At 37.3% G+C, this 121,965-nt stretch overlaps 10 protein-coding genes, 2 non-coding genes and 20 pseudogenes across 14 annotated transcripts; 10 read left to right on the top strand and 22 right to left on the bottom strand.

Annotated features, from left to right (window-relative positions):
• Positions 1-9,492: 9,492 nt before the first annotated feature.
• Positions 9,493-12,087, top strand: LOC104766290 (uncharacterized). Its single transcript, XM_010490145.3, has 9 exons — positions 9,493-10,128; positions 10,215-10,276; positions 10,358-10,517; positions 10,614-10,734; positions 10,818-10,899; positions 10,988-11,091; positions 11,404-11,482; positions 11,565-11,615; positions 11,707-12,087. The coding sequence occupies exons 1-9, from the start codon at positions 9,693-9,695 to the stop codon at positions 11,788-11,790; spliced, it is 1,179 nt and encodes a 392-aa protein (XP_010488447.2). The 5' UTR covers positions 9,493-9,692; the 3' UTR covers positions 11,791-12,087.
• A 132-nt stretch (positions 12,088-12,219) lies between these two features.
• Positions 12,220-14,847, top strand: LOC104766289 (transcription factor bHLH77). The gene is made up of 7 exons (XM_010490144.3): positions 12,220-13,280; positions 13,468-13,659; positions 13,745-13,879; positions 13,965-14,036; positions 14,122-14,274; positions 14,363-14,453; positions 14,546-14,847. The coding sequence occupies exons 1-7, from the start codon at positions 12,855-12,857 to the stop codon at positions 14,581-14,583; spliced, it is 1,107 nt and encodes a 368-aa protein (XP_010488446.2). The 5' UTR covers positions 12,220-12,854; the 3' UTR covers positions 14,584-14,847.
• Positions 14,848-16,896: 2,049 nt separating this feature from the next.
• LOC147920507 (agamous-like MADS-box protein AGL62 pseudogene) lies at positions 16,897-17,729 on the bottom strand (annotated as a pseudogene).
• An 889-nt stretch (positions 17,730-18,618) lies between these two features.
• On the bottom strand, positions 18,619-19,458 carry LOC147920506 (agamous-like MADS-box protein AGL62 pseudogene; annotated as a pseudogene).
• Positions 19,459-20,347: 889 nt separating this feature from the next.
• LOC147920505 (agamous-like MADS-box protein AGL62 pseudogene) lies at positions 20,348-21,187 on the bottom strand (annotated as a pseudogene).
• An 889-nt stretch (positions 21,188-22,076) lies between these two features.
• Positions 22,077-22,916, bottom strand: LOC104707095 (agamous-like MADS-box protein AGL62 pseudogene; annotated as a pseudogene).
• An 892-nt stretch (positions 22,917-23,808) lies between these two features.
• Positions 23,809-24,647, bottom strand: LOC147920504 (agamous-like MADS-box protein AGL62 pseudogene; annotated as a pseudogene).
• Positions 24,648-25,541: 894 nt separating this feature from the next.
• LOC104707078 (agamous-like MADS-box protein AGL62 pseudogene) lies at positions 25,542-26,380 on the bottom strand (annotated as a pseudogene).
• An 893-nt stretch (positions 26,381-27,273) lies between these two features.
• On the bottom strand, positions 27,274-28,201 carry LOC104767803 (agamous-like MADS-box protein AGL62 pseudogene; annotated as a pseudogene).
• Positions 28,202-29,001: 800 nt separating this feature from the next.
• Positions 29,002-29,821, bottom strand: LOC147920503 (agamous-like MADS-box protein AGL62 pseudogene; annotated as a pseudogene).
• A 906-nt stretch (positions 29,822-30,727) lies between these two features.
• On the bottom strand, positions 30,728-31,567 carry LOC104767804 (agamous-like MADS-box protein AGL62; annotated as a pseudogene).
• A 723-nt stretch (positions 31,568-32,290) lies between these two features.
• On the bottom strand, positions 32,291-33,274 carry LOC147920502 (agamous-like MADS-box protein AGL62). The gene is made up of 2 exons (XM_087500584.1): positions 32,975-33,274; positions 32,291-32,897 (listed from the first exon to the last, which is right to left on the bottom strand). Exons 1-2 carry the CDS (start codon positions 33,269-33,271, stop codon positions 32,469-32,471), a joined length of 726 nt encoding a protein of 241 aa, XP_087356710.1. The 5' UTR covers positions 33,272-33,274; the 3' UTR covers positions 32,291-32,468.
• Positions 33,275-34,195: 921 nt separating this feature from the next.
• LOC147920501 (agamous-like MADS-box protein AGL62 pseudogene) lies at positions 34,196-35,828 on the bottom strand (annotated as a pseudogene).
• A 92-nt stretch (positions 35,829-35,920) lies between these two features.
• Positions 35,921-36,848, bottom strand: LOC104767806 (agamous-like MADS-box protein AGL62 pseudogene; annotated as a pseudogene).
• Positions 36,849-37,646: 798 nt separating this feature from the next.
• On the bottom strand, positions 37,647-38,484 carry LOC147920500 (agamous-like MADS-box protein AGL62 pseudogene; annotated as a pseudogene).
• A 711-nt stretch (positions 38,485-39,195) lies between these two features.
• LOC147920499 (agamous-like MADS-box protein AGL62) lies at positions 39,196-40,254 on the bottom strand. Its single transcript, XM_087500431.1, has 2 exons — positions 39,889-40,254; positions 39,196-39,811 (listed from the first exon to the last, which is right to left on the bottom strand). Exons 1-2 carry the CDS (start codon positions 40,183-40,185, stop codon positions 39,383-39,385), a joined length of 726 nt encoding a protein of 241 aa, XP_087356557.1. The 5' UTR covers positions 40,186-40,254; the 3' UTR covers positions 39,196-39,382.
• A 650-nt stretch (positions 40,255-40,904) lies between these two features.
• LOC147920498 (agamous-like MADS-box protein AGL62) lies at positions 40,905-41,963 on the bottom strand. The gene is made up of 2 exons (XM_087500544.1): positions 41,618-41,963; positions 40,905-41,540 (listed from the first exon to the last, which is right to left on the bottom strand). Exons 1-2 carry the CDS (start codon positions 41,948-41,950, stop codon positions 41,112-41,114), a joined length of 762 nt encoding a protein of 253 aa, XP_087356670.1. The 5' UTR covers positions 41,951-41,963; the 3' UTR covers positions 40,905-41,111.
• Positions 41,964-42,656: 693 nt separating this feature from the next.
• On the bottom strand, positions 42,657-43,713 carry LOC147920497 (agamous-like MADS-box protein AGL62). The gene is made up of 2 exons (XM_087500413.1): positions 43,354-43,713; positions 42,657-43,276 (listed from the first exon to the last, which is right to left on the bottom strand). The coding sequence occupies exons 1-2, from the start codon at positions 43,684-43,686 to the stop codon at positions 42,848-42,850; spliced, it is 762 nt and encodes a 253-aa protein (XP_087356539.1). The 5' UTR covers positions 43,687-43,713; the 3' UTR covers positions 42,657-42,847.
• A 2,971-nt stretch (positions 43,714-46,684) lies between these two features.
• On the bottom strand, positions 46,685-46,791 carry LOC147920496 (small nucleolar RNA R71). Its single transcript, XR_015591882.1, has one exon. It is a non-coding gene; the product is annotated as a small nucleolar RNA R71 (small nucleolar RNA).
• An 11,897-nt stretch (positions 46,792-58,688) lies between these two features.
• Positions 58,689-61,588, bottom strand: LOC104707088 (agamous-like MADS-box protein AGL62 pseudogene; annotated as a pseudogene).
• Positions 61,589-62,479: 891 nt separating this feature from the next.
• LOC104767802 (agamous-like MADS-box protein AGL62 pseudogene) lies at positions 62,480-63,318 on the bottom strand (annotated as a pseudogene).
• Positions 63,319-70,227: 6,909 nt separating this feature from the next.
• On the top strand, positions 70,228-70,334 carry LOC147920495 (small nucleolar RNA R71). The gene has a single exon (XR_015591897.1). It is a non-coding gene; the product is annotated as a small nucleolar RNA R71 (small nucleolar RNA).
• Positions 70,335-72,786: 2,452 nt separating this feature from the next.
• On the bottom strand, positions 72,787-73,625 carry LOC104767801 (agamous-like MADS-box protein AGL62 pseudogene; annotated as a pseudogene).
• A 900-nt stretch (positions 73,626-74,525) lies between these two features.
• Positions 74,526-75,365, bottom strand: LOC109130835 (agamous-like MADS-box protein AGL62 pseudogene; annotated as a pseudogene).
• Positions 75,366-79,904: 4,539 nt separating this feature from the next.
• On the top strand, positions 79,905-80,492 carry LOC147920494 (uncharacterized). Its single transcript, XM_087501102.1, has one exon. The coding sequence runs from the start codon at positions 79,905-79,907 to the stop codon at positions 80,490-80,492; it is 588 nt and encodes a 195-aa protein (XP_087357228.1).
• Positions 80,493-81,905: 1,413 nt separating this feature from the next.
• Positions 81,906-82,421, top strand: LOC147920493 (uncharacterized). The gene has a single exon (XM_087501101.1). It carries the CDS (start codon positions 81,906-81,908, stop codon positions 82,419-82,421), a length of 516 nt encoding a protein of 171 aa, XP_087357227.1.
• Positions 82,422-84,148: 1,727 nt separating this feature from the next.
• LOC104767800 (F-box protein At2g38590 pseudogene) lies at positions 84,149-85,540 on the top strand (annotated as a pseudogene).
• Positions 85,541-92,185: 6,645 nt separating this feature from the next.
• LOC104767799 (putative F-box protein At5g41500) lies at positions 92,186-93,418 on the top strand (annotated as a pseudogene).
• Positions 93,419-93,877: 459 nt separating this feature from the next.
• LOC104766288 (kinesin-like protein KIN-12B) lies at positions 93,878-100,303 on the bottom strand. Its single transcript, XM_010490143.3, has 16 exons — positions 99,768-100,303; positions 99,419-99,553; positions 99,249-99,332; positions 99,028-99,153; positions 98,878-98,937; positions 98,726-98,779; positions 98,545-98,637; positions 98,124-98,219; positions 97,811-97,956; positions 97,407-97,556; positions 97,177-97,306; positions 95,833-97,101; positions 95,649-95,747; positions 95,411-95,563; positions 94,532-95,335; positions 93,878-94,422 (listed from the first exon to the last, which is right to left on the bottom strand). Exons 1-16 carry the CDS (start codon positions 100,059-100,061, stop codon positions 94,108-94,110), a joined length of 4,008 nt encoding a protein of 1,335 aa, XP_010488445.2. The 5' UTR covers positions 100,062-100,303; the 3' UTR covers positions 93,878-94,107.
• A 5,169-nt stretch (positions 100,304-105,472) lies between these two features.
• LOC109130833 (uncharacterized) lies at positions 105,473-107,140 on the top strand (annotated as a pseudogene).
• A 1,654-nt stretch (positions 107,141-108,794) lies between these two features.
• LOC104767798 (protein transport protein SEC23 E) lies at positions 108,795-113,807 on the top strand. Of its 3 annotated transcripts, XM_087501732.1 has the most exons (13): positions 108,917-109,346; positions 109,508-109,786; positions 109,880-110,053; positions 110,154-110,315; positions 110,779-110,921; positions 111,100-111,175; positions 111,298-111,467; positions 111,612-111,693; positions 112,307-112,384; positions 112,707-112,868; positions 112,958-113,221; positions 113,336-113,440; positions 113,530-113,807. In XM_087501732.1, exons 2-13 carry the CDS (start codon positions 109,595-109,597, stop codon positions 113,674-113,676), a joined length of 1,755 nt encoding a protein of 584 aa, XP_087357858.1. In that variant the 5' UTR covers positions 108,917-109,346; positions 109,508-109,594; the 3' UTR covers positions 113,677-113,807. The 3 variants fall into 3 exon arrangements, with proteins under 3 accessions (XP_087357857.1, XP_087357858.1, XP_087357859.1); XM_087501731.1 differs by having other exon boundaries at positions 108,795-109,786; XM_087501733.1 differs by lacking the exons at positions 108,917-109,346; positions 109,508-109,786; positions 109,880-110,053 and having other exon boundaries at positions 110,176-110,315; positions 110,775-110,921.
• Positions 113,808-114,200: 393 nt separating this feature from the next.
• Positions 114,201-115,595, top strand: LOC147920492 (uncharacterized; annotated as a pseudogene).
• The last annotated feature ends 6,370 nt before the right edge of the window (positions 115,596-121,965 follow it).

Genomic DNA, 121,965 nt, shown 5'->3' with positions numbered 1-121,965 from the left:
CAAAAGAAAAAGGAAAAAGAAATACCTACCAGTGGGTTGCCTCCCACTAAGCGCTTGTTTTCAGTCATTAGCTTGACTGTGTCGGATCTCAGGCATCCGGTGGATCGGAACATGGCAATGAATGCTTCCGAGAGAATTTCCTCTTCATCCAAGGTGGTGAGTAGGCAGTAGGTGCATGTGATCTGCCAAGGATGTGAGGAACCAGACCAGGGCGGGACTGAGGTATGGGTGGCTTTCCTTTAAGTCTTGCAAAATCATCAACAGAAGAAACAAGCGCTCTACGATAATCTTGTGGCTTGGTTACCTGCAAAACAGTTTTTGTACCTTTGAAATTTTTATTGATGTTAGGAGAAAGTTTAGGAGAAGGAGATGCATACCTTGGTCTTATCTGTGGATTCTGGACTTTGGAATGGTGAGATTTCAGCTTTACAACTGGTCTAGGACTTGCAGCTAAGAAAACAACTCGAGAATCATCGGTTTTGGACAAGCCTGGATGTTCTCGTGGAGGTGTGTTGATCGATGCAATAGCTGCATCGATCGATGCTGTGCCTGCAACTCGTGTCTCGTCAACGATTCTGCAACTTTCCTCAGCAATCCGTGTTTCCATTACAAAAACATCATCTACCAGCAACTTGTCATGGATCAGAATCTCATCATGGTCTCTAGTACTGATTAGATGATCTCCACTCCAATCTTCAAGCTTAACAGATTGCTTACTCACTTCCTCAACAGTCTCCATCTCTTTGACATACCCAGCAGTAATGTCTCCATGAAGCTCTAAAATAGGATCGTCATCAGATGCAATCTCCACAGAAAATGTATGACCATCAATAGTGGGAGCTCGTCTCAGCTTGTCCATCTCAAAGTTCATGACCAAATCAGCCACATTCAGAGTTATGTGTCCCTTCTTCACATCTATAATGGCACCAGCTGTAGCCAAGAAAGATCTTCCTAAGATGAGAGGATCACTAGGCTCTTTGTCATACTTCAGCACCACAAAATCAGTGGGAATCATGCAATCTCCAATCTTAATTGGAATATCCTCTAAAACACCTTCAAGAATCCTTCTGGACCAATTAACTAAGATAAGAGAGATCTTAGTTGGCTTGAAATCTGTCATTCCAAGTCTCACAGCAACAAAATGGGGCATCAAGTTAATACTAGAACCGAGATCACAAAGAGAGTGAGGGAACCTTCCTATGGAGATAAAGCAGTCAAACACAAAACTTCCAGGATCTTGTAACTTCTCTGCAACCCTACTCTGAATCATTGCACTCACTTTCTTAGAGACAACCACTTCCTGCTTCTTATCCTTCTTCCTCTGTGGAAGCTGCTTCAACAGAATTGAGCTGACATCCTTGGTTAGCAAAGCTCCTTCCTCAGGACTCAAACCATTAGTGACCATCCTCTTTACATATCGCTTAATCCTAGGAGAAAACTTGACAGCATCAATTAAGGGCATCTCAATCATTACCTTGTCCATCATAGCCTTGCATCTAGCTTCTTCAATCTCCTGTTTAGACCTCCTAGGCTTAGAAAAAGGAACCTTCAGTTTATAAGCTTGCTCTGAATCAGATGGTGGAACTTGAAGAGAAACCGAAGCTGTTTGTGGGGGGTGTCGATCGACAATGGTGGTGCATCGATCGACGCTAGATGGTGGTTGCATCGATCGATGCTGCTGTGCATCGGTCGATGCTGGTTCCACTACCGTATCATCGTCTCCATCCTTCACCAAAATGGCATTACAAGCATGCTTGGGGTTCGACTCTGTTCTTCTAGAAAGAAGTTCCTCTTGTCTTTTAACAGAGCCATCAGTCTGAATCACTTGATTCTCCAGCTTCTTGACATGAGTATTTAATGCATCGAACTTCCCAGTCAGCTCAGTGTATACAGAATCAATCTTCCCATTGAAGTCTACTGTTAACTTCTTTTGACCTTGAAGAATCTGCCCAATCATTGATTCCATCTTGCTCTCTGAATTGGGTGGAGGGAGGGGTTGGTAAGAAGAAGAACCATAGCTCCTAGTGAAGTTGTTGTTTGGATTTCCTGAGAATGAATTCTTCTGACCAAATCTCTGATTTTGATACCCAGCTCCATACACATAGTTAATATCTTCTGTAATCTCTGGCTTTGGTTCAAAAGTCTCAACATCTTCAGCAAAATGGACAGACTTCTTTCCCACAAGAAGATTGTGGACTGCATCCAACTTAGCATTCACCGTAGCAAACTGATTTGAACCATTGCCTTCATGTGCTCTTTTCCGCTCTAAGTCTGCATTCTTAGTACTGTTGCTTGAGGCTAGTCTTTCTATCAACTGTTCAGCTTCATATGGGTACCTTGTCTTGAAGTTCCCATCACTAGCTGCATCTAAAGCCATCTGATACCTCTAATTAATACCGCTGAAAAAGATGCTAATCAACTGCACTTCTGAGAACCCATGATGCGGACAATCTCTCTGGTATGCTTTGAACCTCACCTTAGCAGCTTTGTAAGATTCAGAAGGTCCTTCTCTAAAGGTGGAGAGCTTAATCCTCAACTCATCGAACATTGCATCATCATAGAAGTAGTTGAGGAATGCCACCTTGATATCATTCCAGGTCTTCAGAGATCCTGGTTTGAGTTGCCTTAGCCAATGAGATGCTTCCCCAGCAAGAGAGTAGGGGAAGAGCTTGCAATATAGATAGTCCCCTATGACTCCATTAGCCTTGATGCTTGTGACTATATCCTCAAAATGCTCAATATGGTCTAAGGGCTTCTCATGTGGCAGATTCTGGAAAGGTCTTTGTCCAACAAGAGCGAAGTAGGCAGGCTTCAGCTCAAAATCATTCCTTGGGAATGGAGGAGGGACAATTACGGAGCGGTTCTCATAGAATAAGTCTGGTCTGTTGAAGTCCGCAAGAGTCTTGACAAGCTCTCCATTGTTGTCCCGTCTAGCCTGATTGTGACCTTCCACGGCTCTGGCATTGTGTCGATCGACGCCAATGTTGCATCGGTCGACGCCTTCTTGGTTGTGTCGATCGATGCCGTCATTGTGTCGGTTGATGCAACGTGCATTCTCATCGACCACTATGAGTTCTTCCTGAATAACTTGTCCTTCAGCATCAAGTTTCTGGCCTTGCTCGTTGTACACATGACCCTCTTGATCCTTCAAAACTCCAGCCTGATCAGGTCTCAATATGAGTGTTTTGACCATCTTCACTGACTTGGCTGCTTTTGTATTTTCACGCTCTAGTTGTCCTAACTCTTGGTTTGTAAGCTTAACAACTGGGCCAGTAGGATTTTTCCTGGTGCTAGGCTTAGGCATGTACCTGAAACACACAAGAGAAAAGAAACAAAAGCGTGTGAGTAAAATAAAAAAATAAAAATTTAGACAAAACTAAAGAATTTAATCTAATGGTGAATCAAAAGAGTCCCCAGTAATGACGCCAAAATTTGATATGCTCAAATTTACCCTAGAGCTACTCTCTCAAATTAAGAGATCACTGTAGTATTTAGGGATCGTATCCACAAGGACTCTACATCACACAATAGTTTTAATAATCTTTTAATTATGCTAAACCAAAATTATAATTTAAATAGCAATGCAAAAAGAAAAAATAAAAGAGATGTAAATTCACATGGATGAAACGCTAGGCCTAGGGAAATTCTCAGGAAATCATGGAAAATCAGATCAATTAATTAAGCAAGCAGGATTCAATAATTAAGCACTGTTCTTGAACTCTAAACACAATTGTAAAATAAATCAGTTCTCACTGCAAATATTATCTAATTTTTAAAACCCGAAAATCCAAATCTCTTTGCAAAATTCAAGTTAAAAACCAGCAATAAAATCAAGTTTAGATAAGTTCACAAATTTACTAAATCAAATCTCTTTGCAAGAAGTAATTTTGCTCACCAAAGGTTTTAGTCAGAAAAATCAATTATATTCTCATATCAATTAATAATCCTAAGATCTAAATCCAGATGACTAATCAAAGATCTAGCATTAAGAATAACCTATGGTGAAGAACAAGAATGATAATGAATCCAAACAATTAATCAATCTAACAATCCATGAAATCCCTAATGAGAAACCCTAAACCTAACAAACAGATCTACTCAGACATAATTGAAAGAACACAAGTCATATTCTGAATAAATTGCATTAAGAAATTAAAAGAAGTAGAAAAGGAGTTCTGAATCTTCTCTGGAAGGAGTCTTGGTTCTTCTCTCCAAAAACTCTCTAAAATCTCTCAGGGTTTCCTCTCAAAAGTTTCAGTGAAAAATAAAGCTTAGGTCTAAACAATGACCATAAAAATCCTATAAATATATTCCTAAAACACGTCCAGGGACTAATGATGCAAATTTGGAAAACTTTGGGGCGGTTCTGTAAATCTTCATAACTTTTGGGAAAACTTCCGATTTTTCTTCTTTGGCTATGCATCGATTGACACATATGAAGCATCGATCGATGCCTTCTCTGAATTCGTCTCCCAACTTTGCAGCTTCAGCCTCAATGCTTGAATAAGCTCCAAATCTTCCTATTTAGCTCTATTATGCTCCCATCCATGCTTAATCCTGTAAAGACTCAAAAGACTCTAAAAATACCAAAAAGACTCTATAAACAAGACTTATATCATGGCTAAAAACACCTAAAAACCATGATATATCAGCAACAGTGAAGTCATTACCAATGATTGGCCAAGCAGCCTTGTAAAACTCAATAGTATAGCCGTCAGGCCCGAAGATTTGTTTGATGGCATGGAATAGAGAACCGCTTTAACCTCAGCAGCAATCACCCCCTTAATTAGCATATCATGATTAGTAGCAGAGCATTTGAAAGCCAATAAGCTTTGCAGGCTGTCAACGGACATCCCATAGTAGTCGTCTGGAGAGTGTGTAAGAAACTCTGTAGAGAACCTCACAGCCTCCTCCTTAATGTCCTTTGGTCGCTGCAAGACAACTCCATGCTGGTTGGTGATCTCCCAAATAGTATTCTGCATTTTATGTTGCTCTACAGATCGATAAAAGTAAGCATTGTTTTGATCTCCAACGTTCAACCAGAGAAGCTTCGATTTTTGTTTCATATAACCCTCCTCCAACGTAGACAAAAAATCCCATCGCTTAAAAGCCAGTTTTTCTGCTTCCATACAATCAGGTGAGGGAGTGGCTAATGTTGCTTCCTATCGACGACAGAGCTCCTCATGAGCATTCTGTGTTCGACAAGTAATATCGGCTAGAGATTCTCTCCCCAGACGACGCAATACTTGCTTGAGACCCTTTAGTTTTTTAGAGAGTCGAAACAACGCAAAAGTGGAGACAAACAACGGTGCTGAAGTTTGCCAAAAATCCTGCAAGTGAGTCTGAAACTGCGGTAATGAGGCAAGAACATTGGAAAACTTAAAAGGTCTCCGCTTCTTTGAAGGTTCAGCTCCAAGACAAAGCCGACCCCGAGAATGATCTGAACAACCCCCTGAATCAAACACACAATAAGAGTGTGGATATTGCTGCATCCAAGCTTGATTTACTAATCCCCTATCCAGCTTCTTACAGATTAAATCACCATCTCTCTTATTACACCATGTGAACTGTGAGCCATGGTGTTTGAGATCGATCAAAGAACAATACTGAACCACGTCCTGAAAATCCCGCATTCCATAACGTAACATTGGAGTATCATCATACCGCGAATGTTCCCACCGTCAAGTGTTTCGTTAAAGTCACCACTAATCAGCCATGACTTATTACGAAACATCAGGGAATCATTATGAGCTTTCATATCAGCCCAAAGCTCCTTCCTATCCTCACCCGCAAGAGCAGAGAAATTCCTCTGTCTCACCCGCAACCAGTACCCAAAACGTAACCATCTGACTGCTCTTAAACACAGGAGTTAATCGTGTAGTAGGACTCCATAAGACCCATATACGTCCCAGCCGGTGGTGTTCATAGTTCGACATAAAAGACCAATTTGGAAAAACTTTATTTACAATTTTGTGGGCATTATTCTCCTTGACTTGCGTCTCTAATAAGCACCCAAACTGCATAGACTGACTCTGTTTTGAAACTGTATTAAACCCACGAACATTCCAGAAGATCCCTGACATTAAGGTTTCTTCTTCATGTTCTTTTTATTCCAGGCTGGGACCTGGCTGTCCTTAACGGTTTGAGAGTCTGAGATAAACTTGTGAGCCAATTTAGAACAACGAGGAAGGGACGGGCGAACACTACTCTCCCCAACTACATGTCCTTTCACTGGTTGCTCTGTTTTCTCTGTGTGCTTGAATTCCTCTGTATGGCCTATTGTGCCAGAGTTTGGTAATTCACTTTCCTCCATTCCAACTGAGGGGTCCACCAGTTGCGCTGTGTCCCCCCCTCTCCCTGCTCACCTTCAACATCGAGAACTGAGAAACGCGAAGGAGAGACCGTGATGTTATTAAAAGTCTGAGCTTTCTACTCCTGACGACCACCCTTAGAAGGGGAGACTGAACACCACACACCCTCCACTCCTACTGAACTGTTGTCGGGAGAAGTATTTTCCAGAGTAACTTCCTGGCTGATAGATTCAGAACGACCAGCTCCCAACATAGAATCGACAGAAGCTAAAACAGGACCGACAGAAACAGGAGCAACCACTTGAGTTGTGGACTCATTAGCGTCCACTCGAGCTTCTGTAGATTCTGCAGATACGCCAGTAGCCGTCCCACTAGCTGCCTTACAAACCTCCTTTAGGTGACCCCATTTTGAGCAACCAGAACACATTGGTGGAAGACACGGGTAGTGAAAGTCCACCACTGCATCCACTCCGCGCTCCGATTGAAACCGAAAAAACTTAGGGAGATCTTTGGATAAATCTACCTCAACAAACACTTTTGCTTCCCCAAACTGCTTGCAAAGAACTGTGTCGGGATGTAGCCGCTTAGGATCACCCACTGCACTTGCTAGGAAACCTAAACCCTTCCATGTGAACATCTTATGGGGAACCCTCTTCATCACAACCCACATTGGTATTGTCCTAATGTCCGGCTGGGATTCCTCAATGATTGGTGACCACCGAGAAACAACCATCAGGATCTCTGCTATATTCCACATACCACGACGTAAAACACGTTCTCTAACCTCCAGATCCTTGATTCTAAACTTAACAGTTGATTCATTAACTTCAAAAACATCCATCCTCACAGACTTATCCCCTAGAGGCCAGATCTTGTTAACAATGACATGAATTTTTGCCACATGCGGTGCAATAGTGGAAAGAAACTTGCCAATAAGAAAATCCTCCCATAAAGGAGCCGCATCTTTGAAAATTTCGAATGGTATGGTTACCATCAACAACTTGGACATCGAGAGTATGTTTGGAGAGACTTTGAGAATTCTGAACCGCAGAAGAGTTGGAAACCTTTGATGGGATTACCGGGGGAGGAACCATCGGAAGGGGAGACATCGGAGACGGCAGCGGAGCCACCAGAACCCTGGAGCGTGAGTTACACGCCAAAACCCTAAATCACCTTTGAAATCGCCTTGCCACGTCACTTTGCCACGTCACCTTGCCACGACTTTCTTATCCTCGTCAAGCGCAAACTTTACCTCATCAGTAATTTGAAGATGAGGGCTCAAATCCAATGCAAATACCTTGTTCCAGGACACCGTCGCTTTGGTGGACAAAGAGGATGAAGAGAGTTTTAGGATCAATAAAAACATGATTTTGAATCAGGTATGGAGATGGAGACGTACGGGGACAGAGTTGTCACTACCAAAACACAGACGCACTTAGCTCAGACAGGGACGCACTTCAAGATACACTCTTAGACGCGGTTAACGTGCCGGGAAAACTAGCAGAAAAGTGTGACTTGTCGTGCGAAGAAAAAGAAGAGAATCTCGGGATCGATGCAAACATGGGTGCACCTGAAGCTCAACGAAGACTTCTTGTCTCAGACACGGATACACTCTCAGACAAATACAGAGACACATTCTCCGACTCACTCTCAGACACACCCTGAGAGACCAATCATGGGTCACAAAGACGAAGTTGACGTCATGACGTGTTATGCCCTGAGAATCAAAAGAGAGTTTTAGAAGACACACTCCCAAAAACATGGAAGGAACACCACTGACAATGTTGAGTGTTTTCATCGAGACAAGATCTTTTTTTTCTTTTTTTTTTTGTCGGCAATCTTTCATTTCATTAAATAAGCCTAATGGACAACATGAAAGAGAAATATAAGGTGAAAAAACGGAGCCCAACAAGTTTAAGCCCAATCATTAACCTAAATATTCTAATACAAAATACACCAAAGCACAATTAGGTTTAGAGAGAGGGACACGTAATGGACACGTGTTAAACTACGATGTTGGGGTGGAAAACGACCGAGTCGACACCGCCTTCCACCGGAGCTGTCTCTCCGATCAGATCCAAAATTTCGGCTATCAAAATCGTTTTTTCCGGCATAGGGATCCATCGATCTTCAGCTTCTTGCTCCGAATATCACCACTTTCCTTATGCATCTTCCTCCGAGTGTTAAGAAACAAAGCCTCATGAATCTTCAGATCTGTGAAGCACCGGAAAGCGTGAGATGGCTAGATGTCAGATTAGTCGCAAAACTTTGCTCTCCTAAACTGTTCTTCACCCTCACAGAATTCCTTCCATCAGGATTCACAAACTTAAGAAGAAACCATCATACGATGCCAATCACGGCCACAATTATGTGTATGAGGATTTACTCTCCTCTTGATTGGAATCGAGCATTCTAATGATCCAAAAGCTCTGTAACATCACTCGGCTTTGACCTCTTTAAACTGAAAAGAGATCTATTTGGCTCTGCAAAAGGAAAAGAAAACACAAAACTTAGCCATAAGGGCTAAGGAGAACTCGCATCTAAGCGAGAAAGATAACCGGACTTAGCCGGAAACAAAAAACGACGATAAAATTCGCCGGAATATGATACAACAGCTTTCTATCTCTAAAAGATTTAAGAGAGAGAAGAGAGAGAAAGCTTTTCGCCTTCATCGAGACAAGATCTACTCAATTATTTCATTTTATTTTGTTTTTACATGCAATATTTTTAGGTGTAAAATAAGTAAAGAAGAAAAAACAGAAACAAAATAGGGAAACTTATGTGCCTATTTCAAATAAAGATGTTTAGATTTTTAAGGTAGAATGTGATATACAACTCCTTAATAATTTATGTTTTTAGGTAAAGATTAATAATTTATGTTATTGGTTTAGAATGATGCTCTAATACATATTGAGTAAAACATGAATAAGATACGAAATGAAGGTGTTAAGAAAAGAAAGATAAAAGAAAGATTCCAAATCTTTGTAATACAGAGACATGATCTCACTCGTTCGTAATTTGAATTTGTGTATAATAAATCAAATCAAATCAAATTTTTACAAACTTAACTGATATAAAATTTTCAATATTATTTATAATTTATATCCACTATAAAATAAACTCATACTTCCAAAAATATTTTTTAGTACGTTTTATTCGACAAACTTGCAAAAACACAAACACTTATTATTAACAAAATCATCCACTTAAGCTCCTCCATGTGTACAACCGACGACTTTTCCTCTTTTAGCACCTGTGAGCTGACAAGTGCCACGTCACCTTCATCACCAGTCTCTCACTTTCTTATCCAAAATCCAATAACACCATTAAAACTCCCACCTTCAATCTCCGCGGCGTTTTTTTGTTCTGCCGCGCAACAAAATGGCGGTGTTCAGTGGCGCTACGACATTGGGTTCTGTTTCATTCTCTTCTCATCTCTTCGACCAACAATCTTGTTTCCTCTCTTGCCCACTTAGACTCCTCCCTTCTTCTTCCTTTTCTCCATCACATAGAAGCTCTCTGCTCTGTATCGTCAAATCATTATCAAGCTCCGCCACCGCAGATACAGATAGAAACTCCGATCATTCGCCCTCTTCCTCAGTTCTCTCCGCTTCCAATTCTCTTCTCGGTGATACTTACGATGATGCTTCTGCTTCAGGACCAAGCGATTGGAAAATAGCAAAGGCTTATAGTAAAAGTGGTGATACATTTGAAGGTCAAGTTGAAGGCTTTAATGGTGGTGGCTTACTTATTCGTTTTCATTCTCTTGTTGGGTTTCTTCCTTATCCACAACTAAGCCCTTCACGTTCTTGTAAAGGTAATCAAAACTCTCACAAGCTTTGTTTTTTTGAGTTGTTAAAGTATCGATTTTTATATTGATGGTTTGTGGTTTGTTCTATAAAGAGCCTCAGAAGAGTATTCATGAGATAGCTAAGACTTTGGTTGGTTCCAAACTTCCTGTGAAGGTAATAAAGTTTTCTCCTTTTGGCTTGCTTTTGTAGTCTATCTAATGTGTCTATGGTTATTGAGGTGAATCTTTATATTAGGTTGTTCAAGCTGATGAGGAAAATAGAAAGTTGATTTTATCTGAGAAGTTAGCGTTATGGCCAAAGTATTCTCAAAACGTTAATGTGGGGGATGTGTTTACTGGAAGAGTAGGTTCTGTTGAGGACTATGGTGCCTTTATCCACTTGCGTTTCGATGATGGTAGTATTTGCTTTTACTGAAATTTCTTGATTGAACTTTTTTAGTTCTGAGCTTGTGACATTGATGATGAAATATTTGGTGGGTTGGTGTGTATAGGTCTTTATCATTTAACGGGATTAGTGCATGTCTCTGAAGTCTCTTGGGATTACGTTCAAGATGTTAGGGATGTACTACGCGATGGTGATGAGGTTCGGGTTATAGTCACCAATATTGACAAGTGAGTTTCTTTCTTTTGGTTACTGAAATTTATTAGTTATGACTTATGATATAGATTTTGATCAAGAGTTGTTCCGAATGCAGAGAGAAATCAAGGATTACACTATCCATCAAACAACTGGAAGATGATCCTCTTTTAGAAACATTGGACAAAGTTATTTTGAAGGTTAGACAATGTGAATGAATGTGTTTCCGTCTCTTGTGGTTGTGGGTCTTGGTTATTTACTGCAATAGATAATTGAATATTGTTACAGGACAGCTCTACTGGATCTTCTTCGCTAAGCTCAAACAATGGGGATACAATTGAACCTCTTCCAGGGTTAGAAAAAATACTTGAAGAGCTATTAAAGGAAGATGGGTATGCAGACACTATCATTTTATAGTTTACAATACAAATTTATTTACCATTGCAGTCCTAATTAGCTCTCTGCATACCATCTGCTTATTTACAAGAGAATCGTAACTAGGATCACCTCTAGTCTACTAGATTAGTTCACTTCTCGATTTGCAATTGAATATATACATATCAATAGCTATTGCTGGCTGATACTTTTTGTGAACGCATTATTTTAGATTATATATGTTTGAGGCATAACCATCTAAAGATGGAAGAACTTTCCAATGTGTAACTACATCTTCATCAATCCTCCTTTTCATTTATACATTGCAGAATAGAAGCTGTGAAAATCAACAGGCAAGGATTTGAGAAAAGAGTAGTTTCACAAGACCTACAACTTTGGCTCTCAAATGTGAGTTCTGTTTCTCTTTAATATCCCATAAAGTATAAATTATGCTAGTGAAAATTCTGATTCTATGCGCCTGTTCACGCAGACACCGCCTTCTGATGGGAAGTTTGTTCTTCTTGCTCGTGCGGGAAGACAGGTAAATCTCAGAATCTATCTATTTGTAGCCAACTAGCCATAGATAGAGATCATCTTGGTTTGATTTTAAGAAAAATGTTAAAACACTTCAGGTGCAAGAGATACACTTAACAACGTCTCTAGAACAAGAAGGAATCAAGAAAGCACTTCAGCATGTACTAGAACGTGTCCCCTAAGAACCCTACGAAACTTTCTCTTCAGCCCAATGTCCAGCTCTATGCATCTCAACTGTTGCCAATGTAACCTCAAGTGGAGCAGACTACTTCAAAATATGCTCAAAGGCAGAAAAATGCAAATTCATTTGTATAATCATTTGTATGTCACACAAGACACAAACCAATGAAAATATATGCGTATACTCAAAAAATGTTTTGGTTTCACATTATTAACTTCATTAACATACACAACTCAGAATACAAACATCAATTTGCATCACTTGATTAATAAATAAAACAAACAATTCAAGATCTAAACCCCTTGCAAGTCAATTATTGACTTTTTGACACCATGTTTTGGTGAGTACCATCTGTTCATTTTAAAATACAGTCTGCTTAACCAAGAATAATTAAACATGATAATTAACAATCAATTTTATCCTTTTGTTTGTTTTCTCTCCCACAACTTTCCTGTCTCTGCCATGCACATGCTCTCTTCTTCTCTTCTCTCTCTCTCTTCTTCTCACTCCAATGATTACAGAGGCCAGCCTAAGCAGCCTACCCACTTTCACCATCTAATGTTCCCACCACATTAACATAAACACACGTAAGATTCTTCTCCTTTTGAACTGTAAAACTCTCTCTTTTTTAATTTCCTAAATTAATTAGAATTTTTCTTATCATTACTTTCTTTTTTTGTCATTTTCTCTTAAACCTCCTTCTTCTTCTTCTTCCTCATCTTTTTGATCAGTAAAAAAAGTCACCGCCTCTTCTTTCTCTCTTTCCTCTCTACTTTGATTGATCAATCATTCTTCTTCATTTCTAGTTCCTCTGACTCATTTCCTCATAGATCTTTCACAAAACCCCATAATTGGGGAAAAAAGCTTACATTTTTCTCAAAGGGTTCAAAGTTACAAAATTGTCACTTCACTTTGTTTGAGAAGAAACACACATAAAGTTTCTATTTTTACTTCACAATTTTAGTTGTTTCCACTTCAATCTTGCTTCCTGATTCAGATTCTGGGTCTTCTTCAGAATTCCCAGAGAAGTTGTTCTAGTCATCAAAGTTTTGGTCTTTTTAATAGATGAACATGGACAAGGAAACAGAGCAAACCCTAAATTACTTACCTTTGGGTCAGAGCGATCCCTTTGGCAACGGCAATGACGGAAGCATCGGCGATTTCCTTGGAAGATACTGCAACCCTCAAGAGATTTCACCGTTAACTCTTCAATCTTTCTCTCTGAATTCTCAGATCTCTGAGAATTTCCCAATCTCCGGTGGAATCAGATTCCCTCCGTATCCAGGCCAATTCGGATCCGATCGAGAGTTTGGGGTACTTGGGTCACAACCAACGACGCAGGAGAGTAACAAGAGCTCGTTGTTGGATCCAGATTCGGTTTCTGATCGAGTTCACACCACCAAATCTAACTCCAGGAAGAGGAAATCGATACCTACTGGTAATGGCAAGGAGTCTCCAGCTTCTTCGTCTCTTACAGCTTCCAATTCCAAGGTTTTTTAATTCGCAATCTCTCTCTCACTCTAATTCAAAGATTTAGACTTTAAGAAACTGTAGCTTTCTTGAAACCATATGTGTGTTTTGTGGAGACTTAATAGACTTTTATTAGTGTGTTTCTTGATGTTCCGGAAATGTTTTGACTCTGACCAAAAAATGGTTTGGTTTTGGAATTATGATTCAGGTTTCAGGAGAGAATGGTGGATCCAAGGCTGGGAAGAGAAGCAAGCAGGATGAAGCTGGGAGTAGTAAAAACGGAATAGAGAAGTGTGATAGTAAAGGCGACGATGCTAAGCCTCCTGAGGCGCCTAAAGATTATATTCATGTTAGAGCTAGAAGGGGTCAGGCAACAGATAGCCACAGTCTTGCTGAAAGAGTACTGAACACCTTATCTATTTTTGTCGATTTTGGGATGTTATGATGTTCACAATGTTGATGTTTTTGCGTGTGTTTGGTTTCAGGCAAGAAGAGAAAAGATTAGCGAGAGAATGACGTTGCTACAGGATCTGGTTCCTGGTTGCAACCGGATTACAGGGAAAGCGGTCATGCTTGATGAAATTATAAATTATGTGCAGTCCTTGCAGAGGCAAGTTGAGGTAAGAAATGGTATTTCATAAATGTTCTTGAAATTGGAGTTTGAATGTATCTTAGAAATCTGAAACTTGCTGTCTGTTTCTTCAGTTCTTGTCCATGAAGCTGGCTACTGTAAATCCAAGGATGGAGTTTAATGCTAACGCTTCTTTGTCCACAGAGGTAAAAATTCTGGTTTTGAAGCTGGAGTATCATGTTGCTCTGATAGAATGTTCTTTATCTATAATGTATGCATCTGTATGTGTAGATGATTCAACCGGGGGAGTCTTTAACGCAGTCTCTTTACGCAATCGCTTGCTCAGAGCAAAGACTTCCATCAGCATACTATTCCCTTGGCAAGAACATGCCCAGATTCTCAGACACACAGTTCCCCTCAAATGATGGTTTTGTTCAAGCTGAGGTAGTTTAGTAGCTAATGTTCGATTCTAGAAACTCGTTTGAGTGTAACGAAAACTCAATCCTTTTTGTGTGTTTTGATTCAATTTCAGACACCAGGATTCTGGGAAAACAATGACCTGCAAAGCATAGTTCAGATGGGTTTTGGAGATATACAGCAACAGAGCAGCAACAACAACAACTGTAAGAAAAATTAGAACCAAAGTGTTCCATTGGAAACTTTAGAACAACATGTCTTATGACTAAATGAAATCTCTTTATCTTCTATGTTTCAGGTTCTGAGCCAACGCTTCAGATGAAGCTTGAACCATAGCTCTGATGAAAGGTCTCTTTGTTATTATTATCTCTCTGTACATACAGAAAACCAAGTAGTGATGAGTACGGAGTGAAACATATGGGAAAGTTAAATGTTTACTGTCGTTTCTTCTTTGCTTGTGGCATCTGTTGATTTCTTCTGAACCTTAAACCAAAAAAAAAACAAGAAAACCTTTCATATTAAGTATGTAAAAATGACAAGAACCTTTGTGAAACATCTCTGTATTATTCACAATTGTTTATGTATTATTGTTCTTGCTCAGATTTGTAAGAAACGGGAATAAATTTGTTCACGTCTTATATTATAACATGCAAGTATACAAATCCAAATATGAGTTTTGTGTCATGGACACGTTTTGGTTTAGTGAGAGATGAAACGAGGAACCTTCAAACCTTGCCCTGATCAGGATATATAACAAGCTTTGTAGAGCGTTAAATTACATCTTTTGGTGCACTATTTGACTCATACTTACTTCATAAACGAGAGAAATAACTCTATCATGTTCATGGCAGTAGCCACAAATAGAGAGACGCATTTTGTGATAGACACGTTCCATTTAGTAGCAGGTTGCTTGAATTGCACTAAACTTGGAATATAAGAGTACACATGTGAATTACACAGTTCGTCTCCAGATTCTCCGACAAGATCCAATGTTCTAAAGTATCCAGCCTCTCCAATGATGATAATTGTATGGTATTGCAAGTCATTATCAAAACCAATGGAGAAAGGAGGTTGTGAATTTGGGTATGGTAACTTCTGAAAGAGGCTGAGTGAGCTATTATTGCTTGTACACAGCCAAGACGTTTAGCTTGTGTCTTTGTTAGATCTAACATGGCTTCTCCGCTTTTGATTCTTCTCTGCTTTTGTGCCTTTTCAGGGAACCAAGTGAATCTCATGATCAAGATACCACAGATCTCGATAAATGCGTTTTGTATATTCGTGAATCGTGAATTTGCCTCCAATCAAGAGAGTTCTAGAGTCATGCTCTTTTTTTTTTTTTATATATATATATATAACGTTTTGATCTTTTTCTTTATTTCCTCCTCGGCCAGTTCCAGATTCTTCATCGAGAAAGCTTGGCCTCACGTAAAACCCTAGGTGAACACGATGAGTGTTAAAGAAGAAAACTCTGTAAATTCAGAGGAGCACCTCCTCAAGATTGCCTTGCATGAGAACACCGCAAGCAACAAGATCAGCAACAGAACGGTAACCTCTAACACTAGAATGGCCAAAAGAAACCGCTTTCCCACCGGGTGAGAGAACACAATCATCAAAATCTTTGCACCACACAATGTGCCAAGCTCACTGACTTTCTTGAAGAGACCAAACCTTCTTTTGGAGGAAGTCACCTGAAGGTTGCTCTCATTTTTTATTTTTTTCATATCTATCTTTTGATGACCTGTGTTACTTCTCATCATTTTCTCAAAAGATTTGATTAACAAGAGATAAAACTGATGCTTAAGAGTAGAACAACTTCCTTTTATTTATACAGGCGTGTATTACACATGGAATCATTTATCATTATAAGCCAATCTAAGTACTATATTTCCTACCAACCTTTATTTTTATCGAAATTGAATTTTTCCATTTGAGGAATATTTCATACTTATCTCTAAAATTTCTCAAGGATAAAAAAATTCATGGTAGTTCATTGTATTAGTTTGACAAATGTATGCATCAACGCCCTCATAAGAGACACAATAAATTATTTACGAGCTATTTTATAAAGACTTATTCTATATATTGGGGACAAAATTATTCATTTTATTAATTAGAGCTATTTTTGGTCTTTTTTTACAGCTAATACCAGTAATATATACAGAAACAAATATTATCTATTTTTGAGACATTACAAGCATCGCCACATCATAATCAAGATAAAATATATTGTTTTAATTTTCATAATAATAGAAAATAGAGATTAAATGAAAAATGCTTAAACTTTACCAAAAAAAAATATGAAAAATGCTTAATTAATTAAATTCAAAGAAAAATGAACTAAAGGAAATTTAAAATTTCATAAGTTTTGAGTTATGGGCCCAAAATTTTCAAGATATATATGTACAATTTACTAGAGTTAATGTTCCTAATGATAGTGAATTATGTTTGTCAAAATCAACATTCATAAGATATAAATAATATTATTTCTACTCATGTATTGTAGATTTTTCTCACTATCTTTGTTCTTAAATCGACAATGAATACAAGCAGCCAACATACTGAATGTAAAGGAAAAATAAAATCAAGTCTCACGACACAAGAAAAATTAGGATGATTTCAATATCAAAGCTGCTCTTCTAGCTTCAGACACTAGTATCTCTCGTTGAAGTTGTAACTTGGCATGTAGTTCATGTTGTATCCCGGACCGATAACTCTCATCATTGTTGTATCCAAAAAATGGTGTCTGGTAAGGAAAATGGATTATAGCTGAATGTATTCACTCTTTGATCAAACAGATCAATGCCGTCAACATCAACATTACGACCACCACCAAAGACAAAACTTTCTCCCATGTAACTTTGATGAGAAACATTCAATTGAGGATAATCAGACATCTCACTCACAAAAGTCTTCTTCACATCTTGAAGAGCACATATCAGATTGTCGGTTTCATTCAGGTTGAGTTCTTTCACATCTTTTTCATACCAACTTTTTCCTCTTTCTTCTCTGGATTGTCTCACCATGTCCAATGTCATTCTATTATGTTTCGCCTTCTCCTGTCTGGCCAGCACCTGGATTAATGAGATTCAATCATTCTATGGTTTATGCATATGAACATTTTAGATAATAAAATATAATTATGTTTTACCTGAGTGAGCATCTCCTTGAGATATTGTATATTTCTATCCGGACGAGATTCAGCAAGCTGTAGATTGTAGTTTGGTTGGTGAGGAATGAGAGAATTCTGGTTAACGTTTAGAAAACGATGAATTAGTTCTCTAACACTAGGATGGCCAAAAGAAAACGCTTTCCCACCGGGAGAGAACACAATCATCAAAATCTCTGCACCACACAATGTGCAAAGCTCACTGGCTTTCTTGAAGAGACCAAACCTTCTTTTGGAGAAAGTCACCTGAAGGTTGCTCTCTTTTTTTATTTTTTTTCATCTCTATCTTTTGACGACCTTTGTTACTTCTCACCATTTTCTCAAAAGATTTGATTACCAAGAGATAAAACTGATGCTTAAGAGTAGAACAACTTCCTTTTATTTATACAGACGTGTATTACAAATGGAATCATTTATCATTATAAGCCATTCTAAGTATTATATTTCCTACCAACCTTTATTTTTATCGAAATTGAATTTTTCCATTTGAGGAATATTTCATACTTATCTCTAAAATTTCTCAAGGATAAAAAAATTCATGGTAGTTCATTGTATTAGTTTAACAAATGTATGCATCAACGCCCCCATAAGGGATACAATAAATTATTTACGAGCTATTTTATAAAGACTTATTATATTGGGGAAAAAAATTATTCATTTTATTAATTAGAGCTATTTTTGGTGTTTTTTACAGCTAATACAAGTAATATATACAGAAACAAATATTATATATTTTTGAGACATTACTAGCATCGCCACATCATAATCAAAATAAAATATACTGTTTTAATTTTCATAATAATATAAAAATAGAGATTAAATGAAAAGTGGTCAAACTTTACCAAAAAAAATATATGAAAATGCTTAATTAATTAAATTCAAAGAAAAATGAACTAAAAGAAATTGAAAATTTCATAAGTTTTGAGTTATGGGCCCAAAATTTTCAAGATATATATGTACAATTTACTAGAGTTAATGTTCCTAATGATAGTGAATTATGTTTGTCAAAATCAACATTCATAAGATATAAATAATATTATTTCTACTCAAGTATTGTAGAGTTTTCTCACTATCTTTGTTCTTAAATCGACAATGAATACAAGCAGCCAACATACTGAATGTAAAGGAAAAATAAAACCAAGTCTCACGACACAAGAAATGTTAGGATGATTTCAATATCAAAGCTGCTCTTCTAGCTTCAGACTCTAGTATCTCTCGTTGAAGTTGTAATTTGACATGTAGTTCATGTTGTATCCCAGAACGATAACTCCATCATTTTTGTATCCAAAAAATGGTGTCTGGTAAGGAAAATCCATGACTGGATTATAGCTGAATGTATTCACTCTTTGATCAAACAGATCAATGCCGTCAACATCAACATTACGACCCCCACCAAAGACAAAACTTTCTCCCATGTAACTTTGATGAGAAACATTCAATTGAGGATAATCAGACATCTCACTTACAAAAGTCTTCTTCACATCTTGAAGAGCACATATCAGATTGTCGGTTTCATTCAGGTCGAGTTCTTTCACATCTTTTTCATACCAACTTTTTCCTCTTTATTCTCTGGATTGTCTCACCATGTCCAAAGTCATTCTATTATGTTTCGCCTTCTCCTGTCTGGTCAGCACCTGGATTAATGAGATTCAATCATTATATGGTTTATGCATATGAATATTTTAGATAATAAAATATAATTATGTTTTACCTGAGTGAGCATCTCGTTGAGATATTGTATATTTCTATCCGGACGAGATTCAGCAAGCTGTAGATTGTAGTTTGGTTGGTGAGGAATGAGAGAATTGTGGTTAACGTTTAGAAAACGATGAATTAGTTCTCTAACACTAGGATGGCCAAAAGAAAACGCTTTCCCACCGAGAGAGAACACAATCATCAAAATCTCTGCACCACACAATGTGCAAAGCTCACTTGGTTTCTTGAAGAGACCAAACCTTCTTTTGGAGAAAGTCACCTGAAGGTTGCTCTCTTTTTTTATTTTTTTTCATCTCTATCTTTTGACGACCTTTGTTACTTCTCACCATTTTCTCAAAAGATTTGATTACCAAGAGATAAAACTGATGCTTAAGAGTAGAACAACTTCCTTTTATTTATACAGACGTGTATTACAAATGGAATCATTTATCATTATAAGCCATTCTAAGTATTATATTTCCTACCAACCTTTATTTTTATCGAAATTGAATTTTTCCATTTGAGGAATATTTCATACTTATCTCTAAAATTTCTCAAGGATAAAAAAATTCATGGTAGTTCATTGTATTAGTTTAACAAATGTATGCATCAACGCCCCCATAAGGGATACAATAAATTATTTACGAGCTATTTTATAAAGACTTATTATATTGGGGAAAAAAATTATTCATTTTATTAATTAGAGCTATTTTTGGTGTTTTTTACAGCTAATACAAGTAATATATACAGAAACAAATATTATATATTTTTGAGACATTACTAGCATCGCCACATCATAATCAAAATAAAATATACTGTTTTAATTTTCATAATAATATAAAAATAGAGATTAAATGAAAAGTGGTCAAACTTTACCAAAAAAAATATATGAAAATGCTTAATTAATTAAATTCAAAGAAAAATGAACTAAAAGAAATTGAAAATTTCATAAGTTTTGAGTTATGGGCCCAAAATTTTCAAGATATATATGTACAATTTACTAGAGTTAATGTTCCTAATGATAGTGAATTATGTTTGTCAAAATCAACATTCATAAGATATAAATAATATTATTTCTACTCAAGTATTGTAGAGTTTTCTCACTATCTTTGTTCTTAAATCGACAATGAATACAAGCAGCCAACATACTGAATGTAAAGGAAAAATAAAACCAAGTCTCACGACACAAGAAATGTTAGGATGATTTCAATATCAAAGCTGCTCTTCTAGCTTCAGACTCTAGTATCTCTCGTTGAAGTTGTAATTTGACATGTAGTTCATGTTGTATCCCAGAACGATAACTCCATCATTTTTGTATCCAAAAAATGGTGTCTGGTAAGGAAAATCCATGACTGGATTATAGCTGAATGTATTCACTCTTTGATCAAACAGATCAATGCCGTCAACATCAACATTACGACCCCCACCAAAGACAAAACTTTCTCCCATGTAACTTTGATGAGAAACATTCAATTGAGGATAATCAGACATCTCACTTACAAAAGTCTTCTTCACATCTTGAAGAGCACATATCAGATTGTCGGTTTCATTCAGGTCGAGTTCTTTCACATCTTTTTCATACCAACTTTTTCCTCTTTATTCTCTGGATTGTCTCACCATGTCCAAAGTCATTCTATTATGTTTCGCCTTCTCCTGTCTGGTCAGCACCTGGATTAATGAGATTCAATCATTATATGGTTTATGCATATGAATATTTTAGATAATAAAATATAATTATGTTTTACCTGAGTGAGCATCTCGTTGAGATATTGTATATTTCTATCCGGACGAGATTCAGCAAGCTGTAGATTGTAGTTTGGTTGGTGAGGAATGAGAGAATTGTGGTTAACGTTTAGAAAACGATGAATTAGTTCTCTAACACTAGGATGGCCAAAAGAAAACGCTTTCCCACCGAGAGAGAACACAATCATCAAAATCTCTGCACCACACAATGTGCAAAGCTCACTTGGTTTCTTGAAGAGACCAAACCTTCTTTTGGAGAAAGTCACCTGAAGGTTGCTCTCTTTTTTTATTTTTTTTCATCTCTATCTTTTGACGACCTTTGTTACTTCTCACCATTTTCTCAAAAGATTTGATTACCAAGAGATAAAACTGATGCTTAAGAGTAGAACAACTTCCTTTTATTTATACAGACGTGTATTACAAATGGAATCATTTATCATTATAAGCCATTCTAAGTATTATATTTCCTACCAACCTTTATTTTTATCGAAATTGAATTTTTCCATTTGAGGAATATTTCATACTTATCTCTAAAATTTCTCAAGGATAAAAAAATTCATGGTAGTTCATTGTATTAGTTTAACAAATGTATGCATCAACGCCCCCATAAGGGATACAATAAATTATTTACGAGCTATTTTATAAAGACTTATTATATTGGGGAAAAAAATTATTCATTTTATTAATTAGAGCTATTTTTGGTGTTTTTTACAGCTAATACAAGTAATATATACAGAAACAAATATTATATATTTTTGAGACATTACTAGCATCGCCACATCATAATCAAAATAAAATATACTGTTTTAATTTTCATAATAATATAAAAATAGAGATTAAATGAAAAGTGGTCAAACTTTACCAAAAAAAATATATGAAAATGCTTAATTAATTAAATTCAAAGAAAAATGAACTAAAAGAAATTGAAAATTTCATAAGTTTTGAGTTATGGGCCCAAAATTTTCAAGATATATATGTACAATTTACTAGAGTTAATGTTCCTAATGATAGTGAATTATGTTTGTCAAAATCAACAATCATAAGATATAAATAATATTATTTCTACTCAAGTATTGTAGAGTTTTCTCACTATCTTTGTTCTTAAATCGACAATGAATACAAGCAGCCAACATACTGAATGTAAAGGAAAAATAAAACCAAGTCTCACGACACAAGAAATGTTAGGATGATTTCAATATCAAAGCTGCTCTTCTAGCTTCAGACTCTAGTATCTCTCGTTGAAGTTGTAATTTGACATGTAGTTCATGTTGTATCCCAGAACGATAACTCCATCATTTTTGTATCCAAAAAATGGTGTCTGGTAAGGAAAATCCATGACTGGATTATAGCTGAATGTATTCACTCTTTGATCAAACAGATCAATGCCGTCAACATCAACATTACGACCCCCACCAAAGACAAAACTTTCTCCCATGTAACTTTGATGAGAAACATTCAATTGAGGATAATCAGACATCTCACTTACAAATGTCTTCTTCACATCTTGAAGAGCACATATCAGATTGTCGGTTTCATTCAGGTCGAGTTCTTTCACATCTTTTTCATACCAACTTTTTCCTCTTTATTCTCTGGATTGTCTCACCATGTCCAAAGTCATTCTATTATGTTTCGCCTTCTCCTGTCTGGTCAGCACCTGGATTAATGAGATTCAATCATTATATGGTTTATGCATATGAATATTTTAGATAATAAAATATAATTATGTTTTACCTGAGTGAGCATCTCGTTGAGATATTGTATATTTCTATCCGGACGAGATTCAGCAAGCTGTAGATTGTAGTTTGGTTGGTGAGGAATGAGAGAATTGTGGTTAACGTTTAGAAAACGATGAATTAGTTCTCTAACACTAGGATGGCCAAAAGAAAACGCTTTCCCACCGAGAGAGAACACAATCATCAAAATCTCTGCACCACACAATGTGCAAAGCTCACTTGGTTTCTTGAAGAGACCAAACCTTCTTTTGGAGAAAGTCACCTGAAGGTTGCTCTCTTTTTTTATTTTTTTTCATCTCTATCTTTTGACGACCTTTGTTACTTCTCACCATTTTCTCAAAAGATTTGATTACCAAGAGATAAAACTAATGCTTAAGAGTAGAACAGCTTCCTTTTATTTATACAGACGTGTATTACAAATGGAATCATTTATCATTATAAGCCATTCTAAGTACTATATTTCCTACCAACCTTTATTTTTATCGAAATTGAATTTGTCCATTTGAGGAATATTTCATACTTATCTCTAAAACTTCTCAAGGATAAAAAATTCATGGTAGTTCATTGTATTAGTTTGACAAATGTATGCATCAACGCCCTCATAAGAGACACAATAAATTATTTACGAGCTATTTAATAAAGACTTATTCTATATATTGGGGACAAAATTATTCATTTTATTAATTAGAGCTATTTTTGGTCTTTTTTTACAGCTAATACCAGTAATATATACAGAAACAAATATTATCTATTTTTGAGACATTACAAGCATCACCACATCATAATCAAGATAAAATATATTGTTTTAATTTTCATAATAATATAAAAATAGAGATTAAATGAAAAATGCTTAAACTTTACCAAAACAAAATATGAAAAATGCTTAATTAATTAAATTCAAAGAAAAATGAACTAAAGGAAATTTAAAATTTCATAAGTTTGGAGTTATGGGCCCAAAATTTTCAAGATATATATGTACAATTTACTAGAGTTAATGTTCCTAATGATAGTGAATTATGTTTGTCAAAATCAACATTCATAAGATATAAATAATATTATTTCTACTCAAGTATTGTAGATTTTTCTCACTATCTTTGTTCTTAAATCGACAATGAATACAAGCAGCCAACATACTGAATGTAAAGGAAAAATAAAATCAAGTCTCACGACACAAGAACTGTTAGGATGATTTCAATATCAAAGCTGCTCTTCTAGCTTCAGACTCTAGTATCTCTCGTTGAAGTTGTAACTTGACATGTAGTTCATGTTGTATCCCGGACCGATAACTCCATCATTGTTGTATCCAAAAAATGGTGTCTGGTAAGGAAAATCCATGACTGGATTATAGCTTAATGTATTCACTCTTTGATCAAACAGATCAATGCCGTCAACATCAACATTATGACCACCACCAAAGACAAAACTTTGTCCCATGTAACTCTGATGAGAAACATTCAATTGAGGATAATCAGACATCTCACTTACAAACGTCTTCTTCACATCATGAAGAGCACATATCAGATTGTCGGTTTCATTCAGGTCGAGTTCTTTCACATCTTTTTCATACCAACTTTTTCCTCTTTCTTGTCTGGATTGTCTCACCATGTCCAATGTCATTCTATTATGTTTCGCCTTCTCCTGTCTGGCCAGCACCTGGATTAATGAGATTCAATCATTCTATGGTTTATGCATATGAACATTTTAGATAATAAAATATAATTATGTTTTACCTGAGTGAGCATCTCCTTGAGATATTGTATATTTCTATCCGGACGAGATTCAGCAAGCTGTAGATTGTAGTTTGGTTGGTGAGGAATTATAGAATTGTGGTTAACGTTTAGAAAACGATGAATTAGTTATCTAACACTAGGATGGCCAAAAGAAAACGCTTTCCCACCGGGAGAGAAAACAATCATCAAAATCTCTGCACCACACAATGTGCAAAGCTCACTGGCTTTCTTGAAGAGACCAAACCTTCTTTTGGAGAAAGTCACCTGAAGGTTGCTCTCGTTTTTTATTTTTTTCATCTCTATCTTTTGAAGACCTTTGTTACTTCTCACCATTTTCTCAAAAGATTTGATTACCAAGAGATAAAACTGATGCTTAAGAGTAGAACAACTTCCTTTTATTTATACAGGCGTGTATTACAAATGGAATCATTTATCATTATAAGCCATTCTAACTACTATATTTCCTACCAACCTTTATTTTTATCGAAATTGAATTTTTCCATTGGAGGAATATTTCATACTTATCTCTAAAATTTCTTAAGGATACAAAAATTCATGGTAGTTCATTGTAATAGTTTGACAAATGTATGCATCAGCGCCCCCATAAGAGATACAATAAATTATTTACGAGCTATTTTATAAAAACTTATTCTATATATTGGGGAAATAATTATTCATTTTATTAATTAGAGCTATTTTTGGTCTTTTTTACAGCTAATACAAGTAATATATACAGAAACAAATATTATATATTTTTGAGACATTACTAGCATCGCCACATCATAATCAAGATAAAATATACTGTTTTAATTTTCATAATAATATAAAAATAGAGATTAAATGAAAAGTGGTCAAACTTTACCAAAACAAATATATGAAAATGCTTAATTAATTAAATTCAAAGAAAAATGAACTAAAAGAAATTGAAAATTTCATAAGTTTTGAGTTATGGGCCCAAAATTTTCAAGATATATATGTACATTTTACTAGAGTTAATGTTCCTAATGATAGTGAATTATGTTTGTCAAAATCAACATTCATAAGATATAAATAATATTATTTCTACTCAAGTATTGTAGATTTTTCTCACTATCTTTGTTCTTAAATCGACAATGAATACAAGCAGCCAACATACTGAATGTGTAAAGGAAAAATAAAATCAAGTCTCACGACACAAGAAATGTTAGGATGATTTCAATATCAAAGCTGCTCTTCTAGCTTCAGACTCTAGTATCTCTCGTTGAAGTTGTAATTTGACATGTAGTTCATGTTGTATCCCGGAACGATAACTCCATCATTGTTGTATCCAAAAAATGGTGTCTGGTAAGGAAAATCCATGACTGGATTATAGCTGAATGTATTCACTCTTTGATCAAACAGATCAATGCCGCCAACATCAACATTATGACCACCACCAAAGACAATACTTTCTCCCACGTAACTCTGATGAGAAACATTCAATTGAGGAGAATCAGACATCTCACTTACAAACGTCTTCTTCACATCTTGAAGAGAACATATCAGATTGTCGGTTTCATTCAGGTCGAGTTCTTTCACATCTTTTTCATACAAACTTTTTCCTCTTTCTTCTCTGGATTGTCTCACCATGTCCAATGTCATTTTATTATGTTTCGCCTTCTCCTGTCTGGCCAGCACCTGGATTAATGAGATTCAATCATTATACGGTTTATGCATATGAACATTTTAGATAATAAAATATACTTATGTTTTACCTGAGTGAGCATCACGTTGAGATATTGTATATTTCTATCCGGACGAGATTCAGCAAGCTGTAGATTGTAGTTTGGTTGGTGAGGAATGAGCTAATTGTGGTTAACGTTTAGAAAACGATGAATTAGTTCTCTAACACTAGGATGGCCAAAAGAAAACGCTTTCCCACGGGGAGAGAACACAATCATCAAAATCTCTGCACCACACAATGTGCAAAGCTCACTGGCTTTCTTGAAGAGACCAAACCTTCTTTTGGAGAAAGTCACCTGAAGGTTGCTCTCGTTTTTTATTTTTTTCATCTCTATCTTTTGACGATCTTTGTTACTTCTCACCATTTTCCCAAAAGATTTGATTACCAAGAGATAAATCTGATGCTTAAGAGTAGAACAACTTCCTTTTATTTATACAGGCGTGTATTACAAATGGAATCATTTATCATTATAAGCCATTCTAAGTACTATATTTCCTACCAACCTTTATTTTTATCGAAATTGAATTTTTCCATTTGAGGAATATTTCATACTTATCTCTAAAATTTCTCAAGGATAAAAAAATTCATGGTAGTTCATTGTATTAGTTTGACAAATGTATGCTTCAACGCCCCCATAAGAGATACAATAAATTATTTACGAGCTATTTTATAAAGACTTATTCTATATATTGGGGAAACAAATTATTCATTTTATTAATTAGAGCTATTTTTGGTCTTTTTTTACAGCTAATACAAGTAATATATACAGAAACAAATATTATATATTTTTGAGACATTACTAGCATCGCCACATCATAATCAAGATAAAATATACTGTTTTAATTTTCATAATAATATAAATATAGAGATTAAATGAAAAATGGTGAAACTTTACCAAAAAAAATATGAAAAATGCTTAATTAATTAAATTCAAAGAAAAATGAACTAAAGGAAATTTAAAATTTCATAAGTTTTGAGTTATGGGCCCAAAATTTTCAAGATATATATGTACAATTTACTAGAGTTAATGTTCCTAATGATAGTGAATTATGTTTGTCAAAATCAACATTCATAAGATATAAATAATATTATTTCTACTCAAGTATTTTAGATATTTCTCACTATCTTTGTTCTTAAATCGACAATGAATACAAGCAGCCAACATACTGAATGTAAAGGAAAAATAAAATCAAGTCTCACGACACAAGAAATGTTTGGATGATTTCAATATCAAAGCTGCTCTTCTAGCTTCAGACTCTAGTATCTCTCGTTGAAGTTGTAATTTGACATGTAGTTCATGTTGTATCCCGGAACGATAACTCCAACATTGTTGTATCCAAAAAATGGTGTCTGGTAAGGAAAATCCATGACTGGATTATAGCTGAATGTATTCACTCTTTGATCAAACAGCTCAATGCCGCCAACATCAACATTACGACCACCACCAAAGACAAAACTTTCTCCCATGTAACTCTGATGAGAAACATTCAATTGAGGATAATCAGACATCTCACTTACAAACGTCTTCTTCCCATCTTGAAGAGCACATTTCAGATTGTCGGTTTCATTCAGGTCGAGTTCTTTCACATCTTTTTCATACCAACTTTTTCCTCTTTCTTCTCTGGATTGTCTCACCATGTCCAATGTCATTCTATTTGTTTCGCCTTCTCCTGTCTGGCCAGCACCTGGATTAATGAGATTCAATCATTATATGGTTTATGCATATGAACATTTTAGATGATAAAATATAATTATGTTTTACCTGAGTGAGCATCTCGTTGAGATATTGTATATTTCTATCCGGATGAGATTCAGCAAGCTGTAGATTGTAGTTTGGTTGGTGAGGAATGAGAGAATTGTGGTTAACGTTTAGAAAACGATGAATTAGTTCTCTAACACTAGGATGGCCAAAAGAAAACGCTTTCCCACCGGGAGAGAACACAATCATCAAAATCTCTGCACCACACAATGTGCAAAGCTCACTGGCTTTCTTGAAGAGACCAAACCTTCTTTTGGCGAAAGTCACCTGAAGGTTGCTCTCGTTTTTTATTTTTTTCATCTCTATCTTTTGACGACCTTTGTCACCATTTTCTCAAAAGATTTGATTACCAAGATATAAAACTGATGCTTAAGAGTAGAACAGCTTCCTTTTATTTATACAGACGTGTATTACAAATGGAATCATTTATCATTATAAGCCATTCCAAGTATTATATTTCCTACCAACCTTTATTTTTATCGAAATTGAATTTTTTCCATTTGAGGAATATTTCATACTTATCTCTAAATTTTCTCAAGGATAAAAAAATTCATGGTAGTTCATTGTATTAGTTTGACAAATGTATGCATCAACGCCCCCATAAGAGATACAATAAATTATTTACGAGCTACTTTTATAACGACTTATTCTATATATTGGGGAAAAAAAATATTCATTTTATTAATTAGAGCTATTTTTGGTCTTTTTTACAGCTAATACAAGTAATATATACAGAAACAAATATTATATATTTTTGAGACATTACTAGCATCGCCACATCATAATCAAGATAAAATATACTGTTTTATTTTTCATAATAATATAAAAATAGAGATTAAATGAAAAATGGTCAAACTTTACCTAAAAAATATATGAAAAATGCTTAATTAATTAAATTCAAAGAAAAATGAACTAAAAGAAATTTAAAATTTCATAAGTTTTGAGTTATGGGCCCAAAATTTTCAAGATATATATGTACAATTTACTAGAGTTAATGTTCCTAATGATAGTGAATTATGTTTGTCAAAATCAACATTCATAAGATATAAATAATATTATTTCTACTCAAGTATTGTAGATTTTTCTCACTATCTTTGTTCTTAAATCGACAATGAATACAAGCAGCCAACATAATGAATGTAAAGGAAAAATAAAATCAAGTCTCACGACACAAGAACTGTTAGGATATGATTTCAATATCAAAGCTGCTCTTCTAGCTTCAGACTCTAGTATCTCTCGTTGAAGTTGTAATTTGACATGTAGTTCATGTTGTATCCCGGAACGATAACTCCAACATTGTTGTATCCAAAAAATGGTGTCTGGTAAGGAAAATCCATGACTGGATTATAGCTGAATGTATTCACTCTTTGATCAAACAGCTCAATGCCGCCAACATCAACATTACAACCACCACCAAAGACAAAACTTTCTCCCATGTAACTCTGATGAGAAACATTCAATTGAGGATAATCAGACATCTCACTTACAAACGTCTTCTTCCCATCTTGAAGAGCACATATCAGATTGTCGGTTTCATTCAGGTCGAGTTCTTTCACATCTTTTTCATACCAACTTTTTCCTCTTTCTTCTCTGGATTGTCTCACCATGTCCAATGTCATTCTATTTGTTTCGCCTTCTCCTGTCTGGCCAGCACCTGGATTAATGAGATTCAATCATTATATGGTTTATGCATATGAACATTTTAGATGATAAAATATAATTATGTTTTACCTGAGTGAGCATCTCGTTGAGATATTGTATATTTCTATCCGGATGAGATTCAGCAAGCTGTAGATTGTAGTTTGGTTGGTGAGGAATTAGAGAATTGTGGTTAACGTTTAGAAAACGATGAATTAGTTCTCTAACACTAGGATGGCCAAAAGAAAACGCTTTCCCACCGGGAGAGAACACAATCATCAAAATCTCTGCACCACACAATGTGCAAAGCTCACTGGCTTTCTTGAAGAGACCAAACCTTCTTTTGGAGAAAGTCACCTGAAGGTTGCTCTCGTTTTTTATTTTTTTCATCTCTATCTTTTGACGACCTTTGTCACCATTTTCTCAAAAGATTTGATTACCAAGATATAAAACAGATGCTTAAGAGTAGAACAACTTCCTTTTATTTATACAGGCGTGTATTACAAATGGAATCATTTATCATTATAAGCCATTCTAAGTATTATATTTCCTACCAACCTTTATTTTTATCGAAATTGAATTTTTTCCATTTGAGGAATATATCATACTTATCTCTAAATTTTCTCAAGGATAAAAAAGTTCATGGTAGTTCATTGTATTAGTTTGACAAATGTATGCATCAACGCCCCCATAAGAGATACAATAAATTATTTACGAGCTACTTTTATAACGACTTATTCTATATATTGGGGAAAAAAATTATTCATTTTATTAATTAGAGCTATTTTTGGTCTTTTTTACAGCTAATACAAGTAATATATACAGAAACAAATATTATATATTTTTGAGACATTACTAGCATCGCCACATCATAATCAAGATAAAATATACTGTTTTATTTTTCATAATAATATAAAAATAGAGATTAAATGAAAAATGGTCAAACTTTACCTAAAAAATATATGAAAAATGCTTAATTAGTTAAATTCAAAGAAACATGAACTAAAAGAAATTTAAAATTTCATAAGTTTTGAGTTATGGGCCCAAAATTTTCAAGATATATATGTACAATTTACTAGAGTTAATGTTCCTAATGATAGTGAATTATGTTTGTCAAAATCAACATTCATAAGATATAAATAATATTATTTCTACTCAAGTATTGTAGATTTTTCTCACTATCTTTGTTCTTAAATCGACAATGAATACAAGCAGCCAACATACTGAATGTAAAGGAAAAATAAAATCAAGTCTCACGACACAAGAAAAATTAGGATATGATTTCAATATCAAAGCTGCTCTTCTAGCTTCAGACTCTAGTATCTCTCGTTGAAGTTGTAATTTGACATGTAATTCATGTTGTATCCCGGAACGATAACTCCAACATTGTTGTATCCAAAAAATGGTGTCTGGTAAGGAAAATCCATGACTGGATTATAGCTGAATGTATTCACTCTTTGATCAAACAGCTCAATGCCGCCAACATCAACATTACGACCACCACCAAAGACAAAACTTTCTCCCATGTAACTCTGATGAGAAACATTCAATTGAGGATAATCAAACATCTCACTTACAAACGTCTTCTTCCCATCTTGAAGAGCACATATCAGATTGTCGGTTTCATTCAGGTCGAGTTCTTTCACATCTTTTTCATACCAACTTTTTCCTCTTTCTTCTCTGGATTGTCTCACCATGTCCAATGTCATTCTATTTGTTTCGCCTTCTCCTGTCTGGCCAGCACCTGGATTAATGAGATTCAATCATTATATGGTTTATGCATATGAACATTTTAGATGATAAAATATAATTATGTTTTACCTGAGTGAGCCTCTCATTGAGATATTGTATATTTCTATCCGGATGAGATCCAGCAAGCTGTAGATTGTAGTTTGGTTGGTGAGGAATGAGAGAATTGTGGTTAACGTTTAGAAAACGATGAATTAGTTCTCTAACACTAGGATGGCCAAAAGAAAACGCTTTCCCACTGGGAGAGAACACAATCATCAAAATCTCTGCACCACACAATGTGCAAAGCTCACTGGCTTTCTTGAAGAGACCAAACCTTCTTTTGGAGAAAGTCACCTGAAGGTTGCTCTCGTTTTTTATTTTTTTCATCTCTATCTTTTGACGACCTTTGTTACTTCTCACCATTTTCTCAAAAGATTTGATTACCAAGGGATAAAACTGATGCTTAAGAGTAGAACAGCATCCTTTTATTTATACAGGCGTGTATTACAAATGGAATCATTTATCATTATAAGCCATTCTAAGTACTATATTTCCTACCAACCTTTATTTTTATAGAAATTGAATTTTTCCATTTGAGGAATATTTCATACTTATCTCTAAAACTTCTCAAGGATAAAAAATTCATGGTAGTTCATTGTATTAGTTTGACAAATGTATGCATCAACGCCCTCATAAGAGACACAATAAATTATTTACGAGCTATTTAATAAAGACTTATTCTATATATTGGGGACAAAATTATTCATTTTATTAATTAGAGCTATTTTTGGTCTTTTTTTACAGCTAATACCAGTAATATATACAGAAACAAATATTATCTATTTTTGAGACATTACAAGCATCACCACATCATAATCAAGATAAAATATATTGTTTTAATTTTCATAATAATATAAAAATAGAGATTAAATGAAAAATGCTTAAACTTTACCAAAAAAAAAAATATGAAAAATGCTTAATTAATTAAATTCAAAGAAAAAATGAACTAAAGGAAATTTAAAATTTCATAAGTTTTGAGTTATGGGCCCAAAATTTTCAAGATATATATGTACAATTTACTAGATTTAATGTACAAGATATATATGATAGTGAATTATGTTTGTCAAAATCAACATTCATAAGATATAAATAATATTATTTCTACTCAAGTATTGTAGATTTTTCTCACTATCTTTGTTCTTAAATCGACAATGAATACAAGCAGCCAACATACTGAATGTAAAGGAAAAATAAAATCAAGTCTCACGACACAAGAACTGTTAGGATGATTTCAATATCAAAGCTGCTCTTCTAGCTTCAGACTCTAGTATCTCTCGTTGAAGTTGTAACTTGACATGTAGTTCATGTTGTATCCCGGACCGATAACTCCATCATTGTTGTATCCAAAAAATGGTGTCTGGTAAGGAAAATCCATGACTGGATTAGAGCTGAATGTATTCACTCTTTGATCAAACAGATCAATGCCGTCAACATCAACATTACGACCACCACCAAAGACAAAACTTTCTCCCATGTAACTCTGATGAGAAACATTCAATTGAGGATAATCAGACATCTCACTTACAAACGTCATCTTCACATCTTGAAGAGCACATATCAGATTGTCGGTTTCATTCAGGTCGAGTTCTTTCACATCTTTTTCATACCAACTTTTTCCTCTTTCTTCTCTGGATTGTCTCACCATTTCCAATATCATTCTATTATGTTTCGCCTTCTTCTGTCTGGCCAGCACCTGGATTAATGAGATTCAATCATTATATGGTTTATGCATATGAACATTTTAGATGATAAAATATAATTATGTTTTACCTGAGTGAGCATCTCGTTGAGATATTGTATATTTCTATCCGGATGAGATTCAGCAAGCTGTAGATTGTAGTTTGGTTGGTGAGGAATGAGAGAATTGTGGTTAACGTTTAGAAAACGATGAATTAGTTCTCTAACACTAGGATGGCCAAAAGAAAACGCTTTCCCACCGGGAGAGAACACAATCATCAAAATCTCTGCACCACACAATGTGCAAAGCTCACTGGCTTTCTTGAAGAGACCAAACCTTCTTTTGGCGAAAGTCACCTGAAGGTTGCTCTCGTTTTTTATTTTTTTCATCTCTATCTTTTGACGACCTTTGTCACCATTTTCTCAAAAGATTTGATTACCAAGATATAAAACTGATGCTTAAGAGTAGAACAGCTTCCTTTTATTTATACAGACGTGTATTACAAATGGAATCATTTATCATTATAAGCCATTCCAAGTATTATATTTCCTACCAACCTTTATTTTTATCGAAATTGAATTTTTTCCATTTGAGGAATATTTCATACTTATCTCTAAATTTTCTCAAGGATAAAAAAATTCATGGTAGTTCATTGTATTAGTTTGACAAATGTATGCATCAACGCCCCCATAAGAGATACAATAAATTATTTACGAGCTACTTTTATAACGACTTATTCTATATATTGGGGAAAAAAATTATTCATTTTATTAATTAGAGCTATTTTTGGTCTTTTTTACAGCTAATACAAGTAATATATACAGAAACAAATATTATATATTTTTGAGACATTACTAGCATCGCCACATCATAATCAAGATAAAATATACTGTTTTATTTTTCATAATAATATAAAAATAGAGATTAAATGAAAAATGGTCAAACTTTACCTAAAAAATATATGAAAAATGCTTAATTAATTAAATTCAAAGAAAAATGAACTAAAAGAAATTTAAAATTTCATAAGTTTTGAGTTATGGGCCCAAAAGTTTCAAGATATATATGTACAATTTACTAGAGTTAATGTTCCTAATGATAGTGAATTATGTTTGTCAAAATCAACATTCATAAGATATAAATAATATTATTTCTACTCAAGTATTGTAGATTTTTCTCACTATCTTTGTTCTTAAATCGACAATGAATACAAGCAGCCAACATACTGAATGTAAAGGAAAAATAAAATCAAGTCTCACGACACAAGAACTGTTAGGATGATTTCAATATCAAAGCTGCTCTTCTAGCTTCATACTCTAGTATCTCTCGTTGAAGTTGTCATTTGACATGTAGTTCATGTTGTATCCCGGAACGATAACTCCAACATTGTTGTATCCAAAAAATGGTGTCTGGTAAGGAAAATCCATGACTGGATTATAGCTGATGTATTCACTCTTTGATCAAACAGCTCAATGCCGCCAACATCAACATTACAACCACCACCAAAGACAAAACTTTCTCCCATGTAACTCTGATGAGAAACATTCAATTGAGGATAATCAGACATCTCACTTACAAACGTCTTCTTCCCATCTTGAAGAGCACATATCAGATTGTCGGTTTCATTCAGGTCGAGTTCTTTCACATCTTTTTCATACCAACTTTTTCCTCTTTCTTCTCTGGATTGTCTCACCATGTCCAATGTCATTCTATTTGTTTCGCCTTCTCCTGTCTGGCCAGCACCTGGATTAATGAGATTCAATCATTATATGGTTTATGCATATGAACATTTTAGATGATAAAATATAATTATGTTTTACCTGAGTGAGCATCTCGTTGAGATATTGTATATTTCTATCCGGATGAGATTCAGCAACCTGTAGATTGTAGTTTGGTTGGTGAGGAATTAGAGAATTGTGGTTAACGTTTAGAAAACGATGAATTAGTTCTCTAACACTAGGATGGCCAAAAGAAAACGCTTTCCCACCGGGAGAGAACACAATCATCAAAATCTCTGCACCACACAATGTTCAAAGCTCACTGGCTTTCTTGAAGAGACCAAACCTTCTTTTGGAGAAAGTCACCTGAAGGTTGCTCTCGTTTTTTATTTTTTTCATCTCTATCTTTTGACGACCTTTGTCACCATTTTCTCAAAAGATTTGATTACCAAGATATAAAACAGATGCTTAAGAGTAGAACAACTTCCTTTTATTTATACAGGCGTGTATTACAAATGGAATCATTTATCATTATAAGCCATTCTAAGTATTATATTTCCTACCAACCTTTATTTTTATCGAAATTGAATTTTTTCCATTTGAGGAATATTTCATACTTATCTCTAAATTTTCTCAAGGATAAAAAAGTTCATGGTAGTTCATTGTATTAGTTTGACAAATGTATGCATCAACGCCCCCATAAGAGATACAATAAATTATTTACGAGCTACTTTTATAACGACTTATTCTATATATTGGGGAAAAAAATTATTCATTTTATTAATTAGAGCTACTTTTGGTCTTTTTTACAGCTAATACAAGTAATATATACAGAAACAAATATTATATATTTTTGAGACATTACTAGCATCGCCACATCATAATCAAGATAAAATATACTGTTTTATTTTTCATAATAATATAAAAATAGAGATTAAATGAAAAATGGTCAAACTTTACCTAAAAAATATATGAAAAATGCTTAATTAATTAAATTCAAAGAAAAATGAACTAAAAGAAATTTAAAATTTCATAAGTTTTGAGTTATGGGCCCAAAATTTTCAAGATATATATGTACAATTTACTAGAGTTAATGTTCCTAATGATAGTGAATTATGTTTGTCAAAATCAACATTCATAAGATATAAATAATATTATTTCTACTCAAGTATTGTAGATTTTTCTCACTATCTTTGTTCTTAAATCTACAGTGAATACAAGCAGCCAACATACTGAATGTAAAGGAAAAATAAAATCAAGTCTCACGACACAAGAACTGTTAGGATGATTTCAATATCAAAGCTGCTCTTCTAGCTTCAGACTCTAGTATCTCTCGTTGAAGTTGTAATTTGACATGTAGTTCATGTTGTATCCCGGAACGATAACTCCAACATAGTTGTATCCAAAAAATGGTGTCTGGTAAGGAAAATCCATGACTGGATTATAGCTGAATGTATTCACTCTTTGATCAAACAGCTCAATGCCGCCAACATCAACATTACAACCACCACCAAAGACATAACTTTCTCCCATGTAACTCTGATGAGAAACATTCAATTGAGGATAATCAGACATCTCACTTACAAACGTCTTCTTCCCATCTTGAAGAGCACATATCAGATTTTTGGTTTCATTCAGGTCGAGTTCTTTCACATCTTTTTCATACCAACTTTTTCCTCTTTCTTCTCTGGATTGTCTCACCATGTCCAATGTCATTCTATTTGTTTCGCCTTCTCCTGTCTGGCCAGCACCTGGATTAATGAGATTCAATCATTATATGGTTTATGCATATGAACATTTTAGATGATAAAATATAATTATGTTTTACCTGAGTGAGCATCTCGTTGAGATATTGTATATTTCTATCCGGATGAGATTCAGCAAGCTGTAGATTGTAGTTTGGTTGGTGAGGAATTAGAGAATTGTGGTTAACGTTTAGAAAACGATGAATTAGTTCTCTAACACTAGGATGGCCAAAAGAAAACGCTTTCCCACCGGGAGAGAACACAATCATCAAAATCTCTGCACCACACAATGTGCAAAGCTCACTGGCTTTCTTGAAGAGACCAAACCTTCTTTTGGAGAAAGTCACCTGAAGTTTGCTCTCGTTTTTTATTTTTTTCATCTCTATCTTTTGACGACCTTTGTCACCATTTTCTCAAAAGATTTGATTACCAAGATATAAAACAGATGCTTAAGAGTAGAACAACTTCCTTTTATTTATACAGGCGTGTATTACAAATGGAATCATTTATCATTATAAGCCATTCTAAGTATTATATTTCCTACCAACCTTTATTTTTATCGAAATTGAATTTTTTCCATTTGAGGAATATTTCATACTTATCTCTAAATTTTCTCAAGGATAAAAAAATTCATGGTAGTTCATTGTATTAGTTTGACAAATGTATGCATCAACGCCCCCATAAGAGATACAATAAATTATTTACGAGCTACTTTTATAACGACTTATTCTATATATTGGGGAAAAAAATTATTCATTTTATTAATTAGAGCTATTTTTGGTCTTTTTTACAGCTAATACAAGTAATATATACAGAAACAAATATTATATATTTTTGAGACATTACTAGCATCGCCACATCATAATCAAGATAAAATATACTGTTTTATTTTTCATAATAATATAAAAATAGAGATTAAATGAAAAATGGTCAAACTTTACCTAAAAAATATATGAAAAATGCTTAATTAATTAAATTCAAAGAAAAATGAACTAAAAGAAATTTAAAATTTCATAAGTTTTGAGTTATGGGCCCAAAATTTTCAAGATATATATGTACAATTTACTAGAGTTAATGTTCCTAATGATAGTGAATTATGTTTGTCAAAATCAACATTCATAAGATATAAATAATATTATTTCTACTCAAGTATTGTAGATTTTTCTCACTATCTTTGTTCTTAAATCGACAATGGATACAAGCAGCCAACATAATGAATGTAAAGGAAAAATAAAATCAAGTCTCACGACACAAGAACTGTTAGGATGATTTCAATATCAAAGCTGCTCTTCTAGCTTCAGACTCTAGTATCTCTCGTTGAAGTTGTAATTTGACGTGTAGTTCATGTTGTATCCCGGAACGATAACTCCAACATTGTTGTATCCAAAAAATGGTGTCTGGTAAGGAAAATCCATGACTGGATTATAGTTGAATGTATTCACTCTTTGATCAAACAGCTCAATGCCGCCAACATCAACATTACAACCACCACCAAAGACAAAACTTTCTCCCATGTAACTCTGATGAGAAACATTCAATTGAGGATAATCAGACATCTCACTTACAAACGTCTTCTTCCCATCTTGAAGAGCACATATCAGATTGTCGGTTTCATTCAGGTCGAGTTCTTTCACATCTTTTTCATACCAACTTTTTCCTCTTTCTTCTCTGGATTGTCTCACCATGTCCAATGTCATTCTATTTGTTTCGCCTTCTCCTGTCTGGCCAGCACCTGGATTAATGAGATTCAATCATTATATGGTTTATGCATATGAACATTTTAAATGATAAAATATAATTATGTTTTACCTGAGTGAGCATCTCGTTGAGATATTGTATATTTCTATCCGGATGAGATTCAGCAAGCTGTAGATTGTAGTTTGGTTGGTGAGGAATTAGAGAATTGTGGTTTACGTTTAGAAAACGATGAATTAGTTCTCTAACATTAGGATGGCCAAAAGAAAACGCTTTCCCACCGGGAGAGAACACAATCATCAAAATCTCTGCACCACACAATGTGCAAAGCTCACTGGCTTTCTTGAAGAGACCAAACCTTCTTTTGGAGAAAGTCACCTGAAGGTTGCTCTCGTTTTTTATTTTTTTCATCTCTATCTTTTGACGACCTTTGTTACTTCTCACCATTTTCTCAAAAGATTTGATTACCAAGATATAAAACTGATGCTTAAGAGTAGAACAACTTCCTTTTATTTATACAGGCGTGTATTACAAATGGAATCATTTATCATTATAAGCCATTCTAAGTATTATATTTCCTACCAACCTTTATTTTTATCGAAATTGATTTTTTTCCATTTGAGGAATATTTCATACTTATCTCTAAATTTTCTCAAGGATAAAAAAATTCATGGTAGTTCATTGTATTAGTTTGACAAATGTATGCATCAACGCCCCCATAAGAGATACAATAAATTATTTACGAGCTACTTTTATAACGACTTATTCTATATATTGGGGAAAAAAATTATTCATTTTATTAATTAGAGCTATTTTTGGTCTTTTTTACAGCTAATACAAGTAATATATACAGAAACAAATATTATCTATTTTTGAGACATTACAAGCATCACCACATCATAATCAAGATAAAATATATTGTTTTAATTTTCATAATAATAGAAAAATAGAGATTAAATGAAAAATGCTTAAACTTTACCAAAAAAAAATATGAAAAATGCTTAATTAATTAAATTCAAAGAAAAAATGAACTAAAGGAAATTTAAAATTTCATAAGTTTTGAGTTATGGGCCCAAAATTTTCAAGATATATATGTACAATTTACTAGAGTTAATGTTCCTAATGATAGTGAATTATGTTTGTCAAAATCAACATTCATAAGATATAAATAATATTATTTCTACTCAAGTATTGTAGATTTTTCTCACTATCTTTGTTCTTAAATCGACAATGAATACAAGCAGCCAACATACTGAATGTAAAGGAAAAATAAAATCAAGTCTCACGACACAAGAAAAATTAGGATATGATTTCAATATCAAAGCTGCTCTTCTAGCTTCAGACTCTAGTATCTCTCGTTGAAGTTGTAACTTGACATGTAGTTCATGTTGTATCCCGGACCGATAACTCCATCATTGTTGTATCCAAAAAATGGTGTCTGGTAAGGAAAATCCATGACTGGATTAGAGCTGAATGTATTCACTCTTTGATCAAACAGATCAATGCCGTCAACATCAACATTACGACCACCACCAAAGACAAAACTTTCTCCCATGTAACTCTGATGAGAAACATTCAATTGAGGATAATCAGACATCTCACTTACAAACGTCTTCTTCACATCTTGAAGAGCACATATCAGATTGTCGGTTTCATTCAGGTCGAGTTCTTTCACATCTTTTTCATACCAACTTTTTCCTCTTTCTTCTCTGGATTGTCTCACCATGTCCAATGTCATTCTATTATGTTTCGCCTTCTTCTGTCTGGCCAGCACCTGGATTAATGAGATTCAATCATTATATGGTTTATGCATATGAACATTTTAGATAATAAAATATAATTATGTTTTACCTGAGTGAGCATCTCGTTGAGATATTGTATATTTCTATCCGGACGAGATTCAACAAGCTGTAGATTGTAGTTTGGTTGGTGAGGAATGAGCGAATTGTGGTTAACGTTTAGAAAACGATGAATTAGTTCTCTAACACTAGGATGGCCAAAAGAAAACGCTTTCCCACCGGGAGAGAACACAATCATCAAAATCTCTGCACCACACAATGTGCAAAGCTCACTGGCTTTCTTGAAGAGACCAAACCTTCTTTTGGCGAAAGTCACCTGAAGGTTGCTCTCGTTTTTTATTTTTTTCATCTCTATCTTTTGACGACCTTTGTCACCATTTTCTCAAAAGATTTGATTACCAAGATATAAAACTGATGCTTAAGAGTAGAACAACTTCCTTTTATTTATACAGGCGTGTATTACAAATGGAATCATTTATCATTATAAGCCATTCTAAGTATTATATTTCCTACCAACCTTTATTTTTATCGAAATTGATTTTTTTCCATTTGAGGAATATTTCATACTTATCTCTAAATTTTCTCAAGGATAAAAAAATTCATGGTAGTTCATTGTATTAGTTTGACAAATGTATGCATCAACGCCCCCATAAGAGATACAATAAATTATTTACGAGCTACTTTTATAACGACTTATTCTATATATTGGGGAAAAAAATTATTCATTTTATTAATTAGAGCTATTTTTGGTCTTTTTTACAGCTAATACAAGTAATATATACAGAAACAAATATTATATATTTTTGAGACATTACTAGCATCGCCACATCATAATCAAGATAAAATATACTGTTTTATTTTTCATAATAATATAAAAATAGAGATTAAATGAAAAATGGTCAAACTTTACCTAAAAAATATATGAAAAATGCTTAATTAGTTAAATTCAAAGAAACATGAACTAAAAGAAATTTAAAATTTCATAAGTTTTGAGTTATGGGCCCAAAATTTTCAAGATATATATGTACAATTTACTAGAGTTAATGTTCCTAATGATAGTGAATTATGTTTGTCAAAATCAACATTCATAAGATATAAATAATATTATTTCTACTCAAGTATTGTAGATTTTTCTCACTATCTTTGTTCTTAAATCGACAATGAATACAAGCAGCCAACATACTGAATGTAAAGGAAAAATAAAATCAAGTCTCACGACACAAGAAAATTTAGGATATGATTTCAATATCAAAGCTGCTCTTCTAGCTTCAGACTCTAGTATCTCTCGTTGAAGTTGTAACTTGACATGTAGTTCATGTTGTATCCCGGACCGATAACTCCATCATTGTTGTATCCAAAAAATGGTGTCTGGTAAGGAAAATCCATGACTGGATTAGAGCTGAATGTATTCACTCTTTGATCAAACAGATCAATGCCGTCAACATCAACATTACGACCACCACCAAAGACAAAACTTTCTCCCATGTAACTCTGATGAGAAACATTCAATTGAGGATAATCAGACATCTCACTTACAAACGTCTTCTTCACATCTTGAAGAGCACATATCAGATTGTCGGTTTCATTCAGGTCGAGTTCTTTCACATCTTTTTCATACCAACTTTTTCCTCTTTCTTCTCTGGATTGTCTCACCATGTCCAATGTCATTCTATTATGTTTCGCCTTCTTCTGTCTGGCCAGCACCTGGATTAATGAGATTCAATCATTATATGGTTTATGCATATGAACATTTTAGATAATAAAATATAATTATGTTTTACCTGAGTGAGCATCTCGTTGAGATATTGTATATTTCTATCCGGACGAGATTCAACAAGCTGTAGATTGTAGTTTGGTTGGTGAGGAATGAGCGAATTGTGGTTAACGTTTAGAAAACGATGAATTAGTTCTCTAACACTAGGATGGCCAAAAGAAAACGCTTTCCCACCGGGAGAGAACACAATCATCAAAATCTCTGCACCACACAATGTGCAAAGCTCACTGGCTTTCTTGAAGAGACCAAACATTCTTTTGGAGAAAGTCACCTGAAGGTTGCTCTCGTTTTTTATTTTTTTCATCTCTACCTTTTGACGACCTTTGTTACTTCTCACCATTTTCTCAAAAGATTTGATTACCAAGAGATAAATCTGATGCTTAAGAGTAGAACAACTTCCTTTTATTTATACAGGCGTGTATTACAAATGGAATCATTTATCATTATAAGCCATTCTAAGTACTATATTTCCTACCAACCTTTATTTTTATAGAAATTGAATTTTTCCATTTGAGGAATATTTCATACTTATCTCTAAAAGTTCTCAAGGATAAAAAAATTCATGGTAGTTCATTGTATTAGTTTGACAAATGTATGCATCAACGCCCTCATAAGAGACACAATAAATTATTTACGAGCTATTTTATAAAGACTTATTCTATATATTGGGGACAAAATTATTCATTTTATTAATTAGAGCTATTTTTGGTCTTTTTTTAACAGCTAATACCAGTAATATATACAGAAACAAATATTATCTATTTTTGAGACATTACAAGCATCACCACATCATAATCAAGATAAAATATATTGTTTTAATTTTCATAATAATAGAAAAATAGAGATTAAATGAAAAATGCTTAAACTTTACCAAAAAAAAATATGAAAAATGCTTAATTAATTAAATTCAAAGAAAAAATGAACTAAAGGAAATTTAAAATTTCATAAGTTTTGAGTTATGGGCCCAAAATTTTCAAGATATATATGTACAATTTACTAGAGTTAATGTTCCTAATGATAGTGAATTATGTTTGTCAAAATCAACATTCATAAGATATAAATAATATTATTTCTACTCAAGTATTGTAGATTTTTCTCACTATCTTTGTTCTTAAATCGACAATGAATACAAGCAGCCAACATACTGAATGTAAAGGAAAAATAAAATCAAGTCTCACGACACAAGAAAAATTAGGATATGATTTCAATATCAAAGCTGCTCTTCTAGCTTCAGACTCTAGTATCTCTCGTTGAAGTTGTAACTTGACATGTAGTTCATGTTGTATCCCGGACCGATAACTCCATCATTGTTGTATCCAAAAAATGGTGTCTGGTAAGGAAAATCCATGACTGGATTAGAGCTGAATGTATTCACTCTTTGATCAAACAGATCAATGCCGTCAACATCAACATTACGACCACCACCAAAGACAAAACTTTCTCCCATGTAACTCTGATGAGAAACATTCAATTGAGGATAATCAGACATCTCACTTACAAACGTCTTCTTCACATCTTGAAGAGCACATATCAGATTGTCGGTTTCATTCAGGTCGAGTTCTTTCACATCTTTTTCATACCAACTTTTTCCTCTTTCTTCTCTGGATTGTCTCACCATGTCCAATGTCATTCTATTATGTTTCGCCTTCTTCTGTCTGGCCAGCACCTGGATTAATGAGATTCAATCATTATATGGTTTATGCATATGAACATTTTAGATAATAAAATATAATTATGTTTTACCTGAGTGAGCATCTCGTTGAGATATTGTATATTTCTATCCGGACGAGATTCAGCAAGCTGTAGATTGTAGTTTGGTTGGTGAGGAATGAGCGAATTGTGGTTAATGTTTAGAAAACGATGAATTAGTTCTCTAACACTAGGATGGCCAAAAGAAAACGCTTTCCCACCGGGAGAGAACACAATCATCAAAATCTCTGCACCACACAATGTGCAAAGCTCACTGGCTTTCTTGAAGAGACCAAACCTTCTTTTGGAGAAAGTCACCTGAAGGTTGCTCTCGTTTTTTATTTTTTTCATCTCTATCTTTTGACGACCTTTGTTACTTCTCACCATTTTCTCAAAAGATTTGATTACCAAGAGATAAAACTGATGCTTAAGAGTAGAACAGCTTCCTTTTATTTATACAGGCGTGTATTACAAATGGAATCATTTATCATTATAAGCCATTCTAAGTACAATATTTCCTACCAACCTTTATCTCTAAAATTTCTCAAGGATAAAAAAATTCATGGTAGTTCATTGTATTAGTTTGACAAATGTATGCATCAACGCCCCCATAAGAGTTACAATAAATTATTTACGAGCTATTTTATAAAGACTTATTCTTTAGATTGGGGAAAAAAATTATTCATTTTATTAATTAGAGCTATTTTTGGTTTTTGTTACAGCTAATACAAGTAATATATACAGAAACAAATATTACATATTTTTGAGACATTACTAGCATCGCCACATCATAATCAAGATAAAATATACTGTTTTAATTTTCATAATAATATAAAAATAGAGATTAAATGAAAAATGCTCAAACTTTACCAAAACAAATATATGAAAAATGCTTAATTAATTAAATTCAAAGAAAACTGAACTAAAGGAAATTTAAAATTTCATAAGTTTTGAGTTATGGGCCCAAAATTTTCAAGATATATATGTACAATTTACTAGAGTTAATGTTCCTAATGATAGTGAATTATGTTTGTCAAAATCAACATTCATAAGATATAAATAATATTATTTCTACTCAAGTATTGTAGATTTTTCTCACTATCTTTGTTCTTAAATCGACAATGTATACAAGCAGCCAACATACTGAATGTAAAGGAAAAATAAAATCAAGTGTCACGACACAAGAAAAGTTAGGATGATTTCAATATCAAAGCTGCTCTTCTAGCTTGAGACTCTAGTATCTCTCGTTGAAGTTGTAACTTGACATGTAGTTCATGTTGTATCCCAAACCGATAACTGATATGTCTATATTTTGCATCTCCTTAGCATGTATTTGTCATGCATTTAGCTAGGATAACTAGTCGTATTGCATCATTTTAGAACCTCTTTTTATACACTTTGCATATTTAGGAAGTTTTTGCATTATCCTTGCATGCATTGTGCATTTCGAAGTATTTCATGTGTTTAGGAGACGTCGGAGACGTACACGATCGAGCCACTCTCAGCGGCCACAATCGAGCCACTCTCAACCTCCACAATCGAGCCACTCTCATCCTACGCAATCGAGCCACTCTCAGGGCACCAGTCGGACAACTCAATCGAGCCATCACTCGAGCCACCAGTCTAGGGATACAGCTTTTGACGTCTTCATCAAAGTTGTAGAGAATTGAGTCATCGTTCCAATGCCGTTTATTTTAAGCCAATCGGAGTTGTGGTTCAAGATTTTTCATTGTTTTAGTAGATGCGTATACACCCAGCCCGAGCCACTTTCACCGACCATGCTCGAACCATTTTCACTCGCACGGATTGACCCACTCCTACTCACACCAATCGAGCCACTGGACGCACACGGACGAAATCACGCATGCCAGGAAGACGCTCCGTCTGACACGCTTCAGGAGACTCCCAAACCGACGCTCTATCTAGTCGTTTTAAGTTTTAGGGATTCACACGTTTTTACTATATATACATTTTGTTAAGTCTTGGTTTAGGACATCTTATCTTTTATTCTCGTTTTGTTCTTAAGGTTCTACCTAGCCACCTAAAACGTTTGAGACTTTGTATCCAGATATCTTTTAATCCGTTTAGTTTTTGCATTTGATTTCTTCTGCAAAGTTGTTCATCTCATTCTTGTCTATCTTATTATGCTTTGTTCAATATTTTCTGGATTTATGTCTTTGGTGATGATTTCCGGATCTGAGTAGTGCTAGAGTTCTTGGAGATGGGATAGATTAGGTGGAGGATCTTAGGATGTAGAGTGTTTAAGCTTGATTTGTATGATTCCCTTTTGGACTAGTGTTAGAATTACTAGTTTCTCTCTGATCAATTGAAAATAGGTTCGAGACATTTCCACACCCAAAAGGTGACTCCACCGACATCAATTACTCCCATCCTTAGGACTTTTATCTTTTCGATTGATATTACATTCCTGAGACTGTTTCGTTTGTTCATGCTTAGAATCGTTTTCGGTTCCACTTATTCTTGTTCGCTTCTTGTCATACATTTTTGTTTCTAGTTCTGTGACTCATTTCCATTTTGCATTCTGATCACTCTAGGATTGTTAGACATAAAAACACTCTTTTTGAATTGGCTTAACTTGTGATTTTTTGATTGCATCTTGAGTGGTACCAACATCCCATTTGGATTGACACCTTAAGTACTACAATTGCATAAGGTTAATTGAACCTACTAGGACACACACAAAAATCTTAGTATTAATTTGGCGCCGTTGCTATTTGGGAATTGTTTTGTTACATTTAAGATTTCAAGTTTTGCAAGATTAAGTTCTATCCCACTTATCATTCTGAGTACTGACTTGTTTTGGTTGTCTGCTTGTTTGTTTTGCATCTCAGGAACCTGTTGATTACAATGTTGCATGCACACCAGATCAAGAGGACATCAGAACCTCCTTCCTGCTATCAACAATATCAACCGGTTACAAAGACCATGACAAGATCGTCAACTCATTGATCATCCCTCACTCGTCACAATGGAACAACCGAATGGACCACATCCGGGACCGCGAAACATTGGTGCTGGGGATGCACCAAACACTCATACTCAGCATGCTGGAATCGTCCCTCCCGCCGTGCAGAACAACAACTTCGAAATCAAGAGTGGTCTGATTTCCATGATCCCAGGAAACAAGTTTCACGGGTTGCCTATGGAGGATCCACTCGACCACTTGGACGAGTTCGACCGCCTGTGCAGTCTCACCAAGATCAATGGCGTGAGTGAGGATGGTTACAAGTTGCGCCTCTTCCCATTCTCCCTGGGAGGCAAAGCTCATCAATGGGAGAAAAACCTCCCCAAGGGATCTATCACCACCTAGGATTGTTGCAAGAAAGCATTCTTGGCCAAGTTTTTCTCCAACTCTAGAACAGCACGTCTCAGGAATGAGATTTCTAGCGTCACTCAAAAGAGCTCAGAATCAATCTGTGAAGCCTGGGAGCGTTTCAAGGGTTACCATAGCCAGTGTCCACACCATGGTTTCAGCAACGAGTCACTGCTGAGCACTCTCTACCGTGGTGTACTACCAAAGATCCGTATGCTGCTTGACACTGCTTCTAATGGTAATTTCCTGAACAAAGACGTTGAGGAAGGATGGCAACTGGTGGAGAATCTCGCTCAGTCTGACGGCAACTACAATGACGTCTATGACCGCACAGTTTGCGGCGACGCTGGGTCTGAGGAGAAGTACAAGAAAGACCTCAAGAATGTCAATGACAAGCTTGACCGTATCTTGCTAAGACAGCAGAGGAGCGTCCACTTTGTATCTGAGGATGACCCTTTCCAAGTTCCAGATGGGGAGGGTGAGCAGACTGAGGAGATCAGCTATGTCCAGAATCAGGGTGGGTACAACAAAAGTTACAACCAATACAAGGCAAACCCCAATTTGTCTTACTGAAGTAACAATGTTGCCAATCCACAAGATCAGGTGTATCCGCCTTAATAACAACAGCAAGGTCAACAAAAACTTTTTGTGCCTTACAATCCGTGATTCGTTCCCAAACAAAAATTCCAGCAAGGTTACCAGGCTCCATCAGGACCACCGCCATGATTCCGCCCTCAACCAGTTCAGCCTACTCCAGCCCTAGATCAAGTAATGAAGCACATGATGCAACAACTTCTTCAGGGTCAAGCTAGCGGATCTATGGATATTGCTAAAAAGTTTGCTGATCTTAGTCAGAGGATGGAATGTTCCTACAATGATCTCAACGCCAAATTCGAAGCTCTGAACTCGAAGATAAGGTATATGGAAGGCCAATCTGCTTCTACTTCTGCACCAAAGTCTGGCCAATTCCCAGGGAAAGCTGTTCAGAACCCCAAGGAGTTTGCAAATGCAATTACGCTGAGAAGTGGGAAAACATTGCCTCCCAGACAGGGAGTTCCCGACGTCACTGAGGACAATGAGGAATTAGATGGGGAGGATTTTGTTCAGGATGACGCTCAGATGGAGAACCCAGTCGAAGCAGTCAAAGATCCAATCAAGCCAGTGAAGTAGCCCGAACCTGAAGCTGTTAAGGAACCTGCTTTTCCTGATGACAAACCTGCGAGATTCATACATCCACCATACAAGCCTCCTCTACCATTCCCGGTGAGGTTTAAGAAGCAACTTACTGAGAAATACAAAGTTATGTTCGAACAACAAGTCAAGGAGATTCAGTTGAGGATGCCATTGCTGGATGCATTCGCACTTGTTCCTCACTACCAGAAATTCCTCAAGGACCTAGTAATGGAGAGATCAAAAGAAGTTCAAGGCATGGTGGTTCTAAGTCTTGAGTGCAGTGCAATCATCCAGAAGAAGATTGTACCCACGAAGCTCAAGGATCCTGGATCATTCATTCTACCTTGCTCCCTTGGACATATGTCGTTCGATAGGTGTCTATGTGACCTTGGCGCTTCAGTTAATCTGATGCCATTCTCTGTGGCTAAGAGGTTGGGTCTTACAAGGTTTAAGGGTTGCAACATCTCCCTCATCCTTGCAGATAGATCAGTGAGACTTCCACATGGTATTTTAGAGGACTTACCTGTCAGGATCAGAGATGTGGAAGTGCCAACCGACTTTGTGGTTCTAGAGATGGATGAAGAACCAAAAGATCCTCTTATCTTAGGAAGACCATTCCTGGCGAATGCTGGAGCCATCATTGATGTCAGAAATGGCAAGATTGACCTCAATCTGGGCGACGACTTCACTATGAAGTTTGACATCAAGGATACCTTGAAGAAGCCAACGATAGGAGGACAAGTCTTCTACATTGAAGAGATGGATAAATTGGCTGATGAGTTGTTGGAGGAATTAGCTGAGGAGGATCATCTCAAGACTGCTTTGACCAAGGGTGGAGAAGAAGGGTTTCTGCATGAGGAGACCACTTGTTACAAGAATCTGCTAGATTCCCATAGAGAAACGGATGGATCAGAGGAACTCTATCAGCTATCTGACGCAGAGGAGGTACGTGCAGTTGAGACAGAGAATTCAGAACGTGATATCTCCCACTCGATCGACGACAAGACTCGACTCGAGACACGGACGTCCCGCTCGATCGAGTTGCACCCCTCCCACTCGACCGTGGTCACTCCAGACTCCCATGCTGACGACTGGTCGGAACTAAAAGCTCCAAAGGTAGAACTCAAAACTCTCCCCTCCGGGCTCAGGTACGTTTTTCTGGGAACCGATTCGATCCTGTCATAGTGAATGCTAGGTTGAGTGATGATGAATTGGGGTTGCTAGTAACTGAGCTTAAGAAATATAGAAAGGCTATAGGTTATTCTTTAGATGATATCATGGGAATCTCACCTAGTCTTTGCACACATAGGATCAATCTTGAAAATGAGTCTTATGCTAGCATTGAACCCCAAAGGAGATTGAATCCTAACCTGAAGGAAGTAGTAAAGAAAGAAATTTTAAAACTGCTTGAAGCTGGAGTTATTTATCCTATCTCTGATAGTACTTGGGTATCTCCAGTGCACTGTGTACCTAAGAAGGGAGGCATAACTGTGATAAAAAACGAAAAAAATGAGTTAATCCCAACTAGGACCATCACAGGACATAGGATGTGCATTGATTATAGGAAGTTGAATGCTGTTTCTAGGAAAGATCATTTTCCTCTGCCTTTCATTGATCAAATGTTGGAGAGACTAGCTAGTCATCCTTATTACTGTTTCCTTGATGGGTATAGTAGATTCTTTCAAATCCCTATCCACCCAAATGATGAGGAAAAAACAACATTTACTTGTCCTTATGGCACTTTTGCCTACAGACGCATGCCATTTGGTTTGTGCAATGCTCCTGCCACCTTTCAAAGGTGCATGACATCAATTTTCTCGGATTTGATTGAGGAGTCAGTGGAACTGTTTATGGATGACTTCTCTGTATACGGTTCCACTTTCTCCTCCGGTTTGTTAAATCTGTGCAGGGTATTGACGCGTTGTGAGGAGACAAACCTGGTGCTGAACTGGGAAAAGTGCCACTTCATGGTTGAAGAAGGGATCGTTCTGGGATCGTTCTGGGACACAAAATTTCTGAGAAAGGAATTGAAGTTGACAAAGCTAAGATTGAGGTCATGGTTCAGCTTCAACCGCCTAAGACAATGAAGGACATCAGAAGTTTTTTGGGACATGCTGGGTTTATAGAAGATTCATCAAGGACTTCTCAAAAATTGCAAGACCACTAACAAGGTTGATGTGCAAGGAGGTTGAGTTCGAATTCAATGCGGCATGTTTGGAAGCCTTCAGCAAGATCAAGGAGGCGTTGGTTTCAGTACCCATAGTACAAGCTCCAAATTGGGATCACCCTTTTGAGATCATGTGTGATGCTTCAGACTTCACAGTTGGAGCTGTTCTGGGATAGCGTATTGACAAGAAGCTTCATGTCATCTACTACGCAAGTCGCATCTTGGACGAGACTCAAGGAAGGTATGCTACCACAGAGAAGGAGCTCCTAGCAGTTGTGTTTGCATTTGAAAAATTCAGGAGTTACCTTGTGGGTTCGAAGGTCATAGTGTATACCGACCATGCTGCTTTGAGACACATCTATTCAAAGAAGGATACCAAGCCGAGACTGCTGAGATGGATTCTGCTACTTCAAGAGTTTGACATGGAGATAGTTGACAAGAAAGGCATAGAGAACGGAGTTGCAGATCACTTGTCAAGAATGGGGATTGAAGATGTTGTTCCAATTGATGACTCAATGCCTGAGGAACAACTTCTGGTCGCCCAGGTTTGTGAGCGAATGCATGACACAGGAGTTGAGAACCTCAGAATCAGATGCATGTCGATCACTTCTGAGACTGTACCATGGTATGCAGATGTCGTAAATTACAAGGTCTGTGGAGAAGTTCATGATGACATGGATCCCTACAGGAAGAAAAAGTTTTTCAGAGAGGTCAACCACTACTTCTGGGATGAACCCTATCTGTACAAGAGAGGTTCTGACGGTCTGTTCAGAAGAAGCATAGCAGAAGGAGAAGTACAGGGAGTGGTTGAGCACTGTCACGGCTCCACTTATGGAGGTCACTTTGCCACGTTCAAGACGGCTCAGAAAGTTCTTCAATCGGGTCTCTAGTGGCCAACCTTATTCAAGGACGCTCATAGCTTCAACACCAAGTGTGATGCTCATCAGAGGATGGGCAACATCACAAGGAGGAACGAGATGCCTCATAATCCAATCCTAGAAGTAGAGATATTTGATGTTTGGGGCATAGACTTCATGGGACCTTTCAACCCTCCATCAAATGGTAATGTCTATATTCTGGTGGCAGTTGATTATGTTTCTAAGTGGGTTGAAGCCATTGCCAGTCCTACCAATGATCACGAGGTTGTTCTGAAGCTGTTCAAAAGTATAATTTTTCCAAGGTATGGGATATCCAGAGTAGTGATCAGTGACGGTGGAACTCACTTCATCAACAAGGTGTTTGAAAGCATGCTGAAGAAATACGGTGTCAAGCACAAGGTGTCTACTGCGTATCACCCTCAGACCAGCGGACAGGTTGAAGTTTCGAACAATCAAATCAAGGGTATTCTGTCAAGGATTGTCGGGGTTTCGAAGAAAGATTTGTCTGTCAAGCTGGACGAGACTCTCTGGGCGTACAGAACAGCGTTCATGACGCCAATATGCAGAACACCATTCCAGTTGGTATATCGTAAAGCATGTCATCTCCCTGTGGAGGTTGAGTACAAGGCGCTTTGGGCTATCAAGTTGCTGAACTTGGATATTGATACAGCTCAAACTAAGAGAACTCTTGATCTACATGAGTTGGAAGAAATCCGACTTGATGCCTATGAGAGCTCAAAGATTTACAAAAAAAGAACCAAGAATTTTCATGATAAGAAAATTGTTGTCAAGGAGCTCAAGACTGGAGATCAGGTTTTGCTTTTCAACTCCAAACATAAGTTATTTCCTAGAAAGCTTAAGTCAAGGTGGTCTGGACCTTTTGACGTCAAGGAAGTTCTGCCATTCGGAGCCATCACTCTTCTGAACAAGGATGGTAGCGAGTTCACTGTAAATGGTCAGAGAGTCAAGAAATATTTAGCTGATCAAGTCCGACCAGAGGGGTCTTCTGTGTTCCTCTATGAACCCCAAAAGGCATAAAAAGCTAAAAAGTCAAGCTAGGGACTTTAAACAAGCTCATTTGGGAGGAAGTCCCAAAGGTATCACTGTAAATATTTTTTAGGATCTTTGTGTTTTTAATTTTTTGTTTTTGGTTTTCTTGTGTCCAGAATTCTACAGAAATGAGTTCAAGCAACATAAAAAATGCAGTCAAAAGAGTGAGATTGAAGTAAAGCCGGGTATATTGAGGTTTACAGAAGAAAATTAAAAGAGGGAATCTTTATTACAGTCCACTCCTTACTTTTTCTCACTCACCACGTGAGTTTTCAACTCTCATATCAACTCACCCCATCTCTCTTGCCCCCTTTCACCAAACATTTCATCTTTATGTCTCCTCTCCCATCACCCCACTTGCCACGCTCTCTCTCTACTTAATAAACCTCTCCCTCACCCTTCACTTCAACAAAGCAAACAAACCCTCACCTCACCCTCTTTCCTCACCTAACTCGCATCACCAGTGCTCACCCGATCCGACACGCCCCCACTAGAGCCAGTTCCGTCATCACCGCGCCCTCTCTTTACGCGACTTGACCCATCGAACTAGCATCTCGCCGTCTCCTTCGAGTCGCACCATCACGACTCGACCCTCGCTGGACCGTCCTATTCGAGTCACCCTCCTCTAACTCGACCACCAGCATCCGTGTCCACTCGAGCCATCATCGCCCTCCCCCACTCAGTCGAGCCGGCATCTGTCGAACTCAATCGAGCCATCTTCAACAACACCACTCGAACCGACCTTCCCAACCACTCAATCGAGCCGTGCACCGTCGAAGTCCCGCCTTAGCCTCCATCGTCACCGTTACACTCGAGACGTTCCACACATCTCGACGCACCAATCGAGCCAGCCCAGTATCACACTTACGACACCGCTCGATTACCGTGGTCTACCTTTACTCGATCCAACACTCTCGTCACCCATCTCCACTAACCAATCGAGCCGTTGTCGTTGCTGCCCCTCACGTCGTCAATCGAATCCTCAATCGAATCGCCCTCTCTTCTCTGCAACACACGACTCGACCTGCACAACACACCTTTGCTCGAGTCACCGCACACCGAAACACTCGAACCGTTCGCACAGCTCAATCGAGCTGTTCTCACACCGCCAATCGAGCCATTGAAGCCTCCCTCAATCGAGCCGTTCTCAAACCCTCAATCGAGCTATATTCAACGCTCGTCCATTCGAACACAATCGAGCCACTCTTGATTCTCTCCTCCGCTAAACAAATCGAGCTGACCACCATCTTGTCATCCACTCTATCGGATAATCCTCTCCTTGCACTTTCAAGTTTTACAACTTCATAATTGCTTTTGTCATTTGTGCACTAACATATTAACGCTTAGCTTTGAGTTTATGATGTCTCAGCGGAGCCGAAAGAGTGCTGAGCTAATAGAGGAAATGAGAGATGCCTATGGCTGTAATGCAGGAGAACGCTCATCGCCTAAGTCTATGACGAAACGTTTCTTAGCAATGAAAAACATGGTCGGCGGAGTTGGTTGGGGTTCAGGCCAAGCAGCAGGGTCAAGCAGACCGGCCAATTCGCTCACAAAGAGCAAAATTCGTGGGAAGAGACCGGCACAAGCTTCTAACTCAAGAGAGGAAGGCAGTGATTACGAACAGGAGGAACCTGAGTCGCGCTCAGAACAGGCTCCCAGGAAATCTGTAAGACGGAAATCTACCCAGACGAAGTTGACTCCCAAGGAGTACTACGAGCTTTTCCAACAGTGTGAATTTAGTGGAACAAGATATCCGCATCCTGAGACGATGGAACTACTAGCGATGCCATTTGGAGCGACTCATGAACACCCCTAAGAATGGATACAAAGAGGAGACTATCCAGTTCCTCTCTACTTTGGAGATGCACTTATACGCGGATGAGCCAGGCATGATGTTTGATGGAGGGCTGGGGTACATTACATTCCGCGTTCATGGGGAGTTCTACACCCTCACTTTTAGAACCATCGAAGAGATCTTTGGATTTCCCGGCGGAACGGGGACTATGCCGCAGTTCGATAGGCACAAATTATCAGCACTATGGGCAACGATTGGGAGCACGCCTACATTCACTTCGTCGAAAACGAAGGCGCTGAACCAGAGAAGCCCAGTGTTGCATTCCTTCCAGAAGGCGGTGGCCAATGCATTCTATGCCAAGGAGATTAAGGGATACATCACGAACGGTGAGCTCTAGATGATTGATCTAGCGCTCAAAGGACTCTCATTCACGGCAAAGGACGGCACCGAGCTGCAAGGTGACACGTCTGACATTTCCGTCTCGCTCTACCTCCTCAACTACATGATGTCATACAAGACTTGGGTCTCGAGACTTAACAACAACCACTCGCCCGGAATGATGTCTATGGGTGGCGTGGCGACTTGGTTTCTTGAGGCAGCTGGTGTTCCATTACTATCCGAGCCACACTCACCATGCTGGATCGACGTGAACAACCTGCGGCAGTTGCGCACTCTGGAGCGGGGTTTGAGGCATGGACGGTTGCTCTACAAGTTTGTGCACCCTGCTGTTGGTCCTTCGAGATTACTCCTCCCTCGCATCGAGTTAACTACGATCTTAGGGGGTGAGCTTATCGAGTTCATCCCTCCCGCGGATACCCTATACAATTCTGAAGCTGAGGAGGAGCATGTAGACGTTGCGGAAGCAGAGGCCAAGCCAATGAAAAAAGACACCGAGGAGTACCGCCCATAGCAGTTCTACTTCGAGGAGTACTCAGATCCAAGAATGGCTAAGGGGGTCAGAGCAGCTCATCAACACCTCAACCAGCTTCAGCGATGGGGGAAGGCCAGAGACAAGGTGTTCAGCAGTTTCACCAAGACTATGACGAACTTCATGCGTAAGTTTAGCTTCTTGACTTCCACTACCGCTGTCCCTAGGTCTATCCCCGAGGACACCAGACCCATGTCGGGACGCGCCTCTGCGATAATCGAGCGAAAACTATCTCTGGTTCCCTCTCCAGCACGTCAATCTTCATATGCGCCACGGGAGCATCAACCTTCACCCACTACTTCACGCCACTCGTCACACGAGTCTAGGGAGAGACAGAGACGTGTTTCTTGAGGTTCCAGAGCCTCCTCTAGTCGGTGATCCACGCGTCGTTCTGCAGCTCGAGATGAGCATGAGGTTGAGATTGAGGTTGAGCAGCGAGTTGAACATCAGGGTGATTATCAGCCTACCAAGTTTGTTGTGTTGGTATCACACCATGGCGGGTCTAGAGTCGATGACATGCAGTGTGACGAGCAACCAAACATGTATCAGAACACGCAAGCGGCTGAGCAGCAAGCCGACCAAACAGCTGAGATCACATTCGCGGATCCCGAACAAGGCGAAGGACAGAGTCAGTTTCACGCCTCTCCTTGGGCGAGTACGGACTTCTTCTACTACTGAGGTACTCCTACCTTCCCTCCTGCAAATTTTTCTTACACAGGAGACTGTGTAATTTAAGTTTGGAGGAGGGTTTGAGATGATGTATTTGATGTTGTGTTTTGTGATTCTTATTTCAATTTTTGTATCATATCATGTTTGAGTCTGCATTCATTTATTTACATATTTAAAAAAAAAAAAAAAAAAAAAAAAAAAAAAAAATCTAAATTTTCCACAAAAACTGAGTGTTTATGTAGTTTGCATTTGCATATTAGGATCGAGTCCAGCGTTTTTCATATAGGGTTGGTGCATTTAGCATAGGGGTTGATGATGATTGTAATCTTGTTAGCATGTTGAATTCAATAGGATATGATCAAGGCCCTTGTTATTAGTTCTTTGATGCATGTTGATTGAACTTGAAATTGTAAGATTGAAGCATGTTTTGAATTGATATCATTCCCTATCTACCTGAACCTAATCCTGACTTGCAATTATCATGTTATGCATTGAAATTGAACTCATGGATACCACATACATGCTTGAATTATCTTTCTCCTTTTTACCATACTTGTTAATCCAAGTAGCTAATTCCCATCTTTGGACCAGTTCCCCGCACCCTTAACCAACCTTTCTTTCAAGCCAATTATATTCTTGAGTGTCAGGCCTTTTTCCGAGTTGAGCTTGTTAGAAAGTGTTAGGTTTTAACCAACAAGAGTAGGATCCTGTGTAGTTCTAGTTCGCGTTATCTGGACTAGTAGGACTAGGTGAGAACTCGATTTTGGGTATTGGGTATGGATTTGTGCAGAAAAGTAAAGGGTAGAAAGTCTTAAGGAGGGAGATGTGTTTTCAAAGTTTACAAGTCTAGTAAAGGATATGGGTTGAGCAAAGTAAAAAGAGTAATTGTTTCTAGAGTCCTTAGAAGAAAAAAAAAAAAAAAAGAAAGAACCTTACTGATAATAAGGATTTCCCAATCCGCTAGAATGATAAGAATTGAACTCCTCCTAAGACCGAGTCTAAAGAATGAAAGAATGGGTTTGAGATGAAGTTTCTGATGAAGGGTAGAGATAGGACCAACTTCGATTTGGAATGTTCTTTGGGTAGACAGGGCGCTGCTCTTGTATGCATCAGTTGGTTTCAACCTTTAGCCTTCTCTTAAGCTCAACTCCTTTTCGTGAGAGAACCTTGTTCTGTATTGATAAAACCACTGGAGAAGGAGACCATCTATGTCTCTGACCTTTAACCCTAGCCAAATGAGTTCAACGACATTGCATAGCTTGATTCACGGTTCTCTGTTAATAAATGTTAAAGGGAGTGATTGATAGGACCTTCACCATGCATCATATAACTAAAAACAAGGACCTTGATTCTAACTACTCTATTCAACATGTTTTAGGTTCTGAGACCCCATCTTCACACCTCTCTTCCACGCTTTGTTCTTGATTGTTTGCATGAGGGCAAGCAAAGAATAAGTTTGGGGGAGTTGATATGTCTATATTTTGCATCTCCTTAGCATGTATTTGTCATGCATTTAGCTAGGATAACTAGTCGTATTTCATCATTTTAGAACCTCTTTTTATACACTTTGCATATTTAGGAAGTTTTTGCATCATCCTTGCATGCATTGTGCATTTCGAAGTATTTCAGGTGTTTAGGAGACGTCGGAGACGCACACGATCGAGCCACTCTCAGCTGCCACAATCGAGCCACTCTCAACCTCCACAATCGAGCCACTCTCAACCTCCACAATCGAGCCACTCTCAACCTACGCAATCGAGCCACTCTCAGGGCACCAGTCGGACCACTCAATCGATCCATCACTCGAGCAACCGGTCTAGTGATTCAGCTTTTGACGTCTTCATCAAAGTTGTAGATAATTTAGTCATCTTTCCAATGCCGTTTATTTGAAGCTAATCGGAGGTGTGGTTCAAGAGTTATCATCGTTTTAGTAGATGCGTACCGAGCTCGAGCCACTTTCACCGACCATGCTCGAGCCATTTTCACTCGCACGGCTCGACCCACTCCTACTCACACCAATCGAGCCACTGGATGCGCACGGACGAAATCACGCATGCCAGGAAGACGCTCCGTCTGACATGCTTCAGGAGACTCCCGAACCGACGCTCTATCTTGTCGTTTTAAGTTTTAGGGATTCACACGTTTTTACTATATATACATTTTGTTAAGTCTTGGTTTAGGACATCTTATCTTTTATTCTCGTTTTGTTCTTAAGGTTCTAGCTAGCCACCTAAAACGTTTGAGACTTTGTATCCATATATCTTTTAATCCGTTTAGTTTTTGCATTTGATTTCTTCTGCAAAGTTGTTCATCTCATTCTTGTCTATCTTATTATGCTTTGTTCAATATTTTCTGGATTTATGTCTTTGGTGATGATTTCCGGATCTGAGTAGTGCTAGAGTTCTTGGGGATGTGATAGATTAGGTGGAGGATCCTAGGATGTAGAGTGTTTAAGCTTGATTTGTATGATTCCCTTTTGGACTAGTGTTAGAATTACTAGTTTCTCTCTGATCAATTGGAACTAGGTTCGAGACATTTCCACACCCAAAAGGTGTTTGATGAAATGTCTGACCAACTAGTGCCAGAGACTTACGTTCCTAGCCTAATAGATTAGTTGTCTAGGATGTTTGTTGACGTGAATGAACTTGTTTTTCATGCCATGCTTGATCGTGTTTCTCTAGCGAGAGCTAGGTTTGGAAGTGGTTGAGTTTGAGTAGCTTCTGTCAAGAGATTGGATTAGCTAAGTTGTGATGTTCATCGTTTAGGGATAGTTTGCTTGTGGTATGTTAAACACTCTATAGACTAGGATACTCCACCGACATCAATTACTCCCATCCTTAGGACTTATTTCTTTCTGATTTTTTATTACATTCCTGAGACTGTTTCGTTTCTTGATTTTTAGTTCATGCTTAGACTCGTCTCCGTTTTCATTCATTTTAGTTTCTCGTCATGCATTCTCGTTTCTAGTTCTGTGACTCATTTCCGTTTTTGTATTGTCATCATTCTAGGACTGTTAGACAAACACTCTATTTGAATTGGCTTGACTTGTGATTTCTTGATTGCATCTTAATTGTTAGTAAAGTTTCCCAAATGGATTGACACCTTAAGTATTACAACTGCATAAGGTTAATTGAACCTACTAGGAGACACAAAAATCTTAGTATCAAGTTCCTACGCCTGCTTTGGCCAATGTAGCAATCGGTGAAAGTTCAGAAACTCTCAGTGCTTCGTCTGATGATCTTACTCTAACACAGATCCAACAGCTTATGTCATACCTCAGCACCAAGCTTCAGTCTTCAAGCACCATCACCAACCCTGAAGTTCACTCTGTCTCAGTTTCCAAACCTTCTTCTTCAACAGTTTGCCCCATTTCCGGTAAGCTTTACCCCTCTATCCTATGTTCTTTTTCCGGAAATGTTAGGCCTTATGTCTGTTCTGTTAAGCAACGCTATTGCTATTAATGCTTGGGTTGTGGATTCTGGAGCTTCACAACATATCTTTCATGATAAAAGTGAATGCGTATACACCACGCTCGAGCCATGCTCCCCCGCCACGCACTCCAGCTTGTTTGATCGAGCCATGCTCCCCCGCCACGCACTCCAGCTTGTCTGATCGAGACATGCTCCCCCACCACGCGTTTCAGCTTGTCTGATCGAGCCATGCTCCCCTGCCACGCATTCCATTCGACGCGCACGGACTCGATCACACATGACGGGAAGAAAGACGTTTGGTTTCACACGCTTCAGGAGATTACCAAACCGACGCTTTACCTTGTCGTTTTAAGTTTTAGGGCTTTCCATGTTGGACTACTATATATACATTTTGTTAAGTCTTTGTTGAGGGGAATCTTTTATCTCGTATTGTTTGTCTTCCCATAATGTTTTTAACCTAGCCACAAAAATACGTTCTGAGACTTGTATTCTGATATCGTGGAGATTTATTGAGATTTTGCATTTGATTCCTTCTACAAAGTTGTTCATCTTATATTTCTCTATCTTACTATGCTTGTTTCAATGTTTTCTATGTTTGCATCCTTGATGATGATTTTCGGATCTGAGTAGTGTAGTAGTTCTTGAGGATGGGATATATTAGGTGGAGGATCTTAGGATGTAGAGTGTTTAAGCTTTGATTTGTATGATTCCTTTCTGGACTAGAGTTAGAAATACTTGTTTCTCTCTGATCAATTGGAACTAGGTTTTAGACATTTCCGCACCCAAAAGGTGTTCGATGAAATGTCTGACCAACTAGTGCCAGAGACTTACGTTCCTAGCCTAATAGATTAGTTGTCTAGAAAGTTTGTTGACGTGAATGAACTTGTTTTTCATGCCATGCTTGATCATGTTTCTCTAGCGAGAGCTAGGTATGGAAGTGGTTGAGTCTGAGTAGCTTTTGCCAAGAGATTGGATTAGCTAAGTAGTGATGTTCATTGTTTAGGGATAGTTTGCTTGTCGTATGTTAAACACTCTGTAGACTAGGAGAATCCACCGACATCAATTACTCCCATCCTTAGGACTTTTATCTTTTTGATTGATATTACATTCCTAAGACTGTTTCGTTTGTTCATGCTTAGAATCGTTTTCGGTTCCACTTATTCTTGTTCGCTTCTTGTCATACATTTTCGTTTCTAGTTCTGTGACTCATTTCCGTTTTGCATTTTGATCACTCCAGGATTGTTAGACATAAAAACACTCTTTTTGAATTGGCTTAACTTGTGATTTCTTGATTGCATCTTGAGTGGTAGCAACATCTCATTTGGATTGACACCTTAAGTACTACAATTGCATAAGGTTAATTGAACCTACTAGGAGACACACAAAAATCTTAGTATCAATTTGGCGCTGTTGCCATTTGGGAATTGTTTTGTTACATTTAAGATTTCAAGTTTTGCAAGATTAAGTTCTATCCCACTTATCATTCTGAGTACTGACTTGTTTTGGATGTCTGCTTGTTTGTTTTGCATCTCAGGAACCTGTTGATTGCAACGTTTCATGCACACCAGATCAAGAGGACATCATAACCTCCTTCCTACTATCGACGATATCAACCGGTTACAAAGACCACGACAAGCTCGTCAACGCATTGATCATCCCGCACTCGTCACAATGGAACAACCGAATGGACCACATCCGGGACCGCGAAACATTGGTGTTGGGGATGCACCGAACACTCATACTCACTGTGCTGGAATCGTCCCTCCCGTCGTGCAGAACAACAACTTCGAAATCAAGAGTTGTCTGATCTCCATGATCCAAGGAAACAAGTTTCACGGGTTGCCTATGGAGGATCCACTCGACCACTTGGACGAGTTCGACCGCCTGTGCAGTCTCACCAAGATCAACGGCGTGACTGAGGATGGTTAAAAGTTGCGCCTCTTCCCATTCTCCCTGGGAGACAAAGCTCATCAATGGGAGAAAAACCTCCCCAAGGGATCAATCACCACCTAGGATGGTTGCAAGAAAGCATTCTTGGCCAAATTTTTCTCCAATCTAGAACAGCACGTCATCTTAGTATCAATAACTCCATCATTGTTGTATCCAAAAAATGGTGTCTGGTAAGGAAAATCCATGACTGGATTATAGCTGAATGTATTCACTCTTTGATCAAACAGATCAATGCCGCCAACATCAACATTACGACCACCACTAAAGACAAAACTTTCTCCCATGTAACTTTGATGAGAAACATTCAATTGAGGATAATCAGACATCTCACTTACAAACGTTTTCTTCACATCTTGAAGAGCACATATCAGATTGTCGGTTTCATTTAGGTCGAGTTATTTCACATCTTTTTCATACCAACTTTTTCCTCTTTCTTCTCTGGATTGTCTCACCATGTCCAATGTCATTCTATTATGTTTCTCCTTCTCCTGTCTGGCCAGCACCTGGATTAATGAGATTCAATCATTATATGGTTTATGCATATGAACATTTTAGATAATAAAATATAATTATGTTTTACCTGAGTGAGCATCTCGTTGAGATATTGTATATTTCTATCCGGACGAGATTCAACAAGCTGTAGATTGTAGTTTGGTTGGTGAGGAATGAGAGAATTGTGGTTAACGTTTAGAAAACGATGAATTAGTTCTCTAACACCAGGATGGCCAAAAGAAAACGCTTTCCCACCGGAAGAGAACACAATCATCAAAATCTCTGCACCACACAATGTGCAAAGCACTCTGGCTTTCTTGAAGAGACCAAACCTTCTTTTGGAGAAAGTCACCTGAAGGTTGCTCTCGTTTTTTATTTTTTTTCATCTCTATCTTTTGACGACCTTTATTACTTCTCACCATTTTCTCAAAAGAGTTGATTACCAAGAGATAAAACTGATGCTTAAGAGTAGAACAGCTTCCTTTTATTTATACAGGCGTGTATTACAAATGGAATCATTTATCATTATAAGTCATTCTAAGTACTATATTTCCTACCAACCTTTATTTTTATCGAAATTGAATTTTTCCATTTGAGGAATATTTCATACTTATCTCTAAAATTTCTCAAGGATAAAAAAATTCATGGTAGTTCATTGTATTAGTTTGACAAATGTATGCATCAACGCCCCCATAAGAGATACAATAAATTATTTACGAGCTATTTTATAAAGGCTTATTCTATATATTGGGAAAAAATTATTCATTTTATTAATTAGAGCTATTTTTGGTCTTTTTACAGCTTATACAAGTAATATATACAGAAACAAATATTATATATTTTTGAGACATTACTAGCATCACCACATCATAATAAAGATAAAATATACTGTTTTAATTTTCATAATAATATAAAAATAGAGATTAAATGAAAAATGCTCAAACTTTACCAAAACAAATATATGAAAAATGCTTAATTAATTAAATTCAAAGAAAAATGAACTAAAGGAAATTTAAAATTTCATAAGTTTTGAGCTATGGGCACAAAATTTTCAAGATATATATGTACAATTTACTAGAGTTAATGTTCCTAAAGATATTGAATTATGTTTGTCAAAATCAACATTCATAAGATATAAATAATATTATTTCTACTCAAGTATTGTAGATTTTTCTCACTATCTTTGTTCTTAAATCGACAATGAATACAAGCAGCCAACATACTGAATGTAAAGGAAAAATAAAATCAAGTCTCACGACACAAGAAAAGTTAGGATGATTTCAATATCAAAGCTGCTCTTCTAGCGTCAGACTCTAGTATCTCTCGTTGAAGTTGTAACTTAACATGTAGTTCATGTTGTATCCCGGACTGATAACTCCATCATTGTTGTATCCAAAAAATGGTGTATGGTAAGGAAAATCCATGACTGGATTATAGCTGAATGTATTCACTCTTTGATCAAACAGATCAATGCCGCCAACATCAACATTACGACCACCACCAAAGACAAAACTTTCTCCCATGTAACTTTGATGAGAAACATTCAATTGAGGATAATCAGACATCTCACTTACAAAAGTTTTCTTCACATCTTCAAGAGCACATATCAGATTGTCGGTTTCATTTAGGTCGAGTTATTTCACATCTTTTTCATACCAACTTTTTCCTCTTTCTTCTCTGGATTGTCTCACCATGTCCAATGTCATTCTATTATGTTTCTCCGTCTCCTATCTGGCCAGCACCTGGATTAATGAGATTCAATCATTATATGGTTTATGCATATGAACATTTTAGATAATAAAATATAATTATGTTTTACTTGAGTGAGAATCTTGTTGAGATATTGTATATTTCTATCCGGACGAGATTCAACAAGCTGTAGATTGTAGTTTGGTTGGTGAGGAATGAGAGAATTGTGGATAACGTTTAGAAAACGATGAATTAGTTCTCTAACACCAGGATGGCCAAAAGAAAACGCTTTCCCACCGGAAGAGAACACAATCATCAAAATCTCTGCACCACACAATGTGCAAAGCACACTGGCTTTCTTGAAGAGACCAAACCTTCTTTTGGAGAAAGGCACCTGAAGGTTGCTCTCATTTTTTATTTTTTTCATCTCTATCTTTTGACGAGCTTTGTTACTTCTCACCATTTTCTCAAAAGATTTGATTACCAAGAGATAAAATTGATGCTTAAGAGTAGAACAGCTTCCTTTTATTAATACAGGCGTGTATTACAAATGGAATCATTTATCATTATAAGTCATTCTAAGTACTATATTTCCTACCAACCTTTATTTTTATCGAAATTGAATTTTTCCATTTGAGGAATATTTCATACTTATCTCTAAAATTTCTCATGGATAAAAAAATTCATGGTAGTTCATTGTATTAGTTTGACAAATGTAAGCATCAACGCCCCCATAAGAGATACAATAAATTATTTACGAGCTATTTTATAAAGGCTTATTCTATATATTGGGAAAAAATTATTCATTTTATTAATTAGAGCTATTTTTGGTCTTTTTACAGCTTATACAAGTAATATATACAGAAACAAATATTATATATTTTTGAGACATTACTAGCATCACCACATCATAATAACGATAAAATATACTGTTTTAATTTTCATAATAATATAAAAATAGAGATTAAATGAAAAATGCTCAAACTTTACCAAAACAAATATATGAAAAATGCTTAATTAATTAAATTCAAAGAAAACTGAACTAAAGGAAATTTAAAATTTCATAAGTTTTGAGTTATGGGCACAAAATTTTCAAGATATATATGTACAATTTACTAGAGTTAATGTTCCTAATGATAGTGAATTATGTTTGTCAAAATCAACATTCATAAGATATAAATAATGTTATTTCTACTCAAGTATTTGATACTAGGATTTTTGTGTATCCTAGCAGGTTCAATTCACCTTATGTAGTTGTAGTACTTAAGGTGTCAATCCAAATGGGATGATGCTAGTCACTCAAGATGCAATCAAGATTTCACAAGTCAAGCCAATTCTAAGAGAGTGTTTTTATCTAACAATCCTAGAATGATCAGAATGCAAAACGGAAATGTTTTCTAGAACTAGAAACGAGAATGTATGACAAGAAGCGTAAATGAATGAAAACAGAAACGAGTCTAAACACGAACAAAACCGCAAGATAAGAAACAGTCTCAGGAATGCAATAAAAATAAGGAAGAAAGAAGTCCTAAGGATGGGAGTAATTGATGTCGGTGGAGTCTCCTAGTCTACATAGTGTTTAACATGCCACAAACAAACTATCCCTAGACAATGAACATCACGGCTTAGCTAATCCAATCTATTGGCATAAGCTACTCATACTCAAACACTTCCAAACCTAGCTCTCGCTAGAGAAACATGGTTAAGCAGGCATGACGAACCAGTTCATTCACGTCAACAAACATCCTAGACAACTAATCTCTTAGGCTACGAACGTAAGTCTCTAGCATTAGTTGGTCAGACATTTCATCAAACACCTTTTGGGTGCGGAAGTGTCTAAGACCTAGTTCCAATTGATCAGAGAGAAACTAGTATTTCTAACTCTAGTCCAGAAGGGTTTCATACAAATCAAGCTTAAACACCCTACATACTAAGATCCTCCACCTAATCTATCCCATCCTCAAGAACTATCACACTACTCAGATCCGAAATTCATAATCAAGAAAGCAAACCCAGAAAACATTGAATCAAGCATAGTAAGATAGATAAAAATGAGAAGAACAACTTTGTAAAAGAAATCTAGTGCAAAAACTGAATAAACTCGGAGATGTCGGATTACAAGTCTCAAAACGTTTTTTTTGGTGGCTACGTCAAACCTTAACGAAAAGAACTAAAACGAGATAAAAGATGAGATCTCCCCAGCCAAGACTTAAGAAAACGTATTTATAGTAAAAACATGTATATCCCTAAAACTTAAAACGACAAGGTGAAGAGTCGGTTTGGGAATCTCCTGAAGCGTGTAAAATGGAGTGCCTTCCTGACATGTGCGATTTGGTCGGTGTGCAACCAGTAGCTGGAGTGTGTGGCGAGTGAGAGTGGCTCGATCGGACCACTGGAGAGCGTGGCGGGTGAGATTGGCTCGGTCGGACCTCTGGGGTGCGTGGCGAGTGACAGTGGCTCGGTCGGACCACTGGAGAGCGTGGCGGGTGAGAGTGGCTCGGTCGGACCTCTGGGGTGCGTGGTGAGTGAGAGTGGCTCGGTCGGACCTCTGGAGAACGTGGCGAGTGAGAGTGGCTTGGTCGGACCTCTGGGGTGCGTGGCGAGTGAGAGTGGCTCGGTCGGTCCTTTGGAGAGCATGGCGAGTGAGAGTGGCTCGGTCGGACCTCCGGAGAGCGTGGCGAGTGAGAGTGGCTCGGTGAGACCTCTGGAGAGCGTGGCTTGATCAGATTCGCTTCCAACGTCTCCTAAATACCTGAAATACTCCGAAATGCACAATGTATGCAAGAATGATGCAATAACTACCTAGATATGCAAAGTGTATAGAAAGGACTAGGAAATGATGCAAACCAATGAGTTATCCTAGCTAAATGAATGATAAATATATGCTAAGGAGAGACAAAATATAGACAAATCAACTCCCCCAAACTTATTCTTTGCTTGCCCTCAAGCAAGAAATCAAGAATAGAGTATGGAAGAGAGGTGTGAAGATGGGGTCTCATAACCTAAAACCTGCTAAATAAAATAGTTAGATTCAAGGTCCTTGTTTTTAGTTCTATGATGCATGATGAAGGAACTTTATTTCTTTAATCTACACATGCAATCCTATCAACCACTCCCTTTAACATTCATTAACAAAGAACCGTGAATCAAGCTAAGCAACGTCATTGAACTCATTTGGCTAGGGTAAAAGGTCAGAGGCAAAGATGGTCTCCTTCTCAAAAGGTTTTATCAATACAGAACAAGGTTCTCTCACGAAAGGGAGTTGAGCTTAGGAGAAGGCTAAAGGTTGAAACCAACTGATACATACAAGAGCATAGCCCTGTCTACCCAAAGAACATTCCAAACCGAAGTTGGTCCTATCTCTACCCTTCATCAGAAACTTCATCTCAAACCCATTCTTTCATTCTTTACACTTGGTCTTAGGAGGAGTTCACTTCTTATCATTCTAGCGGATTGCGAAATCTTTATTATCAGTAAGGTTATTTTTCTTTTCTTCTAAGGACTCTAGACATCTTAAACATTTTACTTTCTTTTCTTTGTCTAATCTTTTCATTTTATGCCCAGAACCAATAACTCATTATTTTGCTCAACCCAAATCCTTTACTAGACTTGTAAACCTTAAAAACGCATCCCCCTCCTAAAGACTTTCTACCCTTTACTTTCTTTTTACTCTTCACCTTTCTGCACAAATCCATACCCAATACCCAATATCGAGTTCTCACCTAGTCCTACTGGTCCGGATAACGCGAACTAGAACTACACAAGATCCTACTCTTGTCGGTTATAACCTAACACTTTCTAACAAGCTCAACTCGGAAAAGGCCTGACACTCAAGAATACAATTGGCTTGAAAGAACGGTTGGTTAAGGGTGCAGGGAACTGTTCCAAAAATGGGAATCAGCTACTTGGATTGACAAGGGTGGTAAAAAAAATGTGAAAGACAATCCAAGTATGTATATGGTATCCATGAGTTCAACTTCAATGCATAACAAGATAATTGCAAGTCAGGATTAGGTTCAGGTAGATAGGGAATGACGTCAATTCAAAACATGCTTCAATCTTACATTTTCAAATTCAATCAACATGCATCAAAGAGCTAATAACAAGGGCCTTGATCCTATCCTATTGAATCCAGCATGCTACCAAGGTTACAATCATCATCAACCCCTATGCTAAATGCAAAAACCCTAAATAACACTAGACTCAATCCTAATATGCAAGTATAAGCTACATGAACACTCTGTTTTTTTTTTTGTGGAAATTTTCGAATTTTTTTTCAAATTTTTATGGTTTTTCTATGCAAATATATGGATGCAGATTCAAACATGATATGATGCAAAAATTTGAAATAAGAATCACAAGACACAACATCAGATACATCATCTCAAACCCTCCCCCAAACTTAAATTACACAGTCCCTTGTGTAAGAAAAATTTGCAGGAGGAGTTAAGAATCACAACACAAACAATGCATGAATGAAATGATATATATAAAAGTAGGGTAGGAGTACCTCAGTAGTAGAAGAAGGAGTCGGTGCTCGCCCAAGGTGGAGTGTGATACTGACTTTGTCCTTCGCCTTGGTCTGGATCTGCAAGGGTGACCTCAGTGGTTTGGTCGACCTGCTGCTCAACCGCTTGCGTGTACACGTTTGGTTGCTTGTCGCACTGCATGTCGTCAACTCTGGACTCACCATGATCCGATACTAGCACAATCACCTCTGTGGGCTGATAATCCCTGATCTGCTGCTCAACTCTGTGCATGCTCTGACGTGGGCTCGAGCGGGAGTCGTCAGTGGCTCAAGAGAGGTAGTCGGAATGTGGCTCGGTTGAGGTAGTCGGACCATGGCTCGATAGACGCGGTGATGAACAAGTAAGAGGATGTCGGCTCGAGTGTGCGATGAGAGTGGACAAAACTTTCTTTTATTTGTATCCCCTATCTCTGTTGCTCATACTCCCTTCTGAAGACTCCTGAACACAAGAAAACTAAAAACAAAAATAAAAAACACAAGGATCCTAAAAAAAAAAATTTACAATGATACCTTTGGGACTTCCTCCCAAGTGAGCTTGTTTAAAGTGTCTGAGCTTGACTTTGCATACTTCTTATGCTTTAGAAGGGTCATAGAGAGGCTCCAGAGACCTCTCTAGAATGTCATGTCTAGCCAGATACTCTTTAACATTCTGCCCTAGGTTCAACAACAAATGAACTGCTCTTCTTCATTATCCCAAACCTCTTCCTTAATTTCCTTGGAGGAGAACTTTTCATTGTACCTTGGAGCTTCTTGATTTTCCCACTCATCTCCTTCACCATAGATGTTAAATCTTTCACTGAATCCCTTAGAATCTTAGTATTTTGGAGGTCATACAAACTGTCAAGCGCCGGAGGACTTGACTCTTGCGGTTGGTGAGGTTTAGGAAGCAGTCCTTGACGCTTAGGGAGGGTGACGACTGCACTCGAGTTGAAGAATGGTCGAGTGAAACTTTGAGTTTTCTCTTTGGTTACCAAAACCACAGTGTCTGCCTCATTCACACTCTCAAAGATGTCAAACCCAGCTTTCTGATCTTTCTCTTCAATCACGAAGGTCTGCCCATCAATAGTTGGTTTTTTCTTAGAATCCTTGATATCAAACTTCATCTTGAAGTTTTTGCCTAGATTGAGATCAATCATCCCCTTCTTGACATCAATGACTGCTTTAGCTGTAGCTAAGAAAGGTCTTCCCAGGATTAGTAGATCTTTAGGTTCTTCATCCATTTCCAGCACCACAAAGTCAGTAGGAATCTCAGCTTGTCCAATTTTGATGGGCAGGTTCTCTAGTAGACCATGAGGCAGTCTAGTTGTCCTATCAGCCAATATTAAGCAGAGGTTTCATGACTTGTATTTGTTCAATCCTAGCCTCAGAGCTACAGAGATTGGCATGAGGCTGACTGAAGCACCAAGGTCACATAGGCACTCTATGAAGGCCAATGGACCTAGAGAACAAGGCAAGGTGAAAGAACCAGGGTCCTTTAGCTTCTTTGGGATAATCATCTTCTGAGTAACAACCTTGCATTCATTAATAACTCCACCTATGACATGTACTACTCTCTCATCTTCCAGAGCCTTAGCTTGAGCTCCTTTATCTATCTCCTCCTTCCCTTTGGTCCTTTCTGTTACCAAATCAGTTAAAAAGTTTTGATATTGAGGCACAAGTGCAAATGCATCAAGCAAATGCATCCTAAGTTCTATCTCCTTGACTTGTTTTTCTAACAGAGCTTTATACTTCTCAGTAAGCTACTTCTTAAACCTCACTAGAAATGGTGGAGGTGGCTTGTATGGTGGAGGAATGAATCTCACAGGTTTATCCTTGGGAGCAGCGGGTTGGTTAGTAGCTTGAGGATCAGATTGCTTGGCTGACTCAATTGGATCCTTAAGCACCTCGACGGGATCCTTTATTTGAACTTCATCTTAAAGAAAATCCTCCCCATCTAAACTCTCATTGTCCTCAGTGAGCCGTACATCTACAGCTTGGATGGTGATGGCATGGATAGTAGCATAGTCCTTGGGGTTTTGAACTGCTTTTCCAGGTAGTTGGCCAGGTGTTGGGGTAGAACTAGAAGTAGTCTTTCCTTCCATATACTTCATCTTGGAGTTAAGAGCTTCAAACTTGACATTCAGATCATTGTATGAATACTCCATTCGTTGACTGAGTTCAGCAAACTTCTTGGCAGTTTCCAGAGAACCGCTAGCTTGACCCTGAAGAAGTAATTGCATCATGTGCTTCATTTCTTGATCAGGAGCGTGAGTAGGCTGAACTTGTTGAGGTGCAAATCCTGGCGGTGGTCCTGAAGGAGCTTGGTAACATTGCTGTAAATGTTGTTTAGGCACGAATCCTAGATTGTAAGGCACAAAAGGTTTTTGGTTACCTTGTTGTTGCTGCTGAGGAGGGTACACTTGATCCTGGGGATTTGCAACATTGGTACTCCTGTAAGACAAATTGGGGTTTGTCTTATAGGGGTTGTAACCCTTGTTGTAACCACCTTGATTCTAGACGTAGTTGATCTCGTCAGATTGCTCACCCTCCCCATCTTGAACTTGGAAAGGGTCATCCTCAGCTACGAAATGGACAGTGTGCTGCTGACTGAGCAAGAGGCGGTCAAGCTTGTCATTGACATTCTTAAGGTCCCTCTTGTACTTCTCCTCAGACCCAGCGTCGCCTCTAACTGTGCGGTCAAAAACTTCATTGTAGTTGCCGTCAGACTGGGCGAGATTCTCAACTAGTTGCCATCCTTTATCCACTTCTTTGTTCAGGAAATTTCCGTTAGAGGCAGTGTCAAGCAGAATGCGGATTTTTGGAAGTACACCACGGTATAGTGTGCTCAGCAGTGACTCGTTGCTGAACCCATGGTGATGACACTGGCTCTGGTAACCCTTGAAACGCTCTCGGGCTTCACAGAGTGATTCTGAGCTCTTCTGAGTAAAACCAGAGATGTCATTCCTGAGACGTGCAGTTCTGGCATTGGAGAAGAACTTCGCCAAGAATGCTTTCTTGCAGTCATCCCAAGTGGTGATGGAGCCCTTGGGAATGTTTTTCTCCCATTGATGAGCTTTATCTCCCAGGGAGAATGGGAAGAGTCGCAACTTGAAACCATCCTCACTCACTACATTGATCTTGGTGAGACTGCACAGACGGTCGAACTCGTCGAGGTGATCGAGTGGATCCTCCATAGGCAACCCGTGAAACCTGTTCCCTTGGATCATGGAGATCAGACCACTTTTGATCTCAAATTTTTTGTTCAGCATGGCGGGAGGGACGATTCCAGCACGCTGAGTATGAGTGTTTGGTGCATCGCCAGCACCAATGTTTCGCGGTCTCGGATTTGGTCCATTAGGAGCGTCCATAGTGATGGGTGTGTGATGATCGGCAAGAAGACGACCTGGGCGTGGTCTTTGTAGCCGATTGATGTCGTCAATAGCAGGAAGGAGATTCTGAGTTCCTCTAGATCTGGTGTGCATGCAAGGTTGCAATCAACAGGTTCCTGAGAGGCAAAACAAACAAGCAGACAACCAAAACAAGTCAATACACAGAATGATAAGTGTAACAGAACTTAATCTTGCAAAACTTGAAATCTCAAATGTAGCAAAACGAATCCCAAATGGCAACGGTGCCATATTGATACTAGGATTTGTGTATCCTAGCAGGTTCAGTTAACCTTATGTAGTTGTAGTACTTAAGGTGTCAATCCAAATGGGATGATGCTAGTCACTCAAGATGCAATCAATATTTCACAATTCAAGCCAATTCTAAGAGAGTGTTTTTATCTAACAATCCTAGAATGATCATAATGCAAAACGGAAATGTGTTCTAGGACTAGAAACGAGAATGTATGACAAGAAGCGAAAATGAATGAAAACAGAAACGAGTCTAAACACGAACAAAACCGCAAGATAAGAAACAGTCTCAGGAATGCAATAAAAATCAGGAAGAAAGAAGTCCTAAGGATGGGAGTAATTGATGTCGGTGGAGTCTCCTAGTCTACAGAGTGTTTAACATGCCACAAACAAACTATCTCTAGACAATGAACATCATGACTTAGCTAATCCAATCTCTTGGCAGAAGCTACTCATACTCAAACACTTCCAAACCTAGCTCTCGCTAGAGAAACATGGTTAAGCAGGCATGACGAACCAGTTCATTCATGTCAACAAACATCCTAGACAACTAATCTCTTAGGCTACGAACGTAAGTCTCTAGCATTAGTTGGTCAGACATTTCATCAAACATCTTTTGGGTGCGGAAGTGTCTAAGACCTAGTTCCAATTGATCAGAGAGAAACTAGTATTTCTAACTCTAGTCCAGAAGGGTTTCATACAAATCAAGCTTAAACACCCTACATACTAAGATCCTCCACCTAATCTATCCCATCCTCAAGAACTATCACACTAGTCAGATCCGAAAGTCATAATCAAGAAAGCAAACCCAGAAAACATTGAATCAAGCATAGTAAGATAGATAAAAATGAGAAGAACAACTTTGTAAAAGAAATCAAGTGCAAAAACTGAACAAACTCGGAGATGTCGGATTACAAGTCTTAGAACGTTTTTTTGGTGGCTACGTCAAACCTTAACGAAAAGAACTAAAACGAGATAAAAGATAAGATGTCCCAAGCCAAGACTTAAGAAAACGTATTTATAGTAAAAACATGTAAATCCCTAAAACTTAAAACGACAAGGTGAAGAGTCGGTTTGGGAATCTCCTGAAGCGTGTAAGATGGAGTGCCTTCCTGACATGCGCGATTTGGTCAATGTGCAACCAGTAGCTGGAGTGCGTGGCGAGTGAGAGTGGCTTGGTCGGACCGCTGGAGAGGGTGGCGAGTGAGAGTGGCTCGGTCGGACCTCTGGGGTGCATGGCGAGTGAGAGTGGCTCGGTCAGACCTTTGGAGAGCATGGCGAGTGAAAGTGGCTCAGTCGGACCTCTGGAGTGCATGGCGAGTGAGAATGGCTCGGTCGGACCTCTGGAGAGCGTGGCGAGTGAGAGTGGCTCGGTCGGACCTCTGGAAAGCGTGGCAAGTGAGAGTGGCTCGATCGGACCTCTGGAGAGCATGGCTCGATCAGATGCGCTTCCAACGTCTACTAAATACCTGAAATACTCCGAAATGCACAATGTATGCAAGAATGATGCAAGAACTACCTAGACATGCAAAGTGTATAGAAAGGACTAGAAAATGATGCAAACCAATGAGTTATCCTAGCTAAATGAATGATCAATATATGCTAAGGAGAGACAAAATATAGACATATCAGTATTGTAGATTATTCTCACTATCTTTGTTCTTAAATTGACAATGAATACAAGCAGCCAACATACTGAATGTAAAGGAAAAATAAAATCAAGTCTCAAGACACAAGAAAAATTAGGCTGATTTCAATATCAAAGCTGCTCTTCTAGCTTCAGACTCTAGTATCTCTCGTTGAAGTTGTAACTTGACATGTAGTTCATGTTGTATCCCAGACCGATAACTCCATCATTGTTGTATCCAAAAAATGGTGTCTGGTAAGGAAAATCCATGACTGGATTATAGCTGAATGTATTCACTCTTTGATCAAACTGATCAATGCCGCCAACATCAACATTACGACCACCACCAAAGAAAAAACTTTCGCCCATTTAAATCTGATGAGAAACATTCAATTGAGGATAATCAGACATCTCACTTACAAACGTCTTCTTCACATCTTGAAGAGCACATATCAGATTGTTGGTTTCATTCAGGTCGAGTTCTTTCACATATTTTTCATATCAACTTTTTCCTTTTTCTTCTCTGGATTGTCTCACCATGTCCAATGTCATTCTATTATGTTTCGCATTCTCCGGTCTGGCCAGCACCTGGATTAATGAGATTCAATCATTATATGGTTTATGCATATGAACATTTTAGATAATAAAATATAATTATGTTTTACCTGAGTGAGCATCTCGTTGAGATATTGTATATTTCTATCCGGACGAGATTCAGCAAGCTGTAGATTGTAGTTTGGTTGGTGAGGAATGAGAGAATTGTGGTTAACGTTTAGAAAATTATGAATTAGTTCTCTAACACCAGGATGGCCCAAAGAAAACGCTTTCCCACCGGGAGAGAACACAATCATCAAAATCTATGCACCACACAATGTGCAAAGCTCACTGGCTTTCTCGAAGAGACCAAACCTTCTTTTGGAGAAAGTCACCTGAAGAATGCTCTCGTTTTTTATTTTTTTCATCTCTATCTTTTGACGGCCTTTGTTACTTCTCACCATTTTCTCAAAAGATTTGATTACCAAGAGATAAAACTGATGCTTAAGAGTAGAACAGCTTCCTTTTATTTATACAGGCGTGTATTACAAATGGAATCATTTATCATTATAAGCCATTCTAAGTACTATATTTCCTACCAACCTTTATTTTTATAGAAATTGAATTTTTCCATTTGAGGAATATTTCATACTTATCTCTAAAAGTTCTCAAGGATAAAAAAAATTCATGGTAGTTCATTGTATTAGTTTGACAAATGTATGCATCAACGCCCTCATAAGAGACACAATAAATTATTTACGAGCTATTTTATAAAGACTTATTCTATATATTGAGGACTAAATTATTCATTTTATTAATTAGAGCTATTTTTGGTCTTTTTTTTTTACAGCTAATACCAGTAATATATACAGAAATAAATATTATCTATTTTTGAGACATTACAAGCATCACCACATCATAATCAAGATAAAATATATTGTTTTAATTTTCATAATAATATAAAAATAGAGATTAAATGAAAAATGCTTAAACTTTACCAAAAAAAAATATGAAAAATGCTTAATTAATTAAATTCAAAGAAAAAATGAACTAAAGGAAATTTAAAATTTCATAAGTTTTGGGTTATGGGCCCAAAATTTTCAAGATATATATGTACAATTTACTAGAGTTAATGTTCCTAATGATAGTGAATTATGTTTGTCAAAATCAACATTCATAAGATATAAATAATATTATTTCTACTCAAGTATTGTAGATTTTTCTCACTATCTTTGTTCTTAAATCGACAATGAATACAAGCAGCCAACATACTGAATGTAAAGGAAAAATAAAATCAAGTCGCACGACACAAGAAAAATTAGGATATGATTTCAATATCAAAGCTGCTCTTCTAGCTTCAGACTCTAGTATCTCTCGTTGAAGTTGTAACTTGACATGTAGTTCATGTTGTATCCCGGACCGATAACTCCATCATTGTTGTATCCAAAAAATGGTGTCTGGTAAGGAAACTCCATGACTGGATTAGAGCTGAATGTATTCACTCTTTGATCAAACAGATCAATGCCGTCAACATCAACATTACGACCACCACCAAAGACAAAACTTTCTCCCATGTAACTCTGATGAGAAACATTCAATTGAGGATAATCAGACATCTCACTTACAAACGTCTTCTTCACATCTTGAAGAGCACATATCAGATTGTCGGTTTCACTCAGGTCGAGTTCTTTCACATCTTTTTCATACCAACTTTTTCCTCTTTCTTCTCTGGATTGTCTCACCATGTCCAATGTCATTCTATTATGTTTCGCCTTCTTCTGTCTGGCCAGCACCTGGATTAATGAGATTCAATCATTATATGGTTTATGCATATGAACATTTTAGATAATAAAATATAATTATATTTTACCTGCGTGAGCATCTCGTTGAGATATTGTATATTTCTATCCGGACGAGATTCAACAAGCTGTAGATTGTAGTTTGTTTGGTGAGGAATGAGCGAATTGTGGTTAACGTTTAGAAAACGATGAATTAGTTCTCTAACACTAGGATGGCCAAAAGAAAACGCTTTCCCACCGGGAGAGAACACAATCATCAAAATCTCTGCACCACACAATGTGCAAAGCTCACTTGGTTTCTTGAAGAGACCAAACCTTCTTTTGGAGAAAGTCACCTGAAGGTTGCTCTCTTTTTTTATTTTTTTTCATCTCTATCTTTTGACGACCTTTGTTACTTCTCACCATTTTCTCAAAAGATTTGATTACCAAGAGATAAAACTGATGCTTAAGAGTAGAACAGCTTCCTTTTATTAATACAGGCGTGTATTACAAATGGAATCATTTATCATTATAAGTCATTCTAAGTACTATATTTCCTACCAACCTTTATTTTTATCGAAATTGAATTTTTCCATTTGAGGAATATTTCATACTTATCTCTAAAATTTCTCAAAGATAAAAAAAATTCATGGTAGTTCATTGTATTAGTTTGACAAATGTATGCATCAGCGCCCCCATAAGAGACACAATAAATTATTTACGAGCTATTTTATAAAGACTTATTCTATATATTGGGAAAAATATTATTCATTTTATTAATTAGAGCTATTTTTGCTATTTTTATATTAATATATACAGAAACAAATATTATCTATTTTTTAGACATTACAAGCATCGCCACATCATAATCAAGATAAAATATACTGTTTTAATTTTCATAATAATATAAAAACAGATATTAAATGAAAAATGCTTAAACTTTACCCAAAAAAAAATGAAAAATGCTTAATTAATTCAATTCAAACAAAAATGAACTAAATGAAAAAACGATACAAGAAGGCGAAAAGCTTTCTCTCTCTTCTCTCTCTCTCAAATCTTTCAGAGAGAGAAAGCTGATGTATCATATTCCGGCGAATTTTATCGTCGTTTTTTGTTTCCGGCTAAGTCCGTTTATCTTTCTCGCTTAGATGCGAGTTCTCCTTAGCCCTTATGGCTAATTTTTGTGTTTTCTTTTCCTTTTGCAGAGCCAAATAGATCTCTTTTCAGTTTAAAGAGGTCAAAGCCGAGTGATGTTACAGAGCTTTTCGATCATTAGAATGCTCGATTCCAATCAAGAGGAGAGTAAATCCTCATACACATAATTGTGGCCGTGATTGGAATCGTATGATGGTTCTTCTTAAGTTTGTGAATCCTGATGGAAGGAATTCTGTGAGGGTGAAGAACAGTTTAGGGTAGCAAAGTTTTGCGACTAATCTGACATCTAGCCATCTCATGCTTTCCGGTGCTTCACAGATCTGAAGATTCAAGAGGCTTTGTTTCTTAACACTCAGAGGAAGATGCATAAGGAAAATGGTGATATTCAGGACAAGAAGCTGAAGATCGATGGATCCCTATGCCGGAAAAAACGATTTTGATAGCCGAAATTTTGGATCTGATCGGAGAGACAGCTCCGGTGGAAGGCGGTGTCGACTCAGTCGTTTTCCACCCCAACATCGTAGTTTAACACGTGTCCATTACGTGTCCCTCTCTCTAAACCTAATTGTGCTTTGGTGTATTTTGTATTAGAATATTTAGGTTAATGATTGGGCTTAAACTTGCTGGGCTCCATTTTTTCACCTTATATTTCTCTTTCATGCTGTCCATTGGGCTTATTTAATAAAATAAAAGATTACCGACAAAAAAAAATAATAATAATAAACTAAATGAAATTGAAAATTTCATAAGTTTTTGAGTTATGTGTCCAAAAGTTTTAAGATATATATGTACAATTTACTAGAGTTAATGTTCCTAATGATAGTAAATTATGTTTGTCAAAATCAACATTTATAAGATATAAATAAAATTATTTATACTCAAGTATTGTAGATTTTTTTTACTATCTTTATTCTTAAATAAAAAGTTTGAAGATTACAATCATAATTGATTCTTATAAATATTTTCTTTCATATAAAACGTTTCTTGTTTCTTTTGTACTAAAAGGATAATTACGAGGTTAAAATATATAATACACGAACACGATTCTAGCAACAAACAATTGGACTTATCAAAACAATTTACAATCAAATTGCAGTCTACTACACACACATGACCATATTCCATAAAAATAAACACTTTTAGTTTACATGCACGATATATAAATTATCAGCAAACCTGATTTTATATTAGTTTGCAATAACCTGGCTAAGCGCATTGACTATGTTTTCCTAAACCGGTCGGGTTATTTTTAGGCAAACTAAACCGGTTATGATCATATACGCCAGTGTGGACTAGTGACATTATTAGTCGTTCATAAATCAGATTCAAAATCGTAGATTTCATACCAAAGTAATTGCTTTCTGGGGACTTTGTAGTAAGAAAGTCTAAGAAGCATAACACGTGGATTGAAAAACACGCGCGCCACGCGTTCTTAGAATCTCTCCCAAGGCGATAACGCGATCCATTTCTTTCTCCCTTCACCTTCGTCGATCTCGGCGTCGGCTCCCTCCGGCCACCATGGCCAAAAACAAACCCAAAAAAAACCTCCTCGGGAAATTCCCACTGGATCCCCAAGCTCTAGCAACAATTCCTCCGAGAAAAGCTCACGGCCTGTGACCCCCGTCGCAGCTGGTGGCTCTCCTGCTTCTTCTGCCACAACGTTATCTAGGACCCCAACAGACTTGGCTAGCACAAAATCCTCAGCTCCCATCCTCATTGCCTCGGAAGGAACCACCATAACAGGAACAGTAAACCCTAATTCTGAGATCTCAGCTACAGCCCCACTATCAACGGCGGCGGTACCTGATTTGCGCTTGAGAGAGGTAGCCAATCCATCCAGCGTTCTCCCAGCTACAGTCCCTGTATCTACGGCGACCACACAGCTCTCTCCCAAAAAGAGTCAAATCCTGACCATCCTAGCGAATGTTCCAGCCGCCGTTAAACCAGACTCCCCATGGAAAGATCTTCTCAGCAGAAGCTCACAGAATTTGGAGAAAAAGGCACTCTTTACACTCTTGATTCCGGTGAGGCTTGTGTTACAATTCCTAACTCTGTCATAGAGAAGAACAAAAAAGCATGGGACTGCTTCATCCTTGGCCAGTTCTATGACGATCCCCCCCACGAGGTGCAGTCCAGGCAATAGCTAACGGCATCTGGAGTCGCCAAAGAAGGGACATTACTGCATCGAAGATGGAAGGTAACTCTTATCTATTTCGAGTCCCCTGCCCAAATGTTCGACGTCGTATCCTGAGCCGATGCCTCTGGAAAATTGACGGTCAAACAATGTTCGTCGCTAAATGGTCTTCGAAAGTCACTCCAACCAAGCCGGAATTATCGATGGTGCCAGTTTGGCTGGATTTCGTGGGTGTGCCACTAGAGTTCTTTAATAGAGAGGGACTCGAGCATAATGCAGGACTACTAGGTCACCCGGTTTGCCTCTATCCCCAAACCAAGAACTTGACCAACATCGAGGTAGCTAAGGTCTACACAATAATCAATCCTCAAAAACCCATTCCAGAAGCTGTCAATGCACGTTTTGAATCAGGCCAGATAAAGCATATCAAAGTTTCCAGTCCATGGCTTCCCTCGCTTTGTTCACATTGCAAGTAGGTGGGTCTCACTATCTCATGATGCTCTAAAGCCCCAGTTACCTGCAATAACTGTGGTTCTGTAAAGCACACCTCTGCCCTATGCCCTCGAGCAAAGAAAGAAAAGCAAGAAGGTAAAATACCTGTAGTGGAACAGCTTCCCATTGTGGGTTCAGGTGGGATAGCCCCCCCCCCCCCCCTCCAAATCTCTCGGTACAAACAGCGCAAGCTATCCCTTGTGATTCAACCCAAAGGAAAACTAATCCAATCCTTGTTAAGGTCTTACCACCGAATACGACACCAAGTCAGATTCCACTTCTCTGTCCTCCTAACCCAAACCGACTAAACATGGCCTCGCTAGGCCTTGAGGAGGGTGAAATCTGTGTTGATCTCTGTTCATCCCTGTTTTCTCATCAGACGCATAAAGACTCTGTCCCTACTGGAGTTGCCTCTCCCTCAAGTCTGGACAGCCTATCAGAGGAAGATGACAACCCAACTGCTGATGAAGACCGTTTCTTAAAGGTAGTTTCTAAGCGTATGATGAGGCAGAAGTTGAGAAAAGCTAGGGCTGGAGGCCCTTTAAAACCTCTAACTATATCCTCCTTTAATGGATATTTTTTGTTGGAATGTAAGAGGGTTTAATGACCCAGTAAAGCGGTGTAGCTTTTGGAAATGGTTACGTAGTAATCAACCGCTTTTTGGTGGGATTTTAGAAACCCATGTCAACCCGATGAAAGCTCACAATATAGTATCGGGTGTCTTCCCGGGTTGGAATTTTGAAGGAAATTATGAATTCTCATATTTAGGCAAGATCTGGATTGTCTGGCATTCTTCAGTTCAAGTCACTATCCTCTGCAAATCATTACAGATGATTACTTGTCTCGTGAAACTGCCTTTTGTGGCCACGGCCCTAGTTGTCTCTGTTGTTTATGTGTCTAGTGTAAGTTCTGCGGAAAGGAAGTCATTGTGGAGAGAGTTGGAGGATTTATCCCTTTCCTCTGTTGTGACTGGTAAGCCTTGGACTGTTCTTGGCGATTTCAATCAAGTTCAGTTTCCATATGAACACTCCAACATGGATCAGAACGCACAGCCTAGTGGTATGTTGGACCTCTTTCGACGCTGCACAAACTCTGCTCTCTGTGACCTGTAGTATTGCGGCAACACTTTTACCTGGACCAACAAACAAGACGTGGGGTTTGTAGCAAAAAAACTAGATCGCATAATGGTGAATGATGATTGGAAATCTATATTTCCCTCCTCTTTGGCTGTATTTGGTGAACCAGGTTTCTCTGATCATAGCCCTTGTTTCCTATTCTTGGACTCACACAAGCAAAAGCGAAAGAAGCCCTTTAAATTCCTATCATTGCTGAACCGGCACCCTGATTTCGCTGCCTTGTTAAAGCTCTGGTGGACTGGACTTAGTTTTGAAGGTTCCAACATGCTGAAACTTTCCAAAAAACTTAAGGAGCTCAAGCCATTTATCAGAGATTTCACCAGGGACAACTACTCGGATCTGGAAAAGAGAACACGTGAAGCATATGATCGCCTTCTTCAATGCCAGAATGCCTTACTCTCTGATCCATCCCCGACGTTATCTATGCAAGAATCTGAAGCCCACAAAACATGGTGTACTCTAGCACTCGCGGAGGAATCTTATCTCAGGCAGAAATCTCGGATATGTTGGCTTGAAGAAGGAGACAAAAACTCAAGGTTCTTTCACCGTGCTGTACAATCAAGACAAGCTCAGAACGAAATCATTTTTCTGCTTGATGATCGGGATCAGATAATTGACACCTCCCAGGCGATATAGGAGCTGGCCATTAACTTTTACCAAAAGCTTCTAGGTGAGCAACTAAATCTCTCCACAGCCTCTACCCAGCTCATTGCCTCCCTAGTGCCCCAGAGATGCACCCCAGCAGCGGTCAGCTCTCTCTCGGCGCCTATAACCCCTGTAGAGATCAAGGATGTCGTTTTCTCGCTCCCGCAGAACAAAGCTCCTGGCCCGGATGGGTTTTGTGTCGAGTTCTTCACCGCACAATGGGATACTGTAGGGCAATCTGTCATCAATGCTGTTATGGAATTCTTCACTACAGGCAAGCTGCTTAAGCAATAGAACGCCACAATCCTCACTCTGATCCCAAAAACTCCAAACGCACAAAGAATCTCAGAGTTTCAGCCAATAGCCTGTCTCAACACTATTTACAAAATTGTCTCGAAGTTCCTGGCAAACCGGCTCAAACTGGTTCTCCCTGATCTGATTTCAAGCACCCAGTCCGCCTTTCTTCAAGGTCGTCTTCTGGTGGAGAATGTTCTCCTCGCAACAGAACTGGTGCAAGGCTATAATCAGAAACACATGTCCCCCATAGGTATGCTAAAAGTGGATTTGAAGAAAGCTTTTGATTCGGTTCACTGGGGTTTTGTCATCAACACTCTCCACGCGATGGGGTTCCCTTCCCACTTCATCGCCCTGATCAATGAATGCATCACCACTGCAAGTTTCTCGATTTGTATTAATGGTGAGCTCTACGGATATTTTAATGGTGAGAAGGGACTGAGACAAGGAGACCCCCTCTCCCCCTACCTGTTTGTCCTAATTATGGAGGTTTTCTCCAACATGCTCTCCCTTAACTATTACAATGGACGCATTGGACTACATCCCAATGCCAATGAACCAAAGGTTACCCACCTTGCCTTCACTGACGACATCATGGTTTTCTTTGATGGTGCCACCCAGTCTCTTGGTCACATTGCGGAGGTATTCCACGATTTTGCTGGTCTCTCAGGTTTAGCTATGAACAAGAGCAAAACAGATTTGTTCTTTGCTGGTTTGAACCAACTTGAATCCTCTCAGATATCCTCTCTTGGTTTCAAAATTGGTTCATTACCTATTCGCTACCTTGGGGCACCAATGATGCATCGAAAGCTTAAGCTCACTGAATAGCAGCCTTTGCTCGACAAACTCACCACCTGTTTCTCTTCCTGGTCTGCCAGATCCCTCTCGTATGCGGGTAGAGCCCAGTTGATCGTCTCTGTAACTTATGGGACTCTCAATTTTTGGATGTCAGCATTCCTCTTACCTAAAGGATGTTTGAAAAGGATCCAAATCCTCTGTACTAACTTTCTTTGGAACGGTGATGCCACAAAGACGGGTTCAGCTAAAGTGGCATAGCAAGACCTATGTCAACCCAAGAGTGAAGGTGGTCTGGGTTTTCGTGACCTTGCTATGTGGAATAAAACACTTTGCCTGAAGCTCATTTGGAGGCTACTAGCTACAACCTCCCTATGGGCACAATGGTTAAAGAACACAAAGGTTAAAGACCTGAACTTTTGGGCCATAGATGCAAACAAGCAGAGCTCATGGACCTGGAAAACTATTCTCAATCTCCGCCTTCTTGCTCGTAACTTCATCCGAAGTCATTTGGGTAGAGGAAGGCAAATTAGCTTCTGGTTCGACTGGTGGACACCATTCGGCCCATTGATAGATTTTATGGGATCATCGGGTCTTGCTCAAACTGGTATCCCCTTACAAGGTAAAGTCTCCAATGCGTGTTCATCGGTTGGCTGGAATCTCAGACCAGCAAGGCCTACTCGAGCGGAAGAGCTTCAAATCTACCTGACCTCCATTTCGCTCCCTCTTGACCCCACTCCTGATTCTTACGTCTGGTACACCGGAACAGAGGAACTGAACAACTTCTCCACAAAAAAGACATGGGAGGTTCTCCGACCAAGATCATTTTAGTCTCCATGAACTGCTCATGTCTGGTACAAAGGTCATATCCCTCGTCATGCATTTATCATGTGGTTGATGCATTTGGACAGGTTACCAACAAGAGAGAGATTAGCTCGATGGGGGATGCAAATTGATCCAACTTGCTGTCTCTGTGGATCTGCTCTGGAATCAAGGGACCACCTTTTTCTCTGCTGTGAAGTAAGTGAGCTCCTCTGGAGGAAAGTCACCTTTCGCCTGGGATATAGTGCATTCACCTTCCATACGTGGATAGCTTTATCTGCTTGGCTCGACTTCAACGACAACACCACACCTATATGTCTTCGACGTCTCGCCGCTCAAGCCACCCTCTATTGCCTATGGATGGAGCGCAACAACAGACACCATAATAACATCTCTACAGACGCTCATGTTCTCTTCAAGGGGATCGATTCTGGCCAAGTAGCACCGCAAACAGTTCAGGAATCTACTTCAAATATGGCTCTGACATGCTTAATCTCTTTACTCTTCATAAAGAGTAGTCTAGAGTTCTCTTTGTGTTTATTTTTTTGGCAAGGTCAACATTTTTAAAAAAAAATCTAATATAATAATAAAAATTATTGTTATATTTTTTTTTGAAAGTTATTTTATTTGAAATAAAATTTATTTTTAATTGTTCTGTAAATCTATTGGTGTTTCTGAATACTGATTATTTTATAATATTATAGTATTTTATTTTCGACGTATATTACAGTTTTATAATGTTTGTGTGTTGTATTTACATCATTATTTTGTGAAATATGAAGTAGTAATTTTAATATTATAATTGTGAACAAATAAAAGTTATTAATTTATCATCTATATAAATTTAGTTTTACCAACCCGCCAATGCGGAATTTAAAACACACATTTTTATAGATTGATTAATATATCTTAGTTTTAAAAAATTCAAATCACAACATATGCAGAAAAAAATCTGCATTTTATTAATCATTAGTATTATATGAAAATTCAAAACAATTTGTAAATAAAAGAATATAGAATCATAAATCTTAACAAAATCTTCAAAATTTAGTTAGTAAAAATAATTATATTGTTTACTTGGATATAAAATCTTAGTTTTTGAAATTCTGATTGATTTCTATTTTTAAAAAAAAATATTTAGTAATTTTCGTCCATAATTTATTAGAGACAGAAAATATATTTTTTTTTTAAGATTCTTTTTATATTTAATCTGTCAGTGTTTTTTTCTAATTAATTATCTTTATTTAATTATTTAACTAAGTGTAATTAAGTTTTTCTAATGGCAATTGAATGTAATTTTTTATACATTTTTAATATTAGTTTTATATTTATACTTCTCAATTAATATAGTAGAATTATCTAGGGACGAACGAACCATGACTTTGAAGAAAAGAAACCACTAATTAATATCTTTATCAGTACGAGCTTCATTATCTACTACATATCTATGAATCTACTTGCAAGTTACAATAGTCATAGCCAAAGAAATTTTTTTTGTCGATTGTAAAGCGAGAAGAGAAAAAAAAAAAATAATAATAACACCGACTAGCTAGGCAAATGTGTCGAAATGTTAGTGGATTTGGTTCCTCCTCATGAGTGCAATCATAAAAACACCGACTAGCTTCCAAAGCCCATGATTGGCCCAGCTTTATTTAGGGTTTCTGTATCTTCCTTCAACCGCAGTTTATATATAAATCAGGGGATTATAAGTAAACGGGATTAGGTTTTGTTTGCAAATCGAAACAACGACAACAACGATGATGATCTCTAATTTTCCAAATAATTTGGTAAAGGAGATTCTCAGTAGGGTTCCTTTGACATCCATGAGAGCTGTTCGATTGACCTGCAAAAAGTGGAACGATCTAACCAAGTGTCAGAGCTTTACGAAGATCCACATCGGTAAAGCCTTAGCCGCAGCAAAGGAAGGTGAGTCCCAGATGATCGTGATGATGGGAAACAATCTTTACTTAACGAGCATCATCATCAATGGAGATCCTTCTACAGAGCATAAAGGCAAACTTACTTGCCTTGACGAACAAGTCAAGATATCCAAGTTCTTTCACTGCGAGGGTTTATTGCTATGCATCTTGAAAGATGATCCTAAGTTTTTGGTTTGGAATCCCTATTTGGGGCAACCAAGGTGGATCGAGTTTAGATTTACTCATCCCCCAAACGCAATGAACAGGTTCTCTTACGCTCTTGGATACGATGATAAGAAGAGCCAATCTTGTCGTAGCCACAAGTTCTTGAGGTTTATCGATAGTTACTACCAGTATGATCCCGAGAAGCAGTTTTTTTGGTATGAGATTTATGATTTTGACTCTGGTTTATGGACGACTCTTGATGTCACTCCACATTGGCGTATAGCGTTTTGTAACCCTTGAGTTTCTCTCAAGGGAAACACTTATTGGTGTGCTGCTAAAAGGAACGAAGATGTTGAAGATGTCTTTGCCGATTGCATAATCTGTTTCGATTTTACAAGTGAGAGATTTGGCCCGCTCTTGCCTCTGCCCTGTAGTGGTGGATATCATGACTATACGACTTTGTCTTGTGTTAGAGAAGAGAAGCTCGCGCTTTTACTTCAGCACGATGAATCAAATCCATATGAGCTTGATTTATGGTTTACTACTAAGATTGAGACTGAAGAGGTGCTGTGGAGCAAGTTCTTGAGAGTCGAAACTGCTGGATTTGATAGTTATGTTCCACATATATGTGGAGGCTTCTTCATTGACGAGGAGAAGAAACTCGCCATTGGTTTTGATGAAGATAATCGCCACAGTGTTATTGTCATTGGAGAGGCTAATTACTTGAAGGCATTGGATCTTGGGGGAGATTTTGGCCACCAATATAGGCCAGATATGTGCTCTTATGTTCCAAGTTTAGTGCAAATCAAGCAACCTGCAGGAGGGGAAGGGAAACAACATAGCGATTTGGAAAAGATTAGATATTATGAAAACATGTCGAGACTTGTCTCACGTGGACCGAATCTATTTTGAACAATATGCTGGAGGAAGGAGGCAAAAGGAGAAAACGAGATGATTAAGATTGAATATACGATGCCTAATGTATGTCTTTCATTTACTCATTCTTCTCTTTGATCAAGATTTTACTCCATTATAATAAAACTGGTTTCTTCCCATCCTATGCATTATGTTGAAGATTTGCCAAGAGTATTTATAAAAACAAAACATAGTAACAGTGAAATCTATTAATTTTCTCATATTAACTTGTCCATGGTTTATTATATTTGGCCATAGCATCGCGATTCATAGACGCTTGCAAAGATTCTAACCCATTCTTAGAGTGAACCTTTTTATTTATCTTTTTATAAAATAAGGAAATAAAATCTTTATACTGCACATCATTGTAAAATTAAAAACTTAAACCATATTTTTATTACAGATAATTTCGTTTTAATTTAGTGTTTAAGATTGTACAATTGTATTTTTATGGCATGACCATTTTTTTTTACGGAAACATAATTTAATCAACTTTAGATATGTCTAATATTCAAAATAATGAAATGATGATGGCTCATCATCTTTCATTTAAATCGTTTTATTTCAGTCTAAAATATTTGTGTGTAATTAACAACCTTAAAAAAAATATATAAACATATTTATGCAAACATATATCGTACAATGAAGTTTATGTATCATAATACCTTTACTAACTGGCATACAGTGAAGACCAAATGCGATTATTTTTTTTTGCAATTTTTCTTAAGTGTTTATTTCTCATTTTTCATAACTGACTTAATATTGGTTACTTAGGATTTAACCCATGGTGTATATATGTGTTTCTTTCTATATAGTTATTTACTATTTATTAGGTTTTCAACTTTCGATTCTAAAGTTATATTAATAAAAAATAATTTTAAATTATAGTGCTTATCAAGTTCCTACATAAGTTTTCACGAGGAAGATGATAACAATAAATTATAGTTTGCAAAGGATTTCACATTTTCAAAAATACACTACATACAAAATATACAATAATTTGGTTTAAAAATATTAACAGAAAAGTCCACAGTTTTTTGCCATTTTACCATATAAAAACTAACCAAAGAAGAAAAAGATAAAACATTGTTGATTGCATAAAAAAAGTGGTCATTTCATGCTGCTTTATCTCGAGAGAGATTGTGTGTTCAGATTAAAACCTCTATCCAACCCTGAGTTTGTGTCGTGACTTCCTGAGTGAGTTCACAAAATATGAATTTCATCAAGACGCAATCATAAACCTAAAATAAAGACAATATTGAGCAGAAAAATCGCTCTCATCAATTTGGTTCTTTTTTTAAGTTTCGTCACTATATATCACTAGGACTCAGACCCGCGATGTCGCGGAGGAAGTATTTTAGAAAAAAAGTAAATAAAATTTAAAACTTAAAATTATATATTATGAAATCATTTGAATGTAATAAAATAGTTTGAATACATAGATTAAACATAAACTGTTACTAAAAAGTAAAAACACAACTATCAAAATGAAAACTTGTAACAAAAAATATTATGTAGAATAGACGCAACTTTGCAAAAAAAATATTGTTTAAAGTATTAGAAATATAAGGTTTTTAATGAAGAATTATGGTAAAGCTACAATTAAAAAAATCATTATGACAAAGTGCTCCTAACTGAAAATATTTAACTAATGGTTGTAATGAGTAAATATAATTTTCTATTAAATAATTATAATTAAAAACAAAATAATGTAAATTTTGAATATTAAATTAGTTTTTAAGAAAAGTTATGTTAAATAGACGCAACGCAAAATTCTATATTCAATTTTATTAAATTTCTATATTGCTTTAATTATTTCGAAAATTTTAGTTAGATTATAGAATAACGTTGAATATTAGATATTAATATTCAAATTATTTAGATTTAACATAAAACGGAAAATTTGTTTCAATGAACAATGATTTATTAGTTATTGATGAAAGACAAATATATAGAAAGTTCAAAAGACATGACTATTTAAATAGACATACCTATTAGAACGAAAAAAAATTGCGATGAAAAAATATGAATTAAATATAGTGAAAAGACATAACTCTAAAATGAAAAGATACAACTGTTTGAGTTTTAAAAAAAGGAATAAAAACAATTTTCTTACAAAAAAAAATACTAAGCAAAGTCGCAACTGTTGTTCGTATTTATTCAGATTGTTATTCTTATTTTTAAATAGGAAACTATTTTTTTAACAAAAACTTACGATAAAAATAGACGCAATTGTAAATTCTATATTAAGTTGTATTAAATTTCTCTATCGCTATAATCATTTCTAAAATTTTAGTTAGATTATAGAATCACGTTGAATATTAGATATTAATATTTAATTATTTAGATTCAACATAAAATAAAAAATTTGTTTCAACGAACTTGTTAGTTACTGATGAAGAGACAAATATAAAGAGACTTCAAAAGACATGACTATTTAAATAGACACACCTATTAGACCGAAAAGTTGTGATGAAAAGATATAAATAAAATATAGTGAAAAGACACAACTTTACAATGAACAGATACAACTGTTTGATATATATTTTTTTTTAAAGTTATGAAAAGGTGCTACGAAAAATCGCAAATATTGTGTTTGCACTTGATTTCACTCAATAACCCATATAAACTGTTTTTAAATAAAAGACATCTTTCTTATCATATTGAGAAGTCAAATTCAAAAACTCACTATATAAGTCATCTAACTCTTGAAAAAAAAAATCAAGATATTTTCATGAAATTTTTATATTTAAAATTCACTAAAAGTTGTAAATTAGATTCGTTATTCCAAAAATCTTTTGTTAAATCAAGAATTGGGGGAATATTTTTATTTTAAAAAAAATGAATGCCAGAGAATAATTTAGAAAGCTGTAAAAACTGTTAATATTGAAATTTTATATTATTTTGCGTCATGGCAAAAAAATGAAAACAGTTCAAAAATACAAATATATCTAGATTTCAAAAGATATGAATATTCGAATAAACACAACTTACAGTGAACAGTTGCAAATTTACAAAAAACAGTTACAATGAACAATCGCAGTTTTTTGTAACACACACAATTTAATTTTTCTACAGATTTTAAAAAAATATATCCAAAAGGTACGGTTAAAAAACACAACTTTTGGTGGCATTTATTCGGATTGCTATTATATATAGACATTAAATTTTTATATTTAAAATTAACTAAAAGTTGTAAATTAGATTTATCATTCCAAAAATCTTTTGTTAAATCAAGAATTGGAAGAGTTTTTTTACTTTTAAAAGAATGAATGCTAGAGAATAATTTAGAAAGCTGTAAAAACTGTTGATATTAAAATTTTCTATTATTTTGTATCATGGCAAAAAAATGAAAACAGTTCAAAAAAATAGATTTCAAAAAATACGAATATTCGAATAAACACAACTCTACAATGAACAGTTGCAATTTTACAAAAAAACCCGTTACAATGAACAATCACAACTCTTTTTAAAAGATACAATTTAAATTTTTTACAGATTTTTTTAAAAAATTATCCAAAAGGTACGATTGAAAAAACACAACTTTTGGTGGCATTTATTCGGATTGGGGTTAAATATATTGAAAAGTCAAATCCAAAAACTCACTATGTAATCCATCTAAATCTTGGAAAAACACTCTATGTATATTCCTTAAACTTTTATATTTAAAATTAACTAAAAGATGTAAATTAGATTCATCATTCCAAAAATCTTTTGTTAAGTCAAGAATTAGAGAAATTTCTTGACTTTTAAAAGAATGAAAAATGTATAAACTGTGGCAAGACTTCAAATTAAAAAATAATTTGAAATTTACTGGGGCTAGTATAAATTAAAAATAATTTTGAAAAATGTATAAACTGTTGAGATTGAAATTTTAGTTGATTTTGTGTCATGACAAAAAAATTAAAACAGTTCAAACAAACAAATATATATAGATTTCAAAAGATACGAATGTCCCAATCAACACAATTTTATAGTGAACAGTTGTAACTTTTCATAAATAACCGTTTTAATGATCCATCACGACTTTTCAGAAAATATCCAAAAGGTACAATTGAAAAAGCACAATTTTTGGTCGCATTTTTTCGGATTGTTATTATTATATATATTAATTTCATCACCCGGCGGCTTCCTCACAAATCAGAAAAAAAAAATCAGATTGGAACAAAATATTGAAAAATAAACCAAGAATATGGAGCTAAGAAATGTTAATGAAGATTAAACCTTAATGTGCTGGTTTTTTATTTTATTTTTTTGATCTATGGTTAGATTATTTATACATGTAGCATATGGTTAGGTTTATGTTCGTTAGTAACTGTCTTGGGTGGTTGGTGATGGGAGAGAGGTCCGTTATTGGAAGGATAAATGGCTTGGGCACACAAGACTTGAGAATGTGGGAACCATTGATATGTCCGGGGAAGCCTGGGATGTACGCGTTAGAGATCTCTGGCGGGATGGCTCTGGTTGGGAGTTTGCACTTATCGGTCCATATGTTCCGTATACTGTTCAGTTACAGCTAGCGGCAGTGGTGTTGGATAACTTTACAGGAGCAACAAATAGGATATCATGGGGAGAGCGTCACGATGGTGTGTTCACAGTTAAGTCAGCATATATGTTGTTGACACGAGATGATAGGCCAAGGCAGAATATGGGGAGATTCTTTGATAGAGTGTGGCGGGTGGTTGCGCCTGAATGTGTGCGAGTTTTCTTATGGTTGGCTTCCCAACAATGTGTCATGACCAATATGGAGAGAAGTAGGAGACATCTGAGTGATTCGAGTCTATGTCAGGTTTGTAAAAGTGGGGACGATTCGCTTCTGCATATCCTTCGGGACTGTCCAGCAATGGCTGGGGTCTGGGAACGACTGGTTCCTCGACGGAAGGTACGCGCTTTTTTTGCGAAATCACTCCTGGAGTGGCTGTATGGGAATCTAAGAGTTACAAGAGATGATGGCGGAAGTCAGTGGGCTACTCTGTTTGCGATAGCAGTATGGTGGGCGTGGAAATGGCGATGTATGAATGTTTTTGGTGGTGACGGGAAGTGTCGGGACCGTGTACAGTTCTTGAGAGATTATGCGCAGGAGATTACATCAGCACACTCAAAGCTTGTGGGAGCTCAAGGATCAAGTGCTGGTCGAGTGGACCGCATGGTGGCATGGACTCCACCGGGGTTAGGGTGGACGAAGCTGAATACGGATGGGGCTTCAAAGGGGAATCCGGGTTTCGCTACGGTAGGAGGGGTGTTGCGGGACGAGATGGGAAACTGGATGGGCGGTTTTGCGTTGAATGTTGGCATATGTTCAGCGCCATTGGCGGAACTTTGGGGAGTCTACTATGGATTGTGCATTGCTTGGGAGCGACGGATCATGCGACTTGAGCTTGAGGTAGACTCTGAGATTGTGGTAGGTTTTTTACGGACAGGAATTCATGATTCGCATCCACTGTCGTTCCTGGTGCGTATGTGTCATGGCTTTCTCTCACGGGACTGGATAGTCCGCATTTCACATGTGTATAGGGAAGGTAATCGTCTTGTTGACGGGTTAGCCAACTATGCTTTTTCTCTTCCTCTAGGTTTTCATAGTTTGGATTCCTCTTTTGAGGCTGTTAACTCTATTTTGTATGACGATGCCAACGGATCTGCCCGCCTTCAATCTGTTCGGGTGTAATTGGGTTTTTTAGTACTCTTTAATAAATTGCGGGAGACTTAGTCTCCCGTTCCCTTACCAAAAAAAAAAAAAATACAGTAAAACCTCTATAAATTAATACTCTATAAATTAATAAACACTATAAATTAATAAATTTTGCTAGTCCCAAGTCGGGACAATGTAAAAAATAACAAAATTCGATAAGATAATAAGATAATATTTTTTTTGAAATCCTCATGTAAAATATGGTCCCAATAATATCATAAATTAATAATCATGTAAATATATATATATATATGCTGATATAGTAAAGTATGTTTTTCTTAAACCTCATATCTATAAAACAATTGTTATGTTGTATCTTCAAACTATAATGATATAAAATATTCTATAACATTTCATAAAACAGCTAAAACTTTTTAAAGTTTTCACTTTCTAAATATGCATCATTTACATTTTGATAGTTTGATAGACTATTAAAATACGATAATTGATATTCTTATTCATATATTTGAATATTTATGTCATGTGTATAAGTGAATTTGTCTATAATATTTGTAATTCATTGTCAATAATATTTTTAATTATTTTAAATTCAATTCTAATACCATAAAATTTACAACATCCAAAATTCTAATCTTATTTTACAACAATTGTCTTAATTTAATTTTTAAAAAATTAAAAAATTAAAAATATACCTATAAATTAATAATTATTAATTTACATTATAAAATAATAATTATTAATTTATAGATAAATTAATATCACTGTAAATTAATAAAATGTCTTGGTCCCAACATTATTAATTTATAGAGGTTTTACTGTATAGTAATTTGAAATAAATGTTAATATTTAATATTTATTGCATAAATAAATTATAGAAAACATAAGGCGTATTATCTAGATTTGGTAAAAATAATTGTTGGAATGAACATAATTTGGTCCGATTGTTTTGGATAATTGCTAACAAAAATCGGAAACTTTACATTAATTTAATGATAATTTCGTAAATATGTTCTAACTCCAAGCCATGTGACTTGTATCGTAGAGTATAAAAAGCCCGATTGGCCAAGCTTTGTTTAGGGTTTCTGTATCTTCCTTCAACCGCCATTATATAAATCAGAGGAAAAGTAAGAGGAGAGGTTTTGATTGCAAAACCCAAACAATGAGGACGAAGACGAGGATCTCTAATCTTCATGATGATTTGGTATAGGAAATTTTCATTAGGGTTCCTTTGACATCCATGAGAGCTGTTCGACTAACCTGCAAAAAGTGGAACGATCTAACCAAGTGTCAGAACTTTGCGAAGATGCACATCGGTAAAGCCTTAGTCGCAGCAAAGGAAGCTGACTCTCAGATGATCGTGAGCAGTAGTTCTTCTACTCTTGACTTGATGAGCATTATCATCAACAGAGATCCATCTATAGAGCATAAAGGCAAAATTACTTGCCTTGACGAACAAGTAATTATATCTGACTTCTTTCACTGCGAGGGTTTAATGCTATGCATATTGAAAGGTGATTCTAAGTGTGTGGTTTGGAATCCGTATTTGGGGCAATCAAGGTGGATCGAGTTTAGATTTTATCATCACCCATATAAAATGGACAGCTTCTTTTACGCTCTTGGATATTTCGATAAGAAGAGCCAATCTTGCCGTAGGCACAAGCTCTTGAGGTTTACAGATAGTTACCACCAGTATGATCCCGAAGAGCAGTTTTTTTGGTATGAGATTTATGATTTTGACTCTGGTTTATGGACGACTCTTGATGTCACTCCATATTGGCGTATGTCCATAGCGTTTCTCTCAAGGGAAACACTTACTGGTGTACTGCTAAAAGGAACGACGAGAATTTTGAAGAAGTCTTGGTCGATTGCATAATCTGTTTCGATTTTACGAGTGAGAGTTTTGGCCCGCTCTTGCCTCTGCCCGTTACTGGTGGGCATTATGACTTTACCAGTTTATCTTGTGTTAGAGAAGAGAAGCTTGCGGTTTTACTTCAGGAAAGTGATTCAATGCTACTTGATTTATGGATTACTACTAAGATTGAGACTGAAGAGGTGCTGTGGAGCAAGTTCTTGAGAGTCAAAACTGCTGGATTTAATATTCCATTTATAAGTGGAAGCTTCTTCATTGACGAGGAGAAGAAACTCGCCTTTGGTTCTCTTGTAGATAAGCGCCACAAGGTTATTGTCATTGGAGAGGCTAATTACCGTAGGGTATTGGATTTCGGGCGAGAGTTTGGTGACGAAGATGGTTGGCTAAATTCGTGTTCTTATGTTCCAAGTTCAGTGCAAATCAATCAACCTGCAGAAGGGGAAGGGAAAGGGAAAATACAAAGCGATTTGGAAAAGCGTCGATATGATGAAAACATGTCGAGACTTGTCTCACTTGGATATTATGACCAATATAATATATGCCGGAGGAAGGAGGCAAAAGGAGAAAACGAGATATTATGACCAATATTATTGAAACTGAATTTACGCCTTACGTATGGCTTTCATTTTTACTCATTCTTCTCTTTGATCAAGATTACTCTATTATAAGATTTTTGTAAACAAAACAGTAACATTAATATTCTCATACATTCAAAATAGATATATTGGCTGCGATTGTTTTAAGGGATGCAGAAGTAAAACCATAAAATTTGGGATTTACAGAGCTGATTGATTGTTCACGTAGTAGTCACATATCTGAAGAATCTAGCAAACAGAACCAAAGGAAACCGAAGAGGAAGGAGAAATAAAGGGATCTTAGTCTTAGCTTGTCTTGGTCTTTTGGCTTTGTGTCTTAGGCCTTTTCAGATTCTTTATCTCTACTAATGTGATCAATAAAATTCTCTTACAAGGAACATCGTTTACATGAGAGATGGACGAGTACAAAAAAAATGTATGAATTGATGTAGCACATAGGAAATACATGAAAAGAGTACAAGTAAGACAATGGTGCCAAGTTTTAGATCTAAATCTCACAGAATCAGAGAAGAACCCCAACATGTCTTTCCTTTTTTCTATACACACATTACACGGAAAAAAAACTGTTGTGGAAACGAAATTATATGTTGCATCGGTCATACCCTGAGAACCAAGAGGGTTCCGCGAGCTTTGACAACTCTTCGTCTTTCTTGTAATATGGCTCGAACTCTTCTCTCCATTGGTGATCACCAGAACTTGGTGATGGCTCCATCTGTTCATCATATTTGGCCATAGCATCGCCATTAAAAGAAGCTTGCAATGATTCCACGGGATTCTGTGGCTCTGCAATGTGTTGTTGGTTAATAGTGCTGATTTCGGTTTCGTATTTCCTCTTCAGTTTGTCCATCTTTTTATATGCTTCTGTTGCTTCATACTCTGCATCCATTGCCCGTTTCTGCGAATAAACAAGCCATAATGGTTAAAGTAAAGAGTAATGTGATGAGATTAATAACTGAAAAATGGCAGATGAGGGTGAGATTCTCGAAAAATAGTTTTATATGTACCTGTGCAAGTGTCAATCCTTCTTCAGCTTCTTTAAGTCGAACAAGTAACTCTCCTGCTGCTTGAACAGCTTCAGCTGTATCTCTTAATTGTGATTGGAGACTCTTGTTCTCATCCCTGAAGTATTGTGCCTCCTTCTCTCTTTGCACCTTCAAAGCTGAAATTTCTGCTGCAAGTGCGTTTATGAATCTAGACTCAGCTCCCTTAACTCCTGCTCTGGCTGCCGCCTTTTTGACATCATCTATTCCTTCTCGGATCCTCCTATGCCTTGCAAGCAATTGGATATGCTTCTCTTCCAGGTCTGCATATTGTTCAATCATCCGTGCATGACCCTGCATCGCCATCTGCATTGCTTCCGTCAACTCTTCTGCACATCTTTTCTCGGTATCCAGTTCACGTTTCTGCTTTTCCATTAGCAACCTATTGGTATCAAGCTCAGTTCTTAATTCCTCAGCAAGAGAGATCCAGTTGCTCTCTGTTTCATTCCAACGAAGTCTTTCATGTTCTAGTGTCTTCTCAGGACTCTCATCTACTGACTCAGGAATGGTATTAAGTGGTGGAGCCTGATTAGGGTCACAAGCGTATCTTAGCTTAAGCAGGGAAGCTCTTTTCCGAGCTGATGTAAGAGTAGGGTCAGTGTAACATTGTAGCTGCGCCTTTAAATCGTGAATCTCTTCTAATAATACTTCCCTTTCTCCCATGTCACCATAGAAGTTCTTGAAACTTTCGAGCTCTTCTTGCACTCGTTTCAACTCAATCCTCGTCTGCAATACTTCAGGGTGGTTCTCATACATGTCCTTCAGAAGCTGCAGCATTATATGTAAGAAAACATTTCTCCATTGATTCAATAATATTCTAAATAATGGAACACAAAAATTTACCTTATGCTCATGCATGAGAGATGCAAATTCTTCATCCAGGAAATCATCTTTAGATAACACGCCATCCATGAGGCTTTCAAGGCGAGCAATCTTGTCCTCCCTTGTTTGTCCTATTATGGCATTGCACTCTCTCTCATGCTTGTACTGTTGCACCTGTTTTCCAGAGACAATTAGAGATGTTTCCTATATACGTCGAAAGTAGAGAAGCTAACCAACAGAACAGAAGCAAGGATCATACCAGCCGATTAAGCTGTGATATTTCAGAGGCTTGCTTAGTGCAGAACTCTTCCATAGCCATTTCTCGTCTGATAGACCCTGCTAGCACCTTTTCCACTGCCTGTAAGGTGCAGAAAACTCCTATCATATTATTACACTATACAAATGCGGAAAGAAATGCTCTAAATGAAAGCCACAATTCTTACTTTAGGAACTTGGAAATTGGACTTTTCTGAATCTTCTGAGTTGTCAATAGGTACTAACTGAAGATTAGAAGTGTCACTTATATCTTGGGCCTCACATTCTGCGCTGCATTTACATATACTGCACAGTGCTTCTTTGGGGTTCTCTTCCACTATTATATCAGCTTCGGGATAAGTCTGCACACCTACATCAGTCTTACTTAAAACGGTTGAAGGCTTGCATGCTAGAGCTTTGTGGGACAATCTGAATGTTGACCGTCTATGAGCTGTACTCTGGCGATAAGAGTCAAGAAGTTTCATGCCTCTGTGGAGGCTAGCTGCCAATTGCCTAGTTGGCACAGGAAAAGCTTCATTTTTCTTTGCAGACAAAGCACTATATAGGTTTAACATCTCTGTGGACATAGCCGGAGAAGGTTCCACAACTTCTGTAGTCGACTGGTTCGCTCTCTCAATATCCTTTTGTGATGCGGTGGACATTGACGTTGTCCTCAAGCTTTTCCTGCTATTTCTAATCTTAGGAGAAACGCTCTCAGTGGGAGGTATTAGTACAGGAGAAGCACTAACTGGATCTATGCTAAGGCAAGGCGACACAGGATTTACAGTGACCTGTTCTGTATCATTTGATGTATCAGCTACTGATACAATTGCGGAAACATCAGCTTCGAGAACCAAGTCTTGGCATAATGGAATGTTGTCCGCCTTGCTTGGTGAATTTCCCTGGTTTGTGTCGCTAATACAAGAATGAAGAGAATTGGTTATGAAAGCAGGCTGTGCATTCGAACCATCATCCATAGTTTGCACGGGTGCTTTGATCTGATCTGTTGTGATGCTAGTTTCTGCCACAGTTAACGCATTCTCAGTCTCTGACCCACTGTTCTCAGTTTGGCAACACGCGTCCTCCATGTTAACATCTGTATCTTCAGGAAAATTCTTTCCAGTGGATTGGACATCAGATGATTTAAGGTGGGAGTTACTGTAAGATTCATCCTTTAGGGCCAATGATGAAACTATTTTCTCTACTCTGCTCATGTCCTGATTGTTTTCCTCGGTAGGTGGCGATAAACCCATTTGAGTACAAAGCCTTTCAACAGCCTCCTCATCAATTTCCATCTCAGTATCCCCATCATCATCTCCATTTGGTAATGACTTGGGATGGCCCAGGCCAAAGCTTCTTAACAAACTCAGACTTCTACGCGCATTCCAGGACGTGGTGTAAGATGCATTTGGGTTAGTTGGGTTGTTATTATTATCCTTCACCCTTTGCAGTTCATCCTGTGCGGTTTACATTAAATATTACATTAGTTGGGTTGTATCTATGTTTTATGAGATAAGCAAAAGAATGCATACCCTCAGCTGGCGTATCACTTCCCGCAAGAAATTTACATCATCCTGCATTACTTCATTGACAACAGCCTTGTTCAGTATCGCTTTTGCACGCTGAGCAAATCTTAAGGTACTGAAGGTTTCACTTCTACAACTGCAATATGTGATGCCATTTTTTTCAGAAAAAATGGAGGATAAAATAATTTCTGGAACACATATTTTTTACGTGATACTCGTATGGGTTCTTGATTTACCTTTGCGAGGGAGAAACTGCACAAACCATAGCTAACTTCGCGTTCCCACCAAGAGACTCTTGCAATAGAAATGTCAACCTGGAATCTCGGTAGGGTATATGCCTCTGCTTCCCTGTTTGTGAAATTTCTGCGAGAATGTTGATCAAGTTCCTGCATGTAAATAAAAACTGTGTGGGTTACATTGATCTTAGTTTCAGACTGTACAGAATAACATCTGAAAAATGTCAAGGTAAAAGATCTGGCATAGATAGAAGTCAGAAATTACAACCATCATTTTCAAATTGTGTTCATATCAATAAAATCCAGATTCAAATGCATACTCTCGAGAGAAAGGAAACAAATGCAGGATTGACTGGTAAAGAAAATTAATAAGCAGCTATCTATATGGATTATTCTGATCTTACCCAAGTTGAGAAAGTGATCGATTTATATTCCCAGCTTCCTTTAAACTATCACCTGCTGCACCGGTTAACTTTTGCCTTTCTGAACCAGCCAGATCAACAAGATTTATTCTACTTGTTTTGAAGCTGCTTAGACCATCTGCAACACTCTGTTACATATTACATTAAAATACAGTTAGATATAGATTGACATTAACCCATAATAAAATTAACTAAATAATTGCTACACTAGCAAGCATCTGAGCATCATAGCCTAGTTTTAAAACCTTGCAGTTACCAAATAATATGACCAATGTAATAAAGAAGAACAGCCCACCTTGCAGTGGGACTCGACAACACAAGTAAATACACAATGCGACCTTGAACTCTCTGCATTTACACTTGTAGCCCCAGTCCTTCTGTTTGCCAAGCCCTGCGACAGTTTAAGACTCCAGCATTATTATTGAAGATACTCATTTCAAAAGCACGCAACAAAATAGTTCAGATTGTCTACACTGCAAGACTTTGACACACTTTGGCACAATACACAGTATTGCAGTTCCTGTAGTGTAGACAATTTTTCTTTATAACCAACCAAAGTTATGCATCCCATCTTTTAAAAGTTTAGGAGAAATACAACTGATATCACACCTAGGAAACACAAGTGTGTACGTTTTTATCAATTACTCTAGAAATCTTTCAAAGTAGAAGGGGATTAATTACCCAAGAGGAACATGAAATGAAATGATATAACAAACCTTAACCAGAAGCTTTGACAAATCCTTCAAGTTTTTCACGTATTCCTCAGTCAGATTTTCAACATAAACACCGGACTTGACATCTTCTCTAATCTGGTGCAATATTAATCAAAAAAAAAGATGAATCCAGGTTCTTTTTCTTTACAAAATGAAACAAGTTGAAGTTGCAAGTTCCTGTTACCATCAGGTTTTTTTGGCTCGGATCCAAAAGATCTGTTATTTGCTCGTTATATATCTGCAATAAAAAAATGGGAAAGGGAACCATGTATATCAAGCTTTGAGAAATAAAAACATAATAAGCAAAAAATCTTTAGTAGAATACACTCATCAAACCTCGAGAAACGAACAGCGGCACTGGTAATTGAGCTGCCTTTCAGCGTGCTTTGCTTGCTCCTGCAAACAAAAGAAATCAACTTTTGAATGTGCTGCCTCTTTAGCAAAAATGAAACGAACAGAATGTAAACAACACCAAGGCATCATCACCTCACTGATACGGGAGAAGAGCAACTCAAAGACACGTGGTGTCAATCCTCTTTGGTCACCACTAAGATGCTCTTCCAACAATCCATTTGCAGGACCCCACATGGTATACGTTTTCCCACTTCCAGTCTGAAGAAATCAAATGTTAGAATTACAATCAAACCTGGTCTAAGAAATTTCAATACAATCCCAAAGCAACACATTGAAAAAGGAAGGATGACTACCTGTCCGTAAGCAAAAACAGAACTGTTAAATCCAGCCAGACAGTTTTCTACAAGAGGGGCTCCCACAAGCTGAAAGATTTCATCCTGCAATGAACACAAGAAAATATACAAACATCTTAACCTATGTAAATCATGAGATAATTAACCCAATAATGAAACTAAATACTTGCCTGAGTTGACTCCGGGTCAGCAATCGAGTCGAATGTGAAAGTCTGTTCATTGATAGTGAGGGCATCGTTGGAGATCTTTTTCACTATCATCTCCTCTTCCTCACCTTTGCTTGGAGGCTTCATTCTGACTATAACCTACAAAGCGAGACAAGAGCTCGAATTGAGTAGCTTTAAACACTACCTCAGACAAATCGAACTAACCGTAACTAATAGCAATCAAGAAATTAGGGATTTTAGAATCTGGAACTTAATTTGACCAAACTCATCCAACAAATTAGGGTTTTTTTTTATCCTCGAACATTTTCCAATTTCGGGGAAAGAAAATCAAAACTTCAAAGAATCAAACTACCTTGACACCAGAGTCTGAAACCCCAGCCGCTACTCCGTTATCCACGGCAGCCTCAGCAATTAGCTTCCGTTTAAGAGGATTAGAAGACGGCGGACGCGGAGGCAAATTACTCTTAAGTTTCGCCGGAGAAGACCTATGGTCAGGCATCAACGAGTTCAGATCCGGAGGTGGAGCATTCTCTTTAGCAGATCTCATCTTCGTTCGAGGCTTTGATTTCGTCAAGCTAGGGTTGGGCGATTGGGACTCTCCCATATCCCTCAAGATAGCGTTTCTTGGCATCATAAAGTGCTTCATTCTCTCTGCGGATTAACCGATTCGAAATCCCTAAAGAAGGGAGGGAAGAGCAAGATCTGCTTCTGCAACAAATCAGTGTTTCGGGCAAAGTAACGAGGAAGAAGGGAAGAGAGAGATAGAGAGAGAGAGGAGAGAGTTTGGGAGAGAGCCGTTAATGGCGAGAATTTGAATTTCTAGATCGAGAACGCATTCACATGTTTGTTTATTATTCCTATATTGTAATATATTTTTCATCTGTCTCCGTTGATCGTGAGATTAAAATAAACGGATGAGATCAAGTTAGGCCCCATGATTTTGTTCGACCGTTTGAGTTATTTTATTTAAGATATAATAATAATGAATCTCACGTGGCACGTGGCACGTGCCTTTAAGATTGTGTTGGGTTGGGCTTATAAATGAAGCCCAATAACAGTCCATTCCAAAATTTTAAACCGACTTAAAAAATTCTTAATAACCAACTAGACGTTTGCAACTATGCAAATAAACATATTTTGTCATGTCAATCAATAGCTGAAGATCGCTTCAAAGACTTAGCGTATGACGTATTTTATTCGGTTGCTGCGTACTCAAACGAGTCATATCAATTAATCAATAGCTGAAGATCGCTTCAAAGGTTACTTCCTTGACCTAATCGGAAAGAACGTTCTCTCGCTGAGCGAGGACGATTTAGGAAAGCTAACTGATCCAAAATGTGTTTAAGCTCGACTTTACTCACAAAAACCCACACAGGACACGCGCTTCCACGAGCTAATGGCTGAGTATGATGACATTTTTGCTCCTTTTTTGGTTTGGGCTTATTACCATGTCACGTGCTTACACGAGCTAATGGCTGATTTATTTACAAGCCCACTAAATAAATGAAAAGACACTAAACACAAGCTTTGTTGTTAACTAATCTAGCTTATTTCCTCAGCGCCGTTTACTACTACTTCTTCTACGTTTAATTTTTTACTTCACTGCAACTGCTTTAATTTGGTTATCTTTCCTTCTTCAAGAACACGATCTAATTGGGCAGGTGGAAAACAGTGAGAAATGAAGAGTTCAACTTTCTTTCTTACTATTTAGTGGGGAAAAAATTCAAACCACGAACAAACTCATGTTGTTTCTACAGGAGAGAGATATATCTTAGGGACTAATGTTGTAACTAGTTATTGCTAAACCCTAGTGCTAGTCACTATATATATTGTAAATCATTAACATGTACAAGACAAGCTTTCCTTACATGTATCAGAGCAGCAAAAATCCTAAACCTAAAAGAAAAAAAAAAAAAAAACAATTTCTCGTCGCTTTTCTTTCTCCTTCCTCAATTGTTCGATCTCTAGTCTACCATGACCGCTTCTCCATCTGATGTTATCAATCCTGCTTCTACCTCACAACTTCACAATATCAACATGTCTAATGTTACTAAGCTCACCGCTTCCAATTACTTGATGTGGAACCGTCAGGTTTGTGCCTTGCTTGCTGGTTACGGTCTTGCGGGGTACCTTGATGGAACCATGGTTGCACCGGAAGCAACCGTGCGCCAAGGTGAGACTTCTATTCCAAATCCAGAGTATAATCTTTGGGAAAGACAAGATCAACTTATTGTTGCTAGCCTTCTTGTTGCGATCTCGATTGAGATCTAACCCATGCTCTCCAAGGCTTCCACGTCGGCCAAGATCTGGAGCCTTCTATCCTCTACCTATGTCAAGCCAACGTGGAGACACATCAAACAACTTCGGGAACAGATCAAGCAATGGCGAAAAGGTTCCCGTACCGTTGATGAATACATTCAAGGTTTGGTTGCACGTTTCGATCAACTTGCTACCCTTGGCAAACCGTATGAACATGAAGAAAAATTGAGTATCTGTTGGGTGGTCTTACAGAGGATTACAAGCCTCTCATTGACCAGATCGAAGGTCGCGACACTCCTCCATCTATGCCTGCCATTCATGAAAAACTCATTAATTATAAGCTAAAGCTTCAAACGCAAGTCTTTGCGTCATATGTGGTTCTTGTCACGACAAATGATGTGTTCTATAAGTCTTCTGGCAACAACAACAACTCGTCTCGACACCAGAATCGCTCTGCTTCACGCTGTTCTCACCATCAATTCTCCCGTGTCTCACAGGGTAAAGGCTACCAAGGATGTTTCCAATTGTGTGGTGTGTTTGGCCATAGTGCACGTCGGTGCTCGCAACTTCCTCCAGGCGGCTCATACCAACCCTCCGGTGGTAACTATCAATCCACCTCCACACCGTGGCAACCTCGGGCCAACGTGGCTATTGTACCACCGTATAATCCAGCGAATTGGATCATGGACTTCGGTGCCACGCATCACTTAACATCGGATCTCGCCAACTTATCTCTTCATCAACCGTACACCGGTGGTGAAGAAGTGCAGATAGCGGATGGCTCTGGTCTCAAAATCACCAATACTGGGTCAGCCTCATTACCTATCCCATTTCGCTCTCTTACTCTAAACGATGTTTTATATGTTCCGGATGTTCGCAAGAATTTAATCTCTGTTTTTCGACTCTACAACACTAATCAGGTTTCGGTTCACTTCTATCCTGCACCTTTCCAGGTGAGGGATCTGAAAACGGGGGTCAAGTTACTCCAAGGCCGAACTAGAAATGAATTATATGAGTGGCCAATGACTGGTGGCTCCATCATGGCGTTCTCGGTCTCACCGGCTTCACCAACAGATTTGAGCTCTTGGCATCTTTGACTTGGGCATCCTTCCATTTCTGTTTTAAAATCACTTGTTTCTCAATTTTCTTTACCTCTTTCTTCCTCTCCACATAAACAGTTGTCCTGCTCAGATTGCTTTATCAATAAGAGTCATACACTTCCATTTTTTACAAACACAATTGTCTCATCTACACCTCTTGAATACATCTATACGGATGTCTACTGATGTTTTAAACGGTGACACACCGTATCGACGCTTGTTCAACACTACACCAAACTATCTCAAGCTTCGTGTTTTCGGCTGCGTGTGTTATCCTTGGCTGCGTCCTTACAGGCATCACAAGCTCGAGTCACGATCCCCACCTTGTGTGTTTCTTGGTTATTCACTCACACAAAGTGCTTACTTGTGTCTTGATGTTGTGAATGGTCAGTTTTATACTTCTCGGCATGTGCAGTTTGTTGAAACGCAATTCCTTTTTACACAGCCACCTGTCATCACTTCACCGTCCACACCAACATATCAATCTCTCCACTACTCTAGTTCAATTCCGGTTCGTCCATCACAATCGGTCACGCCGCCTCTCACTTTGGTACACTCACCTATACAACCTCCAACTCCACCATCGTCACAGTCCACGATGCCTACATCTCCCTCTCCGTCGCCTGTTGACGGGTCCTTGTCTGCCACTATTGTCTCCTCTACCTCGCCATCCACATATCACTCTCCATCCACATATCACTCTCATGAGACCAGAACAAAACAGAACCATGATCGATCCGATTCTGCAGCTACCTCGACTCCACAAGTCCCAAGTCCATTACCAGAAATAACAAGTCCAAGTCTCGTATCCACGTCAACATCTTCCACAAGTATATCTCCCTCGCCTTCTCCGGTTGTCCTTCCTCCGCCAAATGCAAACAATCATCCGATGAAAACTCGATCCAAAAATCATATCACCAAACCAAAAACCAAGTTCAGTCTCACCGTTTCCACTCATCATGTTATATAAAAAATGGTGGCAGAGGCATTAAAGGATCCACGGTGGCGTAATGCGATGGTGGAGGAGATAAATGCTCAGATTCGTAAACACTCTTGGGATTTGGAGCCTCCTAAGCCTGCATAGAATGTTACAACTTGTAAGTGGATATTCACTATAAAGTATAAACATGATGGCTCGATTGATCGGTACAAAGCACGGTTGGTGGCGCGGGGTTTTAATCAACAGTATGGTCTTGACTATTCTGAGACGTTTAGTCTTGTTATAAAGACGATGACCATCCGTCTTGTGCTAGAAAATGCGGTGAAACGGAATTGGGCTATACATCAGGTTGATATCAACAATGCCTTTCTCCAAGGCTCTTTGGAGGATGAGGTTTACGTCTCTCAGCCACCTGGCTTTGTTGATCGTGATCGACCGCATCATGTGTGTCTACTACGTAAAGAATTATATGGTTTAAAACAAGCTCCGCGGGCGTGATATTAGGAGTTGAGAAAGTTTCTTGTTGACTCCGGTTTTAAGACATCCTTGGCTGACAATTCTTTATTCATTTGCAAACATGGTCCGGCTCACATATATGTGTTGGTCTATGTTGATGATATCATTTTTGCACGACCGACTTCTTTGGTTCAACGGTTTCATGTGTTGTTGGCTCATCGTTTCTCTCCTAAGGATCTTGGTCCATTGAGTTACTTCTTGGGTGTTGAGGCCACCAGAACACCGAATGGTTTGCACTTAATGCAGCGGAAGTATATCACTGATCTACTGGCCAAAACCAATATGCTTGATGCTAAGCCAGTCCCTACACCGATGTCCACTTCGACGAAGCTCATTGTGTTATCGGGTCAACCGCTCGCTGATGTAACCAAGTATCGGATGGTTGTTGGAAGTCTTCAATACTTGGCGTTTACGCGACCTGACATTGCTTTTCCAGTAAATCGTCTATCCCAGTTCATGCACAAACCGACTAATGAGCATTGGCAAGCTGCAAAGAGGGTCCTTCGTTATCTTGCGGGTACTTGGACACTTGGTATTTTTCTTCGCAATGATGCTCCTCTCACGGTTCATGCCTTTTCAGACGCAGATTGGGGCAGGGATAAAGTGACATATGTTTCCACAAATGCGTACATAATTTATTTTGGAGGTAGTCCAGTCTCGTGGTCATCAAAGAAACAGAGGAGTGTGTCTCGTTCATCAACGGAGGCAAAATATCGAGCGGCTGCAAACACGGCATCCGAGCTCCGTTGGATATGCTCCCTCTTATCAGAAATGGGAATCACGCTACCGACGGCTCCGGTCATCTACTGTGATAACATGGGCGCCACGTACCTTTGTGCAAATCCAGTCTTTCATTCCAAGATGAAGCATGTGGCGATCGATTACCATTTTGTTCAAGAAAATGTTCAATCAGGTACCTTGCGGGTTGCACATATCTCCGGAGATGATCAACTCGCGGATTGCCTCACCAAACCGTTACCTCCTACTCGTTTTCATACCTTAAATAGCAAGATTGGAGTCAAGAATCTGCCTCCATCTTGAGGGAGCGTATAGGAGAGAGAAATATCTTAGGGACTAATGTTGTAATTAGTTATTGCTAAACCCTAGTGCTAGTCACTATATATATTATAAATCATTAACATGTATAAGACAAGCTTTCCTTACAGTTTCATCATCATCCTCTGTTATGTATGAATCCTTGTGTCATGTTTTGCTTGTTGTGCGGATCAGAAGAAAGTAAAGATGGTATCATCTGTCTGGAGGAATGTATAGAGCCCTATCTTAACCACCCACTCTTGTGCGGTCACTTACCCACAGTGCTGGCCCAACATTAATGAGGGCCCAACGCAAAATTTAAATAATGTGTCTTTTTCACCTATGAAAAGTTATAGGTTTTCTATAAAAGGTCACCACTTGATATTTTAAGGCCTTTTACATATTCTCAACAAATGAAAAAGGCCTTTTACATGTACATAAACAAAAACTTTATACATATCTTTAAAAAAAAAGGTCTTTTGTTTAACAGATTTTTAAATGAAAAAGGCTTTTAAAATTTTGGGCCCGAATCTTTGGCTTCACTTGCTTCCCCTGTGGACCGGGCCTGCTTACCCAAGATCTTCACCAATGGAAACTACGACTGCCATTTTTGTTAAAATGATCTTTCCAAGTCTGTCTTTATTTGTTGCACGATATGCAACATAAACGTGGATCTAATTTGTATGGCGAACCCACCACCACTCACTATATCCGAGTTAAAGCACCATAAGCATAGCCTCAACCTCTTGTTACAAGAGTAGTCACCTTTACTTGTAATGCATGTGGTGTGGAAGGTCACCGTAACCCTTATGTGTGTTGTGAATGCCATCTCATGGTCCACAAAAATTGTATTGAGTGTCTACCGCGAGTTATAAACATCAATCGGCATGACCAATACATCTCTCATACTTTTCATTTTGGTCAAGAAGAAAGAGATTGGCAGTGTGGAGTTTGTAGGAAGGCGATTGATTGGGTCTACGGAGCTTATACATGTTGTTGTCCTAGTTATGTTGTTCATTCATTATGTGCAACGAGGAAGCAAGTGTGGGATGGGAGAGAACTCGAAGATGTGCCGTAAGAAGATAAAGAAATCGAAGAACCATTCAAGGTAATTAATGAAACCGATATCATACATTTTAGTCATGAAGAACATGTGTCTTCCTCGGAAGAGACGACATTTTTTGCACAACCATAAACTCACTCTACGGGTTGATAAGGCTTATATATTTTTGTGTCACTCTTGTAGAACCTCTTCAGGGGGTTTCAGGTACGAGTGTGATGAAGACCATTGCGATGAAAAACCAAAACCAATCTTTGATGTCCAGTGTAGTTCCACATCACAACCCTTTCTGCACGATCTGCATCCACACCCGTTGTACTGGACCTTGGTATATTTCGGAGAATGCAAGGCTTGTGGCACAAAGGCAAGTTTTTGTCTCAATTGTATAGTCTGTGAGGTTTACTCATTATGCAATGCATGATGTGTGCTACTTTAACAAGGAAAGTAAAACACAGGTGTGACGATCAGTTTCTATCACTACGTCAAGGCTCTTCTGAATTCGATACCGGTCTCTTGTGGTGTGATATATGTGAGACCAAAACAGATCCGAGTGTATGTTACTATACTTGTGATGAGTGTGGGGTCAGCCTTCACTTAAAGTGTGTACTTGGAGATTTATAATTTTATATAATACGAAGCTAGAACGAATGGATCCCACAGATCCCACTCATGAAGTACTTCCCAACAATGGTGTTACTCGACCTTTTTGTCACCATTGTAAAGTTCGTTGCAAGTTCCCCTTCCTCATAAGGAGAAACTACAGACAAATATATTGTTTACTCTTGTTCGCTAAATTGTTGTTTAGACGGTTTTAAATGATGATATTGGATAAGCACGAGTTATATGTATTTTCATTTAATTTTTTCTCCATATCACGCGAGAAAGTTTATAATGATAACATTTCGGTTTCAAACTTTATGCTAACAATAAAACTAAAATTATCTAATTAATTGAAAGAAAAATAAATAGGGCCAAAATTACATAAATATTAAACATATATAAAAGAGTTACTTAATTTTGCTAAGGTTTGGAACTTAAGAAAAGAGACAAATATACAAAGTTCAAAACTGAAATATATCAAGTGATTAACAATAAAGAAGTGGTATTGGATTCTTATTTATAAAGATTTATAAAGAGTTCAACAAAATCATTAAAAGTGAATTAAGTGAAAGATTGTTAAAGATTGCTAGACAGTTTTACAAATCACAAACTAATAACACTAAACTTTAACAGAGTTTAACAAAATATTGATCTAATAACAACATATTTTACATAACATTTAAAGTTTTTAAAAGTCTATTCAAATCTCAGACCAATAACCCCCACTAAAATTAATTATCTACAAGAAAGAAAAATAAATAGGACTAAAACTACATAAATATTAAACATATATAATAACTAATAGATAAGAAAAGGTAATTTTGCTAAGTTTTGGTAGTTACTTAAGAAAAAAAAAACAAATAATACAGTTCAAAAGGCATAAACTTTTAAATAAACATAACTGACTGTAAAAATAACAACTATTGAAACAAAATATTTTGATGGAAAAATGTGAACAGGTGAAAACACAACCCTAAAAATGTGAAGATGGATACTTTTATTTTTGTGATTTTAATTCGATCCTAATTCACAAGCTAACGATTTCAAGTAGGAAGTGTTTTTTGTTCTAAATCTTTTGGTACATCATTTTTTTTTTTTTTCACAGGTAAATTAAAATAAAGGATTCTTCACACACACACACATATATATATATATATATATATATATATATATACTAGTAGGAAGCCCACAAATGTTAGTTTGATGAACTTTTTTTAAGTTTTTTTATTTATAATTAGTTTTGATAAAATGAAAACTAAAAAGTGAATGAGAAAAATGAATAAATATGAACAAAGTTTAAAGATTAAATAAAGAAGAAATTGAATTAATTAGAGTTAATTAGAAAATGATACGGTTATTATTATAAATTAGTTTGAAAGTGGGTTAGTGTAAGTAAAAGTAGGGATTTACTTTTTTACAATTTTTTGGTTAATTTTTTTTTAAATGATGTACTTTTTTGTTATTTATTTATGTATGTGTGAAATATATCAAGAAAATATGTTAGCTCAGTTGGTAGTGTATTGTGTTGATAATTCAAAGGTGAACGATTCGATTTCTTTTTCTGCAAAAAAAATTATCTAAAACGACGACGTTTTGAAACTTAACAGCAACCCTAATAGAAAACATAACCCCGTTAAAATTTCCGCCCTAATAGAAGACATAACCACGTTAAATTTTCTGTTAATTGATTTAACGGTATGTCTAAAATGACCTAGTCAATAAAAGTTATCTATTTAATTTTAAAGTCAACAAAAGTTTCAGCATTTAAATGACATTCTGAAAGTTGAAAGTTGAGGATTTTCTTGACATTTTCTCAAATTTTATTGGTCATCTGATATATATATATATATAAATATTTACCAAAAAAATGAATAAGACAGTCAAATGAAAAAATGAAGATAGACCCCCAAAATAAAAGAAATAAATTTTATACACAATCTTAACGTGAATAATAAGTTAATAACAACAGAGTGTTTATTTATTCAGTTCCTATAAACCAAAAAAAAAAAAAAAAAGTTAAGAGCTGAGATTTTTAAGTTTCTTTGGTCAAAGAAACAAAAAAGAAAAAGACAAAGAACACAAATCCTCTGATCTGATCTGAAGTTACAACAATGGCGGAGACAGCGAACACAGATCTAGAAGGAATCGATGGAGTTCGTATGACATGGAACGTCTGGCCACGTTCCAAAGCCGAAGCAAGCAAATGCGTGATCCCACTCGCCGCTTCCATTTCTCCGATCCGGAGACATTCCGATATCCCTACCCTTCCTTACGCTCCTCTCCGTTGCCGAACCTGCTCCGCGGCGCTAAACGCTTACGCGCAAGTCGATTTCACAGCGAAGCTCTGGATCTGTCCCTTTTGCTTTCAGCGTAATCATTTCCCGCCTCATTACCATGTGATCTCTGAGACTAATCTCCCTGGTGAGCTTTATCCTCAGTATACTACTGTTGAATACACGCTTCCTCCTCCGCATGATCATAGGAATGGGGAGGTGGTTCCGTCTCAGGCTGTGTTTGTGTTTGTTCTTGATACTTGTATGATTGAAGAGGAATTGAATTTTGCTAAATCTGCGGTTAAGCAGGCGATTGGATTGCTTCCTGAGAAGGCTTTGGTTGGGTTTGTGTCGTTTGGTACTCAGGCTCATGTACATGAGTTGGGATTCTCTGAGATGTCTAAAGTTTTCGTTTTTAGAGGGGATAAAGAGATTTCGAAAGATCAGGTTTTGGATCAGTTGGGGCTTGGAGCTTCTTCGAGGAGAGGAGGTCCTGTTTCTGGATATCATCCTCAAGGAGCTCAAAATGGTTCTGGTTTGAATAGATTCTTGTTGCCTGCCTCGGATTGTGAATTCACTCTCAACTCTGTAAGTAAAAATTGTTTTTGAAGTTCTTTATCATTTAGCTTTGTCAAGTTGGAAATTTTTCATCTGATTGTGTGGATGATGTTTGGTATGCAGCTTTTGGATGAGCTACAAAGTGATCAGTGGCCGGTTCAGCCAGGTCATCGTTCCCAACGATGCACAGGTGTGGCATTGAGTGTAGCTGCAGGATTGCTTGGAGCTTGCTTGCCTGGAACTGGGGCTAGAATTGTTGCTTTGATCGGAGGTCCATGTACAGGAGGCCCTGGAACTGTAAGTGCCTGTTGATGATTTTTGGCACTGTGAGCATTCATCACACCATGTTTATGAAGCATGTCTTTTTAAATTCTTCTTTCTAATCTCTTTTGTACAGATTGTCTCAAAAGATTTGTCGGATCCTGTGCGTTCTCACAAAGATGTAGATAAAGATGCCGCTCCTTACTATAAGAAGGCTGTCAAGTTTTATGAGAGCATCGCAAAGCAACTAGTCACTCAGGGTCATGTGCTAGACCTTTTTGCTTCTGCACTTGATCAGGTATTACTGTGACATGATTATAAATCATTGGTGCACAATGCTCTGAATTAGTTCTTCAAGTTTTATTTTGCAGTTTGTATCAGTTGCTTTTGCAATACTGTTTTGTATTTTTTGTAGCTGGAAATCTAGAAAATGGAATGCATCTTTTATTCTTGTGTCTGGAAGTGTGGTCTTGCTAATGCAATGAGTTTCACTGAACTGTTTGTCAAACTTAACATGGTCACTATATATAAAAAAATGTGAATCCTCAATTTTGTTAACTAGCCTGTGATATAAATTTAACTAATCCTCTCAATTTCCTGTTTTTGATGATGTTTTTCTCTACTATGTTTCTTCCAATAGTTTCAATCTTTAATCAACATAAGGCATTGCTTGTTGTATATTGTCATGCTCTCATTTCTGATAACTATAATTGGATATCTAATTATAAATGTTTCTGCTGTTGCATTTTGGATATAGTTAGGTTGGGGTTGCTGAGATGAAAGTTGCAGTTGAAAGAACGGGTGGCCTTGTTGTTCTGTCTGAAAGTTTTGGCCATTCCGTATTCAAAGATTCCTTCAAGCGGGTATTTGAAGATGGCGATCAGGCTCTTGGCCTCTGCTTTAAGTAAGTTTCTACTTTGCTGATGCATCACTCTCTTTGATATATTATTACATGACAGAAAATTTTGGCAATGCAATAACTTTTCTAGTTTTCTAAGTATCATACGCTTCAAACTTGTATATAAGAAATAAAACTATGTGCGTACTTCAATATAAACTGACCCTAAATCGTTTTTATCTAGTGGGATGCTTGAGATCTGTTGTTCACAGGACATCAAAATTCAAGGAGCTATTGGGCCATGCTCATCATTAGAGAAGGTTAAACATGGAGTCCTTGAATATACCCTTCTTTCAAAAATGCATTGATAGTAATTTGTGAGATGAACAAAGCTATCTCTTCTCAACTAAATTGAAATTTTCTTTTATTTGAATCCTTTCAGAAAGGTACTAGTGTTGCTGACACGGTTATTGGAGAGGGGAATACTTCTGCTTGGAGGTTGTGTGGCCTTGATAAAAGTACGTGTTTGACGGTATTTTTTGACATATCTTCAAGCGGGTCAAATTCTCCAGGAGCTGCGAATCCACAGTTTTACTTGCAGTTTCTCACAAGGTACTTTGGGGCTTGGGCAGTGTTTTAGTCTTGTATTTATCTGTTATCTTATTTTCTTTTTGTTTTTTGTTTCAAGTCCGTGCCCTTCTGCATTATATTGTGGGCTTCATTGTCGAAAGTATAATGTTGTTTACTTGATTACAGTTACCAAAACCCTGAAGGCCAAACATTGCTCCGGGTTACTACTGTATGCAGACAGTGGATAGACAGTGCTGTGAGTTCAGAGGTTTGTCTTGTTCTTGCTTTATTCATAAATTTATGACTTTAGTTTCAATTGATAAGCAATTTGAATTTTTTTTTCATCATGACCTATTCTCTGAATCCATAGTAAAGGGTAGGCTAATTATTTGGGTTTTGCTTCATTTAATTGAACTTTACTGTACTCTTAGGACTAGAACATGTTTTGCATCTCACTCTTTCTTTGACTACAGTTTTCAAATTAGTGCTATATAATCTACTACCACAGATTTCCATCAATTATACTGTTACAGTTACTACTGATAGGCAGTAAGTCTTAGCTCTGGCATTCTTGTCACTACTATTAGTCGTATATTTTGGCATTCCTTGTGGCTAATCAGAAACAATCCATCACTAATGTATCATCAAAGCTAATTTATATAGAATAATAAGCAATTCTGACAAACATTTTGATACAGATACCAGCCTATCCATTTTCATTGTGTTTTTTTTTTAGTTTCCATGAGATGAATTTTAGACATGGACCCATGGTGTAGGATTATGCAAATAACCATAAAAAAATGCAATGCAGGATTTCTTATAGCCTAAAAGCTTCCTAGTGAGTAAACATTTTATTTTACCGATTGTTATGTATTTTTCAGGAACTTGTGCATGGGTTTGATCAAGAAACTGCTGCTGTGGTAATGGCCAGATTAGCTTCTTTTAAAATGGAGTCAGAGGTACGTCACAGTAGACAGCGTCAGTTTGGTAGTTGCTTTGTTTTATTTTTGTGCTGGCGTAACCTCTTAATGCTGGCAATGTTTTTAAATATGTGTCTTTCCTTGGGAAAATACTCACCAGGAAACCTAGGAGGTCTAATGTTCATGTATTTATACGAAAGACATTCAAAATTTATTGTTGACAGCTGTATAATATATAGTAATCTGAACTGGGAGGATCCAAATTGTTCCTTGGAAAATACTGCAGGGACTAGCTATCTAAGGCACGCCTATCAGCAAGTCATGTCTGTTTATACAATTCATCATTTTTTTTTGTTCGCAGGAGGGATTTGATGCTACTCGGTGGTTAGATCGGAGTCTCATTCGTCTTTGTTCAAAGTTTGGAGACTATAGAAAGGATGATCCAACCTCCTTCACGCTGAATCCCTATTTTTCGTTATTTCCTCAGTTTATATTTAATCTGCGGCGATCGCAGTTTGTTCAGGTACCACTGCTTTTACATGTCATGGTTTGTGCTCATCATATCATTAGCTTAGTGTCATGTTTTCTTTTGCGGGATTGTGATGATGGCAGGTGTTTAACAATAGCCCTGATGAAACCGCATACTTCTGCATGTTGTTAAACCGGGAGAATATTTCGAATGCAACTGTCATGATCCAACCGTCGTTGACAATGTATTCATTCCATTCACCACCTCAACCAGCTTTACTAGATGTGGCTTCCATTGCAGCCGATCGAATTCTTTTATTAGATGCATACTTTAGTGTTGTTGTCTTCCATGGAATGACTGTAGCACAATGGCGAAACATGGGTTATCATCATCAGTCTGAACACCAGGTACTACTAACTAGCTGTGACAAATAGATTTTTTCATGATGCAGAACCATCTCATTGTGGTTGAATAACTAATCTTCCTGTGACTGACTAGCTATTACGATTTTTGTGAGATAGGCTTTTGCTGAGTTATTGCAAGCTCCACAAGAGGATTCCCAGATGATAGTCCGGGAGCGTTTCCCTGTCCCAAGATTAGTTGTCTGTGATCAGCACGGCTCGCAGGTCATTTGTCTTTATCTATATGTCTTCATGTAATTGTCAGCTTCAATTTTGGTTTTTGCATCTCACTAGATTTGAATGGGAAAATGCAGGCGAGGTTTCTATTAGCTAAGCTGAATCCATCAGCGACATACAACAACGCAAACGAGATGTCAACAGGGTCAGATGTGATATTCACAGACGACGTGAGCCTTCAAGTCTTCTTTGAACATCTTCAGAAGCTCGCCGTGCAATCTTGAGTAGTCATTGTTTTTTTTTTTTCTTCTAAACTCATCAACAAACATTGAAAACTTTTAATTTTGTCTTTATTAAAAAAATTGTCTTGTAATATTATGTTTTTGTTCAAGAACTTTGGTATTATTTTGTTCAAGAACTTTGGTATTATTCCTGATTTAATCTTAATCAAATTGCGAACCTCGTATAGGTTGGATTACAGGACATGTTGTTTATTATGATACAGTTGCGCGGGCTGGACTTCGCTTAGGATTGACCTGTTAATAGTCATATTGGAAATATAGCGCGTCATAGTTTGCAATTGCATGAACCAAATAATATCACGTATAGTGTTGTGAGTCTGTCACAAAACCAAACTCTATTGCCAGCTGTTAGTTTCTGTTGACAAACATTGTCAAACGCGATATATTCACAATCACAATTGCGAGATTTTGTCATCCTTAATTCCTTGAATTATGAAGAGAAAGAAAACTCAATATCGTTTGCACAAGTTAATATTAAATTCTTTTAGCTAAAATCTCCTGTTCCATTTGTTCCTTCTCTTGGAGCTTGGGGAAAGCCTCTAAAAATTCCTTTGGATTTAAAAGATCCAATCCCTGAATTTTTGCTTTCATCCGAGACTGCAAAGATCTCGGGTAATGTAAGTCCACCTTCTGACATTCTTCCACCAGAGTTCAAGGAAGATGGTCAATTGCGGTTCCCATGGGCAGCAAAGCGGACCCAACAATTCGCAATCTTTATCGTACAACATCACCAACTTATTTGGAGGATGGTACTCCCATGGTCGAGATTCCTAATCATGTTTTAGCGCAGGGATTAGAAAATCAGAAGGAATTTTTGATTGGTCAGTTTATTAGATGTTATACACCATGTGGAGGTGTCATACATGCTGTTGCTAACAGGATTTTGGGTAAGAAGTGTAAGATCTTCACTCGTAAATTAGGTGGCTCCTCGTTTCTTTTTCACATCCCACATGAGTCTACTAGAACTTGGGTGTTAGAGTGAGGTCTATGGCATATTGATGATTGCATTATGTTTGTGGCACCTTGGACTCCTACTGCTTCTTTAGCTTTGCCTGAGATCACTTCAGTTCCGGTATGGGTGACTTTAAAGAACATCCCAAGCTGTCTTTATTCAGACTGGGGAATTAGTTGGATAGCTTCAGGATTAGGAGAACCCATGCTAACCAACAAACCAAGGTTGGATCCAAACCTTATGGGTGAGGCCAAGTTGATGGTGGAAGTGGAATTAAACAGGCCTTTTCCACATAGGATTGCAGCTGCTGACAAGTTAGGTAATGTCTCAATGGTAGATGTTGAGTACTCTTGGCTCCCAAAAAAGTGTGAGAAATGTGGTCACCTAGGACATAAAGAAACTAGATGCCTCCTTCTTCGCCAGTCCAATACTGTCTCCACTCCTTCAAAGGGTTCTCCCTCACAGGTTGTTGCACTGGTTGAAGAGCAAACTGTTGTCTTCCCCCCCAGCCAACTCCACTCACTCTTCTCAAAACGTTCAGATAGATATTGTCTCTTCTTTAACTCACTCTTCTTCTATATCAAAGGATGGACCATTGACACCAACTACTGTTGTACATGGCTTATCTCCTTCTACTGCGTCTTTAAACGCCATCTCTGTTCCCGCTACACTGGCCTCTTCAAAGGCTGCACCAACTAAGACTTCTTCAATGATTGGCTCTCCTCCGGCTATGGATACTCCAGTTACTCTTACCCAACAAGGTTCATTGGTAACTGAAGTTGCGCAAGAAAATATTTTTGGGAGCAATACATTTGCTTCTTTAGATACAGGTTTTGAGATGGGTGACTTTTCTCTAAGGACTCGAGGAGAGAGGTCAATCAAACCTACACAAAAAGTTCAAGAGAATGAATGGACTATGGTTGGAAGACATGGCAAACGTGGTCGTGGTGGCCGCGGGGGTCGTAGTTAAGCACCGTAGTTCCTTGATTTCTCTTTCTGTAATTTAGAATACACTTGTATGTTTTTATCTTTTTAACTACTTTCAAAAACTATATGACCTCAAAGTCATATTCTTGTATTACTTTTTATGCATTTAATTTGAAAGCCATTTAACAAAAAAAAAGTTAATATTAAATTTCTCACTAATCTACTGCAATTGGAGCTAATACAACGTTTCGCATTACAAACCAGGTGGCAGGTATAGTCAATATACCATCCCCGACAGCAGCACGAGCACCCCCTCCTCCATGTATATAATGTCGGATTTTGCCGCTGCCTTTGTGATTGATTATACAACTTATCACTCAAATCAACTACAAGATTGCAAAATATCAAAAAAGATAAGACAAACTATGATAAGTTGATAACAAATCCGGCAGAAACCTTTGGCATACATTTTTGATGGTTTCATTATATACATAAGAACTAATTAAATTTCATTAACTAACCAAAATACAAAATACGCGTGAGTTTTTATCCTAGTGTACTCATATTATTACTTGGACTAGACTAAGACCCGTGATAGAGCACGGGTTGAAGTTCATTTTATTTATATTGTAATTTTTATATAAAATATAATATAATTTATGTGATTGTTTTAAAATATTTTTTTGGATAAAACATTATGCAATAAAATCATATGCTAAATATGATGGCTTGAAAAAAGACACATATTTTGTAAGTTAACTAGTATCTACCCGTGGTACACCACATGACAATTATTTTTCTTTTTTATTTCTAAATTATTTTTGTACTTTTAGTTTATTTAAATTGGCATAGTAAAAAAAAAATGGCATAGTTATGTTGTAGTTTTGTAATAATTCCATATGTTACTTTGCTATTTATAGATTATATGTTTTTTTTTAATCAAACTAACTATATATATTTATGAATATATATTGGAGATGGTATAGATAAACTCAAAATTGTAGATAAAGTTTACAATTCTATAGTGCTATATATATAATTCTTATAGTGTTGTATTTGCAATTTAATTCTATAGTGCTATATATATATATATATATATATATTTAAATGTGATTTATTTAGTATTTATTTGGTTTAAAAATGAGAACTTCATTTATGATTGTAAGTTATGTTATTCATTTTTAATATATGCTGAACTACAATACATTTAGAGATGTCCAACGTTATTAATTTTTTTATGTAAATACACTTAATATAATATTTGGAGTGCCGATGGTTTTCAAAAAAAAAATATTTGAAGTCCTTAAATTAAAGAATCCTACTTCATAGCTTACATCGAATAAATTTTAATATGTTAAGATGTATTATAATAAGGGTGAGATATAGAAAATATATTAACAAAATCGCTTAGCAATTTCTTGTCTCTTCTTGTATTCTCTAGCAACTTAAATTGTGGTTTTTAGCATGTACAATAATGATATTTTGTATGTTCCAAATAATTTATCCTAAAATGTGTTTTCAAAATTACAAATACTATAACCCAGCAAACTTAAAATAACCCGTTAATATAATTTGAGTACTTCAAATTAAAAAATAATAATAATAATTTGATTGTTATTAAAAATAAAAGTAGGTTATTGATTAGTCATTACTTCGAAATGTTAGCCATTTTCTTATTGATAGCATCTTCGGATTTTTACATATGGACATAAGTCATAGTCTTTGTGTAGTAGATCTTTTCACAAATAAAAGGCTATGTAGAAACATGCAATACGTATTTGTAAAAAATATCTAAACGAAACATAATCAACAGAGACTCCACATAGCTAGATAAGTTTTTACACACATAAAAAAAAAAAAAAGACTATCTAGGACGAAGCCATCTAGTTGTGTCTTCGGTAGAAGTTTAGAGAGGTGTAGTCGAGTTTGATGCATTTCGGTGATCTGAAGAGTATATATAGTACTTTGAGTAAAATGGTAGGGATTCTCTTAGATTTTCTATAAATTCTTGATGGTCAAGTTTAAAAGATATAGGAAGATATTCAAATAGAAGATTTTGGAAATAGTAGATTAGGCATATGCTTCTTATATACTAAATTATAAACGAAAGATATGTAAAAAAAAAAAAAATCTTTACAATTCAGATTCGTATACATATATGGAAAGACGAAATTCATATATGTAGATGATAAAAACTTCAGTTTAGAATATATGTTTTACGATTTTGTTTGTTTTCATTTAGGGAATATTGTTAACGCATATCTTTATTTTCATTCTAGTTATGATTTGATTTACGTAAATCCATCATCAAGAATATACGTATCCATCATGATTGATTAATATTGATATTGAAGTTAATAGTGTATATATTTTGGAAATAAAAAATTATCAAAATTTGTATGTGATTTATCTATTTTAATTAAATATTGCATAACATGTAATTGTCTTTAATTAGTTGTTATATTATAGAGATATTGCAAAAATTATATAGATATATATATATATATATATATATGTGCAAATGTAGTTATTTGCTATATATTTGGAAGTCTCTAATTAATGTTTCGAAGAAATCAAAGCACATATATTTGAAATGACCCAATCTTTGTCATCCGTTTAGAATAAACAAAAAACCCGACCCGATGAAATGTCAAATTATCCGTGTAACAACAAATTATGATAATTAGATTTATATTCATATTAGTTATCAAAGGTGATCGATTTTAAAATATATATCCATTTATAAAAATTCAAATCACATCATATGCTGAAAAAATCCATAATTTTATTAAATTTATGTTTTAAATAGTAATTTAAATTATTAAATATAAGATTAAATAAAAGTGAAAGGAGAATTATATATTAATCTAACATAGTGATTTAAATTAGGTAGATAGATTTTAGGAAATTTGAAAATAAGGAAATGATTGTGTTTGGTTGTAAGGATTTGTAACATCCGCGAACCAAAATATGGGTTTTTGGGATGGGTGTCGATCGACACCAAAGTGGTGTCGGTTGGCACCAATGTTGTCTGGTTCGACCAGTTCGATTCTATTATCGATTTGGACCGGTTTGGTTTAGGAAAAACCACTAAACCGAGATATTTAAGTGTTTTGTCGACCAGAAGGGTTTTGGGAAGTTCTCTTGTCGCCGTTTAACGCTTTTGAGAGAGAAAGAGGAAAAAGAGAGTTCTTGAGATATTTGGTGAGATTGGTGAGATTTTTGGCTATTCTTGAGAGTTTTGGAGCTAGGAAGGATCTAGAGGCTTGCTAGGAGGGTTGGATTCGTTGCTATTGGTCTGAATCTTCCTGCAAAGAGGTGAGTGCATGACCATGGCTAATCTAACCTTTGATTTCCTTTTTCTTGCTTGTGTGTTATTGTTTTGTGTGTTTTCTTGCTGGGGATTGGTTGCTACAGGTTTCTAAGGATGTTTCCGGCTTGGGTTTTGAGTATTGGACGAGTTGGTGGAGTTTGGGAGCGAGATTCGACTCTCGACTTCGCAGCGGATCGCAGTTGCAGGTGGAGTGTCGATCGACACCACTTGGTGTCGGTCGACACCAGCAAAATGGCATCGATCGACACTGTGGGGTAGTGTTGGTCGACACCAATACAAGTGTTTACAGATCATAAGAGGGTAGTTTCGGCTCAGGAGCAGGAGATGGTGTCTCTGGTAGGATTGATCGGTGCGTTGAGTTTGTGTGTTGTGTGTCAAGAACCGTTGGGTTTGAAGGCGGTTGATAGAGTTGATCTTCTGAGCAGAGTGCGATTGGCTCAGGAGAAGAATTTGGGGCTAGTGAATGCCTCAAAGGATGTTGATTAAGAGTATCAGGTCTCAGATAATGGTACTATCTTTGTGCACGGTCGGATTTGTGTACCCAAGGATGAGGAGTTGAGGCAGAAGATCCTAAGAGAGGTTCATGGGAGCAAGTTTTCTATTCATCCAGGAGCGACTAAGATGTACCATGATCTCAAGAGCTACTATCATTGGGTCAGGATGAAGAAGGATGTAGCTAGTTGGGTCGCGAGGTGCGATATGTGCCAGCTAGTGAAGGCGGAGCATCAGGTTCCAGGAGGGTTACTGAAGAGTCTTCCCATTCCAGAGTGGAAGTGGGATATGATTACTATGGACTTCGTGGTAGGTTTGCCAGTGTCCATGACGTTTGATGCTATTTGGGTCATTGTGGACCGGTTGACTAAGTCGGCACATTTTCTGGCCATTAAGAAGACTGATGGAGCAGCGGTTTTGGCTAAGAAGTATGTGAAGGAAATAGTCAGGTTGCATGGGGTGCCAGCGAGCATTGTGTCTGATAGGGATTCTATGTTCACTTCGGTGTTCTGGAGAGCGTTTCAGGCAGAGATGGGCACTAAGGTGCATATAAGTACAGCTTATCATCCCAGACAGATGGACAGTCAGAGAGGACGATCCAGACGCTGGAGGATTCGCTGAGGATGTGTGTGTTGGACTGGGGAGGCCATTGGGCAGATCACCTGAGCTTGCTAGAGTTTGCTTACAACAACAGTTATCAGGCAAGTATTAAGATGGCTCTTTATGAGGCTTTGTATGGGAGGTCGTGTCGTACATCGTTATGCTGGACTCAGGTGGGGGAGAGGAGCATTTACGGGGCAGATTTTGTTCAGGAGACCTCAGAGAAGATTCGGGTTCTCAAGCTGAACATGAAGGAGGCTCAGGATCGGCAGAGGAGTTATGCCGATAGGAGAAGGAGAGATCTTGAGTTTCAGGTAGGAGACAGAGTGTACCTCAAGATGGCCATGTTGCAGGGTCCAAACAGGTCGTTGACTGAGACTGAGTTGAGTCTGAGGTATATGGGTCCGTTCAGAGTGATTGAGCGTGTTGGACCAGTGGCTTAAAGACTGGAGTTACTTGAGGTTATGCGTGCATTCCATAAAGTTTTCCATGTTTCTATGTTGAGGAAGCGTCTCCATGAGGATGATCAGTTGTTAGCTAAGATTCCTGAGGATCTTCAGCCTAACATGTTTTTGGAGGCGAGACCAGTGAGGGTTCTCGAGAGGAGGATTAAGGAATTTCGAAAGAAGAAGATTCCTTTGATGAGAGTCCTTTGAGACTGTGATGGTGTTGAGGAGCAGACTTGGGAGCCTGGGGCGAGGATGAAGGCAAGGTTTAAGAAGTGGTATGAGAAGCAAGCTGCGACTTGAGCTTGTCTAGCCTGGTCCCATCTGTAATCCGTGGCTGGAGCGGGAATGGAGTATTCCAGGCGGGGTTTTTGGAGGAAAGTTTCTTGATTTAGGAGTTTCCAAAAGTGGAAAGTGCTAAAAATGGAAAGTTTTATGTGAGTTAAAATTTGTCCATTTTAGCGGAGAGAGCCTTGGAGGGGCTTGTGAGGCCTTAGTGGCGGACTTTTAGTCATTGCATGGCCTTAGTGGCGGTCCTTTGAGACATTGTGTGGCCTTTGTGGCGGGCTGTTTAGCCAGATGTGTGGCCTTTGTGGCGGGCTGTTTCGCCAGAGTGCCTGTTTAGGCGGTCCTTCGGGACAGATGGTCTTTGTGACGGTCCTTCGGGACAGATGGTCTTTGTGACGGTCCTGTTTAGGACATTTGTTTGGTCTTTGTGACGGTCCTGTCTAGAACATTTGTTTGGCCTTGGTGGCGGTCCTGTTTAGGACATTTGTTTGGCCTTGGTGGCGGTCCTGTTTAGGACATTTGTTTGGCCTTTGTGGCGGCCCTTGTGGCAGTGAGATGATCCATGTGTGGTCATGAGGTATCCCAGTGAGGGGATATGTGGTTGGTAGGACATTGAGATGTCTTACGCGAGCTAAGGGAAGAAAACCTTGATAGGGATAGGACTCAGACGTGTTCAGAATTGTTTGCTCGCGACTCTTGGGGGACTTAGGTTCTCCTAGTACTGCCATATTCTAAGACTTTGTGGCTTGGGAGTATGGTTGGTATATCGACTTCGAATGACGATCCGGGGGCGCGATGTAGGGTGGCAACCCGAGAGACAAGTATTGGATTTCCTTATATATTATGGCATGCGAGCTTAGGCCCGATGAGGAGACAATATTATGGTATGCAAGTTTCGGCATGATGAGAAGCCAATAAAAACTCAAGGTTTAGGCCTCTGAGTAAAGGAAAGTCCAAAAGTCGAGAGCAAATAATGCCTGGAGCGTGAGTCTATCGCCTAGAGGTGACTTTCCATAGATTGGTCGAAGGAGTGTGGGCCGTGGAGACGGTTGCACGGGAGTCCTTGGCTGATGGTTGTTCGAGATTCGAGGACAAATCTATGTTGGTGGGGGAGAATTGTAACATCCGCGAACCAAAATATGGGTTTTTGGGATGGGTGTCAATCGACACCAATGTTGTATGGTTTGACCAGTTCGATTCTATTATCGATTTGGACCGGTTTGGTTTAGGAA

Source organism: Camelina sativa, chromosome 19 (assembly GCF_030686135.1).
Source record: "Camelina sativa cultivar CO46 ecotype springtype chromosome 19, ASM3068613v1".
NCBI classification, from domain to species: Eukaryota; Viridiplantae; Streptophyta; class Magnoliopsida; order Brassicales; family Brassicaceae; genus Camelina; species Camelina sativa.
Note: the sequence above shows the minus strand (reverse complement) of the source record. Positions and strands in the feature narration are given on the sequence as shown.

What these genes read in the sequence shown, in the direction of transcription:
- LOC104766290 (XM_010490145.3), top strand. Translation starts at nt 9,693, where the DNA reads ATGGCGGTGTTCAGTGGCGCTACGACATTGGGTTCTGTTTCATTCTCT. An exon ending in CCCTTCACGTTCTTGTAAAG is followed by an intron (nt 10,129 to 10,214) that starts GTAATCAAAACT and finishes TGTTCTATAAAG; the next exon opens with AGCCTCAGAAGAGTATTCAT. An exon ending in ATAGTCACCAATATTGACAA is followed by an intron (nt 10,735 to 10,817) that starts GTGAGTTTCTTT and finishes TTCCGAATGCAG; the next exon opens with AGAGAAATCAAGGATTACAC.
- LOC104766289 (XM_010490144.3), top strand. Translation starts at nt 12,855, where the DNA reads ATGAACATGGACAAGGAAACAGAGCAAACCCTAAATTACTTACCTTTG. An exon ending in ATGGTTTTGTTCAAGCTGAG is followed by an intron (nt 14,275 to 14,362) that starts GTAGTTTAGTAG and finishes ATTCAATTTCAG; the next exon opens with ACACCAGGATTCTGGGAAAA. An exon ending in GAGCAGCAACAACAACAACT is followed by an intron (nt 14,454 to 14,545) that starts GTAAGAAAAATT and finishes TCTATGTTTCAG; the next exon opens with GTTCTGAGCCAACGCTTCAG.
- LOC147920502 (XM_087500584.1), bottom strand. Translation starts at nt 33,271, where the DNA reads ATGAAAAAAATAAAAAACGAGAGCAACCTTCAGGTGACTTTCGCCAAA. An exon ending in TCAACGAGATGCTCACTCAG is followed by an intron (nt 32,898 to 32,974) that starts GTAAAACATAAT and finishes TCATTAATCCAG; the next exon opens with GTGCTGGCCAGACAGAAGAA.
- LOC147920499 (XM_087500431.1), bottom strand. Translation starts at nt 40,185, where the DNA reads ATGAAAAAAATAAAAAACGAGAGCAACCTTCAGGTGACTTTCGCCAAA. An exon ending in TCAACGAGATGCTCACTCAG is followed by an intron (nt 39,812 to 39,888) that starts GTAAAACATAAT and finishes TCATTAATCCAG; the next exon opens with GTGCTGGCCAGACAGAAGAA.
- LOC147920498 (XM_087500544.1), bottom strand. Translation starts at nt 41,950, where the DNA reads ATGGTGAGAAGTAACAAAGGTCGTCAAAAGGTAGAGATGAAAAAAATA. An exon ending in TCAACGAGATGCTCACTCAG is followed by an intron (nt 41,541 to 41,617) that starts GTAAAACATAAT and finishes TCATTAATCCAG; the next exon opens with GTGCTGGCCAGACAGAAGAA.
- LOC147920497 (XM_087500413.1), bottom strand. Translation starts at nt 43,686, where the DNA reads ATGGTGAGAAGTAACAAAGGTCGTCAAAAGATAGAGATGAAAAAAATA. An exon ending in TCAACGAGATGCTCACTCAG is followed by an intron (nt 43,277 to 43,353) that starts GTAAAACATAAT and finishes TCATTAATCCAG; the next exon opens with GTGCTGGCCAGACAGAAGAA.
- LOC147920494 (XM_087501102.1), top strand. Translation starts at nt 79,905, where the DNA reads ATGGTGAATGATGATTGGAAATCTATATTTCCCTCCTCTTTGGCTGTA.
- LOC147920493 (XM_087501101.1), top strand. Translation starts at nt 81,906, where the DNA reads ATGTGGAATAAAACACTTTGCCTGAAGCTCATTTGGAGGCTACTAGCT.
- LOC104766288 (XM_010490143.3), bottom strand. Translation starts at nt 100,061, where the DNA reads ATGAAGCACTTTATGATGCCAAGAAACGCTATCTTGAGGGATATGGGA. An exon ending in TGTCAAAGCTTCTGGTTAAG is followed by an intron (nt 98,220 to 98,544) that starts GTTTGTTATATC and finishes AAACTGTCGCAG; the next exon opens with GGCTTGGCAAACAGAAGGAC. An exon ending in CGATCACTTTCTCAACTTGG is followed by an intron (nt 97,557 to 97,810) that starts GTAAGATCAGAA and finishes ATTTACATGCAG; the next exon opens with GAACTTGATCAACATTCTCG.
- LOC104767798 (XM_087501731.1), top strand. Translation starts at nt 109,037, where the DNA reads ATGGCGGAGACAGCGAACACAGATCTAGAAGGAATCGATGGAGTTCGT. An exon ending in GTGAATTCACTCTCAACTCT is followed by an intron (nt 109,787 to 109,879) that starts GTAAGTAAAAAT and finishes TTTGGTATGCAG; the next exon opens with CTTTTGGATGAGCTACAAAG. An exon ending in ACAGTGCTGTGAGTTCAGAG is followed by an intron (nt 111,694 to 112,306) that starts GTTTGTCTTGTT and finishes TGTATTTTTCAG; the next exon opens with GAACTTGTGCATGGGTTTGA.